This window comes from Strongylocentrotus purpuratus, unplaced genomic scaffold (assembly GCF_000002235.5).
Source record: "Strongylocentrotus purpuratus isolate Spur 01 unplaced genomic scaffold, Spur_5.0 spur5_scaffold_15, whole genome shotgun sequence".
Classification (NCBI taxonomy): domain Eukaryota; kingdom Metazoa; phylum Echinodermata; class Echinoidea; order Camarodonta; family Strongylocentrotidae; genus Strongylocentrotus; species Strongylocentrotus purpuratus.
In genome coordinates, this window is record NW_022145600.1 from 4,089,275 (window position 1) to 4,233,453 (window position 144,179).

The following is a 144,179-nucleotide window of genomic DNA, read 5'->3' on the forward strand; positions in this document are numbered from 1 at the left end:
TGTTGCGCAGTACGTAAAAGGGGCAATGATTATAAAAATGACAATGAAATGTTCCGGGAAATAACCAGGATGCACGCTATGATTACCATCATAAATATTAGAACAAACGATTTTGCTGATGAATGAAATGCTTCAAGTTGGAGAATAGAAACGTCTAGAGCGGCTGCGAGTACTACCTGCAATATAATGGCATTGCGTCAGGGTATTCCCCCTCGCCTCGTTTGGCGTATGTGATGACGTCATGCATCATGCAAGCAAGAGCATCGCGCTTCCTGCCTAGCCTGTGCACTACTACTTGCATTCCGTATTTCTGCGCCTTGTGTGATGGCGGCCCACTGATTGTTGACCTGGCTACAGATCCAGAGGTCTGACGTTAAAAGAGAAAAATAATAGCATTCTGCATTGGTAAGTGGCAAAATAACCAGCAAAATAATGCCTGGGAATGATTAGCAAATTATACTTCTACTCTGCATTGATCTTTGCAGGTTTACTTTGAAATATCTGCTGAAATTTGATGACTAACGGTTTGTTGGCATTCGCAGAAAAATGCCTATGTTGTGTGTCATAATAGACCCTATGTATGTGTAAGTGACTAAGTCGTAACTATCGGTATACGAATTATAACAGAAACGCAAAGTACTCGGATAAAGTCAGTAGTTCCCTAACAAGTTATTTAAACGAAAGCACACAGACGTATATTACATGGATTAATGGATGTTTGTCACTCAAAATAAAAAGGTAAAACGTAAGATTAAGTCTAGGAACTAGTTTGTCTTGTTAAATTTTTGACTGAGAAAAATATGACCTTGACACATTTGTATCTGCTGTAGGTGGTCTCTAGTAGAGTGATTGGTATAATTATCTACTGCATATTATTTATCTACTGTAATTAAAGTATGGTCATGATTGATCATTTGATGTTACGTGTATGTTGTACGTGGTATTTCATTAAGAAGTGTCAGACATATCGGGCAAATTCTCAGGACTACAACTACAACAAGCACAAGACAGGCATGCATTTTTTTTCTATCTCGATACGTAGACGACGGTATAGATCTAAAAGTATGTAGATCTATCACTTGGCTTAATTTATTAACAAGTGCGCAAAAATACAATGAAAGATGATCAAGAAAGGAACTTAAGACCAAGCTGATCAGAGCATGTAAAGTATAAAATAAAAATGATAATAAAAAAAAAGAAGGATGCAGCTTTGTTTGATACTGTAGGTGATTTAACAGTAACCTTCAACCTAAGCAGAGAGAGAGTAGAAAATAAAGATTGAACTTTTAAAGAAGTTACAGGAAAATTTGTTATTAGAAAATAAGAAAATCTTGGTGCTCTCATTCTTTAATAGTGTATACACTGTACATACATACAGGTGTGTACATGTAAGTGCTATCGATGAAAATCTGTTAACTGTAAACTTTAGTACATAATTTGTTAGGATGAAAGCAGATAAAAGTAAAGCTGTCCTGTGGTACATGTACTGTATCTGAACTTTAGATTCAATCTGATAGAATAATTTGTTTTTCTTTTCCGTTTACATTATCAAATGTATTAACCTTGTGAGACTTTCACCATTAAAGAAAAGTAAATGTAGATGTACAAATGTAAGTTGCAAAGGATTTGCAGTTACAGCACACATCTAGGCCTACATTGTACTACATGTGCATGTATGTATCTGTAGATGAAGTCGGGCTAACTCGGACCAAAGGACAGCTCGGCCCACCTGCAAAAACGGTCAGTTTTTGCAGGTTTAGGGTTAGGTTTAGGGTACGGGTACGGGTAAGGGTTAGATTTAGGGTTAGGGATAGGGTTAGAGTTAGGGTTGGGGTTAGGGTAAAATTAACAAAAATGACTGTTTTGCAGCTGGGCCGAGTTGTCCCGAAGGCCGAGTTGGCCCGGATTTCTGTAGATATACATGTATATGAATCCTATATTATGATTCAGATAAGGCAGAGAATCAGGCATGCCCTGAATAAACAGCACGTGCATATAAAGCACTTTGTGATGGGTGTGAACTGCTGCTCTCCTTTAGTACTTGATGCTCTTCAAGTCTTCAGACTTTATAGTGTTTGTCTTGGATAAAAGCCAAGTAAAATTATAGTGAGCTTTAAAAAAATACCCAGATTATGTGTAAACTGTACCTTTTGTCGGGTGAGTCAGTTAACTCTTCAAGGTTTGACTAAGCAAGGTGGGGTCCGAGACTCCGATTGTAAGTCTCGGTTTCAGAGCATGTTTTGTTGTTTAGGCTTTTTAACCAGGGAGTGTCCTTATGACTGTACGTAGATCTTAGTCACAAAGTTCCTGAAACTTTAAAAAAAAGATATAATATAAATATTTTGCAGTTGTTTGTGTGAGTATCATCCATGAAATACACCAGTGATGGTGCATGACTGAATATTGGAATATTTTCTGGATGGTAGGATTTTATTTTTCCCAGTGCCATGTTAAATCATAGGATACTAATCTATTTCTTTTATTGAATTTTTTCTTGTAAAGTACAGATAGAAACGTTCTCTTATAACGATGGCTGCTGCTAATGCATCGCCAGTTCACCTCGGTCGGACCCATGGCCAGGCCCAGCAGCGAATTCAGACTTCCGGAGGGGTCAACGCCAGTAGCGGCCAACACCCATGGTCAAGCGTCCCACATCACCTTCCAGGGGTCAACAATGGGACCGTCATGCCAGGCTACAGAAACAGGGACCCGTACGTAGCGGAAGATATCGACATGTACGGCCCAAGTAGGACTAACCTCCCTGGCCAGCAATTTCAGCAAAGCTCACCGGAAAACCACAAGGTGACCCAAAGGCGCTCGACGAAGCGATCACAAAGTCCAAACTCTGATGAAAACTATGAGACACATCATCTCAGGGCGCAGTTAGGAGGGTTAGGGGTACTTCAAGAACTTCTTGAGGATCAAAGAAACGAAATTAAAGATTTGCAAGAGTGTTTGGAGTTTCTTGTAAAAGTCACAGAGGAGAATGGTGTTTTTGTGGATCCGGCTTTGCTTGACAAACTTGATAAAGTGAGAGTGGGCAGTGTTACTTTGTCGGAAGCTCAGTGGTCTGTTGAACTGAAGAGACCACCTCCACTATCGATGCTGACACAAGCAGATGGAAGGGACCAAGTAAGGAATTTTTTCTTTCTTTTTTTCTCTTTCTGTTTTACGAGTGACTGATCATGAGACTAAACAATGGACTGTTTCAGTTTAAAAATGAAACATGATTGTCTTTATGTTTCATTTATAATTTGGCTACCTTTCAAAAAACTATTGTGAAGTAATATTTCATTTAATTTTTTGAATCAATTTTATAAGGGCTGAAAGCAATAAAAATGAAATGTTTCAATCATCTGTCATCATCTTACTACATGTATGTACATGTACATGTATGTTCATTTTTGGAAACTGAAAATTAATTATTTTTAATAAAAAAAACCTCCAAATTTGGAGGGATAATTTTCAAATTTTTCATGACACATTTTTGCGAATACAGCAGCTCCAGTTTGATTACGTATCATATAAGCCCTGTTTTAATTTTAATTTTTATTTAAAAATTGTGAAGAAATGGGTATTTTTATGTATTGCCAATTTTCTTGGAATAACAGGTAATTATTCATCATAAGTTTCTAGTATCAGTTTCACTTCCTTCTAGCAATTTCATATTTTGATTAATTAATTCCAGGATCTCCTTTAATGAATCTATTTTGATTGATTTCTCATGTTTTTGTTTAAATGTATTTTTGAGCAATCCTAAAAGCTGTGGAAGTATTTATTTATCCTAGCAAACAATTTAATGGTGATTTTCATTAATATTTTTTTTGAAGTTACATGCATACTGTATAGGTACACTGCTTCATGTACATGTACGCCCCTAATGAAAAAAAATCAAACTTAAAATATCTTGAATTTTATAAATCCTTTATCAAATTTTGGCGGGATGACATGGTTTTTCCCAGCAAATTATTCATAGGGGAAGTTATCATGCGGCGAGTAAATGGCAGTTTCATTTTTTTTAGAGTGTGTGCGCAGATGCGTTGCATGAGTTGTTATCTTGCAAAACATGCGATCTGCTCATACAATATAAATGAGCTGTGGGAATTCCCATCGGGCAAAGTTCACATTATTAAGTTAGAGTACATAAATGTACACCTTGTAAATTGTTAAATGTTTAGTCTTAACTCAAGGCTAGAGAGATTTTTTTTTTCCAAAGCTGTTTTGATTTAGCAGAGTATAAATCAAAGATAATTTATTTGTTTTAATTAAGGTGATATTTTAACAATAATAAGCAACCATTCACGAACTGGTGAAAGATGAAATCAAAATGTCTGAATTTTTTTTCCCAGTAGTCTAGAAAATGTTTTTGTCTGCTGGATCACTTCCTCCCTCACCAGACAATCAGAAAGAAAGGCAGACATAAATGCAGACAAAAGGCAGACAAAAATGTGTCAAAGCTAATATCATGTGCTTCCCCCCATGTACACAGTACATGTGCATTCATGATTGATTGTGATTTTTTGCTAGTAGATTGCGCAATTGTGCCCCAAATGAATTGTAAGTTTACTATAGAACCAACTCTTTTTTTCTTTTTTAACACTTTTTTTTCAACAAAGAAGCACCTATTCTTTTTGAAAATTATGATTTAAAACAAATGCAGTCCTGTATGAGAACACCCTTCATGCTAGGCTGTCATCCAATGAAGTCCAAAATTTGTAGATTTTTTTCAAAAACAGTTTTACACCAAGTTCTTGAGCATAGAAATTGTAGAGTTTAAATTAAACTAGATCAGATATGGAAATTGAGAATTCAAGTATAATAGCGAAATTACAGTATTGGCCAATCAAAATGCTCTTTATTTAAAAGTGTTTGTAAAAAAAGAAAGAAGATGATTCTGAAACCTGAAAATTTTACTTTACCCACAGACTACAAGATTAAAGGAGCAGCTCAAAGCCAAAGACAATAAAATCCAGAATCTTGAGAAGAAAATTATCGAGCTGCGGGAGGAGCTTCAGCTGTCATCAGATGAGAAGTCACAGGAGATAGCCAGGTTACAGGCTCAGCTACATGTCTATTCCGAGGATGGTCAGACCTCCAAGAATCTTTGCCAATCCTTGACAGGAGAAGCAGAAGTTCTGAGGCACAGGCTTCAGGCCGTGATCAAGGAATGTCAGGGACTTACCTCGGAGCTAAAGGACTTCAAGAGGAATACGCTCCCCGGCGGCCAGGTCAGTCTGAACTATTTAGCTTTCTTCGTATAAGGGCCATTTGTTTAGTGGGGGTGTCTTTTTAGTCCTGTCCCATTGTTTGTAATTGCACAGACCATGATCAAGCATTGTCAAGGACTTGACTCCGAGCTAATGATCTTTGAGTCAGTGCGAGTTGGTTGATCGTTGACCGCCTAGAGGCAATTTACAATTTGCGGTATGCAAACATCTTCTTCTTATTATTATTAATCTGAATTTGTTCACCCTGGACCCCTTTCCTCACAAAGCCTTTTTCCAATGACAAATGACAAAAATCAGTGATAAATCTGCTGATAACCAATCAGAAGCAAGGATTTCACTAGCTTATAAAACTGTCATTTGTCACTGATGACTGAAGTTTTGTGAAATGAGGCCCTGGGCATTATTTCACAGAACTATCAGTAGTGCGGGTTCCCTGAGATAACTTTGATATTTCAATGGGATGTCGGTGAACTCGTAATTGCATAAAAAATGCTTCATGAAACACTGCCCTGAAAATGACACAGACGGATGCCCGTCGCACGTGGGCTCTCCAAATCTAAGTCCAAAGACTCCAGACTACCAAAATTTCAAAATGTTAACAAGGTCCTCATGCATGTAGCCCGTAAAAATTGATTATACCTACATGTACATGTATGTACAAAAAAAGAAATTGTGCAGCTCTGTGTACTGAAGTTCATACAAATGGATTCTTGAAGCTTTATTCTTATTTCATTTGATTGTTACAGTAAATGAGAGCTTTTAAACAGATATCTCATGTGGTTTAATTGCCACTGTGCATATGAATTCAATATTTATATAAAACGATTGTCTACTTCAATCTATGTGAACTATTACAAAATACAAATCTTGCTGTGTATTTTAAATCCTGGTTCTGAATTTTGATCAACACTCATGGTTGATCAGAAATTTAAAAACTGAAATTCTTGTTGATACATGCAGATTTTGATGCGTATGGCTTCAGAATTCTTGAGTATACCTGTTATCTACTCCTTTAATCAATTGATTGTGACTCAAAGGAATATTCACATATTTGTTTTTGTTGTCAGAGAGAGATTAGTATTGCACATAAATGTAAAATACAAAATTCCCCTATATTGGTAATCCTAATCATAATGGTAATCTGTCAACATATGATGCCAAAAAATGGTGTTTGTTCATTTCATGTTTACCATGCAGTATTTAAATGAAAAATTAGTCTATTTAGTAAGACCTGATACATTTTAAAGTGGGACTATTTCCAATGCATAAACTCTCTTATTTATCTGGATACCAACATTTTATAAAATGCTTGAGGAAACCCAAGGTATAATATGCAGTATGCCTGTATTTTTCAATTTTCCAATTTTCCCTGCATTTTAATATTATTTACAGTAGAATGAAGCCAATTTGTTTTTATTTAGGTCTCTGAATAAGACTAGCAGGTCCGTGATGTGGCAACTGGCAAACAAGCAATCTACTGAGCAGACTTTTTAAAATCCATATCACTGCCAGTGCCAGCACATAAAACATTTTTATCTTATGTCTCCCAGACAAAGTGATGAAACAACTATACAGCATTTTTGTACACAAGTATATTACAGCATAGACCTACATTTGTCTATCCCAGTATAGACCTACAATAAATTACAGTGCATTTAAAGAACAGATAAAAGCATACAGCAGTCAGACCGCAGCCGGTGCGAAAACCCTCTATTTTATTCAGCACGTATGCAAGAATGTACGTGTCTTGCATACGTAATGAGTAGTGCAGACGGTCTTGCCGATCGGCAATTTTTGCCTTTATAATTGCTCATTTCTCATGAAATGGGTCTTATTTTAAAGATAAGAAGTTGCACTCTCTATATACTTATATGACACTCATGTTAGATATATTTTGGAAACAGATATTTCGCCTTGAAAATGAGGTTTTTCGACGATAAATCTATCTAAAGAGTAGGGCTGATTTTCACATAGAAATCATTCTTGCGTCAAGAAGATGTTATAATCAGCATAAAGCATAAATATTTTTCTTTACAATGATATCAAAATTATTATATTTTACGCTGTCCCAAAGTCAGGAACCAAAAAAGATCACGCTCATGTTTATGAATAATTAAAAAAAGTAGTAAATTTTGCCGATGTGATAATAGAGAGTTCTGATTGGTCAACTACGTCAACTACGTCACATATGTTTTGCTTTGGTTTATTAACATTCTGATTACCACATTTTGGTAACCATGCGTTGTGGCGTGCGCCTGTAATGCACGTGCGCGCAAGCCGTCTTGACAACAATCTAAGGACCCGAGATCAAATACTTCACCTGCCATATAGAAGATTCTTTTATACTATAATTCTTTTTTAATCATTTTTCTAATTTTTTTTTCGGCTAGTCGATGGCGCGGCGGAGCTCCCTGGAGTTTAATAATCAGTTATGCATTGCCATTGCTCAGACGGCGAGCGTGCACGAGTATGAAATCACACAATTTCGCGCTATCATAAAAAGAACAAATTGGTAATTTCCGGGTTTTTAGGGTCTTAATTACTATGATTATAAAAAGAACATGATTTTGCGTCAATTAGGTTTTGACATATTTTTGATCAGTGACTTTTCATCTTTCGAACGAATCTCAAAGTGGACAAATTTATTTTGTCCCAAAGTCAGGAACCAAAAGTGAAATTCCCGGGTCAAAACAGCAGTTGAAATGTTACAAAAATAACGTCAATAAAAGTTGTGAAAAATTATTGTTTACAAATTGCGAAATATGGCAAATTACATATCAAACTGATGCTGAAAATCTCGAGAGTGACTTTCCGTTGCATGCTGCCATGTTGAATGAAGTTAACGACCCAAAACGCAGCTACATGTACACCCCTACAAATCTCACTGAAAAGCGCATGGAAATTCAGCAGACGTAAATGTTATGTGATCGCCAGATATCGCTGAATAAAAATCAGCTTTCAGCCTCATTAACGCGCGCGCTGCGGTCTGACTGACAGTGTATATGGAAATTTGATGTACCTTTATTAATATGCTACAAACACTCTCTCATATTTGTGTTGGTATTCTTATGTATTTGGGGAAATTGAAATCTATTCCCAGGCTCTAGCCCTGGCAAGAATATTGTTTCATTGGATCTACACCTTTTCCTTGCTACACACAGCTGCAGAATCACTGTGCCATTTTTAACACTTTACTTTGAATGTCCTTTAATACAGTAGTGTAATGGGGAATTCCCCTCCATTGTTCAAGATTAAATTGGCATATGGCCAACTGTACAGCGTATACATGTACTTTGTACAGGGACACGTTATATACACATCGAAAGTGTACATAATATTTCATAGAACAATGCCACATCTACAACTAATATATAATGGTTTTCCATTGGATTGTTTAAAAACAAATATTATGATGACCTGGAAACTGAGGTGGTGTGGAGAGTCCTAGTAGAAACAAAAGAATAGTCATACTTTTTTTTTAATGCTATTGTTATCCACCTTGATAGTATTATTTAGATCTATATCAGAATGTACATTGGTTTAAGTTTGTCTTGAATAATCTCATTTTATTGGACATTCCCAGGGGTTTAAAATTACAATCCTATTTATTAAAAAAAATAATCCAAAACAGAAAAAACAATAACTTCAAATTAAATCCAAAGAGGGGTCCAGTGAATAACTACATTATCAAAACAATATTTTTTTAACTGACATAAATTTATCAGAATCCTTTTTGCTTTCACACATGTGAAGGTTCTTGGATAATTTCATGATTAAAATGTACTTCTGGGTTTCTGCAAGTTGTTACAAAGGGTACTTTTCTTAAATATTTCGTAAGAATTGCACATGTATTATTTTCTTTCAAAACAAGTCAATAAGAAGTTTGTTTTTGGGCTTGTAGTTCCTCATTTTCAGGGATTTGCCTTCAGCATATTTTCTTTTCAGCACCTTCTTGTTGGCATTTCCTTCAACTGTTTGATTAGGTAATTTAATTATTGCTGCAGAACTTCCTCATTTAAGTTAAATGAACCATATCCACAAGGCAATCAATCAGTGTACTTTGCTGGGTTTCGTAAGAGGCACTGGAGCCTGGCAGTGATTTAAAGGATACAAAATGTTAAGGATTTCCTTTTGGCGTTGGCGTGTGAAAATGTGATTGTTAGGGTTGGTTGTGTGGTTACGTGGCCATGATTTGAATCACTTGTTTGTGAGTTTCCTGGTTCCCGTCCCAGCTTGTTACTGTATCTACATGTAGCCAGTTCTTGGAGTAAGTTTATTTCCCTCTTGCTGCTAGGTTAGGTAAGACTTTTTTTGAGTAGATGAGTTGATAGCAGACTTCCAAAAACTAAGAAACCTTAAAGTAATCTGCTGGGATGGGATATACTTTCCAATGGCATCAATTCTTTATACAAATTTGATAAAGCTTTAGGCCTCTTTATCTCTCCTGCCGTATATGTAGGTATTCACCATGGATGAAAAAGCCTAAATTGTAGGCATCAAACCACAAAAGGGAAAAGAAGAGAATTATGATGACATCTTTTCCTGCAATAAGCTTTTTTTTTTTCTTCTTCTTTTTTAAAAACTTCATTCAGGTAACCCAACGCTAAAACAAAAATGTTTCCTTCAAGCTACATGTTCAAATTAACTTTTTCTTTCCTTTTTAGTTTAAAGACGAGGAAATGTTTTTAATGATTTAGTTGAATGACATTCTGTGGTATTTTTGTTATTTCCTGATTATTTTTTTCTCAGCCTCAAATATAGAACTTCAAAATAAATATTTTAATGATATCATTTTCTTTTTAATGAAACCATATGGAATTTTGATACTCAAGCTAGAGGGAATGACATTTTGATTTGATTGTATCTGAGGTAAGGGATTTTTAAAGTTATTTTTATATCTATTTATTGTTTTCAATCTTTACTCTGATAATCTAAACAAACTAACAAAAAAAACCTTTACCATATAAAGGTGCAATAAAAAAATTGTGATGATTGGGTGATTAAATAGTATTTTATGAGTATACATGTCTATATAAACAAGGGTAATAGGGTTAGTGATTCATTCTGACATCAATTGTTCAAACCAAAACCAACTTGGATTACTTTGGTTAATTTGAATATTGAATCACCAGTGACTGGTTTTTACCAAAATACAGGTGAGTAGTCTTGTACATACCATGTAACATCTGAAGAATTTTTGCAAATTTTATAACTGCCAACTACTCTTCTTTTTTCCTGAGGAATGATTCCTGAATTTTTTGGCCTTCAAACTCATACTTTGAACCCTTAATTCCTCCCCCCCCCCTGAAAACTTGTAAAAAGATATGCAAAATAGACTGAATTCCTAATTTTGCCATGCGAAATTTGATTTTTTTTTTTTTTTTTTTTTTTTTCTTCTCTGAAAGCTTCAAATTTGTTTGTAGTGTAACTAAAATTAAATGATTGATCAGGATATCTCCAAGAAATTTCTGTTGTAAATATTATTTATCAGATCATGGGGGAGGGGGGGGGGTACAGGATGTGGGGTGAGAGGGGGAATGATTAGGGGCTGATCAGTACAGTGTTATACAGTTTCAAACACAAATTTATTCTATATTTGATATTGAGAAAATTTAGAAAATGTAAAATAATAAAAATACTATACAATAGGTTTATGGTTGCTCCAAGTGACAGAGAGGGGGGGGGGCGGGGGGGAGGATTGGGGAGTCCTGAAAAGGACTGTTAGTAATCTTTCTTTCTTGAGTGTGTGTGTAGTCCTGAAAAGGACTGTGTATAGTCTTAAAAAAATATCTGTGAAATAAGATATCGTCGAGTGAACCCTTATGCAATGACTTTGTTAAGTCCAGGGAAAAGTTTTGAAAAACCCGCGTGAATATTGAAGTCCTGCAATTGTTCATGAAGACAATTTGTGCATGACTCTCGAGTTTTGACATGAATACAGCAATGATTAAGTGCATGATGCATCATTCAGTTGAGCAATTGTTTCAAAAGTTCATGATGACACTTTTGACAGTACTTGAAGATCGGCCCTGAACTTATCAAGTTAACCGCTTATCAGTTTTGTCACAATCCTCCCATGATGCAATGCACCTTGTTCATTATTGTACTACTCACCAGCATTGCGTAAATTCAGTCTACTGCCCCAGTGACTTTCATTGTTGCCTGCTTGAACTTGTGACATGTCAAATCCTGTTTATTTGTTAGTTATGGTGTTGACAAATAAGTCACATGGCTTTGCGTAGATTAAATGGCAGAAGATTCTGGCAGATTGCACAATCGTTGGAAGTGCTATTGAATGACAAGTACAATGTATACAGTATGTGTGGATTACATGTATATCATTCAAAATGCCACATGAACCACATGTGATAAAATCCTGATGCGTCATAAAAAGAAAAATCCCTAGCCATCCGATATAATATCTAAATTAGCAGTGATGTAATGTTTGTGTATAAAAGACCAAGCATGTATTTGATTATTCTGATTCTGTTTGAAGGAACGGTTAGTCTCAGAATATTGTAAGTCTTCTACAGTACGTGTCTCTTTTTCTGATAATATTGTATAAAATATTAATTATGTTTTGAGGCATAACATTAGGCCTTCATGCATTATCATGATACACATGCTACTTGTATTAAAGGTTTTATGTGATTGTTTCGTTTGTGCTAGTTATTAACTTGTTTTAACAAAATTATATTGTGTAATACACATTTTATTTGTGATACTTGAATACTAGAAAAGGGTGCCCATCTACTGTTCATGATTTGATTAAAGTGAGTGTGATTTCATGCTTGTTATTTACAGGTTGACTCCACATCAGATATGATGGACAACCCAGTACCCTAATAATCTAAACATGAAATTAATTGGTTTCAAAACTTGAGTATTATGTGGAAGATTCCTTGCATCTTTCTCACAGGTTTAATCCACACCAGGTTTAACTGACAACAAAGACAAATACATACTTTGTTTCATGACTGTAGTATATAGTGTAAAAGATCTCCTGCTTCTTTTTTACAGGTTGAGTCCACACCAGGCTTAATTGACAACACAGAAAACCTTAATGTATTAAAATACATACTTTGTTTCATGACTGTAGTATAATGTAGAAGATCTCCTGCTTGTTTTTCACAGGTTGAGTCCACACCAGGCATGATGGACACCCCGGTGAGCGTAGAGAACCAACTGAAGATCACAAAGAGACAGCTGGAGCAGCTGGAGCAGGAGAAGAAGCAGCTCTCCGACCAATTCAAGGAGGTGACCAGGATGAACAAACGTTGGCAGAGGTACAGTCAGCAGCAGGATGTGGCCAAAGGAGAACTGACCCAAACTAATACTGATTTGAACAACAAGAATAAGGTTAGTTACAACTTAAAGGCATCATTTAACAATGTTAAATCTGAGATGCACGGCCCTACATGTTATCAATGTCTGTGATATGGTGTAATATTGAAGCTCTAAAATAATCGTGCTTCAAAATGATTTAGTGCCTCAAAAAAGTAAAAATCTTTGAGTGACCAGTTATACCATACTCATTTTACAACATTAGACTGTAGTGTTATGAAATCGTTTGGCAAACAGTTTTCAAAATTTGTAATTCCAATCATAAATATCTTGATAATCGGACAGGCGATCGGCTTGTAAAAGTCAGGGGGTTCCTGACTGACTTAAAGGTTTATAATTATCATTGCAGCATGAGCTAAATCCAGGATTTTGTTTCAGAATCTGAGAAAAAGTTACTGAATCCCTTTAATAGCTTGTGGTACAAAATTAATATTGTCCTCCTTTTCATTGTGATCATTCCACAAAGAAAATATCTGTCCCATTTTGTAGAAATGAATCGTATATGAATCTACATTTTTTCTATGCAATAAATTTCCTCATAATAAAGAGCTGATATATGTATATAGTGATGATGGCCAGTCCTTCTGTCAAATGTGGAAAAATCTCCTCTTATGGGGATAGTTCCATATATTTGAAAGGAGAGAACAACAGTTATACACAATCTAGCCTCATCTCTGTAAATAAAGAACTTCATTAAACGAGTAGAATACTCTATAAGCAATTAATATTTTGTATAAATCACTATTGAAACATGCATAAGTTGAAAACATAAGCAAACTGCTCTTTTGCTTTCGGCTTTGACCTCTGCTGACCCTTTGAGCAAACACTCTTCAAAACAGATTTTTCTCTTTTGATGACAACCCCCTTTTCCATATAGGTCTTAGAAGTGCAGTGCAGAGACTACGAAGAACTGATGAGCAAACTTCAGAGACAGAGCCAGGAGAACGAGGATTGCACGAGGCACCGACGCGTCGACAAGACGGAAGCGGCGCACAAGGACGACATCATCAGAAGACTTCAGAAGGAGGTCATTGACCTCGAACATGATGTCAGGCAAACTAGGCGAGACAGCAGGAAGTATGACACCGAGGTCGTGAAACAACAGGTAAGGAAGGCTTCACTCTAGTTATTATTCCTACTGAATGGTATACCTATGTACTTTAGGTTGGTCCAACGTACATGTCTTCTCTGGCAACATTTCATTCTGGCTAAATCTGTCAGAGATGTACAAAATGTAGGTTTAGGGATAGGGTTGTGATTGTGTTCTAAATGAATGTAGGTTAGAGTTTATAGTCATAGTGATTGGACCAAACTTAGTGTAGGAATTTACAGCCGAGCAATTGTCTTCAGAGCATATATTTATATTGTGCATGAGAAATAGAAGAAAAAAAGAGAAATAGAAAATATTTATATTATTCTATATTTAATTAAACTATTTATACAAATGTCATGAATATTCATAGGATGATGATAACAGTTAGCAACTTGATTTCTAAAGCACATTATTTCTGATTATACAAAGCACAAATTACTATTAATTCCCAGACTTTGGCTAAACCATAAAGAGATGCTCAAGCATTTCTTCCTATATTTTTACTCCCATTCATTACATATCGGCCGAGAGTTGCAAATGCAGATGAATGTTTTTTTAGAGGACTTCACCGCCTTTGCATGGATTTGAACCCAATATCATGGGGTCAACAGTCCCATGACTTAACCACTAGACCACAATAGATATTACTAATATCCTATATCTCCCTAGTGAGAGTATGTTCAAAGGGGATTTTCTTTTTTGCACAAACTTTTTTAAAATACTGAATTGAGGTCATCTGTTGTGTGACTTCAAGAGCAAAATCATAAAAACCCTGAAGTATCTTCCGTTATCACTTCCTGCAATGAACCACTCACTTCCACACTTTCGCAATGTCTTCTTCATCATTTCAATATGATTAGTACATGGGTTTACTATCATTTACTGACAAAACAAAGGATTTCATACAGGAACAGTAGTTTATTATCTGAAAGAACAATTTGGAAACCCTGGAGCTGATACAGCTGTGTTAATGTGCAGAACACTTTCCTGTAATAAGTAACAGATGGTCACGCTTTTGTTCATTGTTCAGTGAAAGAGTGTTGCATCATTTTATGGTTTATCAATTTTTACAGCAAAACAAGATAATTTAATCTGTTCAGGGCCAAAAGGGCATTGTGTGAAGTACATGATTTAAAGCCCTTCTGCGGGCTCCAAACCGGCGATCTATAAAGGAAATCTCTTTGCTGTCTGGCATGACGGTATAGAATATATGTAGATGGAGCTGTGATTGTATAGAACACTACTTTCTTTGATCAGAAAAAGATGAATGATCTTAAAACAATTGGATACTTTATTTGATTGAGAATAAAAGCGGATCTGCTTTGAGAAGCACTCGATGACGTTCGCACAATAAATCACATCGTGATCATCACTCTCACTAGTCTCAGTACAAGGCAGTTCAAGGTTGCTTCATTTTATCAACTGAGAACCCGGAAAATGTCAAATTTTCTATAAGAATCATGACCTATAAGACCTTATTGGACCAACTGCTCCCTACATGTAGATACACCCTCCTCCTCCATCCCCCTCCACCACCCCCTCCCCCTCCCCCATTTCAAAATCCTGTATCTCCTTTGCTGAATGCACACCCACATTGTAAGAACAGGATCAAGACTAAGTTACACTCGTGCGCCATACTTAAGTGAAGTTCCCTTTCCCACGTGCAAGATTTTGAGATTTTTATTCCTCTCTAGACAATGATGCCCCATGTACATTTACATTCAGTTTTTAATGAATGGGGGATGTTATTCCTTCTTCTTGTCATTGTATACAAAGGATGTTTACATCCTGGTTTAAAGTGCAGTGTTTTCCTTGAATCAAATACCACATCCCATTTGTACTGGTATTTGATTTATTGGTGATATCATTGGATATAAGAGCTCAAGAACAGCAGAGAGAAGTGAAGAAAGAATAATGTCAGTGAACTATGGAAATCTCATGGGACTTTCCATGAAGTACATGAAAGGAAATGTCAATATATACAGCAAGGAAGCATCCTATACGATAATGTTTATATTTAAACAGTTTTCTTTACATTGTCCAAGTGTTGTCTGAGCTTATTTCACAAGAGCCATATGATATACTTGTAGGTTGCAGTACAACAATACATTTAGGGAAAACTTAAGTACACTTGTAAAAAATGAAAACATTTATATATTTCTCTCTCTCTCTCTCTCTCTCTCTCTCCCTCTCTCTCTCTCTCTGTCTCTCTCTCTCTCTCTCTCTCTCTCTATATATATATATATGTTATATAGAAATATTACATTTTAATGTTGTAATCAAAGCATCTCAACATTATTCTGAAAAAAAAATTACTGCTTTGGTTTAAAAAGAAAAAAGTCTAAAAGTAGCTGTAATGTTTTATTTCTGACACAAAAACATATTCAACAGTATAGTCGTTTTTCACATGGAAGACCCGTTAAATTCTTGTCAAAGCAGTAAATCATGATTTGGTAACGAACATGTACGGTACATGTATTATATCTGACTCTCAAACATAAATTTACGATTACTTTTTTCTTGTTACAGCTCAAGCAGTATACTGAAGATTTCCAGAAAGAACATATCGAGAAGGAAAAACTGAAGAGAGAGAACGCCATCTTGAATAGGAACTCCCTGGAAGCTGAAGAACTTGTCCGCCAGCTGAGTAAACAAGTAAGTCAAGTCAGAGGGTATCTAGAATGTTAATTATAACCTGTCTGTAAAGCGCTTAATACATCAACAATGTATCTAAGCGCTTTACAGGTACCCATTTTATACACCCAGGTGGAGAGTGGTAAATGTAGATTAACGTCTTACCAAAGAACGTTAGTGCTGGGCTGGGGATTGAAGCCCTTACATTGTGGTCTATAGTCGGTGACTTATCCACTAGACCACAGCACCTCTACATGTTTTTCTTTTTCAATTTTATAAACACTATACGATGAATACCATTGTGTTTAAATATGAATATGGTCAAAGAAATATATTGCTATTGATTACTACAAGTATGAGAGGATAGTGGACAACCACGTAACAAAACAAAAAAAATATATATACAAAAATCCTTGTTCCTTTGATATTTGAAGTCCAAATATTTTTTATATCATTATGTTCACTTTTCTTACAGCTTGAAGGGACAAAGAGAGAGAAGCATCAACTTCAGAGAGAGAACCAACAGCTGCTGGCAGATAGGAGAATGAATGCTGGTTACCTACATGTACTGCCAGATAACCTTCATAGAGTAAGTATTCCTCAAATTTTATAGAGAGATACCAGCTAAGGTGGTAATAGAGTACCGAAGCTGTGACGTCATAAAAATCTATTTTTAGAATTTCTCAATTTTTTTCTTCATATTCCGAAAGAATATCACAAATAATGTCCAAATGTCGAAAAACTAATTGCATATGTTAAGTATTGGCTGAGATGTGACCATCTGAATAAATATACTCCCCATATGAACTCAGTGTTATATGCTCTGGCTCCTAATGGTTAGGAGCCAGAGCATATAACACTGAGTTCCCGTAGGACATATATTCATTCAGATGGTCATATCTCAGCCAATACTTAACATATTCAATTGGTTTTTGACATTTGGACATTATATTTGATTTTCTTTCGGAATATGAAGAAAAAATTGAGAAATTCTAAAAATAGATTTTTTTATGACGTCACACTTCACCACTCTATAGAACCATAGTCATTTCACAATGTATGGCATTGTACTGCACCCAAGTAATCTTGCTTCGTCTTGATTTGATGACTTCATTCATGACATTCTCTCTCTCTTCTTTATTTAACAGGAGAGGAGAGAACTGACTCCCCATGGCATGGGTCAGAATCACTCGGTCATCTCGTTGGACAACTTCCCCACCCTGCCCAAAGACGTCCAGCACGACGGGCCCTTCAACCACCCCCACTCTGCCCCCTCCCGCTCCCTTGCATCCCTCTCCATGATCTCACCTCCCATCTCTCCTCCCGTCCCATCCCCAACCCCATCCCCGTCGGACAAAGACTCGGTGGACTGCGGGGTCAAAGGTCAGAAGTCGTCCTGTAGCGACGAGGAACCTCTGCAGTGCCCTCGATGCCTGAGGGAATTCCCTGTCGTGAAACATTCAGATTTCATGAGGCATATAGAGCAGTGTCTCGACCAGTGATAAAGGCTTGACAGGTGATGTAGGGAGAGTACTTTTACAAAAGGAAGCAAGAAACATCTCAAATCTCTACAAATTATGTTGAAAAATATGTCACCTCGACATTGCAATCGAGTTTCCAAATATCAGTCACAAATTTAACTTTAAAAAATATGTGTCAAATTTCAACTGTAGTGTCCCTTTCCCATACTCATCTTTGATGTTGTTGATGATAATCATAATCATCATTAGCCAAAATTCTTTGAAAATTTGAGTGGTTCAAACTGCTTGTGGTAATGTTAAGGATAATAACAAAATATTAAGGACTAAAAGTATGCTATGTTGTTCTACATAGACATATCCAAATTTTACTCTCTTTAGAGATACACCAATCATTTGGAAATGCCCCTTGCTTTATTAAAACAAATGAAGTGTTTGAGATTTGTGCATTTTGTTTCTTGCTTCCTGTTTTCAAAGTACTCTCTCTACATCACCAGTAAGCCAGTCTACTCTGACGTCCAAGTTGATGATGAGGTAAACTAGTTTTCAACCAGTCACCATGTGTGTATTGTCTGGATCTAAATTGGCAACACTCATGGTGAAATGAAAATACCTAAAGTAGTCTCTTTAAATAACGTATAATCTGGTAACAGGCAAAGAGAGAATTTTTTATAGGAATGAATCTATTTTTCAATGCTTGAAACTTAATGTTAAATTCATTGGCATTGATATGTGATGTATGGATGTATGTTAACAATAATTAAGAATGATATAAGGATTGGGAGAAGCCTCTGAAACATATAAAGAGAAGAAAAAAATTAGTTTGTGGAATGAGAATAATAGTGGAATATAAAGGGAGGGGATAATCAGACTTATTATTCTATCCGGCACAAGATTAAAAAATTGCTATCTTATTTGAATAGCATGTATTAAAATGCCTTTTTCATTCATCAAAATGCAGTCAGTTTTTCCAAACCTGACAAAAAAGGAATAAGTAAAGGATGAAAGGGGGGAAATAGTCCACATGAATTATCTGCTAATATGTACATTGTTGAATTCTCTTTAGTGTCAACTCTTCAACTTTATTGTTCTCTATCACACTCTTTACTTTTAGGAATTATGTATGTTTTTACAACTCTTCTGGAAGATTGTTATTTTAGTCACTGCCAATCAGCATTTGTAAATCAGAAAAACAATACAGATATAAAAGTGACATGTATAAGGAAATGTCATATAGCAAAATGAGCGTACATACTACAAAATGAATGCAGTAATTCTGAATGCAGATAATTCTGAATGCAGTTAATTCTGAATGCAGATAATTCTGAATGAAGATAATTCTGAATGCAGTTAATTCTGAATGCATTTAATTCTGAATGCAGATAATTCTGAATGCAGTTAATTCTGAATGCAGATAATTCTGAATGCAGATAATTTTGACAGCAGAGTTATTTTTGCTTTTGAACATTTCAACATTTTTGACAAAATAAACTAAGATCTTGTCAAATGGCTGAGCTTATAAGCATTATATGCTGCTTGTAAGTGTTGGCTTGCATGGTGATGTAGATATACAGTAGGCTTGCGGGTGCACCATGTGAGAGAGAGAGGGAGAGAGAGAGAGAAGATTGAGGACTCTCGGTAATCTTTCTTGAGGGTGTGTAGTCCTGAAAAGACTGTTTGTGTAGTCTTGAAAAAGACTGTTGGTTATCTTTCTTAGCTTATAGTTCTAAGGAGAACTATAGCGCTTGGAGAGGATGAGTGGCGGGAGTGGCGGGAGTGGCTCAACGTTTTGAACAGGTTGACTATCCGTCGTCATTGTATCAAACTTGCAATTGCACTTACGTTTACTTCATTGTATCCTATTGAAACTGTCTTTGATTTATTGTATATATGTATTGACTTTGTTCAGTTCAATGTAGTGTACATACCGACTTTTACCACCAAAGAAAAGACTTTGACCATGTTTTGCTAAAGTTCAATCGGACACTGGATTTAAACTTGGTCTAAATTCTAGTTAAACAAAAGGATTTAGACCAGGCTCTTGCTTTGCCCTTCGTTAAACATGACTTAGGCCCTGTGTCTTAAAGTGTACCAATCACTTGAAAGATAATTTGTGTGTAAGTAGAATGTGTAAAATCAACCTAAGAAAACTTATGAGCTAACAGATGAGGAGTATGAAGAAAATAAAATATAACTTGAAACTGCGCACACAGAACCCAGGTACCCGTTTCACAAAGCCTCTTTTCAATGACAAATGACAAAAATCGATGACAAATCTGCTGATAAGCAATAAAAATCAAAGGCTTATAACAAAAACTGTCATTTGTCACTGACTTCAAGTTTTGTGCAATGGGGCCCAGGACAGACTTTGGTTCATTGCCATGCACAGGTGCATTTAGTAGTCTACTCACTAGGTGCCTTAATTGTAATTGAAAGTGTATCTAAACTTGCAAATTCTCTTTACAGAAGTGATATTTGAAGCTCATTTTTTGCAACATGGAACTACTAACATACAAACCAAAATTATTTCTGTTGATTGGTATACTTTCATTAGTAAAATAAAGAACTTCAAGTGAATGAATCGGTTGCTGCATTTGTTGCATGGCGTGCCAGGGTTTTGTGAATCAGTACTAGAAATATTCTGTGAATTGAAATGTAAGCTCAGGTTATGATCCCTGTAGTTAGTTTAATAGGAGTAGATCTAGTGAAAAGGGCTGTAATATTCATGTATGTAAAGGTTTCGTTTTTACTTCCCCTAAAAAAAGGAGCTAGTGTTTTCATTGAAAACTGTTTCACTTACAAAGTGACAATTTTACAATGATGATCCTATCAGTGCAGTTGGGAACTAATCGCGCCTGAAATTCATCTTCTGTCCAAAAAGCAGGCTTGCAAAAAACTTGAAATAGCAAATAGAAATTGAGTAGATAGGATTAGATAGATCAATCATAGTGTCGTTTCATCTGTGTTAGATGATAGATGAAGAAGCTAGAAAGATATGAAGGGGCGACGATTGTATTAAACAGGAAAATTGATTTGTGAGTGTTACAAACTAGGCAAGATACGCTTTCTCATACATTTGACCATTTGAAGGAACTGTTTATCAGTGGAATGAAACTAATTACCATTGTGAAAAATCTTTGTTAGAAGTTTTAATAATGTAAGTAAACAAAGAAATATTAATATGCCTATTAAACCAGTCTGTAAAGAGCTTCAAAAGTTGATTTTGTAATCTAAGGTCCTCTAGTCTGTAATGGTGATTAATTTTTCCAATTTTATTTCAAGCAGTGTATATATGCATATCTATAATGGCTCACAATCAGAAATGGCATGTAAAACACATGTAAATTCACCACTAAAGAATCAGCTTATTTTAAAGTCTTCTGAGTTTGTGTGTATTATTCAAACTTTAATTCTGCACCACTATAAAAATGAGGGTTACTAAACAGTTTTATTTTATGTCAATATCTGTATTATGTTCATTCATAGCGCTTAGAGACTTCGGTGGTAAGCGCTTTATAAGTAACGTTTTTATTATTATTTATTATTATTATTCATATACCGCATATAACATTTATAGAATTTATTGTGGACAATTTTTTTTACCCCTCTTCTTGAACCCAATAGCAGGCCCCCTCCCCCTCCATTTATGTAATTGATATATACATGTTTATCCTTCAATATATATTCAAGATGTATCCTTTGTATTAGATCAGGTTTAGGCAGATTTTTATTTGTATTACATTATGGTCAAATAAGAATCTCAATTATAAGGCTTGATAGCTATTATTTTTCAAATATCTAAATATGTTTATGATTGTTTGTATGCCCTGAATTATTTGTAGTAGTATTTGGCAAAACCTATTGATAATTATTGTTTTTATTACTCTTATTCATATATTGATTTACATATAATGTGGTTATAAATCATAATAAATATCTATATAATATGAATCCAAATGCATATACAGACTTATCTATGTCACTAGCCAGTCCCTCTAATATTGTATCCAATTGCAAAAACTAACAATGCAAAAATGGATAAACTTAATCTCATATATTTTTATATGTTGTACATTTCTTTGTCAGATGTGTGGTTTAGGAATTGAATCCAATGACAGCTGTAATAATAATTACAATGTGGACCACTTGGGAGCATATATTCCATAAAAATGTTACTATTGTTATTATAACTAACATGTATTCCAAGATAACAGTGTAGAGGGGGATAGTGCATATACTGTAAATGACATAACATTTTTTTGTTCAGTTTCTTTATATTCGGTTTTGTTGATTATATGCCCATGTGCCCTACTGTTAATAAAGACAAAAAAGGTATTGTAATTGTGCAAATATAACATAACAATATATTTGTTTCTTTCAATTGTAATACATTGTATATTTTCAAATGCCTTGGAGAGCAATCATAACAAACTTATTAGTAAACTTTTAAGTTTTCGCACTTTTTGTGAAATGAAAAAGAAATTAATATATCCTTTGTTAAAGTAAGTCTATCTTTTATCCTTATAACAGACTGTATAGGATTTGAATAATATTATCAGATTAAAAATACCTATTAATACAGCTAATTGATTTATATAAAATCATAAATACATTTATATTGTTCTATTACAATGGGCTTGGATGTATAATAATTTCATCTGTGTTTTAAAATTTGTAATGTTGTTAAAAATTCTTTTATTATTGTTTATTTAATAACATTTCAATACAATGATTTTAGTCCTTTTCTTCATGTTATTCATCCAGGAACACTTCAGTTATATATTTTTTGCTAATGCCCCTGAAAAATGCAAATTTTCTAAAATTAAACTCTATTTAGGATATGTTTTTAATTTTAAAAAAGTGTATGATACTTCATAGGCCTAATACTCCAATCATATACTTTTATCACACAAAACGTTTGTGGAAGAAAAAAAAAGGACAGAATAAATATTCATACTCATTCAAAGTGAAATGGAGGAGAAAACTTCATAATTAATTCCAAAGGAAGTGATCCCTAATATGACTCCCGTGTGGATTCCCACTCCTATAAAGTTGATTCCCACTCCGCTACATTAAATTTCTATCCTGTATGAAATGTTGGTTAATACGAAGGAAAAAAAGCTCTCAGTTTTTCGTTGACATCTTGTATAATTTTTTACAAATTTACATTTGAGAGTGTGTTTATGAAAGTGCCATCTCTATCTACGATAGAAAAAAAACTGTTTTACCAATTGATAGATATTAGTTTTGTTGTGTCTTGTACATGTAATGTTTTCTCTTGAAATAAACTCTAAATAGGATGCATTTCTTCTGAAAACTACCCCAAATGTGGAACTGTCTTTAATTTTATGTTGAAAAAAATAAATCAGTACTGTCTTCAAGATTTGAAATTAAAAAAAGAATACCGTTTCTGAACATGGATTCGCCAGAAGATGGCTCTATTGTTACCCCCACATCTCTCTCTCTCTCTCTCTCTCTCTCTCACACACACACACACACACTAGACACTTTTTTAGAATAACACGCCACCACACACCCACGCGCTCACACCCACACACACACACACGCGCACACGTACATTGTTTTCTCTCTCATTCTTTCTCTTTCTCACCCAGATTCACTCCCTCTCTGCGTCTTTCCCTCGATATTGCTTGTTGGAAGTCTTTTTTTTTATCTCTAGTATAATTATATTATTGTCTATTCTGAGCCAGAAGGGCTTTAACTGTTCGTTAAAGTATATGAGGTAATACCCTTCTGGCACCAAACAGACGATCTGAGTGAAAGGGAGGCGGAAGTTAAACTTGACATATATAATTGTAGCTAAAGAGAAGAACTTTCGATTCTGTTGAAAGGATGAAAAACCTATAAGTAATTAATGTGTCAGAATATTAGTTTTGAAAGCCTTGGTTTTGATTACTCGTTAATTTTGTTAAAACTATAACTGTCTGGTTGTCACAGCATTACAGCTCCATTCAGCCTCCATTCACAATCATAAATGACCCGACAAATTGTTGGTGAAGCATTGTATGCGACATACATGTATTTTACTAACCTCTCTGGTTTGTGTCTTGTAAGCGAGAAGTACTAGGAGGAAGTCGAATCGATCTGAGACGATTTACACCATGTGCTGTACACCCGGGCTGTACATGTATCTAAAGGAATCTTTGGACACATTATCGAATCACATTTGATCGGGTTTTACTTAGATTGAACGATTTAAATGTTATCAGATCAAATCACAGCCTTAGCTTGATCGTGTGCGGATAATCAAGGACCAATACTTAGTGGTTAAGGAACATGGTTGAGATTGATTAGGCATAGATCCTGAGTTTTCAAGATCGAGTGATGCTGCTTCATCCACACTGATCCAGTATTATAGGCGGAATCGCTAGTAAGAAACACTAGAGAAAAGTGATCCGAATTGATCCACACTGATCAAGAACAATGCTACATTTATCCCTATCATGCTAGCGAAGTCGAGTGAAGCAGATTGATCCAACTCTAATCGAGACCTAGTGAGCGGAATTGATCGGGAATGCTCGCGACCAAGTGATTTGGACCCAGTTTGCTACCTTCTGGAATCCAGGCGCTACTGATTTGGAACAGCTTAGATCAGGACAGTGATCGAGAACCGAGCGGGACTGATCGGGAACAACTTACATCACGTGCTTTAGATCCATCCACTTTTCGGAACGAGGAGGAATTGATTGGGAACAGGTGATATCAAGTGATTCGGATCCTCCTACGTTCCTGAACGAAGCGGGATTATTTCAGAATAAGAGAGATCAAGTGATTCGGGTACATCAACTTTTCTGAACGAGACGAGGTGGAATATTTATTGATCGAGAGCAGCCGAGATCAAGTGATTCGGATCCATATACCTTCCGGAGCGAGGTGTAATTGATCGAAGACAACTGATAATCTTTGGAGAGTGATCCAAAGAAACTTAACTAATTATTAAGAGATAAAGAAGAAGCGATGTCGAAGAAAAACAAGGCACCAGATATTCAAGTGAGAAGTGGAGTCTTGTCCTGCTTTAATTACAAAAAGAAGACTCTGCTGCAAAAGGTATGTCGTAAACCATAATTATATTCATGGGCGGGTCGAGGATTCTGAAGGGGAGGAGGGGGAGGGGGGGGGGGGGGGGTCTCAAAATCTTTGACAATTTATTTTTCATATTTTGCACTTGCCTCTTAGGGTCTACATTTTTAAGGGATACAATAATTTTAGGAGGCACATGTAATTAAGGTATGTCAGATTATTATTGTATTCTTTTTTTAAAGGGAGGAGGGGGAACAATTTTTTACACCACCCTGAACAAAGCCAATTCATAGGAGTTTTATTGGGACTTCTGAAAATCATGCAGGGAGGGGGGGGGGGGGTGGGCTGCAATATTTCAGAAAGAAAAACATATCTGGCCATTCATTATTTCTATCGCACTCCTGGATACTCTCCTGAAACTAATTAGGCGGCAGTCTTTTGACATACAGTAGTTGGAGTACGTGCCGATGTACGAAACTGCAACCTGGTCTGATTAACGTAATAAAATCATAATTAGTCTGCCATAACATTAATGATGGTGGGCGGCGGGCCCAATATAGAACGGTGGACCTACTAGCATTTCAATCAAAGCTATCTAAACGACAAGACATTGATCTGCGTTCAATATCTTTCTCTGCAATCCTGGACAAAGCAGACGGATTTGTCTGTCTAAACATGAACCTAACCATAACCCTATCCATGAAACAAATTGCCACCCTAACCCTACAACCCTGGCGAAGAAAATCCCGTAGCAATAATATTGTCGGGTCACGTCTTTTTAGAGATTACTTTCGTGTTTCTTTATGCATCATCAGGAAGCATACGAATTGTCCCCAATGTACTGGAAATGCTTCCGCCAGGGGACCAGCGGAACTGTGATCATGCAGGGACATCGGAGTGAGATGTCCAACAAAGGCAAACCTCGGGTCAGCATGGTTGTCAACGGCTGCACGACCGAACTGCTGCCACCCATCCTCAAGTCGAAGGGCACAGATTACGCGGGAAACGATAACTACCTGGGCATCCAAGCCGAGGACGACAAGATTGTGTTTCTGAAAGCTGAAGGGAGGTAGGTACTAGCTTTCTCAAAAGCTCCCTTTAGCAGTTTCCTTTAGCAATCTACTCTTTAATTGCAGTAGCGGAGCGTGGATCCAGCAAGGAGCCCTGCATGATGTCATTAGATCAGGCATCTGTCTTACTACGAGGAGGAAATGCGAGAAATCAAGGCTATCGAGATTTTAGATGGCGTGGGTTTGATCGTATGATCTTTGATTATGTTGCCTATGTTGTCCGCCCCTTCCCTTCTCACTTATTTCTCTATCCAATCTCTTTTCTCACTCTTTGTCTCTCCCATCTTCCCCTTGTCACCCTCTTTCTTCGCCATTGGATTGAGGGGGATGTGCCTTTGAAGCTACGCCACTTAGTCGTCGACTTTGTTTCCATTTTACTTATTTTATGACCACAAATATAATCGTCTCTGTGTCTTTGGAGCCAGAAAATCGTTAACTCATGTCATACTTTAACGCAGAGTTAAACCTCTTCCGGCTCCAACAGACGATAATGAAGAAAATATTAAGAAACGGTTTATTGGCATATTGGCATATTGTCCAATGCCATTTGGTCCGATTATGATTTGCTCTAACGGATTATTAAGTGTAAGACCATAATATTTATGTTGATTGGACCAAATGGCAATTTATCAACCAATACATCTATGAATCAACAATTATGTTTAATAACTTAAAACAGATCGCAACGTGACTTGTGGTATAATGACATCATAGAAGCACTTGGCGATCGAGCTTCAACGACCACGAATACGATGGCGTCGATTCCCGAGCAACGGTCACCGAGTCAAGAACGACCTCCGATGATACCTCTAGAGGATACGCTCGACAACGACAATCTTTCCCTGGGTGGCAAAGCGTCAGGCCAGTCTGACGTGTACACGGTGCCTGTAAGTATGTTTTATGTTTAATGTCTTGTAGAAATCCACAAAGATTTATAATAAAGCTTCAAAATAGTAATGATCTCCAAGATTTGTGAGAAACAAAATGTGATCATGGTAATGAACGTAACTTATCTTTAGCAATCTCATCACCAAAAACTTAAGGAAAAGACAAAGTGTCTGTCAAGTTACTAGATCTCAGCAAAGAAATAAACAAGATCCTGAGTGATACCCATGGCGAGCCGTACTTGAAGTACATGTCTACAGTCATGATAAGTGAAAAGTAAGACAATCCTTCTTACTTTTTCTACAAGTTCGCTTTGATGTAATATTATTTGTACAGTCATTCACAGTGAGTCATGATTATCTTTCAAATACCAGTATCAGGACTATGAACCGATGCGATGTTCTGTCTCTACCGACGATGACGGATGCTCTTGGACGGGTACCAAGCCTTCGCCATCGATAACCACGAAACATAATTCGCCCATCATTTCCGATGTCGGTGAAGAAGATGGACTCGTTTCCGAGCAGGCCGATCTAGATGAGGATGGGTACGTCTTTCCCAGTGTCTTTGCTAAGAAGACCATTGACGCTGACGTGGTCGAGGATGCCCCGTCGAATGGGAGTTCGCTTTCATTGTCGAAGACCTCACCGTTGAACGTTCCCCGTTTGCCCGAAGCGAAGCCCTTGTTGCCCGAAGTGAAGCCCTTGTTGCCAGCGGCGGTGGACGATCGACCAGCCATTTCATCTGACTTCCTCGAGAGTCTGAAACACGCGCAAGAGAGTAAGCCGCGCCCCTTCGACGGTTCCCCTGAAAAGCCCCGCTATACCGCTGTAACTCGTCGAACCAAACCTCCGCTCCCGGAAACTCCGCCGAAGATGCCTCTAGCGATTCCCAAGGAGCTCAAGCAGCCGACCCTTGAGACGAAAAGTGCTACAGAGGAGAACGTATCGCCGGCGAAGAGTCCAGTCAAGGCGGTAAAGACGCCAGAGCGGGAGCCGGCGAGAAAGTCTCGGCGGAAGCCTTTGAAGATGCCCCCACCGTTACCTGCTGGAGGAAACTCTAAGCCAAGGTCTATCATTGGAAACAGCAGCAATGAGAGGCAGGAAAGTTTACCACCGTTGCCGCCGGTGCCACAAGCTAGGGCGCGGCCGAGTCCGGGGGAAGCCACTTCAAGCTCTTCAGAAACGTCACCCGTCAAACAACATGGTGCTGAAACTAATGAGAAAGTATATCAGTTAGTCAGGTGAGTTCTATGACTACACAAAAGGCATGTATAATATGCAAAATTTTAATATTGACTTAAAAGTTTCACCGTGTACAATCGGACTCCTATTTGTCCTATTGGTTCTTTTGTCCATACGCCCTAGACTTGTTTGTCCTTTGATCAGTGGTCCTATGCGGCCTTGCTTCATGGTTATACCGTCAGTTGGTTCCATACTGCATTGGTCCTACTTTTACATTCATCTTATTTTCCAGTGATCTAGTGAAACCTGACCATATTCGGATATTATTTTGACCAATGGGACTAAATAATGTTCATCTGGTCCAAATAAGACAGGACCAAATTAAGACGAAGTGTAAACTTGTAGGACTGTTATAAGAACCCCTTTAACCCCCTAAGTATTGAAACTGAAATATCATTCAAATGCTATCAGTCACCCAATTTATCAATCAAAATTATGAAAGCAAAATTAAATTACTCTAAAACTAGACTACTTAATAAGTACATTATGATTACAAAACTAATCAATGGTAATTCTTTTGCTTTAATTTTTCATCGATAAATTGGCTGGCTGTCACATTCATTGGAGAGTGGTGAAGTGGGAGTTTATTTAGGCCTATCGCTTAATAATTATTACACTGTGTAGTCTCTTTTAGTAGTTATTTCTATTTCGTGACTTTCAATCATAAACTTAATTTCTCTTCATGCAATACCACTCCATTCGCTTGCAACGGAACAACGACGATAAAGTAATTCTGTTAAAGATTATAATTGTCCAGATACGGGGGGGGGGGCGAGGGGCGGCGGACGCTGTTCTGTATAGGAAGTATTGATGCAAAGCGAAGGAACAGAATGATCGAGAAGGAAAAGTGTAAGAGGGGCCCCTTTTTTGTTCCTTTGGCGTTCTTTTGTTTCTCTCCCTTTCTTTATCTCCCCCCCCCCCAACCATTCGAGTAAGCTTTACCACTGAGAGTCTCATTCATTAAACGTCATGATAATTGATATATTCATGTTACCTTTGTCGGTCAATTATTTAAGGTTGTCATTTTATTTAGACTTGTCGACTAAATTATGATAGTTGATAGATAAGGTTTATTTAAAAAAATGGCTCGCGCTGAGAACAAGGTTATTAGCAATGCTAAACTTTTAGGAAATTTGGAATCCTGGAAGTTGATTGAAAAGAGAATAAGATTTTGTGTAGGAGACTATGAAATGCCTTCAAAACGAACCCTGTTATCATGAATACATGCATTAATTTAGCAGTCATGGTATGGTAAAAATCTATTTATTCTCTAACTATACATCTTTCATGTACATGATAACCTTGCATTGTGTGTCAAATATATCAATATCAAAGCTTATCTGCTAAGGTATTTCAATAATTCGTACTTTCAGAAGTTACCCTTTTCTACTGATATTTGACACTTCCTCATTTAGCATTCTGTAACCTATTAATATTTCATAGCACTTCCTGTGCCTGTTGCCAATCGTACATATACACTGTGTTGATAAATTATACGATTTGAATGAGGCACTATAGCCAAGTAATTTAATTTAATCTCACTTTCGCTTCGCGTCGTCAAAACAATACATCGCAATAACAGCCTTGAAATTAGTGGTTCCTGTATGAATGTGAGAGATCAATTAAGAATTGACTATTCATTTCCGCGTTGATACAATAATATTATATGGGTTATAATAATTGTTATCGTTATTGTATCATCATTGGGTTAAAGGGGATAATAACAACAATATCATCGAAAGAAAATGTTTATGACATAGGCCCTATAGTTTTCATAAACCTTTATTTACATGAGGTTTTTGTGTGTGTTTTTATCTCATTTGTTTAAACAACTATCTACTGCAGGATAAACAAGCCAGAATGAATAATAGCAATTGTCTCTCAAAATACGATTCCCATACCAGAGCTCAAGATTAGCTTTAATGATATGATATTCATGCATGTTCACATTATGTTGTTCTTTTAGGAGCTTTCGCAGTACACAAATGTCTCATGATGCCAAGGCTGTCGAGATTGCCAAAGACGTCCTGCTAGAAAAGGACGCTTTGAAACTGTCCACCATTAAGGATATCGTTTAGTGAGTCAGTGTCAATAACTTGAATGGTGTTTATGCCACTTAAAGTACTGTTTTTATGGGTTAAAAAAAGAGTTTTTTGTAGAGTCTGCTGAATTACAGCATTTTGATTGGACACTGCCAGAGATAAGCGGGAGCAGACTAAATAACTGCAGCCCATAAACATATTATAATCATTGCGTTTATTTGTTTCATATTGTTTTGTTGTTGTTGCTTTTTAGAAGGATGTGAATTGATTGATTGATTTTTATTCGACAAGCTTCCAACATACAACAATATACAAAAATAAAAGATCAAAAGTAAGTCAGCTTGAACAGGATTACCCACGAAAGCTCGAGAGCTTACTGAGATCCAATCAAAAATGTTTCGCCTATATATGTATAGAGATAAAAAAAAAACTGGTAATACTGTAGAACCAGTAATCACCCATGATCTTTTGGTTTTGTTTTATGCTTCACGCTAGAGTCAAACGTTGTAGAGGTTGTGTAGCCTTCGAATGGTTTAACCTTTATTTTTGTTAAAGGCTGTGGGTTCGATCCCTCTCGCCTTTCGATTTATGTATCTAGTTATCAGCCCTATTCTCCTATTCTACATATGATTTTATCTTATTTCATTTCATTTTATTTCTGCATTTTCCAAATACAATAACTGAATGACAAAGAACATGCAAACGTAAGGTATTTTACAAAATGTGCATACAATAAGAACTTCATGTCACAAAATGATTTACATAATTTCATACATAATAATAATAACCAACTTCATATTTCTATGATATAATATTATAGATTTAAAATATTATCCTAACTATCGGTGCAAAAGTGGAAGAGACCGCCATCATAAGCGACAGATAGCGGCCTCAAAAGAAGTTGTCTTAATGAAAATGTGTTCATATTCAACAGCATCAGTGGATTCCGGGTTGAGCCGAGCACTTCTGAGCTGCTGGTTGGAGATGAGGTCTTCATGATCAATGACCAGGCCGTGTCCTCGGTGGAGGAAGCCACCAAATGCATCCAAGCTAATGAGGGGGAGACGGTGAGCAATGATTTGTGTTTTTAGTTTTTGTGGCGATAGAGAAAGAGAGGGAGAGAGAGAGAGAGAGAGAGAGAGAGGGAGAGAGAGAGAGAGGGGAAAAAAAAGAAGATAAAGATAGAGATATAGAAATAGAGGTAGAGATAGAGATACAAAATAATATTAGAGGGGGCACCAGAGAGACGGTGTGATACACAGACAAACAGAAACAAAAAGATCGAGGGACGGAAAGAGAGTGAGAGAGAAAGAGAGAGAGAGAGAGAGAGAGAGAGAGAGAGGGAGAGAGAGAGAGAGATACAAAATAATATTAGAGGGGGCGCCAGAGAGACGGTGTGATCAGAGCCATCTATACACAGAGTTTGGCCGACTTGGTTTCACTGGGTCACAATATGGCGTAGGCTATATTCTTGCCCAACAAAGCAGTAGTCGCAATATTGTGTCCAACTCGAACCGAGTTGGCCAAACTCTGTGTATAGATGGCTCTGGGTGTGATGTGAAAGAGAAAGACGTATACACAGACAAACAGAAAGGTCGAGGGACGGAAAGAGAGTGAGAGAGAAAGAGAGAGAGAGAGAGAGAGAGAGAGAGAGAGAGAGAGAGAGAGAGAGAGAGAGAGAGAAGGGGAGCGAGAGAGAGATAGAGAGTGAGAGAGAGAGGGAGAGAAATGGAGGGTGTGGATACAAACTGCAAATAGAGAGTGAGAGGTGAGTATTTCTCTTTTATGACGGATTTAATGATTGTTAAAGTTGTGGTAATTTGTTAAACTTTTTATCTATTTTGGGGACAAGTTTTCTATTTATTTTGTACCGTTTTTTTTTCAAGGTGACTTTCTCCGTCAAAAAGATCCCTCATGGGGTGCTGAGCTACATTTCAAGACCGCAGGAACCGACTATCGATCTCAAGAAGCTCGGGCTGACTCTTGTAGGTAACGAAGTAAGTATTGTGCACTCCCGTCCAATGGTGTAGCTACGGGCGGAGTGGGGGGAGGGGGGCGACGTGGCTCAGAATAGAGAGAGAGAGAGAGAGAGAGAGAGAGAGAGAGAGAGAGAGAGAGAGAGAGAGAGAGAGAGAGAGAGAGAGAGAGCGGAGAGAGTGGGGGAGAAAGAAAGATCTTTCATTATGTTCGAAAATGTATTTGAAAAGTCCTCACACCCTGCATTATTCAGTATTCTGACAACGTCTCTCGGATGAGTGTATAATTTCTCTCATTACTGCCCCCAAATATGGAATATCTTCCCTTCATTTCGCACTGCCACCATTCACTCTTTTAAGAAGTATTTTAAAAACCATCTGTAGGCAAATGAATTACAAGTTCAAGGTAGAAATATAAAAGTCTTGACATTTCATGGGGATGATTTACTTTAAGGTCCGCTCAAGGTAATATTGTTCTCCTTTTAATCGTCTTGACTGAAGGTGACGAAGTTTGATTCGGAAGGACTGGTAGCACGTAGTGGTATCCCTTCTCGGCAATTGGTACCTGGCATCACAAACAATGGAGAGTTGGTCAACTGGGCGCTCACGCAAATGAATATGATACCAATCTCTGTCAGCGTCACCTCTGCCCAGGTGAGTAAACCTAATACGATAATAATAATAATAATAATATTTAATTTTTATAAAGCGCTTAATACAAATGTCTCTAAGCGCTTTACAAATATACTATTACCCCGGTCATTGGATTCAGTGCTTGCCCGCACACAACGTGTGCACAATCTCCACTCCCTGGGGAGCATTCCAGCCAGGCGTTACATGACGCTCAAAAACTGTTTGACCAACAATGACGGTCGCATCCTACCGGATACCCATTTAACACCTGGGTGGAGAGTAGCACGTGCAGGTTAATATCTTGCCAAAGGATATTAGTGCTGGTGTCGGGATTCGAACCCTCGACCTTCACATCTCCAAGTCAAGCGCCTTAAACCACTCGACCACGACACTCCCGTTCTTGTCTCAAAGAGCACCATTAATCATTAGAGAATAGAGACGGGTCAATGCATTATCTCATATTAATATGTTAATGTTCTTTAGAAATTGTTGTTGTAGTTCGTGTTCATTTCAGTTTTAACTGCCAGACACAAAGATTCTAATGAAACCCATTTATTTATCTATCTATCTATCTATATCGATCTCTTGGGGGGGGGGGGGGGGGGGGGAAAGCGCAAAACTTTTTCAATAGTCTCATAAGTAACATCTAAATAGAAAAAATACAGTAAGATTGTCATTTCCCGGTGCCTTTTTGGTCTAAATTCTAGAGCACAATTTTTTTTTCATACTCGATGTGTGCAATATGACAGAAGACGTTTTTGTTTGCGCCCCCTCTTCTGGCCAATACCGATCATGCTTCAGGATCCATAAATATTTACGCTCTCATTTGAGACGCCCTCTAATTTATGTGTTTTCAATTGCACCCCCTCCCCCACCCTCCAGCATCATCCACACTGACTTGTTTTGTTTCTACACCATATACCTTTGGCGTTACTAAATTTTCGATGCGCCGAAGTTTGAGGGGAGCGGTTTTGTTTCATACGCTCAGATCACCCCCTCATGCCCGAGCATCTATACCTACCTTTAAACAAAGCTTCACGTCTCAATGAAACTATGGACATCATAGTGAGACAACTTTAGATGTTATAAACGTTGAATGTACTACAGCAAAAAGTTACTATAGTTTAATGCTAGAAAAGAAAAAAGAGAAAATTGGTATCCATTTCTGGCAAAATATTTTAGGCCTACCAGAGACATTTGTTTGGAAAGATGTATTTCAGTTCAAATTTAATAAGATAAGAGACAACAATATCAAACAATATAATTTCAAATTGATTCATAGAATATTGCCATCTAAAGACAATCTCTTTATATGGACAATCGTACAGTCTAACGAATGTGAAATTTGTCGTGAAAAAGAAACTATTGAACATTTTATATTTCGTTGCAAGAAATTAAGAGTTTTCTGGAAAATTATCTCAAGAATTATATATTTCATCTTTAAAATAGAAATTGAAATTGATATGAAAATGTTATTGATTGGATATAAAATAGATAACAGAAAATTTACTTTACTTAATTTTTTGATAAATTATGCTCAACTGGTTATATACAAAGACTATGTAAAGCGGAACTTTGGGGAAGTACCAACCAATCCAAAGAGGTATAATAAATGATTTTATTTCATTATTGAAATGTTAATTGAAATACAAAGAAAATATAAGAAACTTCGATAATGAAGAAGTAAAGAAAGTATTAGAAATGTTAAAATGATAATTTTAAGAAATTATGTTGATCTTGTATATAATTCATGTGTTTCATTTGACTTGTTTTGTAAATAATATATATATATTTTGAAATGGAACAATAAAGTCCCTCTGAAGAGGTAAAGAGAAAGAAAAAAAAACCTCCAGATTTACCAAACCTTTTGAAAGGATGTACACAATAGGAGGATCCAGGATTTTGTGCAGGGGGCACAATCTAAACAATTATAATGGGCAGAGAAAACAAAAAGGGTTATTGTTTTAAAAAAAAAAAAAAAAAAAAAAAACGGTTGAGGGGCATGACCCGGTTGTGTCCCCCTATTATACATCCGCCAGTGAAAGAACATGGGAAACTCTCACCATAACATTTCGTCACTCAATCTTTCTTTCTTCCTTCCATTGCAGGTGGAGGAGATTCTCGCGGACTGTGGTAACAACGTGGCCCTTGTTTTCCATCCCGCTGACTTCGCAGCCGCCCTATAACACAATGATGTCGAGAATGAACACAGGCATGACAACGATGACAATTGCCATCCATATACAGGGTTTTTGCGACAGCCCCCTTGTTCTTCGCACCCACCATGTTCATAATTTATAGTTTAGGAGCGGACTGGTCATTTTTAGGGACCCCTTTTAGTAGTTTTCTTTTTTTTTAGCAGTGCGGTCGAATATTTTGGCTCGAAGGCCGATTGATTATTTTGTAGTTAAAGAGCCGGTGTGCAGTGTTGGCACCGAAAATTGCGTCTTTTTTGCGGACCGGTTTTAGCCAATGTCCGCTTATGATTGAAGTACAGATAAAGTTGAATTATTTAAGATTTATGTTGATTGACGATTAATTTTTTAGGATTCTCCTTCGTTTATCTCTATTACTAAACCAGATTCGATATACATCTTCATAATTTACACAGATCCTGAAATCATTTCGAGAAGGTAAACCGCCCTCAAAACCCCCGACCCCCCCCCCTCTCGCATCGACGACCCTGATACTGGATATTGTTTCTCAATTGGTAGTTAAGATAAGTGGCCTTCCGAGCAGTGTCATATCATGAGTCCATCAATTGAGGGGCACATGGATGATTGGGGGCACCACTTTTACTCGGAAAGTGAAATGCGAATTTTCAAGGCTATGCTTGATAATGAGAAGAGGGTCAGGGAAGGGGTCCAGGGACCCGCTTCACAAAGCATTTTTTCAATGACAAACGAAGAAAAAAAAATCAGTGACAAATCTGCTGATAACCAATCAGAGGCAAAGATTTCACTACTGAGCTTGTAACAAAAACTGTCATTTTGTCACTGATGACAAGTTTTGTGAAATGGGACCCAGGTTTCTTCTTTTCTCATTCCGTTCCCCCCACCCCCACTCAGTATTATTAAGGGTACGCGTATGCAGGCGTGGATCCAGGGGGGCCAGCGGGCCCTGCCCCCCCCCCCCCCGCAAAAAAGAGAGAGAAAGGGAAAGAGGAGAGAAAGGAAAGAAAGAAGAGGAAGAAAAAGGGGGAAAAGAAGGAGATCGGGGGGGGGGGGCGAAAGGGCCTTACCCCTTAGCTGTTACCTACCCCCCCCCCCCCCCCCCGTCAAAAAGGAGAAGGAAGGAAAGGGAAAGAACAAAGGAAAAGAGGAGATAAAGGGAAGGAAAAAAAGAGGAAGAAGAAAAGAAAAGAAGGGGGATATCAGTTGTAATTTTCACGCCAACAAGTTGCCCTTGCCTCCCCCAACCCCGCCCCCAAAGGGTGGGAGGGGGGGGGGGAGGGAAAGGGAAAGAGGAGAGCTAAAAGGGAACAAAAACAGGAAGAAGAAAAGAAAAGGGTGAAAAGAAGGGGGAACAGTTGCGATTAATCCCGCCAAAAACGTGTGGATCGGAGGGGGGGCCGAAAGGCCCTTGCCTCCCCTCCATCAAAAGGAAAGGGAGAGGAACCCGAACCCGCCAGGGGCCCTAAGGCAGGCCACTGTATGCTTGTCTGACCGTTATGAAATGCCTAAAACCCCTGAGCTTCTGGGGGCTCCGCCCCTTGGACCCCACACCCATTTGTTTCCTGCCAGTGTCACAAATAAGGTATCAAAATAATGCTCATCTGACCGTAATTTATTGCCATAAACCCATAAGCTTACGGGGCTCCGCCCCCTAGAACCCCACGCCAATTCGTGACATGCCAGTGTCACAAATAAGGTATCAAAATATGCTCATCTGACGGTAATTTAATGTATAAAACCTCTGAGCTTCTGTGGGCTCCGCCACTTGGACCCCACACCATTTGTGTCCTGCCAGTGTCACAAATAAGGTATCAACATATGCTCACCTGACCGTTAGTAAATGGCTATACCACCTGAACTTCTGGGGGCTCCACCCCTTGATCCCCCGCGGGGCTTCGCCCCTAAACCCCACGCCAATTTACGTTACGCTCTACCTGATTGTAAATACCACCCCACCTACTTAGAGAAACGTTCAGCGCGGCCTGCATGCAAGAATGGGGGGATGCGGATCCCCCCCCCCCCGAAAAGAAAAAAAAAACATTAACAAAACACGTTTTTGCTCATTTCACCACTGCCGGTGTCACCATTACGTACCAATATTTTGCTCGCATAATTTCAAATTTGGCCCCCCCCCCCCCTAAGAAATCCTGGATCCGCGCTTTGGTATGCCCTAGCTAGGTCTGTAGGTTTGGGGTTGATGTGGAATTGGTTTGGGGTACGTGTGAATGTGGTATGAAGTGATGTGCTGATGATGGAGCCTACCAGCTTTGCATCTCTTTTCAAGTGTCCTCTTTTTCTTAAACACATTCTCTGTTTGTCACCAATAGGTTGTCAATGCGCTTTTCGCGCTTGGCAGGGTATCACAGAAACTAGGAAACAACCTGCCTAGGCTTGGTCCCGAAGAAGCGTAGGAAAACAAACGAGGAGCAGCTACGAGCTGGTGAAAGTGTGATAGGGCTACAGACTGGCTCAAACAAAGGAGCTTCACAGGCTGGTCAAAATTTCGGAAAGACTAGAGCGATTGTATTATTTATTTAATTGATTTGTTATGCTAATACAGTCGGCTAAACATGTTTCAAAACACTGATGGTAATGGCAAAGCATGATGGTGCTTCGAGGTATGCTTATGTAATAGGCTTATACAACATAATTGACTAACTGTGCAGTCAAGCTCGAGATAGAGCCAACAAATTCTTTGGCGTCAGGTTTGTGTTTTTATTATTATTTATTCACTTTCTCACGGTTTATAATAAAATCTATGACATTTTCCAATTGCTTCATCAAACCGTTTTTACGAGATTTTCTCACTCTTAGTTTGGTTTTCAACAGAAAGAGTCTTCATTGAATTTATTAAATGATTATTATTATAAATCTGCTTATATTATTGTCTGTTGTTTAGAGTAATTTATTTGTTCTGTTATAAGCAAGACGATATTCGTGACTGCATTTTGAGGCGGATCATTAATAATTCACGAGCATAATATGCACGACAAATTATGATTATGAGACGAGAGATTAAAGAGGGAAATATGAGTGAGAGGTGCAGAGAGAAAGGAGAGGGGGTCACTAGGGTCAAAGATTGATGGTACTATTGCGGATAAGAGGGTACAAAGACACAGAGAGAGAAGCAAAAAGATAGATGATAAAACTGCAGATGAAAGGAAAGGGAAGGGTGAGTTGTTTGGGGTGATAACAGAAGCGTCGATTATTGAATGTGAACATCTAATATTAACAACACAAAACTGCAAAGACTTTATTTAGTTATGTTATATATTTGGAAAAATGCAGAAATAAAATAAAATCAAAAAAATCAAATCAAAATATATCAGAAAGGGAATAACATCTGATTCATATATTTTTAATATATTGATGTTTAGTATCTACTGAGATTTACGTAAAACATAATTTATTTTTGATGTGAAAGTTGTCTTTAATACTCAGATTTGGTCATATGGAAACGTTTGCTGGTATTTGTCTCATAAAAGAATTTGACCACGAACTGACTCCCACACGGTGTTGAGTGCTCAGGGGTCACAGGGCACTGGCTTCATCGGGCAGGTAGTTCCATTATGTGAATGGGTAAATTAACTATTACAAAATGAGGGGACACGTTACATTGTACAATAGGGACACACATTGTTTTTATTGTGCAGAACATACTCTTTTATTGACTTACTTATTGCATGAAACTATAAAACCAAAATGCATTTTGTATTCTAACAATTGGAGTACAAAGAATAATAACAGGTGAATGAAATACATAAACACCACAAACACCTGGGGAGGAAGCATTCATAAATTTGAATACATATAGTTGATAAACGACTCCGATGAAACTATAAAACCAAAATGAAATTTGCGTTCTGGCAATTGGAGTACAAAGAATGATAGCAGGTGAATGAAATGCTTCAACAGCAACACAAACACCTGGAAAGCTAGGAAGCATCCATAAATTTGAATAATTTAGTTGATAAACGACTCCGCATGTGGACGTTTGTTGGAGCAGAAAGCAGTGGATTCTTAACAACACGAACCCATTTAACAGAATGTCAGAACGTAAATTAAATTTTGCGCGGTTGGAAAATGCATCTTTCTACCCTGCGACTTTAATGGTACGATCCAGTAAATTAAAACAGTAAATTGGGTCTTATTTTAAAATTAATCATTAAATAAAACCCCAAACTTCAGTGATATCAGAAAAAACATGTTATATCTTACTAATAATTAAAAAAAAATGTATAAACATTGTGAAAGAGTCGCATTTTACGATAAAAGACACCGATTTAGCGAAGATGACGTCATTAGTGCGCTTGCATCAGGGAATTCAAGGTCAAAAGGTAAATTCAGACGCTGATACGTTATTGGTCGAGCCTTTTTGTTTCCTTTATTCCGACAAAATTATACAATCAATCAAAACAAGTTTGATACCAGAAGAAAGCTAACGATAGTATTTTCATTAATCGCTTGCCCCAAAATCTCTTGACCACAGTGAAACGAGTGAGAGCTTGCGAGAGCGGCCAAAGTGTGATTAAAACTCGCTATTTGCTCTTCTCCAACGCAAAAAGAGACGACATTGTGCTGGATACATGTATTTTTTCCGGCAAAAGTACAGAAAAATTGCATATGGTCTTTTTATATTATACTTTATGAAATGTTTCCCGAGTGACTTCCGGGCGCCCAATGCTGGAAAGAAACGCACATTTTAGAAAACTTCACTTTTTCATGGAAAAATGCTTATTTGCTCTATGCACGCAAGTCAGATTGAGCGGATGATACAACGTTTCCATATGTTGGACTCGGGTGTACCGTTCAAGCCTCGAAACCCCTACCCATTTTTAAGGTCATTTGGGGGGGGGGGGTTTCTCGAAATAAAGGCCCATTTTTCACAATTTTCTAGATTTTTGTGTGAAAAAGTTGCCCATTAGAGCGGCACACCCCCGTATGTATTCTCTCTCTAAAAAAAAAGAGTGAATATTCACTCTATTTTCACTTTCTTGGGAGTGACGTCCGTGATCACTTGTTTAGGAGTGAATATCGATTGATTTTCGAGTGCTCTCTAAGAAGAAAAGAGTGAATGTTCACTATATTTTCACTACATTTTCACTCTCCAGAGGAGTGACGTCCGTGATCACTCGATTTTTTTTTAGAGAGTTGGAGTACGTGTGAATGTGGTATGAAGTGATGTGCTGATGATGGAGCCTACCAGCTTTGCATCTCCTTTCAAGTCTCCTCTTTTTCTTAAACACATTCTCTGTTTGTCACCAATAGGTTATCAGTGGGATTGACGGGCTTGCCAGGAAATTAAAGCAACTAAGAAAAGGCCTGCCTGTGATTGAATACGATTTAGGATCGACAGCAAAGCTACCAGCTAATAGAGGTGTGATGGAGTTACAGGCTGGCACAAACTTAGGAGCTAATCAGTCTGGTCTATATTTCGGAGAGTCCAGGGAGTCTACGACCAATGAATATATTAATTGACCTTTCTAGTTCTACTGTTCACACTTCATAAGAAAATGAAGCGATGAGTATACTGCCTATCGCATTGTAACCCACATAATTATCACCAAATACAATATTAGCGTATTCGTACCAGTTGATGGAATATAATTTGCCAAAATTGACATATCCAGAAAAGGCAACAGAACCAATTGACCCCCCACTCCTCGAACAAAACCCCTGCAGTAAATATAACAAACTAGATGCATCTAAGGGATAAGTTTTTGCATAAAGTGTGTCCTATCCCTAACAAGGACGATCAATCAGAAAGCACTGTATAACATTCGTGGCTCCGTGTAGCAGCATGAATTTCTTATTTCTGGACGGATTACTTGTAAATATAAACGTTTTAATTGATTTCTTATTCTAAAGATTCGGCTAAACATTTTTAAAAACACTGATGGTAATGGCAAAGCATGATGATGATTCGGGGTAAGCTTATGTATGTCTAATACATGTACAGCATTAATGACAAACCTTGTAGTCGAGCGCGAGCTGAAGCAAAGAATATTATGTATAATTTTATATTTCTTCATATTGAATAGCACAGGGAATTTGAATTTAAATTTGAATTTATTAACAACACAACTCAATGTTACAAATGTATTCAGGTGGGTAACAAAATAACAATAATTAAACAGTTCATGTCGTATACGTATCCATACATGAGTTACAATAAAAAGAAAATATCCATAGTTGAACCATAATAATTATGTGCAAAATTAATCATACATCATGACATATCAAACCTGTGAATTAGCCATAACGTAATAATGCGTAGAGATTTGGTTGGATTCCTTAAAGATACATAAAAGTGTGACTGGAACTGAAATTTACAGAGTTCCAATAGTGTATAAGTGATTCAAATAAAGGATATTTGAAACTTAAAAACTTAAAATGTTGTTAAAGGGAGAACCAAAAGTTATCACGAGTGCTAGTCGGGATTGGTTTTCCGAGTTTCTAACACGGTATGCAAATTCATATTAAAGTATATGTATATTAACACTCAACAATAATATTAAGCAGGAACATTTATTTGGACTTAATATCATATTATTTGATCCTTATGATTCATTTCTTATTTTTATGGGCAAATTATTGCACAGCTTTGCTCCAGTGAAAGAAATTGAAAAAGTTCGATGTGTCGTACTGCATTTAGGTAATCGTAGCAATAAATGTTCTCTCCCTTTTGTTCTATACATGGGATTCATTATTAAAATCAAAGTACTCCTTTAACGCGGCGAATGTGGTAAATGTCCTTCATGATCAATAGTATCGAATGCTTTCTTAAAGTCTATACAAATACCTAGCGTTGGTTTACCTTTATCTATTGATTTATTCTAAGGAAATACGAGTCATTTGAATATTTATAGACCACAATATCGGGCACAGGTTAAGGGTTTTATTTAATTTCCTTGTTGTTTTGTTTTGTTTTATTTTTTGGTGAAAAGTGTCTTTATCTAACCCTTGGTGAATTGAGTATTCGAATTGTACCTTCATATTTATAATCGATGTACATGTAATCCATATTCATGCTAAGTTTCCAAAATTATGGGCTGAAAACACGGTTGTCAAATCTACATGCTCTATGTCAGGCGCGTACGCAGGATTTTTTCGAAGGGGGGGGGGGGGGGTTAAAATTTGAAAATCACGCCGAAAATTTCGCAACGACTCGGCTAGCCGCTTAATAAGCGGGGGGTAAGAGGACATTTTTTTGTTGGTCCCAAAAAAAATTGAGGGGGGAGGTTTCCTTCAAAACACACACACACACAAAAGTTTAAAGGGGGGTTCGACCCCCAACCCCCCCCCCCCTGCGTACGTGCCTGCTCTTTGTCATGCAGTATAAACATAACATTTTCCAATAATATTGCTTCATCAAACCATTTTTACGATTAAAGAGATTTCCTCATTCTTAGTTTGGTTTCCAACAGCAAGAGTCTCCCTTGAATTCATTAAATGATTATTATTATAAATTTGCTTATTATTGTTGTCTATTGGTTTGAGTAATTTTGTTGTTCTGTTATAAGCAAGACGATATTCGTGACTGCATTTTGAGGAGGATTATTAATAATTCACGAACATAATTATGCACGGCAAATCATGATTATGAGACGAGAGATTAAAGAGGGAAATATGAGTGAGAGGTGCACAGAGAAAGGGGGTGGGGGGGGGGGTCACTTGGGACAAAGATTGATGGTACTATTGCGGATAAGAGGGTACAAAGACACAGAGAGAGAAGCAAAAAAGATAGATGATAAAACTGCAGATGAAAGGAAAGGGAATGGTGAGTGGTTTGGGGTGATAACAGAAACGTCGACTATTGAATGTGAACATCTAATACTGCAAGGACTTACGAGAAACCTTACAAAGAAATTTCAGTAGCCTAGTGCATCAAATGAAAAATGTAATTCCATATTACATGATCATTATAAATAATGGTTAAAACAAAATAATAATGCACTAGAATTGCCATTGAGATTTCTTCTTTGACTTCGAGTTAAAGAAAAAGAGAAAGTTGAGTTCTAGTAAAAAAAGAAGAAGATGGACATGTATGTGGATGGATACCATTATAGTATAAATTGTATTTTTTTTCATATAGGGGAGGTATGGAGCTTTTTTCATATAGGGGAGGTGTGGAGCTTTTTTTGTTTTCTGTTTTCTTTTTTTGTTTTCTTCAAGGTGAAATTGTGTGATCTGGTGCATAACTTAAGAGTATTTTAACATATAACTAAAGGCAATATGAAGAGAGAAAATTATACAGATTTACATCTACAAGAGATGATCGCCAGCACGAACGTGGGCCGCTGGGCTAGGCGTATAGAGCGAGGTACTGAGGGCCACGCGCTCACTCACTGACACTCACTGAGACAAAGCCACAGGCAAGTTTTCGTTCAAGTTGTTACATAATCACAAATCATTTTTCACTCCCAAAAACTCAATATATATTTTTATGATCCCTCTCATTATATTCTACTGTAAGCAGGCCCGTAGCCAGAGTTTGATGTTTGGGGGGGGGGGGGCACATACATGTAATCGATCGAGGTAAAAAAAGGGGGTCTAAAAAATTTCAACCGATCTTTGATTTTTTTTTGGGGGGGGGGGGCACGTGCCCCCCCCCCCGTGCCCCCCGTGGCTACGTGCCTGACTAAGTAATATTACTATATTTCGAGGGAGTTAGCGTACATGACCATGATGACTAGAAGCGGATCCAGCCAGCGGCGAAGGGGAGGGAGGGGGGGGGGGGGGGGGCAATTCGTGAGAAAATATTTAGCGGTGCGTTACGGGGGGGGGGGGGAGGAGTCTGAGAGGGTAGCGTAAATTGGCGTGGGGTCCAAGGGCAGAGCCGCCGGAAACTCAGGGGTTTCAGCAGGCCAGGGGCGGCGGAGCGTCATTCAAAGTGGGGGGGGGGGGGGAGCACTAACACAGGGAAAAAGGGGCACCTACAAAAGGAACCCTCAAAGCGAAACATACATTTTTTTAGACATTGGTATATTACCCCTACATTGTGATTACATTATCAGGGATGATTTCAATGTTTGTTTCTCTCTTATAATAATAATAATAATAATAAATCACATTTATAACGCGCCTAATATATGGTCCAAGATACTGTTTAAGCATCATACATGTATTTTGCAGTTGGGTGTGATGGTATGAATATTCATATGCGAGTGAGCAAAACGAATTCCCCCCCCCCCCCAAACCGCCCCCCCCCCTCCAAAAAAAAAAAGGGAAAGCAGTAAAGGAGTAAAGATGGTTTGTATTTTTAACCCAAAAGAAAATGACAATAATAAAAACCTGAATTAAATCACATATAAAATTCCATTCAAAGAGAAGGAAAGTTAACAGGAATTAAATTTCCTAAACATTCCACATGCCACCTTTTTACCCCCCCCCCCCCCCCCCCAATCCCAAACTGCTTCCGGCGCGCCTGCTCATGAGGCCGGCCGAAGAACGAATCGCAGCTATATAAACGAAGAATTTATGCAAGAAAAAGGAGTTTAATGACGGTCCCACAAGATGAACAGCCCAAGACGAAAATCCAATTGAAACCAATTGAACACCAATTGAAATTTCAATTGGTTTCAATTGGTTTCAATAATTGGTCTCAATAGGTCTCAATAGGTTTTAACAGGTTTCAATGGGACCTCAGATGTTTTCAATTGGTCCAGATTGGCCCCATTGGACAAATTGGCCCCATTGGCCCCAATGGCCTAGGCCCCATTAGACTTTAATGGGTCCCCAATTGGTTTCAATTGGTCCGGATTGGCCCCATTGGACAAATTGGCCCCATTGGCCCCATTGGCCTAGGCCCCATTAGACTTTAATGGGTCCCCAATTGGTTTCAATTGGTCCGGATTGGACCCATTGGACAAATTGGACCCATTGGCCTAGGCCCCATTAGACTTTAATGGGTCCCCAATTGGTTTCAATTGGACCAATTGGCCTTAATTTGGACTTCAATTGGTCCCATTGAAACCAATTGGCCAATTGAAACCAACAAATCTAGGCATCTCATGAATATTCTTTATCACTTTACACGTGTCACAGAAAAATAAATTTATCATGATTTGTTAAGCAAATTATGACAATGCACATCAATTTTGTGATTTCTTTATTCCTTCAGCAATTATTAACCAATAGATTATTTTGTCTGATCATGTTACAATTACATTCACGTTTTAGCAATAGATATATTGATTTATATATTGATTATATGATTACTAACCAAAAAACAATATACATATTTAGTATATATATTTGTACGAGCCTATGTCACTGTAAATGAAACTCTTAAATTCACTTCAAATGATCTTTGTGATGAAGTTAATGCAAATGAGATTGGAAGATACCTATTAATATTATTGGTGGACAGATGCCAATATCGATTATGAAGTATCAATAATTTATCACTGGTTCTTCTAACTGGATCGATTTACCAATTGAATCCCCATTGAATGCCCCCATTGAATCCCAATTCAATACCAATTGGCAATTTGGAGTAAATAGAAAGTGAAACAATGGGTACCCATTGAAACCAATTGGTAATTGGTCCCCATTGGTTTCAATGGGTACCCATTGTTTCACTTTCCATTTACTCCAAATTGGATTCAATGGGGACATTCAATGGGGATTCAATTGGATTTTCGTCTTGGGAGGGCAGTGGCGGATTCAGGATTGGCCGATGGGGGGGGGGGGGGGGGGGGGTAGTGAGCATAATTTGTTTTCTCGTTTTCTGCCCCCGGAAATTTGAAAATCGCGAGGGCCGTTGTTTTCGCTCAAAAAAAACAAAAAACTTCAGAGGTCGCCCCCCCCCCCCCCGTGGATCCGCGTCTGACCCAGGGAGGGGCACTTATAATGTGCCCCCGGCCATGTCTTAATAATGGCCTACAAGTAGCCTAGTACATTACGGCACTTTACAACCAATGCAAGGCTAAAGGTAAACCGAACTAAACGGTGCAACCTTGCACACTGTACTGGCAGAACAATAAATTATTTCAATCACACAAGAAATGGGTTTCATTCATTCTTCGAATCAATGCACCCAAACAATGCACAGCTATAGTTAGCAGTGTACAGCAGCTAGTAGCTACACCACACAGACGTGTTGCTATGGCCACGACCCAAGCTAAATTTCTTCGTGCCGTCTTTTTGCACGGAGGTGTGAACTCGTAGATCACACATGTTCTAAGCCCGATAAGTTTGCCCCTGGCATTATTCGGACAGAATCGCCAACACTCATCAAAACGACTTGCTACACTTCGAATATTTGTCTTGTTATAATTAGGACGGTGGATTTTGAAGACGGTGTTTCTAAAAAGCTAAGACAAGTCTGGAAAAGAACTCTATCCTTTCTTGATACATATACGACTGGAACTGCCAGAAGATTTCCGCCGTGTGTGACGGCGTAGCGTTCTTACGCCTTCCGCGTGTCACATATCGCTGAGACTGGTGCTTGTTTAGTAACTTCAGCTGTTAATATAGCATTGAATAAAGTTATTAACCTGTCTTTATTCAGATAAAATCGTAGTGAAGTTCATTATTTAGTGGATTAGATCTTCATCATGGCTTTAGCTGTTAAAACAAAACCAGGCATCACTCACGATCGCAGCCCTCGATTGGATGGTGTTCCAAAACGTTATGAAGACACAAAACCAGTTCTAGTCCAGATTCATGCACATCAAAAGATCCTAGGTGAGTATAGGATTCAAATCATTTGAGTCAAACTCATCTGATATTGATAATCATTTATTGCTGCCCTAAATATTACACAAGGGATGTACATGTAAGGTCTAGATCTATAATATCTAGATCTAGACCTCGATCTAAATTGAAGAGTTGGTTGCATGTGCCTTGTTGTGTTGTTGATTTTCTGAAGGCGATTGCTAGACTGAAAAATCAGTCTAAGAGTACTAAGAGTCTAGATCTGGACCCTTTTTTATGTAGGGACATTTTCCACTTAAACGATGTAGGCCTAGTCTAGAGTCTAGTCTACAATGTACATTGTAGGTCTAGTAGTAGTATGTAGATTGATCTGTTGAGTTGAAATATAGTTGATACTGTTAAGTCATTCCTGTTGACCTTGGTTGTACTTGCAAATTCCATCATAGTATAAATCTTGGATTGAAGATTAGAAAGTCTACTTTTTACTATGTTGTAACATTTGTTGAAAAATGCCTGGATATGATCTCTCCTCAGCTGCCAGCAGGGAGAGAGAGGGATAAGAGGAAAGGGCATACAAATTGACATTTTCTCAAATTTGTGACATGCACATCTAATTTTTTTTTCTTTTTTCAATGCCGTATATTTCTCCCATCTCTCCTGCAGACATTGGACAAGGAATCCACTCCAAATGGGAGAACATTTCACATCACGAGAAGTCTCAAGCAATCATTGATGCAGAGAAGGAGGTCTGGAAACAGGCAGAGCACGTCAAGAAGATTGCACTAGAGAAGTGCGAGGCCGACTGCCTGGCCGTCAAGGAACATGCTGTCAAAGAACTCAAGATTTCTCATGAACGAATGCTTAAGGTTTGTATGCTATTTAGTAAACTACATGTAGACTTCTTTTTTGTTTATTGTTTCTTTTCTTTTCAGGGTACACAGTGTCTTGGAAATGTTTTTGTTTTCTTTCTTGTAATTTTGTTATAGGCCTGTGCTTTCATAGACTCTGGAGTCTATCACTTTGTTCAGATATTTGTTGTTTCTTTTATTATTTTCACTGGATGCAATCTGATTTTTGTATGTCACAAATTTTCCTTTGAATTCATCACTCCAAACCAAATTATTGGTTGATAGAGGATTATATAAGTTCCATTTGAAGATGGAGATTAATTTTAACTCCCTTTGAAGTATTTTGCGACGTTTTGTTTTGCTACAATCAGTTCTATTTGTGTTCAATACTTTCTTTTGGAGGATATCAATGGTAGTCCCTCTAAACAATTAATGTTTCATATGATGCTTATTTAGTGGATAGGGATGATTTAAGTATCTTTATTGCCTAGCAAAATATTGGAGAATTTTCAAAGAAGTGAGGGTTGATGATAATAATGTTAGTTATGAAATTGATGTTGATTTTCAGGAGGAGGCTCTACGTGTTGAAGGCGAAATGACCAAAATTCAACACCACGAGGTGAAGAGAGAGAAGGAGTCGGGGGAGAAGATTCTTAGAGAGACGGTGGAGAAAGTAAAGGCAGTCAAAGATAATGAAAGGGAAGAGGCTGTAGCCAAGGCTAGGCAAGAAGAGGTCACCAAGGCGAGGCTGGCAGCTGAGGAAATCTCTAGGTAAGTTATTAATAAGATGGATACGGTTTTATTTAAATCCCCACTGCACTACTTGCGCCCTCTATACAGCAGGCGTGTAGTCAGGGGGGGGGGGGCCCTAAAATGAAATCCTGGCTACGCGCTTGCTATATATACAGCCAACAATGCCTAAGTGGTACGTACCCATTGACCCCCATGATGCCCTTTTTCTTATGTTAACTGAGAGCTGATTTGATGAGATAACCACCACCTGTCAGTGACCTTACAGGGAGGTCTAATCCCTCCATGCCAAACTAGTGCAGAGGGGCTTAAACGGTACTGTGTATATCTTCCACAGATTCCATCCTGAGTTACACTATCAAATAGGGTATTATAATAAAGGCATCAGGCTGCCAGGTTTTTATCAAGAAAAAAAAAAAAAACAAAAATTAACAGCTTCCTATTCAAATAGGAATGTGGAAAAGTACATATATATGGTTCCAGAAAATTTTAATTTGTGTGATTAATGTAGCAAAGAAAAATGTTAGACTGATCCATTGGTAAACAGGTGCGTTTTAGGTCAGGTTTGCAAAATGATAGGTCTTTTGTGCTCTGCTGCGTGTTAGATTGGTTTGACCTGGATTATGAATATGACCTGAAAGTTGAACTCTGTTTATTGAATCAGAAATGGAATTATGCATCATTCAAATAATTTGGAGCCCCATTTTAGTTAAATTTGATGACTAAGACTCGCATTCAATTATGAAGACAACAAAAAAGTTTACTCAATGAGCATTTTATTTAGAGTAGTTTCTCTTCACCCATGTGCAGGAACCCTGTTCCTAGTAAGCTTTATTATGTCTCATAATGATTATGCTGACATTAGTTAAAGGAGCTTAAATTAGGGTGATTACTTCCACTTTCAAAAGTGTACATAAATATTAATTTGTATGCTCTATACAACACTACCGGTAAATATTTTTTTCTTGTTTTAAAATTCAGAAAGTTTTATGATAATTCAATTTATTTTATTTTGTAACAGGGAGACGGCAGAAAGGGAGGCTGCAACCGTCAAGAGGTTAGCGGAGGAGAAGGCACACACCCTCAAGGTACTCAAAGAGGACAAAACCCAAGAGCGCATCAGCGCCGTGCTCAGCGCCCAGCAGGAGGAGCGTCGCATCGCCGCGGCCGAGCTCGCAAAGGTCCGGGAGGCCCACGCCAAGGAGATTCAGGCGCTGCGCGAAGAGATCCAACTATGGCAGGTGAAGGTGGATGAGACAAGGACGGAGGTGGTGAGGGAGGAGGAGGAGAAGGAGAGATGGGTCCAGAAGCACGAGGAGCTCAAGGAGTCATATCAGGTGTTCATCAACAAGACCAGAGGATTCAGACCCGGACAGGCAGAGTTCTTACTCAAATAACCACCACGTTGGTATGATTGTCTAAAATGATTGTCAAGATTGTTTTGATTCAAGAAAGAACTGAAAGCTTGAGGTGCGAAAAGAGGACCAGAATGTCTGAGAGTTGGCCCTTTCAGAGGAAAAAGAGTCCTTTGAATTTTGCATGCTTATATAATTATTCCTCAAGTAAAACTTAAAAGCTTCAATATGGCAAATTGAAGAAGTATACCGGCTGATCTGAGATTGAATCAAGAGTGAGATGTGCAAAGAGGGTACATAGGATCTAGGTATGAATCACCTATAGTCATTCCTGAATGTCACTGATTCTCAGTTGAAGGATTTCATTTTGCCATTTTCTTTGATAATTGAACCATTAGACACCAATAGGATTATATATGCAGGGTTCCACACTAACTTTTTGTTTGCATAGGGTCTCAAATGAAATTTGCAGGGTCATGTACACACGAACCCCTATTTTCACAGGCACCTATAAGTGTAAAAAACTGGCTTAAATCATGTGCACTTGAAGTCATTAGAAGAACCCTCGCATGTTTTGCCTGGTGAAACAAATATTCTAGATCTTTCCATATTCAAAATCAGGATTATAACAATTGAAGTTACTCTCAGGTCTAAGTTTTCTTTTGTTAAACATGATCTCATGATTTACTGAATTAGTAGAATTTGAACTAACTCGGAGAATTACCGAAGATGTGACATGTTGCGAGACAACATACTGTAACTTTTGCTGCTTTACTGTTCAGCACCTGACAATATATGCACAGTCATTTTGAAAGGATTTTCTAGTAGACCAAAAGTTCACAAGACTAAAGAGCATTTAGCTAGTAAATGATATCTGAGACTGAAAGTAAAACAAAACAGTAAAATACCCAATTTCTATTAGGCCTGTTTTCATCAGCTTGAGTTTGCCAAATAACCCGCTTTTTTCAGACTTGGGACATTATCCTGAAGCTCAAAATTGCCTTGTCACCAGACTGATACGCTCATCACAAACTAGCTCGAACAGGCGCAAATTTGCCCACTATTTCCCAAATAATGGGATATTATGGAAACAAGACCAAGATTTCTCAGGATGTTTTCTTGACCAAATATCCCGCTAATTGCAACTGCGGGCTGATGAAGGCGCAAATTAACTGGCTAATTTGCAATCAGGATAGTTAAAATAGCGGGTTATTTGGCAAACTCGAGCCGAGGCAGGCCTTTTGTGACTGCATCGTTGTCAGAAGGCTCATAAAACCATGCATTTGGATTTGTGGATATGGAATTTCTCCATGCTGATTACTGCAGGAATGAAATACCTGTATCTGTTGTGTTCTCAGAATCAGATGTGTTGTACAAGATGCATGGGGCTGGGGATATCATTTTAGAAGATCTGTACTTGTTGAAATTTCTATATCTCTTTTGGGGTTTACCATTTTGTCCTTTAATTGCTGCCTCCTGCGACTGACACTCTTAAATTAACCCATCCCTTGATACATTGTAGTTTCATGCAATATTAAGCACTTTTCACCAGCTTCACATTGTTTATGTAATAATTTGTATGAACTGCACACTGTACATTGTATGATAACAGGAAGTAATCAAATGTTATTGTTATTGCAAACAGTCTGATCAGAATATTTACTATGAATTGTATCACATCCGTCCAAAATTCTAATGTTCAATGTAGCTAGACTGATGCAATATCAAAGATATGTTGTGAGACGCAAGAACAAGAGGTTTGAGTAGGGTAATTTAATTGTCCTGTAGTTAATGTTGTGATAGCTACACAACTTGCCAGTGAAATATTCATCCCATGCATAATTGCCATAGTTTTTCATTTATTTAGAGGATATTACCTGTATAGTAATAAGATGAACTAACATCATTCATAAAACTAGCGATTATCAATATTAATTCATGTTAGCTTATAATCCATGAATTTGTGGTCGATCATGAGACGTGCATCCGAGCATTGGTTTGTATCATTTTTTTCGCTTAAAGGATATATTTCTAATTACAGTCACAAAGAAATTGTTGATTTTGGACAAGCATAGCAAACTGCAGAAGTGCAAAGCAGTGGTTGTTTTGAAATGTGTCGTTTCATGGTTGGAAAATGCCCTTGTGTATGATAAATATAGGGCATGTTCAATTCGTAAAAAAAGACACCCCATCGCTTACAACTTGTTTTGACAAATCGTTTGTATGGTATTTTGGAAATTGTTTTAGTGAGTTTTTTCTACTAAACTGTAATATCTCTTGCTACTAAGAGAATTTGTGAAGGGTGTATTCCTTCCTTTTAATTATTTAAAGAACATTTGGGTACTTTTTTTGTGTGTCACTTGCTGTAAGGGGCATCAAGAATGGATGTTTAACTGTTTGATCATTCTGTGTGCATTCATGTATCTATTTTTTTACAACAGTTGAAATTTCCTTGTGTGACTTATATACATTGTTTGATGAATGAACTGGCAAATTTCCACCTTTTTTGTATTTTGCCTTATATTTTTATCGTAAGAATGATCACATGTCATGTGTGGTACAGAGTCAAGGGAACAAATCTTGCTGCATTTCATGAACAATTTTGTACAAATTTGAGAGTTTTATGAGTTTGTATTTTCAACAGTCATGTGCACTTATATATCTATATCAGTATTGTACTTTTTACTTAAAATAATTATTAAAAAAACAAATAAATATCACATTTTATACTTTACATTGAAGACTACCATTCTGTTTTTTAATTCTGAAAAAACAGGAATGTTTGAGACCTGAATAATCTTTGTGAGAAGAGAGAGACAGAGAGAGAGAGAGAGAGAGAGAGAGAGAGAGAGAGAGGGGGAGAGAGAGAGAGGGAGGAGAGAGCGAGGGAGAATAAAGGGGGAGGGTGGATAGAGAGAGAGAGAGAGAGAGAGAGAGAGAGAGAGAGAGCAATACATGTAGAGAGAAGGGGAGGCCGGGAGGGGGAGCGATACATAATAGAAAAGGGGAAGGGGAGAGAGAGAGAGAGAGAGAGAAAGAGAGAGAACATGTAGAGAGAACAGGGTGGGAGAAGAGAACTACCACAAAGTCCACAAGCAGTGGACAATATTTGGATGATGAAAGTTCAAAAATGTAAGAAGTGTTGAGTGTATAGAGTAAATACAAAGAAAACAAAATGAAAAGAAATTGTCAGACAATGTTTTTTCATGTGAAATAAATGTACTATTGAAAAGAAAAATCTTTGATTCATGGAATTTTATTAAATTTTAATATGTTTATAAACATAATTGCTCTGAAAAAGATCACACACTATTATTTAAATCACTTTGAGTTTACATTCTCCAAAATTCTGAATAATTATAAATTTCTGTATCAAAGGAGCCCTGTTCACTGCATGTTACATGTATTTGCAAAACTACATCTGTGAACTGAAAATATGGACTTCTAAATAAGAAGAGTCAAACAAATCTTCAAATTTTAGAAAATATGCATTACCGGTATTTACTAATTGACATAAATGATGATCATCAAAGTACTGATTTTGCATGAAAGACAGTTATTACTATTTTAATTCCTGAATTATTCAAAGTAATCAGGAACTACACAAAATATACAACTCACTAACATTTGCAGTACCGGTAATTTTTAAGTCATGATAATTAGAAATACTGCTTTCAATCAACTGACCACATATTCTTTCAATTTAAGCTAAACTAACATATTGAAATACTCTATCAGCACAAGACTATAGTATTGGTCTTTGGTGTACCGGGGATAGAGCCTGGGAAAGTTGCCATGGTACTAAATATAAATCTACATTTTAATTCAATTTCTTGTTTGGGCAAAGTTATTCCTGAGAATACCAGAATTGGATGCTTTCTTTATCCTTAAGCAGGAATATATGAGATAATCTTTTGAGTTCTTCTGCAATGATGGAAAATAATTTTTTAGAGAATCAAATCAAACTACATTTAACTCAGAATACCTGTATGTAAAATATGTTGCGATTGCAAAAAGATACTTCGACTTATAATGTTATAATTAGGAAATGTAAAAAAACATGTGATTTGCATAGTTTGATTTGAACTAGGGAAATTTGATTTGTGCGACTTTGAGTTTATATGCATAGTTAAGTAACATTACATGTTCAAGACTACAATGAAATTACCTGTGCACATAGAAATTGGTAGAAATGCACCATGAGTGAAAAACAGAAGGAAATCAAGGGAGCAGTCCAAAATAACATCCTTGCAACATTGATACCTATACGGTATGTGAAAATGGTAATCGTGGTTTTCAATATTGATTTCTAGTATTTGTAAGTTAACTTGATTTTTGTTAGATATTTGCTGGTTCATGAATACAACCAATATACAGCAAGAGAAATAATCCAGGATCATATTTAATTGTTATCTCTCAAAAAGTGATTAACATGGCCGCTCACGATTAGCTTTGATTCTTTGAAGTTAGTATATGGACATCCATCTGTGCCAGTCAGTTCAAGGTTTCTCTGGTCTCTTGAAGGTCATTCCAGTAAGTTGAAGATTGGGTTAGATGGTGGACAACCACTGACCACATGCTCAGTGAAGGACATGGCTAAAAAGATAAATGAGACAAAACAACAAATTATGATCTAAAGGTGGACACTAGAAAACAGTGAAGGAATATACAGGGTACAAAACACATGGGTGGAGTATATATACTCTGGTACAAAACATCATCTCTTTAATCTCGAAAAGGGATACTGGTATGTTGTTAAAATTTAAAACTTATCCTTGGTAACATTCACAGACAAACATGGGGATGAAAAATAACTCTAAAACTGACCAAATACTGTTTGATGAAAGCCAGAAGGGTGTTAACTCATACACTTTGACACAGGAGTGTTGTGGTCGAGTGGTTTAAGGTGTTTGACTGGAGATGCGAAGGTCGAGGGTTCGAATCCCGACACCGCACTAATATCCTTTGGCAAGATATTAACCTGCATTTGCTACTCTCCACCCATGTGTTAAATGGGTACCTGTTAGGATGCCACCGTCATTGTTGGTCAAACAGTTTTTGAGCGTCAAGTAACGCCTAGCTGGAATGCTCCTCAGGGAGTGGAGATTGTGCACACAGTGTGTGCAGGCAAGAATTGAATCCAATGACTGGAATAATAGTGTAATAGTATATCTGTAAAGCGCTTAGAGATATTTGTATTAAGCGCTATATAAAAGCGGAATATTATTAACCCTCTCATGGCAGAGGATATGATGGGGTTTTTAAAAAATTGTAAAACGATAACTTACACAAATTCTTTGTTAATCCGATCAGGTTCTTATAGTTCTGCCCAGCATCACAGTAAGCACCAGCTATCTGCGAGACAGAGAACGCCTTCACAAGGCAGGATGAATCCGTTGTAGAGAAGGTAAAGTTTAGAGTGTCATTGTAATGATGCTCTTTGGTGTGGTGCCAGCCCTAGGAAAAAATACAAACGATGAACTTAAATAACAAATCTGTGACAAACAGTGAAAATAGATGTTTCCTGTTAGATTCATAGAAGTGCTAGAGAAAAAGGATGATGGTACAGCATCATAATCATTGGTACGTTCTTTGCATCTTCTATTACCAAACTTTATGATGAACAATCAAAGAGTATATTTGAAAAGCAATACTATTTGGTAATATGTTCTATGTATATAGAATTGTTGGCCTTCCAAGAGTGGATTTATATTGGAGGAGCAGAATTTTCTATCTACTGCTGTTTTAAAGTAAACTATCAAAACTTTACAGAGGCTATTTTGTTGTCTTAGGATGTCTCCAAAAAAAAAAATATATATAAATATATATTTTTTTAATCATAATTTTTTTAATCATAATTTTGAAAGCTGATTACCACATGCCATAGTGTTAATGGGCATTTAAACCTCAGCAAATATTCTGTCCTTGGTTTCTAAATCCTCCATGATGGGTAAAAAGGCCCCATCTTATAACATTTCTGACTGAATCCAACTGATAGCGTCTTGCTATCAACTACAAAGCGGCTCTGTAAGTTTTTGATTGATTTGAGGACTTGCAATCATTTTGATCAATCAATTTTGTTTTAGAGGGCAAAGCCTAGGATACGAAGCATACAAGATACCTGGAGAATGAAGTCTGCCGCGACCTTGTACTTCCTGAGGTCATCCGAACCTATGAATGTGTAGCGGCTATCATCACCACCTGAAAGACAAAAGAGAATCCTCTTCTTATACATTCAAGCCTATAATAACAATGACTTCTATTAGAGGTAACCGGGTGGTCACGGGTTAGAAACCTAGTCAATGCGCTTGTGCCCTTTGGTAAGGAATTAGTCCTCATTATCAAGTCCATCGGTACCCTGGTTGTTTACTTTAATACAAGCATGAAGCATATATATGTTGTCTTAGCAGTCAGGTAAAACAATCATCATCAAAATATCATTATAAAGAACAAGTAAGTTCAATAATATAAAATAGATCAGTCCTATTCTTTTCCTTGACACAAGCCCTGGCAGCAATCGCTCCCTGGTCAATTTCGTACACTGATCAGATTCTCAACTTTGGGTCTTTATCCCTAACCTTAAACCTAATCTAACACCGAATTGCAACCCTAACCTTAAACCTAGGTGTATATATTTGATGAAATAAAGCCTGAAACAAACGTATATAATCTTCTATAATATAATCTTCATATTGAATAATAAAATAGTATGACTAAAACATCTTCTACCTCTTTTCAGTCCATCAACATAGGCATTGAACACCTTTTCACTGGGAGCAGCTGCCAAGAAAACATACAAGCAAATAATATAATGTTTAGTGAATACTCTTGAGACTACATGTCTCACAAAACTGTCATCATTGGGTCATTCAAGTATGTGCCATAAAACTTTCAGGGCAGGAGTTTTAAAAGTGTGGAATTGATAATGTGGTAACAAACAATCAAATATGTACATTTATTTTATTGCTACATTGTTCTAATAAAATGTAATATATCTGAAAACAATGTTCCTGGGCAAGGAATTTGTCAAAGAGTTGAAGAAAAAAAAGTGGAATTATTGTAAAGGGTTCCATGTCATTCAAAATTTTCAGCACACTTATCTGTCTGATTGTTTTTTGAGCTGTGAAGAGAATATAATTTGTAGTTTTATACTTGACACAAATACCACTTCAGGATTGGAGTTTCAACAATCTGACTGGTAAGGTATACTTATAGGATAAAACTTGAGAAATTTACTTGATATATGCAAACATCCCAATTATAGAAAAGTTGACAAGTAACACCAATGAACATTAACAATACAAAAGTACAGCCCTAGCCAACCTCTAACAATGATACATAATGAGAGACTATAACAATATAAGAAAATGAAGGGAAGAAAACATCTGCAGAAGCATAATATTGTTAAATTAATCTTACTATCACAAAATAAATTAAATTGTCTTCATTGATAACATATTTGACTTACTGAAAAGGAGCTCTAGTGTGCAGCATGCATTTCCTGAAGAAGAAATAAAAAGATAATATTCAAGTAAACATGCTGAAAAAAAACTATGGAAATAAATGAATTCATGAAATAATAATAAACCTTTAAACCTACACAAAATATATAATTTCTCAACTTTTGTGGATTTATTATAATTTCTATATGAAGTCAATGCTGAAACAAACAAATAAATAAATTTAAATATCATTATCATCAATAGACTACCGTATTCAATATTTCATTAAAGTATAATATGAAATAAGCTATTTAGCCAGAAAAAAAGTTTTAGGGTGACTTGAATTAGGGTGAATTAGGGGGGGGGGGGGGCAATGGATCCATACCACAAGTGCCGCAGTCTGGTCTATCACAATCCGGAGGTTGACAGGATAGGACTAAACCAAGTCCACAAACCAACGTAATTAGGACCAGGCACTTCTTTGACGAGAACATCTCTTTACTCTTTTGATTACAGCATATGCCAAATGTCAGTTTAAACTGTATGGAGAGAAATAAACAGTCATACAAACAGTCATACAGACATCAGCTCATATTTCATGTCTTTACTAAATTCAAGTCTTTCAGGAAAGAAAAAAACTAGATGAAGACTCTCGACCTATGATAATCAGCAAACTGAAATGAATTTTTCAATTTATACATAATCACGATGTCAAAGTTTGAAAGTTTGGACAACATTAACTTCATTTTCTTGATCTTTAAAGTTTAATGTAAAAACAAGCCTTAAATAATAACCACTGCCATTGGCAGTTTACTTTGCTGAAACACATCAGTCAGTCTATAGACCGAAAGCTTCAATCTCTGATATCGACGGTTGTTCCGCTGAGATTGCGTCTGGCTCGAATGTCAACAAATGTAAGTTTTATTAAAGAAATGACCCATATGGCCATATCAGACGGTTATTTCCGTCTACAGTCAGTCATGCAGTGCAGTAATTCACCGTTGTAAATTACTTGTAATTCATGATAAATTTGTTGTATGGAACTATAATTAAAATCTGCACCGTATGACCAGGGGCGAGGGAAAGACAATCGCAAAACTTTGGCCAGTGTTTTTCCCTCTTGCAAAAACTTTCACCCAACTGATGAAATGATCCTTATGATCGTATCATACTCATAGGCCTAGATCTAAGTTAGATTTAGGCCTAGAGAATCTAGATCTCAAAAAATAAGATTGAAAAGTAAATTCTTGTTTTAGAAATTAAAGTAACTGAGGCTTAACTTAAATTTAAAGGAGATATCCAGTTGCTTACCAAGTTAACATCACAGGCACATGGATCAGGTACAAATTTGAGGTCTTGTGATAAGAATGTAAACAATGGCGACCAAGGTGCAGAAAAAGTTAGTCTCTTTAGGCCAGTACACATGCAATAGTAATGCAGTATGTAGCATAGGCATGCATAGCAGCCTACATAATTATCAAACGCACACAGCTGATGCACGAGCGCGCCGTGTAACGAATCTTGGGCGCAAACTAGCTGCATAATCCGCCGATGTCACAGTTGCCAATCTACATCACGTCATGAACGACAACGATTACATGGGTCTATTGCGTAGAAATACATGTTATTGCAAAGGAAACTGGGAACTTGTCAGGGAAAAGAGGTACGTGTCAAAATAAAAGGGGCACGTATCAGAGGTGGAAAGGGAAGGGGACACTTTGAAAAAATAATAGGGGCACTTATCAAAGTAACAGGGGCACTTTTATGTAAAAAGGGGCGCTTCTTACAAAGTTAAAGGGGCACTTTTCCTTTATGAAAAGGGGCACTTTTTGGGTACTTGAAAAAGTGGGGGGGGGGGGGGGGGGCACTGTGCCCCCCTGCCGCCTCTGAGAGTTGATATATTTTATGGACATGATGAGAGTTAGTTTTATTGGTCATAAGTATTTAAACAAACTACTTTCCTTCTTCCATTAACTTAATATATATAATATACATATCATACAATTTGTATAAATAATTAATAATCAACGAATTATATGCAGTTTGCCCTCATAATTTTTTTTAAAATAGCAGATACGGGGGAGGGGGCAAAGGGTGGGGCCCGCATACTTCAAAATGTTCCTCCCCCTAATAATCGTGCTACCACCTCCCCACCTGGAGAAATTTTAATAAACCTTTTACATGTTTGTTTTCTTCCTAATTTGATCCACCACTCCAAAACGATGAATAATTTTAAGTCCAGTTTCAGTAAATTCTCCAAATTGGCCATGCTAATGATTTCCTCGGTGCGGCGATTCGCCAAACTGAGTTAGTTTCTTCAGTCTCATTGAATAATGGCGTTTGGTCGGTAACTGCAAACTGGAATTGTAACGTGGATTGCTCGCCAATTTACCACATAAAATGTGCTCTGTTTCATTTTGAATTGGAACATTTTCTTACATGGCTGAACGGCAAGGGATTCCGAAGTGCTTCGTCGTTCGGCATGAAGGCAACGATGCAAATGAACACTTGTCTACGATGATGTGGGTTCGCCGACGTCAACTTGCATTGCCACTGCTGAAATCAACGGGATCTCAAGGTGACCAGAAGGGGCGAGTAACCCGACCGTCTACCTCGGCGACAGGGTCCGAGTTGGGATGCGTAAAACTGTGTGGGAATGCGAATAGAAGAATACAAGATCAGATCCAAAGTAGACTTTACTACCATCTCACTCCGGTCAATATTTCATCAGAATCATCAGATGGATGTGGTGCCGTATTCAATTTAGAATTTTCTCCAATTGGGTAGGAAAACAGTGTTTTTGTTGTTGTCATTTGTTTTGTTTTGACTTTTGTCTTGTGAGTTTTCAATTTCAATGAATCTACCTAGGGCCTAATTAATTTGTTTTGATGATTTTTCACCATCTATTATTACTATTAAACTCATACATCCATGCACTTCTGACATATCTGACATCGTCTTATGCCTACTTATGATTTGTTTGAATTAAGTGTAACATTGTCTAAATCTTACTCTCTTCATTCTTTGCCATTATTTAATTGGAGATTTGTTGCTTTGTCATGTTTGAGACTGTTTGTCTTTGTTTTAGCACAACTTTATTATCTTTGAAAAAGTTTGAATGCTTCATGCTTTAATAGGTAAAAATGTTGAGATTCTCAAGCTCCATGTTTTCCCCACATTGCTGGTTTGCAGGAACATTGATCTTCAAATGGACGCTTACCATGTGCTTACTGAGCTGAGTGTGCAACTGTGCATGAATAGCAACAGAAAAATCATGAATTATGCACAATATTAACTATTAAGGCAAGGAATGCACATTCTTCCATAGTTGTTACACTTACAGCACTCACTGAAACACTAGAAAAACTAGAAACATGTATGGTACATCATCTAATATGATGTAAACCCATTTTGTGCATCTGCATGTTGTAAAATGGTACCCTAGACTAAGGCAAAGCTTACGAGACAAATCCAGAATGACAATTCATTTCACTAAATTTTACCTCTGACTCTAATGGAAGAGTATGAAGGTAATGAAGAAAAATTACAAATAAAAGAAGTGCAGGAGTGAGGAGGAGATGGCGGAGTAGAAGGAGGAGGAGGAGGAGGAGGAAACAGAGGAGGAGGAGATGGGGAAGGAGGAGGAGGGGGAGGAGGAAGAGGAGGAGAAAATGGAGGAGGAAAATTATATATAAAAGAAGTGCAGGAGTGAGGAGGAGGAGGAGGAGGAGGAGGGGGAGGAGGAGGAGAGAGAGAGAAGAGAGAGAGAGAGAGAGAGAGAGAGAGAGAGAGGGGAGGGGGACAAGGAGATGGAGGAGGAAGAGGAGGAAGAGGAGATGGAGGAGATTGAAAATGCAATGTTGGCCTTACAAAGCTGTCCTTTCATGAGCATGTACACTATAATCAGCATAACTTCTTACAAGATTTTGTAGTTAAACTTGCTCAAAAATATAATTGAAACTGTACAAACCTACAATAAAACACCTGTAATGATACTGTAGGTTATAATGAGTTGATTGAAAAAGTAAGCTTTTTTTCACTCCTACTCCTAGAGTAACAGTTATAAAGTCGGTAATATTAATGCGGCAATGTTTATTCATTCCTTCCCTAAAACAGTGACACGTTGGTGACAGCATATGAGGGAGAGGCAATGCAGTTATTTGACCCTATATCTGCCAAGCTTATCACCAAGATTCCTAATGCACACACAGATTGTGTCAACTGTATCAGGTGAGTGCTTTGCAGAAGCTATATGTACTTTGAACTTGAAGCTTGCTTGCAAATCTCTACAATTTGATTTTATGATATTCATGTATAGTACATGTACATGGAGTCTAAATCTCACCCATTTTCCCATTAGATTTTACAAGTTCATACATGTACTTGTAAAAACTAATCTTTGATAGCATTTTTGAAAATATACAAATTATACACCTGAATTTCCTTGCTCAAAATATGTGTTCACTGTTTGGTAAGCATTGCAACAGTAAAAACTATTCTAAATTAAAATTGAGATGATGTTCAGTACTTTGGACTAAAAGTACAGGTGTTATTGGCCTGGTATGTATAAAGTCATTGAATTATAGTTTGTAATAACATTTATACCACGACATTAACCATTATGCTGATGGAAATTTTGATAGATTTTGAGCATGTTAAGTTAACCACATTGCAAGTTCAAGCATGAACCTACATGTATTAACTAAGGAGTCTAAGGACATTGTATATTCTATTGCATTTTTATCAGTTGGTCAATTGAATTTACCAGTTTCCTGCAATTCATTACACAGAACATCTATGACCCTTCTTTTCTTTCCTCTTTACATTTCCCTTCAAAGGTTTCTAGACAGCCGTACCTTTGCATCCGGGTCAGATGACAAGACCATTGCATTGTGGGATATACGTAACCTGAAGCGTAAGATCTGCACATTGAAAGGTCACAGTAACTGGGTTAAGAGCATCGAGTATTGTCAGAACTCAGGTCTCCTCATCACATCGGCCTTCGATGGCAATGTACTGGCCTGGGATATCAACAAGTAAGTCCGAACACTCTAGTGATACATTCTTAGGCATTTGAAATGAAAAGTGCATATCACTGATAGGTTACCCTGTATGAATAAGACTAAGGGTGGTATTCTCGAAAGCGGACTAACTTTAGTCCATGGTTTAATCCACCCACAGATATTGTTATAATAATTTTAAACATCTCCCGACAGGGTGAGTTGGTCTTGAAAAGGGTCTACTAATGCTCTATCTCAAACTAAAGAATATGTGGTGAATTTAAAGATAAGCTTGAGTTCTGGTAATGCGATTGCATTGTGAAAGAAAAGGTGTGGAATGGATCAGAAAAGTTGATCATATAGCATGTAAGTAATGGTGTGTAATGCAAGGTTCTGGAGTCATCAAAATCATCATAAATTTGGTAAAGTCTTGGTAAAGTAACAATCACTTACACAGAAATATGTATATGGGACAACACACATGGTGTCGGGGCTAGTACTACCCGGATTTCCTTATCTTTCTATGCTCATTACTCAGCCAGTATACATTTTCTTCCAAAATTGTTTGGCACATGACATTTATTTGTAATCTTGAACATTCAGTGTAAGTTTTGTTAGATTCTGTGAGAATTCATTTTCGTTTTTTACCAGAACTCAAGTTTATCTTTAAACCGTGCTCAAATCTATCTTCACCATTGAAGTTTCAAAGATTAAGATAAAAATCTCATGGTTAGATTAAACAAAAATACATAGATGAATAAATATTCATGTACATATATTTGATGTACAGTATAATGTTCCAACTTTCTCAAGTAAGAAAAATATGGAATTTCCCAAGATTACTGGATGAGATAGGAAATTTGTAAGATTTGGTCCTCACACATTTTCAGTATAACCGAACATGAGCCTTTGTGAGTTTGTGATCAAAAGCATAATTTTTGGCTATACCATTACAACATTGTCACTTCTCTAGTGTACCTTTAAACTGTTTTTGTGTGTTTTCAAATTCAAACAGTACCTGAATTGGTCAAACTAGATTAAAGCAAGGAATCTTATACAATTTTTATTTTGATGTAATAATGAAAACTAAATGTTCACACTTCTAAATTCAAGATTCTGATGTATACATTTTAGATGATTTCTTGAAATTAAAAACTGATCTGAGGTTATTTACATTCAGGTCAGGCTAATTGTCCCAAAATGTAAGCTGTTCAAATATTTGTTTCATGTATGTGTAATACACTTCAAAAGAGCCATTTCACAGTTGCAGTCTGAGCATGAGCAGATAAAGGTAATTGCAGACCAAATTGAGAAATACACAGAGACAAAATACTGGATGCGTGCTCATGAAAGTTATGTAATCATTCATTTATGCGTAAGCAGTGCACTCCATGATTCATGTACACAGGTGGAAGTATTCTTTGAAAAGGGGAAACAAGGGCTATTTATGTACAGTATCTCCATCATTGTAGAAATGATTATATCAAAATGTACAAAGTGGGACCTCTTCATGTTTTGAAGGTCTGTAGATATTCAAGGTCATTTGTGATATGTGCTAACCTTGAACTGGTCTATTAACTTACTCTGCCCTTCTTCTTGTGAACATCTTTCTACACACACACACACACATACATACAGATATCAGGAAGAGATGCAATGCACCAAACTCTTTCACCTTGAGAGTCTGATGCGGACACGCCTCACTCCGGACTCCTCCAAGCTCATCATGTCAACATCCGAAGGCTACTACCTGGTCATCCACGACCTTGACCTCACCTCCTTAGCGACGGACTTTGACGAGTTTGACCCCACAGAGTATTTTGAACTTTTGTTTAAAGAAGCCAAAGAGGACTTGAAGGAACATGAGGATAACCACTTGTTCCATCGGTCAAGGAATCGGCCGGAGATTGTGATGGACTTCCCCGAAGAGGGATTTGCGGAGTGTATATCGTCTCTGGTGGTTCATCCTCAAGGCTGGTGTATGGTGTCCCGGTATACCACCACAGAGGAAGACCAAGAGGTAAGCTTGCTCTTTTAAAAGAGAATCAGGGGGATATATCACAAAGACTAAGATCGACTTTAAGTTGGAGTTAACTGAGGCAGGCCATTCATGCCACTGCTTGCTCTCAGCCTCTCACCATTTACTGGCATTGGTCTCTCAAGGGACGTACAAATAATGGTCACAAATCTACAGAATTTATGTTTTTTAATAATTTATTTAAAAAAAATATCATCTAAAGATCATAATGGTGAGAACAAACAGTGGCATAAAGGGCCTGCCATAGTTGAGTCCCATTTAAATTCGATCTTAGTCTTTGTGAAACACTCCCCAGATCCATTTTTACTGCAGATTATATATGCAGGAACCAGGGCTTAATTTACATTTATAGGGACTTATATATTTGCGTGGACTGATACGTGTGACGTCCATTCAAGGCAGTGCATTAAAAGGACGTCGATCGTAGCAATCCACGATGTCGTTGTGCAAATCTAAAAGTCCCTTATAAGTTCTCCAAGACATGGGTGCCTAGAATCTTGTATTGACTTCCCAAATATTGACATTTAACCATACTGTAGGGCTCATGCATGGAGGCCCTTAAAATGTGAGTCTGCACCTCCAACAAAGAAGAAAAATATGTGTGGAGCTGTGTACATGTATGTTCATAAACATCATGACCAAAGACAGCTTTGATTTCAGTGTTGAATTTAGGTGTAAAGGGACAGTTTGATTTCAAGATGACATTCATGAAAAGTCATATTTGATTATATTCTGATATGTGACCTGACACTAGTTGTGAAGTGATCATGTGATTAGATGTGATGTGGTATAGTAGTAACTTGTAAATATTCGTAGATTGCTTTCAGCAGAGCAATGGCTGTATTGCATACAGCTACATCTCAAGACCACTTTCAATTGGGGGGGGGGGGGGGGGGGGGGGGTTGTTCCAAATAATGTGAAAAGTAAGCTGACATTTTTCCAAGCAAGAATGAAATATCCTAAGGTTGTCAAATTTGCTGCACAAATTGTGAATTGATGGCACTCCAGTGGGATATAGAAATTCAATATTTTCAGACAGAAAATTCTTAATTAGGAAACCCTGCACTCAAAAATCTACCCTACTCCTTGGTACAGTTAGGTCATGATGGTGCAAAATGGAATTTGGATTGTGGTCAGGTTTTCATAGAAACTGATTCCTTGTTTTCACAATAATTCAATGCATATTTTTCGTTAAGAGAGATTTGTAGGTTGGATGAATACATCATTTTCAAGCAAAAACTAATTGCCTACTACCAGCAGAATAATCAGGGTCATTTAGTCGACATTCTTGTCAGTGACGAGAGGAGGGGGTAGGGAAGTGGTTTTGATGGAGGTCATCCGAAATATAAATTTGACTATTCGGTATGAAATAACACTGCTTTTCTGTGCTTTCATGATACCAAATATTGACATCAGATTGTATACTAAGTACTAACCTGCCTTTTTGCTTTGTTCCAGTGGACCTGCGTGCATGACTTACAAGAGAGTTCCAGCCCCAGAGACGAACCCAAGCAGGACCCAGCCCAGCATCGATCCTCCCCTTTCAAACCAAAGGAGAGACTCCTCTATTACGCCGTCGAGCCCAACGACGGCAAAGGCTACATCAAAGAACTCAGCATCAGCCCCGACGGGCGCATCATCTGCTCGTCCTTCAGCCACGGCGTAAGACTACTTGCCTTTGATACTCAATGCAGTGAACTCTGCGATATACAGTACGCCAGCCCTCCGGCTGGCCCCCAAGGACTCAAACAAGTCAAGCTTTTATCATGTCATCGAGCGACGGTCCTCACGTCCCGTTTCTCACCGACGCAATGCTTACTCGTCAGCGGATGTTTGGAAGGAAAGGTCGTGTTTCACCACCCATATTTATAACACCTGGCCATTCTTTCCAGGACTTCACGTTGTTTCTTGGAAGAGAGGAGAAATTCAGATGCAATTTTGTTTAATTTGGTACCCCTGGATTTTTTGTGCTGCTCACATGGATAGAAAGTGTTTATAAGTTGGACCTTCTTCGATGCCCAATTTTTTTCTTGGTGATTTATCTGACAAATAGATGATAGATCAGAATAGAAGTTGTTCCATTTATTGCAATTATACTTACCTGCCTAGATACTATGATATACTCCATATTACTTCATATTTTGATGTCCTAATCAAGCCAAAAAGGTGTAAACTAATATTCCTTGATACAGAGTTAACACCCTTCTGGCACTCAGCAGACTACATATATGCTATGGTGCTGCTTGCAAAATACATGGAACCATGTAGAATACACGTTCCATCTTATTGGAATCTCACCCGACTGCCTGAATGCTATGAATGATAAACATAATAATAATAATAGCTAGTTCTTATATAGCGCTTTTCCGGACTGAAGGCCCTATCGAAGCGCTTTACAGATATGTATTATTACCCCGATTCAGGCTTACCCGCACACAATGTATGCACATTCTCCACTCCCTGGGGAGCATTCCAGCCAGGCATCATTTTTACAAGCGCACACTTGCTAATCTAAGCACATTAGCTTCGCATCCTACCAGGTACCCATTTAACACCTGGGTGGAGAGTAGCAAATGTAGATCAATGTCTTGCCAAAGGACATTAGTGCCGCGGTGGGACTTGAACCGCGGACCTTGTGATCCACAGTCTGGTGACATAACCACTCGTCCACGACACCTCTACATGGATTCAATGATATAGTAGAACATGTCATTTCTTTCGCCTCAACACACTAGGACAATGTCACTTTCATGATTAACTCTATAGTTCAGTCCAACTTTTTAAAAAAATTAAAAAAACAAGAGCAAAAAATATGAAGTGATGAAAGTCCTTAAAGGTAAAGACCAGTTATGGTCATGCGATTGCATTGTGAAAGAAACGTTGTGGAATCGATCAGAAAAGGTTTATCATCTAGCATATAAGTATTGGTGTGTACTGCAAGGTTCTGGAATCATCAAAATGATAAGAAATATGGCCCAGTCTTCGTAAAGTTACAAGCACTGTACACAGAAAGATGTATATGGGACTATACACACACGTGCGCAACACGTGCGTTTATCTCTCAAAGACCATGTAGATAAACTAATTTACCACATATATCAATTAGTAGGTGGTTTCCCGGCAAAATTTTTATCATCATGTATTAGTCAAAACATATTCTTTCACATGATTGGTAATAAGAGCTTTCATTTCATTTTTTGAAATTGGGGCATTTCCAATACTGGTCTTTACCTTTAAAGATAACCTCTAAAAAAAAAAAAATGGATTCTCACAGAATCAAACGATACTTACACTGAATGTTCAAGATTACAAATAAATGTCATGTGCCAAACAATTTTGGAAGAAAATGTATACTGGCTGAGTAATGAGCATAGAAAGATAAGAAAAAAAGGTAGTACTAGCCCTACACAATTTTGTGTAGTCCCACATACATCTTTCTGTGTACAGGGCTTGTTACTTTACCAAGACTGGGCCCAATTTATTAGGATTTTGATGACTCCAGAACCTTGCAGTGCACACCAATACTTACATGCTTCATGATCAACTTTTCTGATCCATTCCACACCTTTTCTTTCACAATGCAATCGCATTACCAGAACTCACTTTTATTTTTAACCCTATGGATACACTTTAATTATGATTGAGGATTTCTAGTTATTTAGGGCGGTCCTTTAATAGGATTGTATATTTATAAGTATTTATGTACTTATCTTCAATGTTTTGCAGGATAGTTATTAAACCTGAATAAACACTGCTACTAAATTCAAGTACTACTGTAACTTCCATTTTGGGTAAATAATGTTTTAAAAAAAAAAACATATAGACATAAAAGGAAAGGCTTTGAATTCTTTTCCCTTAAATATAGTATTTACCTATTTGTTTTTTTCAGGACTAGAAAATATAATTCAATAAAAATGATGTCTTGTCCATGGTAGCCTCATCAGTATTAATACTGTTCTCCCTGATGGCCCTGCAATCATATTTTTACCCCGGCTTTAGCATGGCTACAGTGATAAGGCGCACAAGCATTCAAGGAATGCCTTTCCTACTGAGTACCCATTTCAGAGCTGCCAACCATTCCGTTTTTGCCGGAATTACTCCGTTTTTTCCTCCAAATTCCGGCATTACGTTTTTTCGTCATAAAATACATTTTTTAATGATTTTTCTTTTTTTTTCTTTTTTTACATACCGCACGTCAAACAACTGCCCTTAAATGGTGATTTGATCGCAAATTCAATAGAAAACTAATTTTGAAACATACTTGAAGAGAAAAATATTCTCAAAAGAAATGAAATGCTGATAATACGAAAATAACCACCAAAAAAATTACCTGCTTGTATGGAAAAAACAGCATGATGAATGAACATTTCTGCATTGAAAGTGTGTCGCGCGTGGTTGTAAGTTTCTTTTTATGAATTCCTTTTTTTGGCTTGAAATTCCTTTTTTTTTTGTGATTCGCAGTCCAGCAACGTATTCACTAGACCAGGGGGGTGTTTCACAAAGATCCTATGTTGAACTTATCTCTAAGTTGGACTTAACACTTATGGAAAGCCATTAGCATCTACATATATGAAAATATTTGTAAAAGTTATTTTTGAAAGGCATAAAATGTTGATTCAAATCACTCATATTTTATATTATCAAGGAGATTTCATGTTCTTGTGGACTTTATAAAAAGTCTAAAATACTTGATTTTTCGCTTTTGAATATATTTTATTTTAAGGCTACAAATGGCTCTCCATAATTTTTAGTTAAGTTTGACTTTAAGGATCTTTGTGAATTACCCCCAGGACACCTATTTTCAGCAAACAATTTTTCATTTTTAGGTATCAAAAGGGGGATGTAATATCCTGCACTAAATGAATATCTTACATTCTGCTTCTCTCCAAGGTGCAAGTTTGTTTTCTAGTTGTTTGTCTCTCTTTACTTTAAAGTGAAACATGAATGTACTAAAGTGAATCCAATGCTGTCATGTTTACCTTCATTTCAAACCAAATAATCATGTGCAATGATGCTAATGTATATCACATACCTGTAGCAAGTGGCTTTTTTGTGTGTAGGAGGCAACTATGATCATCAAATCACTTTTCTTTTAGGGGAATGTGAAGATAATTGTGTACGATTCCATTTGCCTATTTTACGAAGTGTGATCTTGAACAGGTTAATTTTGATTAACGATAATTACAGCATAAGGCGGATCATTATTTTGGATAATGTCGGATTTTCTCGTCATCATTCATGTTTTTGATCATGAGTGTAATTGATGAGCAATTGAGGGCTACTTCTTTTCATTTAAAAACATCTGGAATCTTGGAAACAACAGAAATATAGGTACATCCTGAATCAAATATGCTCTATTTTAGTTTTGAAGACTGTACTGGAGCTTACATTTCCCATGATATCATCTCTACAGAGCCAGAAAGGTGTGATCTATCTGTTTGAATATATGAGTTAAAGCCCATCTAGCTCTTTACAGATGAATTGGTTGATGAAATGTGAGGTAATGATGAGATAACAAGGGGCTTAGAATAGGGGCATATAATTTTTTCTTCAAAGTGTACCTACATGTATTAACAACTAATAGTTTGTAATACTGTATTCAAAATATGAGCTTCAAATACTGTCTGTAAAGACATTTTGCGAGTTAAAATGCACTCCCAATTAACATAAAAGCGACTCGTTAGTAACGCACCCTTAGGCGCTTGCTTAAAATAGGGCCTTCAACAGAACCCAAGTCCGACCTGGGTTCTGTGTGCATTGTTTTATGTTATTCTTGATTTTCTTTATACTCCTTATCATTATAGAAAGCCTGGTAAACTTTATTGAGGTTGCATTTATCCATTCTACATGTACATGTAGCTGTACACGATTAATTTTTCTGTCTGTTTCTGTCCTTATACACTTCTATTTTTATTTTTGTCCGACATGCCCCCATCCATCATTAAGATTAATGATCTTTGAATAGTGATATTATTTGCTGATTTCTTGATGATGATTTTCCAGTCATTTTGTGGCATCGAAAAGCATCAGAGTCTAATGTAAGGATATATACATACCGGTATCCCTTCTAAGGTTGTACATGTACATGTATAATCCGATTAAAAAAAAACTCAAGCAGAGCTGAAATACTGGTAAACGTTTCACATATTTGAGTCCTCTCTGTACCCAGAATGTGCATTTATAAGATAACTTTACAATGATTCGCATACAACAAATTGTACATGTGCATGTATTGTAACTAGATGTTCATGTCATTTCAATTTCATTTATTTCCACAGATTCATAAAAGACAATATAAATTTCAATCAAATATAAAAGCATTGAAACAAAAGATGATCAAAAACCACAGAGGTTTATCGGGGATCATCCCCTGCTTAAAATTACAATCTGCTTAAAATTACAATATCAAAATACAATTTAAAAAAAAATAAAATAAAATAATGAACACATACATAAACATATATAAATTTTACAAGCAAATCTATGTGTGGTAATATGAAGTAAGTTACTAAATGCAGGGCTTGAATTTAAACAGAGGTTTCTGCATTTGTCAAGAAACCATCATAGATTCAAGTGTGTCGACATGCTGTTAAAAAGCGTGTTCATTTTAAATACACAAGTTTCATTGGAATGTTGGACATGTTTCATTGTGGTTATGAGTTACTAACTTCTACTTGTGAGCAAAGCGTTGCCCTGGTGCACAGGCACCCACAAATGTTCAATGTCTGGACCCCAGTAAGAGATTATTGAGTACCAAGTATTGACCTCTTCTTTTCCATTATATTACTGAAATATTGTAACAAAATGGATGAACTCATAAAATAAGATGTTAAGTATTTCCAAGGTCAATTTAACGAATTTTGGGGCTGTAAATTTAATCAGTCAGAGCATATATATATATATGGGTAACATATCTGGGATACCACTTGGTACTCTCTAGAGTCTATACAAAGGTGGAATTACTTGACCCAATTTATATCTTAGTTCTTACCATGTCATAAATTCCACCATAGAAAATAATTTTCATAGGAGATTTTCAGTTCTGGTAATAATGAATAAAATACATGACTTATGACTTGATTATACATGTAGGAAGTTATCGGAGCAATTTCATTGTTCAATTTGAAAATCCCTCTGATTTTATACAGTGGTAGTGCTGAAGGTACATTGTATTATTCAAAGCCATACTGTATTTGAAGCACTACTGCAAAACCCCTCTAGCGCCACCTCAGGTCAGATGTAACATACTATGGTCCCGTAACTCGCTGCTTCTGTAGCTGTGCTGTTGGGTTTTTGCATAGAGTCGGTCAACTGTTTGCGAAGTGGAAATAATGTACTGGGTTACGCACTGTTGGCAAGTTGACCATGAGATGGCACTGTGCAATAAACGGTACGCTAGGGCAGAAAGTTCATCAGTTCAGTATCGCTTGAAAAGAAAGTAAAGTGTGGAAGTGGTAGTGTCATTCACAACAGCTATCTTAAACTGGGAAAGCATATTTGAAAGTTTCCGGTCAAAGGATTGCAAAAAGAAATTTGCCTCTTTTTGTTTTTTTCATCTTTTTAAAAAATGCATGTCATGATATCACTTTGCCGCAAAAGTCAGTGCCAAATTTATCTAGAATTACTTTGTTGATAAAAATTCATTATTATTTTGAGTCTGTGATGTCCCAAGTACTGAAAATAATTTGTTCATAGTGCCCTTATCATCCCTATGTTACAAAGTTCTTTTGGCTAGATGAAGAAAATATGCTTGTATTTGGTCATAATGGATACAATATTGACCTAATTACAGGGTGAATACTTTATTCAAAAGCAGTGCTTCGCCGGAGGCTGTGCTGTTCACTGCTCATGATATTTTGATATTCAGTTCTTACATCATATTTATACATTGATATGATGCATTTATTGTATAGCATAAATTTGTCAGATACTTTATATATAAATGTATTTAATTTCATATTTGAAGGTGTTTGACTTTTTTGCCTCGTTGATGTGGTTGATGTATTTGGTGGGGCCTTATTAGAGAGGAGCAGAAATGAGGAAGGTTGGGAAAATGACAGAAAACGTGATTACCAACAAAAAAAAGAAAGTATTAGGAAGTATTAAATTAATATACAGGAACGGAAACAGTAAAGAGGAAGAGAGAGAGAGAGAGAGAGAGAGAGGGGGGGGGCTGACAAAGAAAGAGTGAATACAAACGAGAGGGAGGGTGAGAGGAGTGAGAGAAAAAAGAGAGAGAGAGAGAGATACAGGGAGAGGGAGAGGGGCGTGTGTATGAGAGAGAGAGAGAGAGAGAGAGAGAGAGAGAGAGAGAGAGAGAGACGTAAACAGAGACAGTTATAATGAAAAAAAGGACAATGAACGGAACGAGATGTTAAGGTAAAATTAGAAAACAAAAACGGGTATTTCCTCAAAAGAAGAAGTTTACTCGCAACGACCCATGGCAAATTATCAGGAGTCGCATGTTATTGTTTATGGTATAGCGCCCCCTCATCTGATGGAATGGAGTACTCCTTTCACGATCCATAAAAGTTGTTTATTTCAATAGTAATAATTTTCTCATCTATTCCTTCCTTCCTTTCTTTTTATTCCCCCTCTTTCTTTCTTTCTTCCCCCTTCTACCTTTCTTTCTTTTGTTTTCAAATTTGTGTTTGTTCTATATGCTTTACTTCCATTTTAATCCTTTTGGGTTTTTTCCGGGTTCGTTTCTTTTTTTGTTCCTGGCCTTTCCCCCAGTTATTTTTTGTTTTTCTTATTTTCTTTCTCTAATTATTTTCTGGTTGTTTTTATTCGTATAAAAGAAAGAAAAAAATAGAAAATATGAATGAAAGAAAGAGAAAATAGATAAATAAATAAATAAATAAATAAATAATAAGGACCGAAAGAAATGATAAATATACAAATAAATAAGTAATCAACCGAATCAATGATTACATAAAGGCACAACAAATTCAATGATAAGAAAATTAATAGATGACTGTATGTAATAATAACAAGAGGAATGTACCAGATTGTTGTGATTGCAGGCGCGTACACAGGGGGGTTTGGGGGGTTAAACTCCCCCTTTGGTATTTTTTTGTGTCTAAACCCCCCCCCCCCCATAACCCCCCTAAACCCCCCCCCCCTTTGGATTTTTTTTGAGTGTCCCCCCCGCTTATTCAGCGATCGGCTGAGTCGTTGCGATTTTTTTTAGGACAAAAAAAAAAGAAAAAAAAGTGACCTCTTACCCCCCTTCCCCCCCCCCCCCCCCCCCGCTTATTCAGCGGCTGGCTGAGTCGTTGCGAAATTTTCGGCCCGATTTATCAATGTTAAAACACCCCCCTTGAACAAATCCTGCGTACGCGCCTGTGTGATTGTACATGTACTTGAAAGCTCAGTGTGACTTGGACAGTGATTTGTCAATCTTCATCAAACTTCAACCCACCATCCCCGAAAATGAAACGTCACATGAAATCAAACCAACTCACAATCTATCCAGAAACCTCTCGCAAATCAGCAAATAAATTATTGACATATACAAAAAAAGAAAAAAGAAGAAGATAAATTGATATATAAATGCCCCATTTCGTGGTGATTCGTTGAAAACGATAAGCAAAGTATGACTGGGGCTTCAACCAATCTTCATTAAACTTCGATCCGCCATCGACGAAAATGAAACGTCACGTGAAATCAACCCAACTCACGACTTATCCAAGAAACCTCTCCAAAATCTCTCCTAAGACATCGGCAAATACATTATAAAAATATACACACAAACAAACAAATAAACAAACATATAAATTAATATATAAATGCCCCATTTCGTGGTGATTCCTTGAGAATGATAAGCTAAGTATGACTGGGGCTTTAACCAATCTTCATTAAACTTCGATCCGCCATCGACGAAAATCAAACATCACATGAAATCAACTCAGCTCACAATCTATTTCAGAACCTTTTGAAAATCTCTCCTAAGACATCAGCAAATAAATTATTGACATATACAAACAAACAAACAAACAGATACAAAAATGCCCCATTTCGTGGTGATTCGTTGAGAACGATAAGCTAAGTTGGGGCTTTAACCAATCTTCATTAAACTTCGATCCGCCATCGACGAAAATGAAAAGTCACGTGAAATCAAACTTACTTTCAATCGCAGAAACCTCTACAAAACCTCTCCTCAGACATCTGGATATATCATCCTTACAATTAGTGGGTTCAATTCAAATCAAGGAGGGGGGGGGGGGGGGACAGGGACATGGTCTTCCCCTATGGAATACTAACAAAAAATCTCGTCTGCCGGTTATAATGGAAAATACTAAATTAGGTTAATTGCTTTTCGGTTTTCGTTGGTTAAAATTATTCAGGCACAATTATCATCTATTGCAATTAATTTGTGGACCCGAGTGATTGGCCTAAATTTGTTGTAGTTGATTTGTCATACATTTTTAATAGTTTTTTGTGCCGTCAACATTTCGTATTTTCGGACATATTCTATTTCGAATGGCTCTTTACTGAAATTCGTACTTCCTGAAGTTAATGGTTTACCGTATATTTACATACAATATTAGTTTCTCGGTCTGTATCATACAATGAACTACTAAACATTTGAATTGAAATATTTTCGTGAAATAGATGTACCAACGAATGACGATGACTATCGATGGGGCAGTCTCTTCTCCTCTCCTTTCTTTTCTTCTATTCTCCCCTCTGTTCTTCTCTCCTCTCCTCTTGTTCTCTCCTTTTCTCTTCACCCCTCCTCCCCTCCTCTTTTAGAGTAACCATAACCCTTGTATATATATACACACGCATTTTCAATTCCTCTCGAGTTATCTGTACTCTACACCCAAATCGGTGATCAAAATATATAAATAGTGAATCTCCATGCTCTCGGTAATTGTTTGTGGTTGAGCCCGGAAATATTCCATTTCAAATCGAATCAATAGCCTAAACATTAGGATTGAAGGATAAAGTGCTTGGATAAGGGTAGGAACATTAATCACTTGTTTCAGCAGACGAAGCGAATTAAGGCGCTTACAATTACATATAGCATTTTGTTGGGGGTTTGGAATGCTGCAATATTTGTGAGAAAAAGTGCTGTATAGGTAGGTCTTCTTCTTAGCTTGTAAAAAAATAACCGGATTTCATAAGAAATAATATTACTGTCTTATTATATAGGCAGATTGTCATGATGGGGAAGATATTGCAGGAGAGAAGATACAAGAGATAGAGAGAGAGAGAGAGAGAGAGAGAGAGAGAGAGAGAGAGAAAAAAAAGAGAGAGAAAATACGTGGAATAAGAGAACGAATAAAACATACAAAGGCGCAAATAAAGAGTCTCTTTGCAAAACGGATCGAGAAGAGGGGAGAAGACAACAACATCGTTCACTCTTTAGAGAGAGAGAGAGAGACAGAGACAGAGGAGGGTGAGAGGGATTGTTTGTGCTGAAATAGGGGTGGTGTGGGCTCAACTAAACACTTACTTACCAAATTTTTATTGCAATTAAAAGAGATCGTCACACTCAACTTCCCTTTTATTTGTATAAGCCTGTCTTTCCAAAGACATCACACTTGCAAATATTATCAAACTATTAAGGAAGACTCGATAGTCGTTAAAGCGGTGGGCTCGAACTCAATAGTCTTAATAATACCCTGAGTACATGAGCAAATAGTCAATAGACCAACTCATCGCCCAAGGTCGTCTGAGTGTACGTCAGCGCAAGATCGATCAATTGGGGAGTTTTACAATTATTCAAAAGACAGCAAAGTGGTTCCCGAATGAATAATCTCAAATTTGTTATTGTCAATTTGGCAATAAGACTAACAGGGGCGTTGATCGGGGGGGGGGGGGGGGGTAACCTGGCCAGGCGCGGATCCAGGATTTCTTAGGGGGGGGGGGGGCCCAAATTTGAAATTATGCGAGCCAAATATTGGTACGTTATGGTGACCAACAGTGACGTAATGCGGGGGGGGGGGCGAGTTTCCCCTCCCAGGCTTTGACGTTTCATTATATTATTAGAGAAAGAAGACGATTCGTTGTACCGTTCTCGAAAATAATTCTCGTCTGAATTTAGTTTTTCTCCTCCCGCGCAAAGCGCGGAAAATTTTACGATTTATTAAATTATTAGAGAAAGAAGACGATTCGTTGTACAGTTCTCGACTCTTAATCCTTGTCTAAATTCAGTCCCCCCCCTCCCCTCCTGCGCGAAGCGCTGAAGCTTTGACGTTTTATTAAACTATTAAAGAAAGAAGACGATTCGTTGTACCATTCTCGACCCTTCATCCTCGTCTGATTTCAGTTCCCCCCCCCCTCCCGCGCGAAGCGCGGAAGCTTTTGATCTTCATTTAATCATTAGAGAAGAAGACGATTCGTTGTACAGTTCTCGACTCTTAATCCTTGTTTAAATTCAGTTCCTCCCCCTCCCCCTTCTGCGCGAAGCGCGGAAGCTTTGACGTTTTATTAAACTATTAAAGAAAGAAGACGATTCGTTGTACCGTTCTCGACCCTTTATCCTCGTCTGATTTCAGTTCCCCCCCCCCCCTCCCGCGCGAAGCGCGGAAGCTTTTGATCTTCATTTAATCATTAGAGAAGAAGACGATTCGTTGTACAGTTCTCGACTCTTAATCCTTGTCTAAATTCAGTTCCTCCCCCTCCCCCTCCTGCACGAAGCGCGGAAGCTTTGACGTTTTATTAAACTATTAAAGAAAGAAGACGATTCGTTGTACCGTTCTCGACCCTTTATCCTCGTCTGAATTCAGTTTCCCCCCCCCCCTCCCGCGCGAAGCGCGGAAGCTTTTAATCTTCATTTAATCATTAGAGAAGAAGACGATTCGTTGTACAGTTCTCGACTCTTAATCCTTGTCTAAATTCAGTTCCTTTCCCTCTCCTGCGCTAAGCGCGGAAGCTTCTACGTTTCATTAAATCATTAGAGAAAGAAGACAATTTGTTGTACAGTTCTCGACTCTTAATCCTCGTCTGAATTCATTTCCCCCCCCCCCTCCCGTGCGAAGCGCGGAAGCTTTTACGTTTCATTTAATCTTTAGAGAAGAAGACGATTCATTGTACCGTTCTCGAAAATAATCCTCATCGGAATTTAGTTCCCCCTCCATCCCGCGCGAAGCGCATAAGCTTTTACGTTTCATCAAATAATTAAAGATTCGTATTACCGTTCTCGCCTCTGAATCCTCGTCTCAATTCAGTCCCCTCCCCCTCCTCCCCTCCTGCGCGAGGCTTTGACGTTTTATTATTAGAGAAAGAAAACGATGCGTTGTACCGTTCTCTATACTCTTTAATCCTTGTCTGAATTTCAAAGAGGTGGGGTCGAGGCGGCGGAGCCGGCCCCGGAAGCTCAGGGGTTTTAGGCGTTTAATTAAGGTCAGATGAGCATATTTTTGTGTATACCTTATTATTTTGTGACACTGGCAAGTCACTATTTGGCGTGGGATCCAGGGGGCAGAGCCCTCAAAAATCAGGGGTTTTAGGCATTAAATTACCGTCAGATGATCATCTAAGGGCCCGCCGTAGGGCCCTAGATGGAATCCAGGGGGCAAAGCCCCCGGAAGCTTAGGGGTTTTAGGCATTTAATCACGGTCAGATGAGCATATTTTGATGCCTCGAGGCTCTCGATCCCCGCCGTACCTCGGGCCCTGACATGTAGGAATCTCAAGAATCATATTTTTTGCCTGGTTGTAAATTTAGGATTTTTTTAATTTTCCAACAAACACATACAAACGTATAATTTACTAAAAAGTGGGGAAAAATTTCGGAAATTATGTCATTTCAGCATTATTTGTAATACACCGTTGTGGAATCAGAATTAAACCACGTTTGAATTTGATTTCCCCAAGCCCCCCCCCCTCTATCAGTACGCCAGTATCTCCTCTTTTCCTTTTTTTTCTTTCCCTTTCCTTCCCTCTCTCTTATTTTTTTTTTGATTGGGGGGGGGGGGGTTAACAGCCTGGGAGGCAAGGACCTTTCGGCCCCCCCCCCCGATCTCCTTCTTCCCCCTTTACTTTTCTTCTTCCTCTTCTTTCTTTCCCTTTTTTCCTTTTTCCCTTTCTCCCTTCTTTTCCTTCTCCTCTCTTTTTTTTTTTTTTTTTTTTTTTTTTTGCGGTGGGGGGGGGGGGGGGGGGCCAAGGCCCGCTCGGCCCCCCCCCTGGATCCGCGCCTGAACCTGGCTGCCCCATTATTACAGGATTATTTATCCTTACCCCCCCCCCCTTCCGAAAATGATTTGCAAGCGTCCTGCAACTCACTGCTGTAATATTTTTTTAAAATAATTTGTTGAAGGGGGGGGGGGGGGTATTACAGGTCCGTTTGCACATTTAATTGCATTTTCGATTATTTATTTTGAAAATTGATAGATGCTCTACAGATTTAACACCCGAATGCCTTCATATTGGAATTAAAGAAATATTTAAGTTTGAAGTCTTGGAGCGTTGCAACAATTAAGACAAAACCATAGAATACTGCATTAGAAAAAATTAAATATAATACGAAGATGACACATACAATTAAAATTGACTTTGTAAGAAGATGCTGCTGCTCCTGATTCAGGCTACCAAGAGGCGATTTTTTTTTTAAATTTCATATTTTAAAAAATCTATTGATGGGACTTTTGTTTCTACTACCTACCATTTCCCTTCAAAATGTTCAATGAAAAAGCCTTGAAGATAACAAAGAGGGGGTGAATATAACTTGTATTAAATTTGTCCCCGTGTAAATATACGCCCCTAACCTCGGTTGAAATCCAGTTTTCTGATTCGTAACTATTTATACAATAAGAAAAATAGAGTGGAGTTTTCGTTAGAGAATCGAGAGGTTTTATTTTATCATTGTGACGTGAAATCACCAACGAATATTCCTCCAAAACAACAACCACAACAACAACAACAACAACAACAACAACAACAACAAGAAATAACGTGACAAGATACAACATTAACAAGGGTTAATTGTTTTTTGCGTCAACACCATGTAATCGGGGATTTTGAAGGGAATTACATGGTCTACAGATCTATGCGTTTCGCCGTTATCGGATAAAAGACAGTCCTTAATTACTTAGATATCGTACACGATGTATGCAAATATATGCATTTCAGATTTAGTCTCTAAATTTTTGAAGGCCTATGGACAAATGTACCAAAGTTCATGATTTTGGCATTTTGTTCAAATGTACAAATGCTCTCTTTGGGTGTATTTCTTTCACATTCCATCAATTTTGAAAGAAACAAATATTGTATTGCATTTTATGATCATTATTATATATTTGAAGAGCAATCTACATAATCAAAATTCATTTTTGGCCGGCATCCGAATTCTTACTTTGTTATAATTCGTTTTAACATTTTTTCTTCATTTGCTTTTGTTTGCATTTTCTCTCAGCGTTTTTCCCCATTACATAGTCAAGTGGGAAATTGTTTTCCAGCAGTCTTCATTCATTCATGGGGGTTAATACAAAACAATGCCAAACTCTAGGATGTTTAATGAGATGTCAGAAATTAGGGCAATAGCCTAATTACTATAGGTAATTTAGATCAGCCTTGGGACACAACATTCCCTTAAATCGTTTACAGAATCGATCGTGCTAAGTTTTTTCTCTCGATATTTCCGAATAGATAGTAGGTTTTTAGAACAGCCTCAATCTTCAATCTCCTCCTTCTCGATGGTGGATCCAGAATTATCTAGAGTAGGGGCGCACATTATTCTCTGACGAGCAAACAAGCAAGTAAACTAGCTAGCAAAAAAAATATATATAAAAAAACGTCAGGAGATGAGGGTCAATCAGCCCATCCCCCCTTTTTTCGTCCTCATTCCCCCTCTTCTTTTTGAGTGGGGGGGGGGGGGGGCACCTGTATACCCAGCGCCTCCTTGGATCCACGACTGCCCGCTTTTGTATACCGCATTCCTATATGGTGTCGCGAATCGGGGACAAGTATAACTACAACCTCGTTATCATTCGGTAATTATCTTCTAGGGTAAAATTAGCATCAAAGCGATTCGCCAAAGTTGGCCGCCTTGGAAAAAGAGTATTACACCTAAGGGTTTAAATAAGTTAATAGAAGATAATGACGACTAGACGGTTGCTAGGTTGGAAGCAAGCAAGTGTATGCGAACGTGACGGCTCAAACTTTGCAGAGAAGCTTTTGAAGGGCCTGGCGAGTACTATTTTTTGTAGACCCTCTGATTCATCTAGTTAAAAATATATAGTATACCCCTCCCTCCATGTCTAAGATTGTTGGTATGTTAATGAGAACTGGAAATACTCAAGTATATGCCTTCGACCGAATTTCCGTGAACCTTTTCTGAAGTCATATATTATTTAAATTCTCAACCCATATCCTCTGAACGGGGTCAAATCAGGACTTAAAATAATAACGATATGCCTGCTTGTCTTGTGAAAATAAAATTTCCGTGAACTTACATAATTATATAATTATATTATTTAAATTCTTAACCCATATCCTCTGAACGGGGGTCAAATCAGAACTCAAAACATTAACGATATGCTTGTCTTGTGAGAATACATCTCTGTTGTTCCTTTTGGAAGGCTGTCGTCTTTTGTCTGTTTTTCCTAATTCAATGTCAATGTAATTAATAGGCAAGATGATACTGTAAGTTCAATTCCAGACTTTCATCTGAATTTCAGAAGCTTTGAAAATTAATTGGTCTAAAAGCGATGTATTTCCCGTGAAATTTGTTCGTCTGCAAAATAAATATATTCGTGCAGGTTAATAATAGCTCGTTCTTGCAATATTGAGGTTACAATCTCACTTAGAATGCCAGATTTACATTTTGATTGATAATTGGAATATACTTAGTTTTTCTTTAGCTATTACACAATATCGATCTAAAGTGTTTGGAACATATAGGACTACCAATAAAACAATTATAGGGTGAAATCTTTTCTTTACATTTTAGTCTGGAGGTAATTAGAGACATAGATACAAAATAAGCAGTATGTCAAACGATAACCCCAAATTAATGATTATTATAAACAGTCACAATAATTGTTTTTCAACTTTATTTTTATACATTATATTATAGCACATTTTATTATGTATCATATATTGTACATTTGATAATATATTCATCTATCACATAATATTTATTCTGCAGTAAATATTTTGTATTGATAAATCATACATCACATACTATAAATCATGTGACTACTTTGCATTGTATGTTTCATTTTCAGCCTGTTGCCTTCACTCTCCTTACTTTGCTCTTCAACTATATGTCTCAAGACCCTAATCGAAATCTTGTTATAATGTTATCCCTCTCCTGAGATGACCTTTAATATGTTCAAAATAAAGAATACCAATAACCTATAGACATGGTATAGTTTCGCACAATTCCGATCCAAATTTGACACTTTTGTAAAACGTGTTTTTTTTCTGACGCCGCCAGTCTGTTATCTAGAAGGATGTGTAATATGTTTACTAATTAGGAGTGTTGGGGGACGATGGCAAACAAGTTTTGCTAGCTCACATCATGGGGTCATTTGCCCAGGGGACTTGGCAAACATGTCGGGTAAACATGGTCTAAATGATTGTAGAGTATATACATACATGCAGGGGACAGCATCGTAAGAGTTCAGGCAATGGTGACATAAAATGATGTCTTTTTCGAAGCGTTTATTGTTTCCTGTTCGTGAGTAAAATTAACATACCCCAAATTAAATTAAAGATTACAAAGCAAGATGTCATTTTATGCCTTTTTGCCAAGGTGTTTTAATTATGTTGTTGGGCAGCTATAGAAAGGGAAAAGAAAGAGATAGAGGGAAATAAATGGAAGAGTAAGCGCGTGTGTGTGTGCGGTTGTGTGTGGTGGTGTGTTTGTGTGTGTGAGAGAGAGAGAGAGAGAGAGAGATGACAAGAAAGACAGAAAGAGAGACAGGTGGCACCACCACCATAACCATCATCATATATCATCATCGACATCATCATCATTATATATCATCACCATCACTACCATCGTCATCATCATCACTACCATCGTCATCATTATCATTATATATCATCACCATATAATCATCACCATCATTATATAACATCATCTTCACTATCATCATCATCATCATCATCATCATCGTCACTATCATCTTTATCATCATCATCACCATCATTGTACATCATCACCATCACTATCATAATCATCATTATCGTGATTTTCATCATCATCCTCATCAATATCATCAACATCATCAATGTTTCACTGAAATGTCTTAATCCTATAATAACCCAACTCCTCACATAAAATGCATGCGTACACCATTAACCCAAACATTCCTGATATCTTCACTACCTTTGATATTTTCTTAAGAGAAATTAAATGAATTTAAACACAATCAAAAGATGTGTTTCTTGTGAGAACAGGCGTTTTATTCAGTTTGTGAACAAGAATATATACATCCGCGTATTATACAATATATCGTACAAATATCAAGATAAACTCTCTATGTTCTCGATTCAATTTGTTAATGTAAGAAAAAAAAAACTCTCTATACAACAATTACAAAAAGCATTGAATATCAAAATATTTCACGGCAGCACCTATAAATACATCTTTACTTGCACGTGCGTTTCATAGCGTCAGTGGGGATTTTAAACATTAATTTCGAATTTGCGTTACAGTATATCCGTCAACAATGAATATCTCAATTGTTAACCAGGCACAGAAAAAAGTACACAGATTAAAAGGGCCTTTAAAAAACATTTGCAACCGAGCACAATGACTTTAATTACATTCTACACCTTTAAAAAGTTAAATTATATTTCCATTAAACATTTGTGCCCAATGATATTGATCATGCTCTTTTGAAAGCACTTTTCATTCTCATTAATCAAATTGAAAATTATTTTTCCTGAAATATTTTTGACCGAGCACATTCACAATACCATCTACAGGGTTTCATCGTTACGTATGAATCAAGTCGGGATTTGTAGAAAGTATCTTTTAAAACAACATTTTTTACGCTTGTAATCTAAAATCTTTTTCATAATTCGTTATAAAAATACTATTCCTTGGAGCATTATTGAATAGAAATAACCATAAATTTTTTGAAGAGGCAAAATATCTGTAAAATATCTCATACATTGTTTAAGAGGTTACAGTTCTCTAAATGGATTGTCAATAATTTTGATACTAAAATATCAAGATAAAAGTAACTCGCAGTATTCACCAGATCATTTCATCTTGCTAATACTGTATACGTTTATCACCATCAGTGTTTCAATTTAAATCGGCCTCTGTGTATTCCACTCTTTCCATTTCTGCAACACTCTCTTAATGCGTAGGAGTGAAATTTCCTCTCCTTTTAGATTTTAATTCAATTCAAATGTTAGTGGGATTCACTCCAAAGATGAGGAGTGAATCACGATTATGACCTCTTAAAGAGTGGATATCCACTCCTGCGCATTGGAGACATGAAAGACAACAATAATTATATAGTTCTTCATAATAATACTTCATATCCTGACCTGAAAGACAACCTCAACAAAAATCCATTTTCATCATATTCCTCTTCTTATTACAGTTCTCATAATAATTGTTAATCGCTCCACTACATTCATTACATTGTGACTGTCGATCACAAGGTCCGCGATTCGAGTCCCGCCGCTGCACTAATGTCCTTTGGCAAGACATTGATCTACATTTGCCACACTCCACCCAGGCGAAGTAAATGGGTACCTGGTAGGAATTTATTCCTTGAAACGCAGCGCGCGTAACAGCTGCACTGCTAAAGCCAGGGTAATTATTCTGCATTATTGTAGAGCGCTTAGAGACTTCTGACAAAGTAAGTGTTAGGCGTTATATAAGCACTGTAATTATTTATTATTATTATTTTCAATAATGACCAATTTCATATTTAATACTATAATATTCGTCTATATCCTTGCATTCGCCATTTCTATTTCATGCACTTGTCATTGAAAGGATGATCATACTGTTTTTCCATACCACATTACCTCATTCAATTGATTTATTATCAAGATACTTGGGAGGGGGCTGAAGCCGCCAAGCCCCGTAACCCCTATAACCCCTACTGGAGTTCCTTATTTAAACCATCGTTACTCACCCTTTTGGACATTCGAAATGGTAAAAAACGGCACACATATGTTTTTATCTTTAAAAGTGGAATATACCAAAAGCATGTTCTTTTCCAGTTCAACAAATATCACCACCAGTCTCACAATTAAGAACCTTTTAATGAATTTTATCAGCTGAAAACGTTTTTGGGAATTTTAACACAAACTATGTTCAAAACTCTGAGTAAATCTATAAATAATCATTCGAAGTTTGCGCCTTATGTGCAATAAGGTGTATTTTTAAAGTATAATTTAACAGGAAATATCTTACCTAACCCAACAATATATAGATAAATGGGAACATAGACGATATGATTTGCTATACGGAAATGTACAGTAAAAGCCTACATGTTGCCGCACACGTGCAATTTCTCAACCCTATGATAACAATAACTATTTGGTAGCAGGCATTTCTTTGCGTTACCAAGATTTTTGTTTGTGTCGTCACCGCAAAAACTTGTCATGGTCTCGTTTAAGAAAAGGGCCAAGGGAAAGTTTAAATATTGACCAGACTGCAAACAATAGGAACAAGAGACGGACCGTCAGAGCTCCTGGAACTTACAACGTGAGCTTGGGAAAGGGCCAAACCGAAGAATAGGACCTTTTAAAACTACATGGCCGAACAAAGACATGAAAGCTACTCGCCTATTACCCTAATACTGCGCAGCACCGTAAAAAGAGCTGTAGCTACCATAATTGCAACGAGAAATCGATTTGAGGAACACCGTTCAATTTGACATCGCTAAATTGATTGAGACACTGTTAAACTGTTGGTCTAATTTGGAACTTAGTGCAAGATCGATTTGGGCTATCTAATTAGTATTATTGAAGAGAAGTTGGGGATCAATTCCTATAATAATAACCAGTCCATTTAAAAGCTTTGACAGGCATCTTATCCCGCACTGTCCAAAAATGCCATTTCACAGTTTCGTCAACGTCACGAAACTAACTACACTTTTGAACAAAAAGAAACTATTACAGAATTGATTACATGTCTAAGTCGGTCACAAGATACCTGAATTACCGTCTGTCAACAAAGTACCTTTTCAAGTTTTTGTCCATGTACAGTATATCTCTTTCCAAGAATGGATTTACGTTGCTATGGTCAAAGTTATGGGGTACACACTTTGCCTGGTATCTGCAAACAGAAAGAAAACCCACAAGTCCGAGTCCACCTTTAAAAAACCACAACATCGTTTCAAGAAAATAGTTAGAGAGTGATTTCGACTCCAAACATTCTAACTTGGCAAACAATTTCGTAACTTAATAAATGGAAAACATCATAATGGAAGACATATGAATGGTATCCACCTTTTCAACATTTTGACACAAATTCTCATTACAATTATTTAAAGACTCGTCTTATGAAATTTCGATTGCATCACCCTTCTTTTTCCAGCAAAGAAGTAACGAATATATCAAGCCAAAAAAACATTTGATGTGAACGTGAATATATTTACTCCCTTTAATTATCAATTATATTGGGCAGCATTTTCTTTGAAGGTTTCCATCAAAAGGAACCGCATACGGGAGTCTATATAGAGGCAATAACGAAGAAGTAAAGGAAAGGGGGAAATGCTGGGAAAGAAAATGAAAGAGATGATAATGGGGCTACGTCCGAAGAAGCAGAGTCTAGCGTTGGAAACATGGCTAAGGTTTAAAATACATAACTCATTCTAGGAGAGTATTTTTTTCCAATACTGTCTATTGATTTTTCTTCTTGGAATTTTCCCCCCTTATGATTGAGGTTCCTAATGTTTCGTGAACCGGTCGAGTCCGTGATGATTTAAGACGTGTTAGCCACGTCTTGGGGGTGTATACAGGCGCCAAAATGTCATTTAAGACGGAATGATCTGAATCCCAAATTGGGATATCTAGAACGATTGATTCCACGTCAAGAATTCCAAGTCAAAAGTAGTGAAAATGCAGAACACATGATAGTTCGTTCGATTTAAAGGGTGGTTACCCATGCTGTCCGTGCTTGATTCTAATGTAAATCTGTCAGGGTAAAGTGTTATCCGTTTTATTATTACGTCAATACCTCAGTCACGACTCCAAATCGACCGATTTAGGGCTATTGGTGTCATGTAACTAACCCTTTAGTTTGGTCTGTTCCCGGTCTTAAAGCCGGCTCCAAAGCATGGCTGTGATAACCGAGAAATATTATGGTCATTGATTGGGATTCAGGTTATACCCGATTTTAACCAAGGAGACCGAAATCAGACCAAACCGAAACATATTACCCGGAATGGCGCAGAATCGGTCGGTTTGGACTAGGGTCTGGAGGTATAATACAAATTATATACCCGGGTCATATAGGAGACCGACATATAAGACTGAATATAACATTACGTTACCCTGGATGGCCAATTAATCAGTCAGTTTGGATTAAATCGGTCTGGCTTGATACCCAGTAACACCTTAGAGACCAACAACAGACCGACAACAGATTGAACAAAACATCTCGTTATCCCCGAATGGCCAAAAATCGGTCGATTTGGAGTTTGGAGTTTGGAGTCTGGATTCCGGTTTGCCCGTGTGACTGTGTAAGTTGTTCTGGTCGGTCTGGCGTCGATCTGGTGTCGGTCTGGTTTCGGTCTCGTCGGTGTGGCTATAGGGTATTGATACAAAAAGGAATTCATAGTCGATGTCAATTTGTTGAGTCAATAACTTTTCTCAAAATCTCACGCATGTCGTCTGTAAACTTGGTCAATCAATAGTCAATTTTGATGTAATTTGTGCGTCTTAAAAAAACACCTGGTGGGGGCTGTACATGTCAACATTTTTTTGACATTTTAACTGCTCTTTATCATTTTGAGAGTGTATTTTTTTCGTGACGCATTTATCAATTCTAAATTAGCTGCGATTCACTTGCAATCGAAGTACGGGACCCTCATCTGCCTAAAGACATTCCATGCGTGGATACGTATATTAAAGTAACCCCCAAAGAACTATGACAGTCGATGCCTTATCTTTTCTATTAATCTCAATATTTTAATCCACCCCTTTTCACCGTGCATCAATTTACTTCTGGTGAATCCTATATCTTCCCAGTTCTGCTACCGGTAATGAGCTTAAAAGGCAATGCGTTCCGGACTTGATTGGGCGGCATGAAATAATGCCTGTTGCACATAAAGCGTCATTTCGGATGCGCTAATGTAGCCTGTGAAGACAATTAGGCCTACTTCTAGCAATTCCAAGCAATGTGTGCCCCGTTCATTTTGCATTTAACTGGTGTATGATATCACTTATACTTGGCGTTTTTAAGTCTGCGCTATCAATGACGGAACCTTACGTCAAGGAAATGACGCATCACGATTAAATAGGCAAACAGGCATACTGCGTGGTTTCGCGAAGGTAAAAAAAAGGGTGTATTCCGTGTTTATAGATTTCTCCTCGACAAGGTATCCGCTCTTGTTAATTGTGGACAAGGCAAATGGACTATAATTAGACATTATACATGTATAAAATTGTAAATGATAATGATAGCGGGTATAACAGATATGGTCTTATTGCCCGAGGTGGCAACGAGTTGCAAATAAAATGAAAGCGTTTCAGTGTCATTCTGAGAACTATCCTCTACAAGATCGTTTAGGACGGACACTGTTGCCATGTTTATTAATGAATTAATTGTGAACACCTCAAAAATAACATCAGTCCCATGGCTTTTTTACCAATAAAAACGTAATTACACTCATTTTACTGTGCTAGGATTAGCACAGTCAATTGACACTTCATGTAGGTATACATGTAATTTGTTACCCTTTAAGCTATGCAACTGATCATGTACGAAAAAGGAAAGCATTCAGGGTTGGCAAATAATCAGCAAAATAGTAAAATTTAAGTGCTTTTAATCGTCATGCATATAATGCAAACATCACTTTTGATCTCGTTCAAACTAGTACTTTTGCATGTTTGTGCGTGGATAAATTTTACCATCAAACGCAAATAGATTTTCATGAAAAAAAGCACTTACAGAGAGAAAAATAAATCATCTACATATCTTCGCATCGATTATCATCACTTTATATTCTTGACATTTCATGAATACAAACGACAAAGAAGATGCTTAGGGCGAATAAACTACGTATTCTATTGCAGAAAGACTTCGCTTGATTTTTGTACATATCAAACTCATTTTGTATTTGACATACATTTGTTCATTGGGTTCAAAATAACACCCAATACGTCAATTTTTAACACAACAAGAATTATTGACACTCAACACGAATAGCCTCTTTTCTTCGTTGCCATGGTTTGCGTATTGATTTATTTTTTGGAGCGTAGATTTAAAGAACATGGTTTCAAATTCAAAGTTATCCTAATTTATTCATTTACCAATTCATTTTTGATTTACTTATCAATTCATCTGATGTTTTATTGAAACCTAAATGTTCTTCATTGAAAGATCATTGCGTTTAGTATTTTGCTTTGAGAGTAGATGTGACGAAAACATACTGAAGATTCAACATTCAAGGTTCAACATTTTCCTTCTGTATTTATTAATCTATTAATATACTGATTTATCAAATATTTATTCAATACTTTATCGGTTTGTTGAAATATATTTTCTAAAGGATAAAATATAACCAGATGCATATCTTAAACAGTATTTTACCATGCAGCCTATCATCAAGAATACGGTGAATTAATGATAATATGTTATATTAGATGTCAACGGCTAATGATTTGTGAGAATTGGAAATGTTACCAACAAATTAAGTAATAATGTAAGTATCAGGAAAACCCTTAGAGGGGTATAGTTTAGGACAGAAGTATGAAAAGAAAGCGCATTTTAACCAAAACAAAACACGATTGATCAAACTGATATACACATTGTTTTAAAGTGGGACATCGATTGCGTTTCCATTAGCATCTGAATGGGTGATGGTAGCGACAGCTACAGGTGACGAGCTATCTTTCTTTGAGTCCTGTACATTCGCATTTGCGTTCTTATTAGCTATGACCAAAGAGGTGTCTTTGACCATCTTATGATTCTGCTCGGCTGAATTCTCGACGCTACTTCGGTGATCTGAATGCGAAGGACGTGGTGTGGTGTTATAACCATTGCCCAAACGTCCTCTAAGCCGCTCCTGTCGGCTCGTGTTGCTCATGGCAGTATGGTCGTCGCTACTGTCCGCCTGCCGCATGGACAACCCTCGGCACTTGTAACAGAAGAGAATGGTCTTGAAGGCATTTCGGAAGCTTCTATTCTGTGCGTAGATGATCGGATTCAGAGCACTGTTCACATACCCGAGCCATACGGTAAAGCTAAAGAGCGTCGGAGGCACGCAACGTCCGCAGAAGGGATCCACCACGTTCAAAATGAAAAATGGTAACCAACAGCCGATGAAGACACCGACAATGATGGCGAGAGTTTTGGTTGCTTTACGCTCTCGACGCATCGAACCCTGGGCCTTCTTGTCCGTGCCCTGTATGCGCTGTCCCGTGTTGTTGTAGGCGGCGATTTGTCGCGCTTGTCTCCTCGCAACAATAAATATACGTGCATATGTATAACCCATGATAAATATGGGGATGAAGAAAGAAATGACCGATGATCCTAACGCGTACCACTGGTTAATAATCAATACGCAAAATGTAGGTTCTTTGTAGAAAAAGTCGAACTCCTCATCGTCTAAAGTATAATCTACGTGGAGTCCCAACATAACTGGGAGCACACTTATAAGGAAAGACGTAACCCACACGACGACGATTAAAATAATAGCGTTCGTGGCGTTCACTCGCTGATAATAGCTGAAAGGTGATGTAATGGCCCAGTACCGGTCCAGAGAGATTAAGCATAAGTTTAAAATGGATGCCGTACTGAGCATAATATCAATCGAGATATAAAATCGACAGAACACCTGCCCGAACGGCCAGTAGTCGCCAAGGACGATGAAACAGGCGTTGAAGTCCATGACGAACAGCGCGAGTAGTAGATCCGAGATCGCGAGGGAGACGATGAAGTAGTTGGTCACCGTGCGGAGTTTTCGGAAGACGAGGACGGATGCGATAACCAGCGCATTTCCACCGATTGCGAGTACGACAATGATATAGAGGATGATACCGACGATGATGTACCCGGTGAGGCTATAGCCTCCACCGCCTTCACCGTCGTCTGTTCCGTTTGTTAAATTATTCGTCATGGTAACGATTTTTATTAACAGTCCGAACAGCAAATATCTACCAACGCTTTAAATGAATCAATCCACGACTTCACTCTGTAGACATATCATGTGACCGCCTTTATTTTCATCCCTCACATGTTCCTGCGATGAAAGAGTAGAATCAAGGAATAAAATCAACACGATTTTCGAAATCTTGTAAATGTACGCACCTCCTTCCTCAATTAGCTTGCGTCGAATAAAAACTTACCACGACAAGACGACGCAGTTCACGTAAAATGAGGCTCACACGCAATACCGCCTTTTCTTGACGGGTTATTTTCATAGGATCCTTTTATCCATTTGTTGAGTTATCAATAACACCTCTCCTTGAAGACACGTTACGGAAACGCGGTCACCCATTTTATCATTTCTTTGGCCGCTAATGGATGTTCTGCCTCCAGCGAACGCTTCACGACTGTAGACAAAATCAAATTACAGGATAGGGCCTCGGTATATCCTCCCGGGCTGAACACCGTTGATCTAAATCCCCAAGAATGGTGTCATGTCAGCCGAGTCTAAACTGAAACACAGATCGAATTCATTGGTTCTATTTCCCTTTTTTTTGGAGAAGTAATCATGGATCAAACTGATTTTGATGGTTATCCTCTTTACAGATGAAATAAACTGGTGAAAGTTTCTTGCCAACCACTCCTTTATTCTCCAGCGAGCCTTATTACCTTTTCGCTTAATTCAAATCTTTGCTTGTTAAAAACAAAATGTGAAACAATCCAATTAGACGATTTCCCCGTTGAATGTTTCCTCCACTTCACGCATAAACATGAAGAGGTGACTATAAATATATGAACAACAGCGTCAAATTCTGAAATTTATCCTTTCAATTCAACTTCAAATGACTTGAAGGACGAGTATCCACATCGCTTGCTCATAATTCCAAAATAAGAACCGTCGTCTCCATGCTAGCAACGAGCGAAGACGAAGTACGTGTTTGCCGTACGAGGTCTTTTTCCTTCTCTGAACACACTCAAGATCAGATCACGTTTATAAAAGACTTCCAGTGAGCGCGTCCCACGGGCTTTGAGCCCTGCTTTTTTTTTCTTTCACAAAGCCAATGCTCCCTTTCTCCTGTCGATAGACTTTCGCTGAATGGCGCACACCTTGTGAGTAGCTGAAGTACGTTCTTCTGTTAAGTTCACTTAAACAACGTATTGTTAGGAAGTCTGATAAACACTCTCGCTAAATGAACCCAAATAATGGTTTGGATCACCTTTGTCGTTGAAGGGGGTAATTGAAGACGCGTTTCCTTTGATCTTCACTAACAACACAAATAATCAGTCACGGTTTTCAGGAAAACCAACACTTCATGATCATTTCATAAAATTATGTTTTCACCTCACTTTAACCACGTAAATCCAACTATCTTTGAAAGACACAAAGCTCCATACAATCACATCACTGATGATTATTTTGATGATATTGAACTCCTTAGTCGGACGATAACGACAGCAATCTAAAGCGGATTTTAAGTCAAACAGAGAACATAGGTTTCCTCAAATCTTTTTCAATCCAAGTAGAAAATTAAATAAAATCTTCGATTTGTGCCTTTTTATAATATTTCTTTGTCGACTGCTCAGTAACGCTTGATAGGTGTCAGATCACAAGTGTCAATTGGTGTTCCCTCCTTGTCACTTATTAACACAAATTAGTGAATTCGCTGATCAAACGAATTACCAATGACGAAATACAAAACAAGTAACAATGCAGTGATGTGCGGTCAATGTTGACGAAATCGGCGATAAAAGTCAAACAGTTTAGTTAATTTGACGTTTAACATTCATACGTGTTGTTAAGACAGTCAGAAATAATCACATCAGTCAACCATTTAATGACAGGGCAACCTTTATTACTTATACAAACCGCACATTAGACGATTGTCTGAATTTTCGTCACAAACGTTTTCCCGCATGACAAAATGTAGTTTATTGGCGTAGATGTCAGTTACAACAACAACAACAAACGTCAAAAAATTTCACAGAAGTAATGCTTCCGTCACGCTTCTCTCGGACTACATTAACTATGATTTCGTCAGTAAATTTCACAGAAGATGATTGCCTCGTGACTCTTTGATTTGCTTCTCGCCGTCTCGGAATCCGATGCATCAACCCTAAAAACGATGATTCGTCGAACTAATCACCAGTTCGCACGTTAATAAATGATGATGCAGAGCCTTCGTTCGCTTTAAACCAGTCGGGGAGCTTTAGGGTGTCTCTTGACGAATAGTGCGATCATCGGAATCGGGAATACATTATCTAGAGGATACCTTCCGAGCGACTCATCTCATCATCATGTCCCCACGAAGCAGTGAGCTTTTCTCTTGAAATTAAATTTGAAATTGAAGCAAGTCCCAAAACTTGTAGTGACAGAGTCAGTTATGTAGATGATGAGTTATGAGTCAGGTTTTTAATGAAATTCTTCTAATCATCAAACTTGAAGCGAACGAACCCAATATGCGGATAGAAAATGATGGCTCCTACTTTTAATGAAGTACTTCTAATCATCAACGACTCCTGATGTTAAACGACGTATCGTCGTCGTACTCGGAAGACAAAGTAGAGCGTGAAGCGATGTCGTCGTCGAAGTGGAAAATTGATAGAGCTTGGGGACCTCTAACTGATTTTAAAAATCCTTCTCCTCCTCCTCACATCTGCATATCAGGGCCTCCATGGATGGTCAAACTTCTGTGTTGTCTTGTCAAATACCCGTTGTCGTGATGTCTTGATGCCCCAGTGCAGCACCTAATCGATAGAAACGAATAAGAAGATAAAAGACAAACATGTCAGATTACAGAATACAAATAAATAATCACACACGGAAACGTATACGTATATTGGTATGCTTAGCTAAGCACAATCAACAAATCAGAAACGCTCTACCTTACGGTTTGTTGCAGATCAGCTGACTTTTAACCAACCAAGCAGCCAATCAGCTGCGAGAAAAGTAGATTAAGTATGGACGCTAATTTGCATAAAAACAAATGTGTTGGCCAATCAAGTGTCATGTTTCCAAAGACATGCGCATAGTCGATTATGCATTGTTCTAAGTGGTTTAGGAAATATGTTGTGTAAGGAAGGGAAAGAAGGTGTCGTCGCGAATTGTCTAAATTGAATGACCGTGCATGGAGAGATTTTTGAAACAGAAGAGCGCAACAAACTTGGGGAGGAAGAACAAGATATACGAGAACAATTTAAGGAAATATAAAAGGGAACGAATAAAATGAAATTAAACAAAATGTTTATGTATATTTGAATTCATTTCATTCATACTTGTTTAAAATTAACGCAAAGTAATTTACGAATATATATTTTAGCAAAACAGATTATGCCTATTAAAAAGATTGAAATCTGACCCACTAAAAGCGAGAAAAAAGACCTATGTAAAAGTAAAATTATCTCTTTTAATAGGACGTAATTATGTATAAATCTTATAAAACTTTGCAGTCACACTCGAAAGGCAATTATTTATTTAATAATATTCATACAGGATGACAATATCAGCCAAAGCTGTTTTTCACATTTTGTCTTTTAAATATTATACAAAATAACAATGAAATAAGTAAAAAATAAAAAAGTTATCACAGGGATATCAAATAAAATGAAATTGCATGAAATAATCATTGACTAGAGACATGGACGTAAAGTGTATAGATTAACCCATAATCACTGGAAATGTAATATACTCTTTCGCCAATAGAATCAGAATCTCACCGAGTACACTCGTAGGAAACACAACACAACACACCCATAAATTATCAACACACCTGAATTACCAGTTACAGAACCAATATAGGATCTCACCAACAACTCCGACAATTATGCACACAATATGATTATGCACATATAATAAAAAGAAATCAAATTACACAAAAAAGTTGTATCAATTCAAGTAAATTATTATCATTTCATTGTCAAACATTCTTTTCTCTCATTTTCCACAATCAGACATAGTTTTGTTCATTTGAGTGAATAATAATAATATTTTCATCTCTGTCCAGCAGTCCTTTGGAAATATATTAGAATTTTGAAAGAGAAATTATAAAAACAAAGAGAAAATATAAACAGACAACAGTGAAATAAAAAGCGAGAGATATCATCACCATTGGGCAGAAGAGTAGAGTAATGCGGAAACATGAATCAGTCACACATGTATAACGCGAATGGACACGACAAAGAATACCAACGTAGCTTGATGAATTAAAGAAGTAGGAAGCACGTGTACAGTCGTCTATATTGAGCTTAATGACACGAAAAGTAAATAAATGTTCAAGGCTAAGGAAGAATGAATATTATAATAAAGAGTGATAAAGGAATGATTATTTGGAGTGGAGGAAGTACTGTATGCATAGAGAATAAATTAGTGACCGAGACATTGGGGGATATGGAAAGAGGTGGTTAGGGAACTTAACCAGATAAAGAAAGATGGAGGGGGTAGAGAGAGAGAGAGAGAGAGAGAGAGAGAGGGTGAGAGAGAGAGAGAGAGAGGAGTCAGATATGAAGAGCATGTGGGGAAGAGATAATTATTATGAAGAGTGAGATACAAGAAGTAAGTGTAAACGATTATCGCTTAATAGAAGATGAAAAGAGAGAGAGAGAGAGAGAGAGAGAGAGAGAGAGAGAGAGAGAGGACGGGGGATGAAAGGGAATAAGGAAGGAGAAGAGGTAGAGTGAGTGAGGAAGAACCAGAAACAGTGACAGGCATACACAGGGAGAAAGAGGGAGGAAGAGAGAGAAAGAGAGAGAAAGAGAGAGAGAAAGAGAGAGAAGGGAGAGAATGAATAGGGAAAGTGAAGAGACTAAGTATATGGTTGGCGGTAGACCAATAACCCTTGGGAAATGATGCTTGGAAGAGCTAAGATAGAGCCTCGGGGATGGTACATGAACGAAGCACCAACAAAGAAGCAACGATTAAACAAAAACCAAGGTAGACATATTTATCATTGACCGAGCATGAAGCCCAACAAAGACGAAATATCTTCAAGCAATATCTTATTAGAACATTAAAACATGTAAAAAAATCAAAACAAAAACATCTATGATACCGCCGTTTTCCACGAATTATTGTATTGTACTTGAAATGTTATAGGAACTGATCGTTTCACGTGGCGTAAGCATGGTTAAAAAGCGGGGATGCGATGGAGATGGGTATCTTGTTTCTGCCAAATATTTACATGACCGGGAATTTACGAGTAACATGAAATGTTGACAACAATCTTTAGTAATAGCTACGACAAAAGAAGAAAAAAAAAAGGGGGGGGGGAGAAACTGGAATAAAACTTGTTGGATATGGTATATACACATATTGTTCCACTTATTTCTTTAAAAAAAATGTTTGCCAGGTATGGTTATGTCATGGCCTTGATTTCTGATTTATTTTCATAATGTTCATGTAAATAACCGACAACGCATCTAAGAAATTGAGGCTATCAGAAAACTTTCGAGAACAAGACGTGTCGCTTGGAGGGGAATACTAGACAATCATCGCTCATTCTTTGAAGCAAAGGACATAAGGTATTCCTTAGAGAACACAGACAGTAAATGATAATAATAAGAAATTAAAATAGAGAGAGAGAGAGAGAGAGAGAGAAAGAGTGAGAGAGAGGGGGGGGGGGGTAATATAGAAGGGGTTTGAAACCAACACTTTTGTTTTAAGATTCTGACAAGAAAGGTAGATGAAAATGGAATATGCTTTTCGCAAATACTGATATGAAAATTAAGATCCCATTTCCACTATCCGTGTCTTTCTGATTGCTTTCGTGCCATAGGGTGTGTGTATATACCTGCATTGAAGACTATTTAGGAGAGAAAATTATTCCAAAGTTAATTTTGTTTGTTTCTCCTCTCACCATGAGCCCAACGCACTAAAGAAGTGTCCTATCAATTGCCATCCTAAGAGGGTCGTCCTTCAACGTCGAAGGAAGACACCCCACCCCCCCCCCCCACACACACCATCCCATCAATCTGACCCAGGACTGCAAGTCGTAAATAGGACCTGATGAATATTGATTAACATAGGCTACTGACAATTTCCGGTTACCTCAAAAGGGGGCTGAAAAAGGTCCTCTCTATCGACCCGATAGTTAATCTAGGAAGAAAAAAAGCAGAGGTGGTAGGGGGGGGGGGGGTGGCAATCTGCCCCTCCAAGGTTCCATATCGGTACTTTATCCTTGGAGAGTGCTTTTTTAAACGCAGTATCCTGAATTCCAATGAAGCGGGGTCTCTGCGTTTAATTGACGAAATGATGGATCCCGCCTCCAATCGATACCACTTAGATACTGCATTGATGAGCCGTCAATTTTACTTTAACAAAGGAAAAAAAAAGGGAGGGGGAAGAAAGAAAAGAAAAGAAAAGAATACGAGATAGTGGCTATACCGTGCGGGTCAAAAAAAAGTTTACACCTAGAAAATTGCTAATTATTTTTAAAATCGTCTATGAACAGTAAATTATTATACATCTTATGAAAGAGTGTTTTATTCCAATTCATTTGGTATCATTTTGTGTGGTATGTGTTCACGCTTGGATGAACAGGAGGCATTGTTTGCGAGAGTGCAAAAATCGACTTGCGCCAAAGTGATGCCTATACATTATGTATTATGTTGGGATTAGCGGAGTGACAGAATGAATTGAATGAGTATCAAATGAAATGCATTGCATATGCTTTTTTGCAAAGGGCAAAGTCACAAACACCTACACATGCGCACAAAATGTTCGTTAATATTTGATATTCGATTTTTGATATGTGTGGCATGATTCATTTTGTTAGGGATGTTATTTGGATCTGCAAAAACCGAACTAATACCCAAATCCCAATTGTTTTATTCAAACATCACATAAGCAACTTTGGCGCGAGTCGATTTTTGCATTCTCGCAAACAATGCCTCTTGTTCATCCAAGCTTGAACACATACCACACAAAAATGGTACCAAATGATTAGGGATAAAATACTCTTTCATAAGATGTATAATAATTTACTGTTCGTAGATGATTTTTAAAATAATTAGCAATTTTCTAGGTGTAAACTTTTTTTTGACTCACACTGTAGTTACCTATTCAGGTTCGGCCACTTTGTGTCCCGTTATAACGTTCCCTCGCCGTCCCATCATGCCCATCTAATATTTTTAACAACGTGCGTACAATTCTAATTAGCATAATTATGCGTAAAAACGGAACGCATGTTTGTTTGGTTAAATTCTAACCACTATTTCATGTTCATTCCATTTTTATTTTTTCATTTCCAACAAAATACATAATAAATATAACGAATACAATGTAAAATGTATACAAAACATAGTTACATTGGTAATAAACAAATCTTAATAATAATATATACATTTTAGGAAGACAAAAAAAATGAATTTAATTGCATTTATATTTTGAGAAAATGGAGAGGTCCACTGAAAAGCAAAGCTTGTAAATTGTGGACCCCTCAGATAATAATGAGTGTGAACAAAATATTGAATACATAATCAATGAAAGAAGAATAGTGGCCAACAGAGACGTTTATTAAAACACGTAATGACTGTAAACAAGAAGACGTAACAAATTACATGACGAAGAAAGAACAGAAAAAAGAAGAAGAAAAAAAGGGGGAAAAAAAAGGAAAAAAATGCGGGCTGCGTTTGGAGGGAAGGAGAGTGAGAGAAAAGGAAAGTTGTAGAGATCGAGCACGAAATAGGGAGCGCACAAAATCCTTGAGATAGCTGAAACAAAAAGAGCAAGAACATGATGGCAAGTAGTTTTTTGTTTTGAGATGGGCTGAAGAAAAAAGGGAAAGAAAATAAAATTGGGAAGGAGATGTTCTATTAGGTCATTTTACACAAGTCATTTTACACAATTTCGGGTAATATTTAACGGAACAAATACGTACGTTCCCTTTTACCCAATGTGGGGCAAAAAACCCCAACTTGTTTTAAAGTGTGAGATGGTGCGATTTTATAGGAAGTTAAAAAGAAGAATTTTGCTCATATTTTCAGAAAGATCTACTTTCACTTTTCAGGCAGTCACCAATGGTCACCGTGGAACTATTAAATGAAACGGTAGCCCGATAGGAGATTTTCGGAGCCACTGTTTTATCGAGATTGTGTTAACATTTTAATTGTGTAGCAAATGATTAGGACTTGTATGACTCTGCTCCTTCCTACAATATCAAGTTGATTGTTAGGTATAAGCCTACAAGACATCTTCGTTCATCTCAATCCTCCTTATTAGTTGTCCCTACACTGCAAAAACAGTGGTGTTAAATTCAACACCATAGGTGTTAATATTAACACCATTCCGGTATCTATATCGGAAAACACCAGTTGGTGTTATTTAACACCAAGGTCTGGATTTGAATGATTCAATTCTACTCTTGGTGTTGCAATTCAATTCTATTTTTGGTGTTAATATAAAATCCTACACCATTTTCTGGTGTAACAATGAATCTGATTTCTGGTGTTATTTAACACCACCGCCTGGAATGAAATAATTTTAATTCTACTCTTGGTGTTGCACTTCAATTCTATTGTTGGTGTTATTTTACACCAATTCTAGAATTAAATAGTATAATTCTGCTCTTGGTGTTGCAATCCAATTCTATTTATGGTGTTAATATAAAATCCAGCACCATTCTTCGGTGTTGCAATAAATCCTATTTTTGGTGTTATATAACACTAAAGGTCTACTACTTTTCTACTCTTGGTATTGCAATTCAATGCTAGTCTCAGTGTTTAAAAAACTCAACACACCATTCTTTCAACACCAACAATTCATTCCAGCTCACTCCATCTTAACACATGCACAGAAAATATTCAAATACACACAAGAAGTGAAAAGAAACAATTTTTTTTCGTAAACAAAAACACATGGTGCTTGTTTAATCAATAAATTAAACAACTTGTTTTCATTCATGTTGAAATCAATGATGCTTAGCGTTTTTATCTTGTATGGTTCAACATTAAATCCTTTTGTCATGTATTCAAAATCTGTGACTCATTTGTCTGAATACAACAAAACACACTTTTTTAAATCATTCAAAATCTGTTATTATGAATCCACCCTTATAAGTAAAAAAAAAAGGATGAAACAAGTAACTAAAAATCATTCAAAATCTGTTATTATGAATCCACCCTTATAAGTAAAAAAAAAAAAGGATGAAACAAGTAACTAAAAATTTTCCAATATAAAAACTTTAAACAATGTCATAATTCCTTTCAAGGAATGAAAAATCAAAGTCGTTTCTAATAAATAGAAACTAAACAGGATGCAAAATGCATGTATAAATGAAGACAAAACAAAAAAAACAACAAACATTATGCTTCTACATCAGAGTGAATTATGTAGCTAATAAGAATTTTGACACATTTCACCTTGAATCCTAGTACATGCATGCTGAAGGAAAATATCACAGAATCTTTTTCATATGAAATATACAGAGTGCCCCCCCCCCCAAAAAAAAAACCTTGGAAACTGCTAGTATAATCTGCAGGCAGACTCTCGGCTTCGGTTTTTCGCAAGTTTCGTAGTGCATATTTCAGAGTCTGCAGTCAGAGACTACTTTCACTCATATCATGATCCCTTAAAGGGAGCATAACTGTATGTGTATATGTAGTCTCTAAATGCAGACTCTACATCGTGCACTATGCAAATTGCAAAACCGAAGCCAATGGTCTGTGCCCGCAGACTAATTATAGTATGACTTTAATTTCTTATGCTAGAACAATAGCAACACTAACAAATCTCATCCAGCAGTTTTGTTGAACAAGATTTTTTTACCACAGGCCTGCAACCATTGAGATTCAGGATGATTTAATTATTTCAGGGGATTTTTATCTCCTAGCTTCACTGCTTGTAAAGGGTTAAACAAATGTTTCAAAAACATTGAAAAAACACTATAAATTCTACATTCATTCTAATATAGGTGAACATTCTTTTACAGCTTTCTGTTTACAAACATATTCCATTTTACATCGTGCACTATGCAAATTGCAAAACCGAAGCCAATGGTCTGTGCTCGCAGACTAATTATAGTAAGGCTTTTTAATGTCTTATGCTAGGAAGCAGCCTTCAAGAACAATAGCAAAACTAACAAATCTTATCCAGCAGTTTTGTTTAACAAGATTTTTTTTTACCACAGGCCTGCAACCATTGAGATTCAGGATGATTTAATTATTTCAGGGGATTTTTATCTCCTTCACTGCTTGTAAAGGGTTAAACAAATGTTTCAAAAACATTAAAAAAACACTATAAATTCCACATTCATTCTAATATAGGTGAACATTCTTTTACAGCTTTCTGTTTACAAACATGTATTTCCCATTTTACTCCTGGGAGAAAAAATCAAAAAGTAAAATTATGCATTTCTATATCAACTAATTCGCTGCTCGTTTTTCCAACAGGATATAAACAACAACAACAAAAATCAGTCCATGCACTTCTAGTTCACTGGCTTTCATGCACAAACATCATAGAATTGTTTTTCTTGTAAGAAAAAAAAAGAAAATATACAACAGCTATTTGACTTCAATTTGGTTTCGAATTAACCAATTTAAAGATGTTAACAATTAAGAGTCCAAAATATTATTGATCAAAATTATTTTTAAAACCAATTGATACCACTAAGCAAAACCAGACATTAGCTTGAAAGCTTTAAATTACTTAAAAAGTACATGCCTTGGTGCTACATACTTCCTCGAGTCTGTCTTCGACAAAGTTGTCATCAAATCTAGTGGTTTGTAGTCAACAAGTTCCTTTTGATTCTTCACTACATGACAACGTGGAAAACTAAATTCTACTGCATAGGCATGATAGTGTGAATTGTAATACACTGTATCTAATTGGACAAGTACAAAAAATACAGTGCTATTGTGTACAATGATATGCTCTATTTGACCAAACAGAGGAAGCTCGCTAACATCATGGCAGACCAGAAGTGACAACTGATAATGTGTTCCATGTACTTTAACCCAGTTGGCATCAAATAATTCAGTAGAAAGATCCTCTACTTGGATTTGCTCTTGCACAATCTGTCCAATATTTTCATCTAAATCTGACAAAAGTAGTGAACTACCTGGCCCAACCTCCAGATATTCCAAAGGATGGTTTGACTGAAGATGGAACGTTAGTGCTGTCTGATGTTTTTTGGCAAGTGATTTACAAATGTTTTTGTAATTACGCACAGATTCTGCAACACGGCCAAAATAGTGATGTTTCGCTTCGTACCTCATACACCATACATGTATGAGTGGCCCAACTTCTCTCAAACACGTTGGATAATGCACCATAAAGTGGTGTTTTGGCAACAACCTTCTGTCAGGAAAGGTTTTCTGGAAATGTGTGTGATGTTCTTCAGTAAGAATAGACAATTGGGCTATCAAGCCTGCTGTCAATTGAGGAGCAAAAATAATGTCCATACAATCTAGTAATCTAAGTAGCAATTCCCAGTAGACATTTCCTTCTTCAATGTCTTGAGCAATTATGAATGGCAGATTTCGAATCAAGCACCATGCTTGCATAGCCTTCTGTCCAACATCATTCCTAGCTGACCTAAGTTTAATAAAGGATGGTTTGTTCTTGTTATCTGTACGGTTTAAGCAATGGCTGGCGACTCTCTGATTCAGTTCATCTTGGGACAAGAGGGGCGGTTGCCTTTCATATATGAAATACTCTAGAACAAGTTTCAGCTCATACTGAACTATGCCTTCCAAAAGATCATGCATTATATCTAGTGAAAAGTTTGCCAAGACATGAAAGTAAATACAATCATTCAATACAGTCTTTTGTTTCACTCCAAACACATGTGACTGGGTAGTTTGAGCTTCAGCTTCTTCTAAATGTTGCTCATAAGTCTGCCTGGTGCGCATATCCATTGAAACCTCTTTGAATTTGTTCTGTGCCTCTTCCTTACTTGTAACACATAATCGACAGTAATAATGAGCAGAAAAGCTCTCTACAAATCCCAGTAGGGAATTAGCACCAAGATTATCAGCACTTATTTGAGTAATGGTCCCCTTCTTCACAATTCCATTAGGGAGAGCAATGCCAACTGTTGACAGGATATTAATGTCTTTTACAATGTGCTTGAGAATAGCATTAAATCCATATTTCTTGGCATCTTCAGCATACCATAGAGCTATAAGATTGATATTGGAAAGATTGGAATTATACTTTGGTGGCAGATTTTTCAAAATGAAATATAAAGCACCTATCTTGTGAATTTTTGTTTTTGAACCAATGGGGTTCACAGTCTCGAAATCATCATAAAAACAGTGAATTTGGAGGGCATTCTCATCTTCATGGAAAAGAGGGGTTTTCTCAAATTGTGAACCATCACAATAATCTCTCATTACACCATCTGTGCTCTTATGGTCATGAGTAGCAAAATGCAATATATCTTTATTGCTTAAAAGCTGCTTCAAAGAATCTAAAATGGGAACGTAAACAAATGTATCTTCAATAGCAATCTGTTCATACTGCTTAGTTCTTTTATTGAGACGACTATCATATCGGATGCCTAACTTGATTTCTTGTGGTTCAACAAGTCCAATTGATTCACAATACTTTGTCCGCTTATATTCTGAATTCAAATTTTCAAAGGGCTTTTCAAGCATAGCAAAATGTGTTTGAATCTCCTTATAAGCCTCGGATTCTATAGGCAGCTTATGTTTTAAGAAAGCAGCTGTAACGGCTGCCGATGCACTTTTTACTACATCACCTACAATCGCACTGGTTGTTTCTACTACATCATTTACAACTTTTCCAGAGTTTGCACTATTTGCTGAAAATTTTGAAATTACATTTACACACTGCCTGTTCAAGGTATCTACAGATAAAATGTCATCTTCATATACATCCTGATCTTCAACAATCTCATCATTATTAATATTGTATTCTTGAAGACTTTCAAGACTTTCTTCAGGAAAGTCACTCACTTTATCATTTTCATTAGACTGCTCTTTATTATCTGGAAAATCGGTTTTAAGGTGAGTCTGCAAATGTCCCCGAAATCCTCGAAAAGTATGAAATGTTCTCGCACAAGCTCCCTGCCCACAGGTCAATACTTCTTTACCATCTTCAATAACTCCATGTTTCAATCTCAAATGTTGAACCAATTTGGGTATTGCAAACTGTTTGTGGCATTTGAAGCAAATCATGGTGCTAACAATTTCGATCTAATTTCACGTACTCTTGGTGTTTCCCGGGACACTCCGATATCGATTTCAAAAATGGCAGTCTGGACAAAAGTCCAGAACTGCCGCAGAGACAAGCAGTACTGCAGGCCAAAGACAAAGTGGGTCTTGAAGAGTAAATCTACTGCTGCTTCGACCGTGCGTGCCGAACATGGAATGGCCTTGTGATCCACAATGATCATGTAGTTGGTGATTCGGGCCTTGGAATTGCCAATTGCCAGAAGGAACGGTTGACTCTTGGTCTCTTTTGTGTTGTCGAGGAATGCTTGAATACTCCCTCCTGTCTGTGTTGAAAACAAATTATTTGTATAGAATGTAACTAGCACTCAACGCATTTCAATACTCAACGCATTTCAATGAACAACATATTTCGATCAACATTTTTAAAAGACAGCCTTACATGTAGTACTGGGGGAAATTGTGTTTTTACAAAAGGGTTATTGGACAATAATGTAGGACATAAAACCAAATCAAATTTACATCAAAGAAAAGAATTGGAATTGGTCCATCAAATGATATAACATCAAAATATCAGATGATATTTTTTGTAATGAAATACAATTTTTCTTACCCTGTAGAGGGGTAAAAATGCAAGTACTTTCAAAGCTTGTTTTATGTATATGATTAAAAAGGGTCTTTCTAATGTGGTCAAGACATTTCAACTTCCACAAAAGGAGTACGAAAAATAAAGATACTGCAATTTCTGCACTATTATTAACTTGCAGCAAATTTGTGGCATGAAATATTCCTTTTCATTTATTGATTCTCCATGTAGGGCTGTGAAAATCAAAGGCAACATGCCTGATATATCACACAAGTTGTTACTATGTTTTCATACACAACATGTTCCTAGTATTTGTTTGCAAATCTTGATGTCTACTGTTCTAGTTTATTTTACTCCGACCAATTTCAAGGCGGGTGAAGTTTTTGAATAGGCCTAAATTTCTCGAGCACCTTCTCTGTCCAAATCAGTCTAAGCCTCTTCATGTAAGAGATCATAAACCAATATAATTGTTCTCTTTGAACACACATCACGATGCTTTCTGAAACTTTTTTTTTAATGCAGCAAGAATGTGTTTTATGTGACAGGGTATTACCGGTACTTAATATTTACAGTTCTCTTTCGTAATGAAAAGCTAAATACCTTCTGAAATTGAATAACCCTCGAGAGAGCTGAAGAAATGGACACTTTTGCTGACGCAGCTTTGGACTTCCCTTGGCTTGCAGGAGGCAATAGGCACAAGAGGAGGAGGATAGCAGATGTGCTGGAATTCCATCCTGTGCATTACAAAATGAAAATGGTTATTATTAAACAGGCTTACATGTTGATCAAGGTGAAAAATAGAAGTTAAATGTACCAAAATAATTACAAACTGACCTGCTAAAATTTGAATCAAAATAGCCTGTAACAAGAAACTATTATAAGAAATAAGTATATAGTCGAGGACTTATCAATATTATAGCCAAAGCATGCAAGTGGCTGTTAATGCAGTTTAGGGGTACTAAACCAAAAATCCAATTGATGCCAGCTTGGCACCCTTGGAGAAATTTTACTGACACTTATAGCAACGCCTTCTTCTTCTTTCTTATGAGAATTTATACAAAGGGGGATGGGAAAAAAGAAATCAATAGGAAAATAATAAACGGGATATTTATGCATGGGAGAAGGCAACATTCATGGCAAAGCACCTAACCTAGATTGTTCTCTGTTGACACATATATAACAAACTCTTTAGTAGCATAAGTTCATGTTTTTTTTTTTACAATTTTTTTCTTGTTCTACTGAATTTAACATGCTTCTACCCAATTTGACATCCTTTTCATGATTAAATCACAAAAATTGCATCAATACTGGAATCAAATGTTGCAATTAACAATTTATCAAATATGTCCCCTATGGGCCACCATATTTTTCAAAGTTAACTAATGAAGAAAAACAAAAATATCATGATTTTCTGAATTCTAAAGCATTTATCTTCAAATAAAGACAGAGTAAACACAAGCAAGCTGCTAATATGTAAATGCAGGGTCCTGTGGGGTCGATTCAAGTTCATATTATAAGATAATAAGCCATGCATATCATATCTGAGGAAGAAAAATAACAAAGTGAACATATAAACATGATGCTTTGTTTCAAAACAGAAGCTCATTCTATTTCAAAAGTAATGATTGGCAATGTGATAATCCTTATAAAGATTCCACAATGGGCCATGCAACAAACTTTTTTCTTCATAATTATATAAATTTCTTCTTCATAATTATATAATTAATATAATAAAAGAATTATGGAGAGCATGTTCCAACTACAAATAACTTTGCCAAGTGGGCATGTAATGTAATTTTTTGTAATTCTCATTGCAACAAGAGTCCACATTATTTGAGATGCCCAATAACCCTACTGTATCCCAGCCTTCCAGATAAATATAATTTGTTGGAGGAGTTGACAAAAAAAAGGGGGGGGGGGGAATTGTTTTAATTGGGATGGGTCATTTTTTGTGATTTCAGCATACTTGTCCCTTAATATACATTTTTAATGAGACTGCAAGCTCTTTGGTGGAATTCTCAATGGTGGTTTAAGACCAAGGTCTAAACTTGGTTCAAAACCATGGATTGGATTAGATTTGCATGTATTCTAAAACTTGTCCAATGAACATGCTTGTGTGAAGCACATATATGCTCAAATTTAAACTAACCTATCAATGGTTTATCCATGGTCTCAAATAAACCACCATCAAGAATTCCACCCTTTATGACATCGGAGGGTGCATTCAAGGGAATGTGCAAAAATACCTTCTTTATTTTGATCAGAACTGTCATAAGATGACAGAAGCTCCATCACTGTCAAGTTTCCTTTCTGCTTCAGAAGTTGTCTTGCAAGTGTAACAACCTTGGGCTTCAACTCGGGCCATTTGGTCAGGAAACGCGAGTGATTTTCAGGAAAAAGTTTCCGAAAATCTACCTCAATCTGCAAGAATACATGTAAAAGGAAAACGGGGAAAAGAGAGAAAAAATAAACTATGCATAATTTTACAGTACAGATACCCCAGTTAGACTAAATCAGCAATATAATAAGGTACCGTCAAAGCTCAGACCCCCATATATACACACCCCAGATCCAGGAAAAGGGGATTCTTCAAATATTTATCTGAATAGCAACCACTAAGAAGTACTTTTGAAGGTCTCTCTACACAAAATCCATACATGAATGAAACTTGCTGGACCTTTGAAATAGATTAGATTTGCTAGATATCACTCATGTTGATGCTCACTGTCCAAAGGTACATGACAACCAGTAATGGTGATTGTTCACCAACAGACAGTCACATGCGGTACATACAGATACAGATTGAAGGATAAAACTGGCAGAATCTTCGGACTGATATTTTCAAAATCTCAAACATATATAATAAAACAGAGAAATATGAATTTGATGCCTCAGTGCCAAGTAATAATTCTGATGCTTTAATTCCCATACACATAATTTTGTTGCCTTAGGCCTGAGAGGCTAAATCAAGAATTAGGAGTAAATTTTTTTGTAACACTTACCAAACCTGGAACAGTTTCAAAAGGAAACTGTTCCAAAATATCCGATGCGGAGCGTCCGTCCCTGACCATATGCTGTCTAACAGGAAAAGTGGATTTCATCTTTTCAACAACCAGGGTAGAATCACGTTCTAATGTTGGACAGTGTCGTAACCAGTTGAGGTCTTCATCATAGGTGCAGCCTGGAGCAGATTCTTGGTCACCTTCTCGGACCTTCCCAGGACCACCATCTCTGCTTGATGGCTTGGGTAATGGGTTGGATGTCTTCTCCTCTGTTGTGCGGTTAACATTTTTTATTCTAGCAGCCAGGAATCCCGTGTTACTTCTTGCATCAAAATAAGCTTCCTAAAGTGAAAGAACGAGATGAATCTTTGACCGCGTGGTTGAAAATGTATGTATAAGCTTTTTGTTGATAATATTAACCTTGAAATGATGCACAAAATGATGTGATGAGAAATTGTAGTTTTCAAAGAAATTTTAGCAAAGTAGCATTAGTGTCATATAATGCAAGCATCTTGACTTTGATACAAGGAAGCAGCCATCACTCTGCCCCACTTCAAGAAAAAAAGAGTTTTGAGTGGTTGTGAAGGAGAGTAGAATGGTATCATACATTTCTTATTGGATATTGTGCCAAAGATGGTGGAGTGTGACCTACACAAGATAAAATTTAAAAAAAAAAATTCTTCTCAGAATATAATTTAGAGAGATTTTGAGGGTATTTTTATCTTATCAGAGTATCATAAGTTTTCTTTTGATTAATGGAATGCAATACCTTCTTATCAGAGAGGACCATGCAGGGCCCATATTCAATTAAATACTTCAGTCAGAAAAATAAATATTTTTTCTTAGATTTTTGCTCGGATAAAATACTTTGCAGATTTTGGTATTCAATTCATAAATTTGGCTAAGTATTTTACTTTAAATTTAAGACACCTCTAGAGGAGACTTAAGCCAAAGCATTTACAAATTTAACTGGTAGATGAAGGCTTACATGTATGTGCGCAGTCACTCTCAGCTGCGGAGAATTATGAAGTAGCGCATTTTTGGTGCAATGTGTTGATTGCGCATCATTTGGTCACAAAATCGTGATGTCACAATGCCTCTCAATAAGTATTTTACTTAAATTTTGACTTACTAAAGTAAAATGCTAAGAACTGAATTGAATACAAAATAAGTAAATACCTAAGCCAAAATACTTAGTAAAAAAACTTACTTAGTCAAAGTATTTATTTGAATATGGGCCCAGATTATAATACTTACATGACCTGTGCTAGTAAACGGATCCTTGAGTCTTGGAAACAGATTCACTATCCCCATGGCATATTTGGTTTTCATAGCTGCTTTTGGATGTTTGCTGTGAAATAAGAAAGCACATCTCCTGTATGAGAATTACAGTCATATGGACTCATGACTGGCTCTATTAAAACAGAACTTAGTATGTTGATAACAAGTAGCATACCCCTAGTGGTCTCGTCTGCATCATATAATTTGCTATAGTTTAGTATTTTTTTATTACTTTAAAATCTCAAAATATCACATGGTTAGTTCATAATACATTTATAAAGTGAGGCCTCATGACGATGAGGCCGCTAACATCTACGGCATTAATCTATTTTAACGTAATGACCCAAAAATGTCACTCACAAGACTGGTAATACCTGATAACCATCATGTGCAAATCACATTTAAAACTAGATGAATCTTCGACCACGCACGGTCAAAATTTAAGCCTCTGCCATCATGCGATCAGAAAGATATTATTGCTTGTTCCATGCCATTGGAAATCCGAAACATTTTGGGTGATTTTACAAATTTTGGGCACTATGAACTTTGACCCCGTGAACCCAAAATCTTCTTCCTCCCATGCTAATACATAATTGAGCTAGGTTTGAAAGAAATTAGTTCAATTTGTCTGAAGTTATAGCAATATCGAGCTTTTTTCGGGTAATTTTTTACAATTTTTGTTTGGCCCTGTGACCTTTGCCCTTTGACCCCCTAAACCCCAAATCTAATCAGTTCATCCTCACATGTATATAAATACTTGTGTCAAGTTTGGTAAAAATCCGTCCAGTAGTTCTGAAGTTATCGTGGTAACAAGTTTCCGACGGACGGACGCACGGACGGACACACGGACGCACGGACGGAAGGACGGACGGACAACCCCGAAAACATAATGCCTCCGGCACCACCTGACGGTGGCGGAGGCATAAAAAATGAATATTTTGAAAAATGATTTTGAAGAGACAACAAATTCCTTTAAAGTTGACCATGTTACCTCAGTTTCTTTTCACATAATTGGTAGTACCTGATAATTATTATGTGCATTTACACAATCATAAAAGAAAATTTGCTGGCACTTACCCATAGTGTTCTTGCATGTGGGCTACCAAAAGGTTAATCATCTGCCGTCTAGTTTTATCTTGAAGTGCTCCAGTCAATTCATACTCTCGGAGAATGGCATCACCTCTGTGCCGCAAAATTTCTTGTACAAACTGCAAACAGGTAAATCATCCCATTAAGTCATAAATAAACATATTGAGTTTATAATGCACTTTCAGGCACTTTAATTCATACTGACCTTTCTAAGGGCACGAAATTTTATGAATGACTATGAATTTATATAGGTACATTATGATATTAAAATTGATATATGGCCAATAATCATAAATTCTAAATAATAATATATTTATTTATAGAGCTTGAAATAGTTTAAATATTGTTAAATACACACTCCCACAAACACCCCAAACACACATATGCACACACGCACATACACACACACGAGGGGACACATGAGGCTACAGGTAAATTTGTGTTTATTGTAATGCGAGTTCCTTCTACTTAATATAGACATGCAAGCCCAATGCCATGGGGAGACCGTCTAAAGTGCCCTGAACAGTGTTCATTACTTTCATATCCACAAACAATACAGCAGGAAACTATTCTATGTTTGGGATCATCATGAACACTACAATAAAGGTTATGTAACAATCGATGCATCTCATCTTCAACTTTTTAATTTTGATATTAGTCCTTTTCCTTGATACCCTCAGAGGTCTAGATCTATATGGAACCAGATCATGAGATGTATTATTCGATGATTATTTACCTCATTTCTCTTTCCCATTTCTAAAACATTTCATAAAATTTGGCAATTCAATTTAAACCTCTAGACATAATATCATTTGTTTGAAATCATACCACCCATTGGAAGAAAATGAAACTGTAAAAGTTTATGGAAAACTTATGACAGATGACGAAGCAAAAAAGATGGCCAATATCTTACAGGAGTCGTCAGCTTAGATGTAGATGCAGATCTAACGTTAGAACTCTAGATCTAACTGTTAGGCCTAGAAATCTAGAGTCTAGATCTAGTCTAGACTTCTAGATCTAGATCTAGATCTAGCCTAGACCTGATATTTTTGCAAAAACCCAGGATTAGGCCCTAGGTCTAGACTAGGTCTAGATCTACTGATTTTTCCTTTACATTTTGAAACAAATATGTATTAAATAACAATATATAGACCTAGATCTATCATGAATGTTTGCCCTTTGGAGTATTTATCAATGATAATTTTTCAGAAATCCATAAAATATTAAATGGCATCATGCTGACCGGATACCCAACCCGGCCGGACAGCCAAGGCATATTAGTAGGCCTAGACCTCTAGGCCTGGGCTACCCAACGACAGGCGCGGCTAGCGCCAGCTGACGAACACGTAATACTATACTAGTACGGTACTACTAGGCTAGATCTATAAAAGTTTATAACAAACAAGAACCATGTACACTTACTGAGTTCAAAGAATCCTACTGTGTCTTCTGGATCTATAGGCAGGTATTTTCTAATACTTCGATCCGCTGAACAGACCCTGACGCTTAATGGCATGGTTGCATGCACTTCGATCACTTCACATCTAGAATCTAGGCCTAATTTGAAGAATTACTACTCCAGAATCAAGACTTCAAGTCAGTGCCAGTGAAATTCTCTAGCCACATGCTCTCGTCTAGCTGTGCGCGCGCAGCTGCAGAGGCGCATATCGGATCATATGACAACTTTCGTCCAATGATTTTCGTCGAATTCTCTAGCTTATGCGCATGTGCGATTTTATAACACCAAATATGACACCATCAGCCTGTAATTGAATATTTTCACACCGTTGGTGTTATTTTTCGCCAATCGGACATGAAATGAACACCAAGGGTGTTGATATTTTTCTATTCCATGCTGGTGTTGAATATTTAACACCCTGGTTTTTGCAGTGTAAGACGCGCAGTTCCTGGGGGGATAGAGCATTTTCTCATTCTGGTCCGTCCCTTTGGAATAAGCTGCCAGTTAGTATTCGTAATTTAACTACCCTTCATGCCTTCAAAGTTGCTCTAAAAACCCATCTCTTTCTAAACAGTGCTATCTAATCATGTCAATGTAGCGTTATAATTTGTGTTGTTTTAGTGTACTTTATTTTAGTTAAGAAGTTATATTTTTGTGATAGTAATACATGTATGTACAGCGCCATGAGCGTCAGAGCCTGGCGGATACCGGCGCTATATAAATATCCATATTATTATTATTATTATAAGGATAATGGTATCAAACAAATGCTCCAATATTCTTTAAAAAAAACAAATGAGGCAAGATTCGTTAAAAAGGATACATGGTGTTGTCTTTGGATGAAATGCAATCATAATAATTGCCAATGCCAGTGAACTTTTAATATATAGAATAAAAATACATATCTTGTCTTGTTTACATACAAACAATGACTGTTATAGCATTAATTCCCAAGGCTATGTATCTTATACGAGCAGGGGTTTAAGAGAAATGAAACCATTCATGACATTGATTTTGATAATGTCCACAGTATATGAAAAAGAAAAAGAAAAAAGGAGTAAGCTTATAAAAGACACCAAATGCTGAAGTCCTTGAAAAGCAGGCTTAAAGTACTCAATTGCTTTTCAAACTTTGCTCCGGGAGCATGCCGAAATGAAGAGAAAAGGAATCACTACGTAACAATGGTTCGATATATCACCATAAAATGACAATATGGCATGCTCAGTATCTTAACGGTATGATTGTTTACATATATTCGTGCGTCATTTCCACAAGCCATCGCACGCCGTTCGTGAGGTTTCGAAGTTAAAAGGGGTTAGGAGACGAATTGATACCCATAGGCGTGTAATATAAAGCAGACACCGAAGCTGAATAGAACTTATAATAGAAGGACTATCAGCATTTATGCAGCTGTCACAGTGCTTTCTTCTTTTCTTTTATAAGATGATGGGATGGTGTGATAAACACGGTACAAGATCTGTTAGTATCTGTATTTTTTATTTGATGGATTAAGGCGTGAATGCTCATTTTGGTTGTGTTGTCAGGCGGGTCTAAATATATAAATCAATCTGCAGAAATGATATCTTTTTCAAAAATAGTGGTGTTTGTGGGGTTTTTTTTGTGGTCGCCATCGCCATTGCTATGGGTATAATATTGGCTTTGGTGAGTGGGGATGGTAATAGACATTAAAGGTATTTTTAAAGGTATTTTTGCGACGATATTACTAATGATGATGCTGTTGCCATGGTGATGATGATGATGCTCTTTATGCTGATAAATTGATGTTGATGTTAAAGAATGAGATGTACAGTAGGTTTGCGGTTGCACCATGTGTGTGAGAGAGAGAGAGAGAGAGGTTTGAGGAGTCCTGAAAAGGACTCTGACTCGGTAATCTTTCTTGGAGGAGTGTAGTCCTGAAAAGGACTGTTTGTTATTTTTCTTAGCATATAGTTCTCAGGAGAACTATAGCGCTTGGAGAGGATGAGTGGCTCGACGTTTCGAACAGGTTGACTATCCGTCGTCAGGAGTACAAGCAGCATCTAAGAATGAGATGATGAAAGATATGATGATGATAGTGGTAATGGTGACGATTTTGACGATTTTGATGACGACGACGACGATAATGATGAGAGTAATGATATTGATGATGATGATGATGATGAGGATGATGATGGGGATGATGCAGATTATGTTGACGATGACATTGATAATGATGACCAAGTCGGTCATAAAAGAAAGCAAACAAATAACGGTAAATTCACAGGAAAATATGAATCAGAAATAAAACTAAGCGATGAAACAGAAGAGATCTATCCAAAAAACAATACAAATGTAATAAAAGATTGCAGAAGCAGACATTGATGAAAAAGAATGGCGGAAAAAGATAAGGTAGAGCCTGTAAAACATCCAAATTATCTCATAAGTAAGGATTAGCCTCAGGGGGGTGTTTGACGTCTCTCTCAAAACACCGAAACATTTCTCAAAACAATCAAACATATCTTAGCAAAAATCGATACCTTCCAAGGTTTCCCTCAGATGTCCTGCAACTTATATTCATAAGAACTGACATCGACAGCGACTGATGCTACAATAGGAAAGTTTATCGCTTCGGGATATTGCTCGTGTCACGATATATTACGCTCTATATCCATGTGATGTAGCGTTTTGCTTTGACCACCAATGCATCAAAACGTTATATTACACAAAATCACAAAAACACGACTCATTCCCAAAATGAAAACGGCCCATATCGTAATATTTATAGATATCTTTGATGTGGAAACTCAAGATAGAATGCTTATTTAAAAATAAATATATTGATCTAAAGCGATTTCTTGAGAGGGGGAAAGTACATTTGACAAAACATCAGTAATCCAGCGAAATGCGATTGCAACTTATAATTACAATTGAAAAAAGGGCAATCTATAATCCACAATGAATAACGAAACTGTCAAAAGGGCGTTTGTATTTATTGTCCAAGCCGCCCCTTTGCTTTTTATTATGGCTTCCACCTGTCAAGATAGATTGAAGCACATCTGTAATTGGGTTCTTTTTCTCCAGCTTTGCCTTTTCGTATTGAAGACAAACAGTCGAATTCTTTGCTACCAGGGATAATTCGATCGTCAATACTGCATTGTTCGCTTCACGCCTATGGTGTCTGTAAAATGAACAAACGGTTTCATTCCCCTATTATTGGCACCCTTCTGTCTTTCCAAGGGAGTTTTCGATCGATCGCCCGGGGGAGGAGGGGGAGGGAGGAGGGGGGTGTTGTTATGCCTAAGGATGAGAGTTTTACGATGCCCAAGAGATCACTACCCTGGACTATAAGATTGGATAAACATGGAACGTTTCGTCCCTTTTAAACGATCGATATGCGGTGAATAAAGAATTTAAATTCGTTCATTCTCTAAATTGGAATATTCTCTGAACAATTCTTTTCACCATCCCAAACTATCTCTCTCATGCGCTCGTTTCTAATTTTTGTTCTCTTTTTCAGACAAATGAGCAAGAAGTACGAGAAGATACGTTGTCCAATATAAAACAATGATATTTTAACAAGTTATTGTATAACATCATAAATTGTTTAACATGTTTAATGAAACAACAAGAATAACAACGCAAATTATGGGAATAGTGTTGTTTCGACCATTACAAATAAGTCAGATATTAAAGGGATTTGGTAACATTGTTCAGATGAGAGAAAGAGGTGCTAAGGCAGTTAACTCAATGCTAGATATACAATTAAAGATAATCTAAAAGTTTGATTAAAAAAACGGACTATTATTAATGATACAAATTGGGAAAACTGATCTGATCGGTTCCTTAATTCTCCCAGCTATATTATTACAATTTAATTACATTTTAGGTGAATGTACAAAGCAATGAATTGGATCTATATACCAGTCTAGACATTTAAGAGTTGAAAGATTATAAAAACCTGTTTTATTATTTTTTTTCATGGGAAAACGGTTGGGAAAATTCAAAATTACCAAAATTATTCAATTTTTCCTTTACCCTTTAACAATGTTACCGAGTCACTTTAAAGGTCCAAGCAGCGTCAGTAATCGTGCTTTCGCTTTTAATGCTATGAATGATACTGAAGGGCCTTTACTTATATAACTTCTAGAAGTGCATCCCTTTCGCCAACTACTTGTATAATTCAAAATCAGAACTTGTATAACTGAGCTAAGGATGTAATCGAAGTATACCCATGTTTGTGTAAATGGATATCATGGTGGTCATGGTGGTGTGTAATATTAGATGAGATATCCTTCGAAAACACTCGAGACAAAAATCACTTGCATATTCGAATCACAACATCTATCAACTTTCTCTCTACTTCATTATCGCGCGAAAATTCCCCCGTATTATCACTTTACTTTGATTCTGTGTGTACGAAACTGACGATGGTAAAAAGAAGTAATTTTCGGGGACGTTCGCGAACACTGACATGCTTGAAGATTTGAAAAATTAAGTAGATTTCTTTTTCAAAAAAGCACAAAATTTATATTTCACTATGTTCGCAAACATCTGAATGTACCTATTTAGTGAAAAAAAAGTACATTTTAAATGTGTTCTCGATAAGAAAAAAAGGGGGAAAATGTTACATTTAGATAATATTTTTGTACCTGATTTATTTTATGTCAAAAAGGGTTTTATTTTGTTGAAATGTTCAAGTAAGCACCGACCTACTTCGTAGTAGGTCCATGATGAAAGTAAGCAAAACATTTTTTTTACTCTGCTAGCGATCAAGCCGTACACCTTTGGATGTTATGAAGTGACAAATAACTGAAACCTCAAGCACACAACAAAGCTCTTTGAAGAGCTCTTTGAAGAGCTACCTGGTAAGCGGCTTCCAAGTGATTACCTGGTAAGAAATCCCGAAGGAAAGTTTAAAAGTAATTACGTTTGCGAAATCCGTTGTTATGATGAAGGCATCCGAGTTCTCTGCAAATTCGCTTCAAGTGTATATGAAAAGGAAAGACTTCAAGAAAACTTGTGCGTTTCTCACAAAATGCTAGGATTTTAAGTAGCAAAAAAAGGGGGAAAATTCTAAACAGTCACCCGAGCAAAGTTGAATGCATCCAGAATCGGTATTCATCATAATGACCTGATTCATTTCAAACATTTTGATATGCTAGTTTTAAAAGAGACATACAAAACAAAACTAAGGAAAATATTGTTGGGGATTGTTGGGTTGTCAAGCGATTCCCAATACACAACAACGCTATAGCTAATATGAGAGGTGAAAGATTTCATTTCAAAACCATCTTTCCATTTGCGAATCCAGACCTAGATTTGTCAAGGAGGGGCAAAACAGCTCAGCAAACTATGATATTTTTAGTGAGCATACAACATATTTTTAGGACTCCGGCATGCATATTAAGACTCCGGAGGAGGGGAACGTTATTGCCACACACCACTGATTTCGAGAAGAAACAAAATCGAATTCTTTTGAGAATACGTCTATATTCTTGTGTGTTTCGTTTCGTTGTGTGTTTTTGTTGATTACAGGCTATCATTATTAGCATTTAAAAGTAGGCTACATTATTTTGTGTTTTTTTGGTTAGAAATCGGTCAGGAGGGGCAAATTTTCCCTCTACCCCACCTTCAAATACTGTAAGCTAGTGCATTTTACCCAAGGCAAAAAAAACAACAACGTTGTACTCCCCAGTGCAAATACATGGGAAAGTCGGAAGGAAAAACATGTATTTTCCGTGTTTTCCAGCACTTTTCCCCCTGCCACTTGGGGAAATCAGACAACTACTCTATCAGATTAAACGAGGGAATTTTAAAGCCGACGGCGGTATAGACAATTTATGTTGGAAGTCATATTTTTTCCAAAAAAGGGCAATGTGATCCTCAGCGAAAGTGGCGGAAACAAGATCGGGGATGTGGGGGAGAGCAAGAGAGAAAGAGAAAGAGAAATAAATAAACAGATGAGTGCAAGAGAGAGAAAGAAATAGAAAGAGTGAGAGAGAGAGAGAGAGAGAGAAAGAAATACAAAGAGAGAGAGAGAGAGAGAGAGAGAAAGAAATACAAAGAGAGAGAGAGAGAGAGAGCGCGGGAGAAATGGGTAAAATGATATAACCAAAATATAGCTGTCTGTATAGGTAGAAATACGATGATAGTGACGACAGTGATGATAATGATGGTGATTAAAATAAGAAAAATAATAATAATAATGATAATAAAATAATAATAGTTAAACAAAATAATGGTAATGAAATGATAATAATAATTATTAATAATATAATAATGATAACAACAATAACAATGATAACAACAATTTGGTCTGATTTATCAAGGGCATGCTTCATAATAAATACTAGTATTATACTGCTCTTCCTGAGAACTATGCAATTATTACCAACCTAGCACTTCTGCTCGGAGGGACTAATGTGGGTGACACCACCTTGTCGAGGATGAATATGAAATAACATGTGATCAATATCCGTTACGTATATTACATAAATGTCAATCGGTGCAGAACAATGTTTTACATTGTATACTAGACAGAATTCGGTAATTTCGGTAAGAAAGGCAGGTCTCTATCAGATACTTCGAAAGTATTCAACCCATCTTACCATAAGAGCATTATTGATTTCGTTTGGTTTTGTTCTTTTGTTCTGCTCTGTGAAGTACAAACTAGGTGTTACGAGTGAAGAGGCATTGTTTGAGGATATGGTATGACGTCAATCGGGTTACAGACAGCGTAGGAAAAACCAGGGGCTCGATCTACACAAGGAGGGCCCCTTCCCGATTATTTGCAGACCCTTAAAACGCCCTTCACGATGGGATCATGGATACATTTTTGCCCGAGGCAAGAAGAGGGAAATTTTCAACATGGGTAGCATTATTCTGTAACCTGGCATTTAAAGATGGGAGAAAGAACAGCACCTGAACATGTGGTGAACTTCGGGCTACGGTCAACACGGCATAAAATCAATGCTGTACTGAGAGTTGGGATGAAGGTTGGGGAGATGGGATGAGAAAGAAAGAAACAGAAAGACAGAGAGAGAGAGAGAGAGAGATAGAAAGGGGCGAAGGACAGTGGATAACGTTTTGAGATAAACTGATAACGAGTTTTTTTTTTTTTTTTTAAACAGTAGGGTTTGGGAAAGAGAGGAAGAGAAATAACTTGATTATTAAGACAGGGGGAAGAGACAGGGAGAGAGAGAGAGAGAGAGAGGGAGAGAAAAAAAAGCATTCTATTTCGAAAAGGATGTAATGCATGCAGTTGCCAAAAACTTTAAAAGCACGGCACTCTACCACTCCGTATCAAATTTACATCTCTCTTCTCTCATCCTTTTCCTCCGAATTCCAAGGATAAAACCTCTTGAAACTAGAATCGATACGTAAATGTATACAGTTCATTCACGTTCCCGTATGTTCGTCAAACATGACCACTTCAACTACGCTTGCTCCCGGGAGCACCTATACATACCATTGACAACGCAGCAAATAAAACGATAATTAAATGTTTACTCGAGAGTTAAGCGTTCTGTCTAATTGTTCGTGAAGTTTGCTCGAAATTGGGTGAAAGTTCACATTTGCGTCAGTGATTGTTCACGTGACCACAAACAGGAGTTCTGTTTTGGGCCCCATTTATATTTTGAATAGGTGGTGAATATAAAGGCCGTGGTGTAATTTGTGATGCTAACGTTACACACTATTAAACAAGAATATGTTTTTAATTTTGAAACTTACACGCCCGGACTCTTAAAATTTAGATAATATATCAATTGATGGTGTGAAAGGTTTACACCTATCCATGACTATACGTGTCCACATGAACAGCGACAGTAGACATAGCGTATTCCGTGACATTTCTTGCGATTTTTTTTTAACGATCCGTCGTTATTATGTATCTCTCTCTTTCTCTCTTCTTTTGTTCTCTTTATTCCCTCTCATCTTTCCAATGTCTTCTTTCTTCCATACCGGTTTCATTGTCCACAAATACGATGCTATTACCACCCACTTTAATGCCTCACCAGAAGGTTTGATTCTCTCGTTTTTTTCGTTTTGTTTAAAGGAACTAAATGGAGTTAACATTTTGATTTATTCTGAATGGTTTATCCATCTGTTTTTGAAGTGTAAGAAAAAGATTCCGGAATTTGTTTGGGAAATTGTAAACATGAGAAGACGATTAATTATCTGTTGATTAATGTTTAGTTCGCCGGAGTAACATTAATAAGACTTTTATTACCCCAACCCCCCAAAAAACACTTTTAGTGTTGAAATTATTTTTTTTTACTTACAATCAGAATTTTAACCGTTCCGCGATCATGATGTCTTCATATCTTAATTAATTTTATCAGAATACCAGCCGTAATAAACCTGTTACCGATGCATTTTAGGCTGATTTTCAAACATCAATCTTCAAAATTAAATAGTTCCTTTAAATTTCAATAATATATACCACCTTTCTTTCACTTTCCCCTGGCTATCAAATGAAGGTTATCTTTAAAGGTAAACACATCTCCTATGAGATGGGGAGGCCCATAGTGAAAATCAGTATCTTCTACTCCAGGATATTTAAAAAGGAGAAGTATCGATGACTCAGTTTCAGGGCATATGGGCAATGGTCCCGGGTGTGTAATGCTGAATGTTCGTTTGTAGGTCAAATGTTTGTGATAAAATAATGAAAGTGTCGATGCAATTTTGCAATTTTTCCTTTTAACCATTTTTTATTATTCAACCTTTACAACTCCTGCTTTTGCCAGTTTCTCTTGTTCGTTTTCACTCTTCGACTTTTTCTTTGTCTCCTTTTTCTTTCCCTTCCGTTTCTTCTTTCTTTTAGTCTTCTTCTTCAACTTCCTCTTTTTGTCATCTTCTTATTTTCCTAATTTTTCTTTTCTCCCCTCTTTTCTTCACTACTGGCGCCGTTTTATAAATAAGAGGTTCAAATTTCTCTATTAGCATTGCTATCAAACAGGCTATCGAATGTAATGATTTTAGTATTTTTTAAAATTTCGTCAACAAAATTTTCTCATTTGAAAGTCTTATTGGCACATTATTCTTCGCCATCTTCTAATGTTCCTTCTTCTTCTCCACTCCCGTCTCCGCCATCTCCTTTACCTAATCCTTCATATCCTCACCTGCATACACTTACCTTCGCATCCTGCACTTCATCTCCTCAATGCCGATTTTGTTGTTTCCCACATTCTCCACCGCATTGATATCAATAACCTTACTTAGATTATGAATAAGCCATTGAATAAACATTATCCTCTCCTCTAAGACGAAATAGCCACACTCATGTTTGTCTCATAAACACTTCAACTTAAATCATTAAGACCCTACAACTCATGCCGGAAGACAAGTAGCCGATATTGATCCCAAAAATATTCCCACCTGCCTTCATAGGCTTTTTCTTGAATTATTTCTCTTTTGTTTATTGATTCCTGTATAAAGTTCGGCGGGACTAGACGTTCCTTTTCTGTCTTTTCCCACTTTTTTCATGTATTCTATCACAACCAAACACATGCAAACCTAGTTTCATTTTTGCTTTCCTTCTCGGTGAATCTCTAATCCAAAAAATTATTATGTACCTCCTCCCCCTCTCTCTCTCTCTCTCTCTCTCTCTCTCTCTCTCTCTCTCTTTCTATATATATCTCGCTCTTTCTACCCCCTCTCTCCTCTTCCTCCTTGATTTCTATTTCCCCGTGTGTCTATCCACTCTTTCTTATCGCTCTAACTCCTTGACATTTCTAGCTCTGCGGAGGCAGACTCTACCTCCCCCCCTCTCTCTCTCTCTCTCTCTCTCTCTCACACCTTTTCTTTCTTTATCAACATTATAGTTCTCTCGTTCTATCTTGCTCGCTCTCAGCCCCTTTCTCTGTAAGTGTATTGATCACTTATCTGATATCCGGAATTCTCTCCCCCTCTCTCTCTCTCTCTCTTTTCTCTCTTTCTCTCACACATACATACACACACACACACTCACACACACACCCACACGCACACCTACACACACACACACACACCCACACACACACACACACACACACCCACCCACACTTCCTCTATCCTACACCCCTTCTTCAAACTTTCACAGAAAAAGAAAAAGTTACGCCAAGAAAATTAATCAACTACATTCACCAATTTCACCTCATTTTTCTTCCAGCGTCGCATCTCGGCGAAGAGCACCCCGCATCTTCTCCGAGAGCGCCGATTTGATTACCCCAATTAATGTCTCTTATCAGGTTTAATGGTGGCCGTTGGTGACGGATTGATGGGCCGATTTTAAGAACACCTGGTCAAATAATGACCGGCTCACATAAATGAGGACGATCGCTTGCCTAAAAATAAGTCACCAATAAGACGGCGAAAGATTAAGGATGTCGGATGACGAATCATGCGGCGCCAATCTCGCTGTCACGAAAGAAATATTCAGTTACCTTTCTCATCTACTCTTCACCAAATTTTCCATTGATCCAAAGTTTTGTGAATGCAAGTCTTTGTTGTTGGAATGATACCAATACATGGATCGGCTTAACAGATTAAGGATCTTAATCTAACTTCACAACAGATATGTTCCATATAGAATGTTATATAAAGTACGTAATACAATTACACTAATTCGAATGAAGTATAGAGTCATATCACAGCAACGACACATCGTTCATGCTAAAGATGAACCATTCAGTTACCCTCTCATTTACTCTTTATCAAATTATCCATTATCCAAACTTTTGTAAATGCCTTAATGGCTTCCGCAAATTTTTTTTTGGAGTGATACCAATACATGGATAGGCTCAACAGATTAAGGACCTTAATCTAACTTCACAACAGATAATATATTTCACAGAGAAATGTTATATAAAGTACGTACTTACACTAAAGCGAATGAAGTATAGAGTCATATCACAACAACGACAGAGCGTTCATGCTAAAGATGAACCATTCAGTTACTTTCTCATTTACTCTTTATCAAATTATCCATTATCCAAACTTTTGTAAATGCCTTAATGGCTTCCGCAAGTCTTTTTTGTTGGAATGATACCAATACATAGATCGGCTTGACAGATTAAGGATCCTAATCTAACTTCACAACAGATATGTTCCATGTAGAAATGTTATATAAAGTACGTACTACAATTACACTAAAAAGCGAACGAAGTATAGAGTCATATCACAACAACGACAGAGCGTTCATGCTAAAGATGCTATAGCGCCATGAGAAGCATTTTCCTCGCCTAAAAGTAAATGTATACTCTAATTGAATAAGACATATATTATGCACGGTTCTGACATGGACCCGAGGCGCCACTTTCAGCAATCATGTCACGTGATCTTGCTCGGTGGCGAATCGTGAACCTGCATACGAAAATACGGAAGTTGGTCATTCAGATCACGTGTTCCTCGTGCTGAGCCCACATTTCTAATTCGGGTGCATGTACAGGCGCCAGAAATCAACAAATCAATCTTGCCGTAGCTCTCTGGCATAGGAAATAGAGAATTCTTATGTAGTTTAAGACAATATTGTGTTTGAAGACAATATTGTAATACGGTTTTCCTATTCAGCTATCTTTGTTTGATATGAACATACTGCCAGTATAAAAGCAATTCCTAGTGAATTTCTATTAGGCTATAAAAATAAAGAAACTAGTTTGGAACCCGGTTGAAGATAATGTATATATTTTTAGATTGTTTTGGATTAAAATCCGTGTTCTTAAAAGCGGACTAAGAATGCAGCGCCAAATTTAGTTTCAACTCCGTACATGTTAACGTTAATCTGCGACAAAATTATTAAATCAATGATATTCAGTATAGTCATAAAATGGAAATTAAAAACTGTTTTAATGATGATATCTTTTTTAACAATACTGACATAGAATGATGGTATTTTTTTCTGGATAATACAATTATAGAGGTTGCATCTTAATTCCTGTCACTCATTCATATTTTCAGTACAGAGATCGGTTGAAAGTATTGTTTGGCCTTTAATAGAATAGCAATTCCATGAAGGCGGGCTTATTTTTAACATTACTTTGATGAACGAATGCTATCCATCAAAAGAACGACGAATGTATCTCTTTGAATGTATATTATATACAATTTGAACGTCTTGGACATGGTTAAGCAATTTAAATCCAAATTAAATTAAAGGCCAATACTGCAAGATTTGTAGAGGGTAGTCATTGACTATTTATACTTACATTGCGCAGTTATAAACCTCGAAACGAATAGATCAACATAATTTGCGCATAAGAAAGATTACAAACCATTTTGTTAAATATAATGAATTACTGAATAATATTCAGATGTAACACTTAGCAATGATGTTACCTGGGTATAATATCATGATCATCATCACTATGATAATGGCTATCGTAATGATATTCATCGATGTAAGTCATAATCCATCAATAGCGGTATACAGACAATACAGACAGGAAATCGAAGTCACTATTTCCTAAATCTCTAATCAAATCATTCGCAATAACATCGCCAGCAGTCACCAATTTATTTCCGACTTTCCGTGTTTGGAAGAATATCAATGTCGTCTAAAGGAAAAAAAAAGATTTCTTGGTAATGGGATTTATCACCCACGGCCGGTATGAAGAAAATTAAAATGACCTATTTCTAGTCCTTACTGACTCAAAGGCTCATCTCATCGCAACTTCACACCGGGCATAAAACCAAATATTGATTACGGATATAAGGCGAAGATTAGGATACAAGCATATTCGGATTTTACCCGAAATCGCTTGGCGGCTATTTTTGGCCAGTCATTAGTATAAATCCCCTGTTGGCGACGATACATTTTTAGAATTTTCAGTCAATGTAATTCATCCTAAAAGTAGGGAATGCAAGCCTAACGCGCTCACGCTTTATAAACATGTAACAAATAATGATTCAAGGCAAAAGAAGAATAATGTATCAATAATAAAGACGGATTCGAAGACTTTCATTGGAAATTGCAAAAAGAGAAAAGAAAAGATAAGATAAGTAAAGATTTATATCTCAATAATGGAACAATTCCCACCCTAATTGTCATGATCGTAAATTACTCAATTCACTTCGGAAATCTTCGTTTCTAACTTACTTGATTTTTTGGAAAGCGTCTGTGTGCATTACCTCGACCTTGAGGGAGAGTGATAGATTAAACGTGAATTTAATGGGAATGTGACGAAAATAGCTAACTTCTTCCTGCGGTTGATGATATCTGAAACTTTATCTCTGATTAAAACGTGGTAAGACTTAAGTGAAGGATTTCCACATCATTCAATACATTAAATTGAAATTCTTGCAGGGATAGTGCACAAATTGAAAACCTCTCTCTTAATAAAACATCACAGACTAGCGAAATACAAAGAGCTAGCACACAATATTCCGGAAGCGATTTGTGTCCAAAACTTCCCAAGAAGACGAGGGAGGAGGAGGAGGAGGAGGAGGAGGAGAGCAAGCACAAAAAGAAGAGGAAGGGGAGGTGGAAGAGGAGGAGGAAGAGGAGGAGGAAGAGGAGGAACCAGAAGAAGTAGAAGGAGGAAGAGAAGATGGTGTAAAAGAGGAAAATGTTTGTGACACTTAGTTCATTTCAATCATTCATTTCTCTATCAATTTTGTTGTTGTTGTTGTTAGGGGGGGGGGGCGTCTCGCAAATAGTACTAGGTAGAAATAGCTTCCCCGCCCCTTCCTCGATACGCCAAACCTGATATCTGAAGAGACTGCAGGCCTTAAAAAAACACTTTTCCTAATATCTGACTATAAATAGATATAAACAAAACGCTTACTTTCAAACTTTCAAAATAAAAGAAAAATGTCAAGTTATCTTTAATACAATAATATTTCATTCGATCAGGAGACAATAACTTTTCTTTTCTATATAACTTTATCATTATCAGCTGTGATTTCGAGGTATCGGAATACAAAGCAATTAAAGGCCCGAAGATTAAGCAAATCTCGGCCGAGGGAGGGGGGGGGGGGGGGGGGGTGTTGTAGTAACAAGCAAGCCAACCAGTCTCCACCTCATATGCCTAGGCAGACGATTTACATACACAATGCTGTCCATACGGTGTCATATGTCACGTCGTGCTTCTAGCCTTGTCGAGAAGTGTTACAACGTATTGACAGCAACACTTCTTCACCCGAAATTACGCGCGCTCGATGCACTGTACATAGAAAAGATCCACGAGGGAACGGTGGGCCAAGGAAAATATTATTCCAATTTGGTGTCGCAGTTTCGCATCTACAGTATGCTTCATTTGAGAATATAATATCGGCCCATTTCCAGCGGCGGCTGGTGATATTTATTCTGGGTAATACGTTTAATCGGTTACGACGGGATGAAAACATGTCGTCTGGTATCTAGAAGAGATAGAGAGGAAGAGGATGGGAGAGAGAGAAAGAGAGAGGGAGAAAGAGAGAGAGTGAGGAAAAGAGATCGAGAAAGAGTAGGAGAAAGAAAGAGACAAAGAAAGAGAAAGGGAAAGAAGAGGAGACAGAAAGAGATAGAGATAGAGATAGAGGAAGAAGAAATCTTACATTTTGAGCTGAGTGAATGAACAACTCAAAGAATGTTTTCGATAAAGTAAAAAGAACAAATGATTAAGTTAAAACAGGAACAATCCTGAAACTAATAGTGCAATATCAACATGATAATTTTAAAGAACGTCGTCTTTTCTTTCCCACACTAGAAAAAAAAAAATTAAGGAAAGAAAACAAATCAAAACCTACCAAAACAAAACTAAACAAAGCAACAACAAAAAAAAAGGAAAAAAAAGTATACAAAACACTCAAAAAAATCCCCGACAATACAAAATATTCCTTCTTGAAGATTGGATGACATGGGGGCGTCTATCTTATCATGTTTAATTGTCAGGCACAATGTGAACCTTTCCTCGTCTTTTCGCGGAATGCGTCCGTTTCAATTACATCCTTCTTCGTTATTTTCATCCCAAATTTTTCCATATCGTCTCCCCTCTTATCTCAAAATTAATCTTCAAATCACATATATTTGACGTATTCAAACACGGTTAAGCGCACGGAACTATGATGGATAAAGCCTAGACAAATAACTATTAAATTCCAAGAATTCTAAGAATTTAAAAACATTCCTATTTTAGCTGACGGGATTTGCTTTCAGCAGTTACGTGATGTAACGTCGCCTTAGGAATATGTATTGAAATCCATGCTGACTTTCCAATTTCAAATAATGCAAGTGAGCGAAACAAGTAAGGACAAACATGGACACTTAATTTTGATGTAATTTCGTCACCCCAAGAAATACTGCATAAAACATAAACATTACAGCATCATTCCCGGAACATGAGGTGACCGTTGCCCTAATAAAAACAATGACAAAAATTATAGTGAGGGTGCTTCAACCTTCTGCCCCAAGCCCCCATCACACCTATTAGTTTTTATTTAGGGGAACCTATAATCTACAAGCTAAGCTTTGTAATAGGTTCCTCACATTTCACCCTACATAACCATTTAATACTGACAACTAATTTAGACGTCTTTAAAAAGAACTAGATTGATTAATGTCATACTTTGAGTATATTTCATAGTATGTTCTAATTTTGTCATGAATGTGAATTATATTTTGTGAAATGTGGAACAAATAAACTTGAAACTTGAAACCTCGTAGGCATATCTTGGTTTGTCAACAAGTAGTTTATATGCAAATATATGCAAGCAAGCCGTGTAACTTCGAGTCGGGTTTTCATCAAACTAAATTTTCTCGCAGAGTCAAACATCGTTTTTTCCCCCACCTCGTTCCTGCAAGAGACTATGTCTTGTCAACTTGCTAGAGGCTCTGCATACCATGAATAATAAGCCGGAAGACTGAAATTTAAACGAGTTCCACCTTTTTTTAGTTTGTAACAAATTTATTTCAAGTGACATTATTAATGTGACATTTGAAAAAACAAGTTAAAACCGGAATGGAAATCAACGAGAGTTCCGGCATCTATACCGTCCCGTCTAACTGCAATATGTTCAGATCTATTCATGATCGACTATGGCATTTCACAATTTTTAATTTTTTTTTTATATCTCTTTCTCCTCTTCTCTGTCCTTTTCTCTTCCTCTCTTTCTTTCTTCATCTTTCTTTGTCTCTCTTTCGGTTTCCTACTTTTGTTTTCTTTCTTCATGGCGCTCTTCTCTTTCTGCATACCTTTCTTTCTCTCTTTATATCTCTATTTATGTACTTTTCCCACTCCCTTCAAAAAATAATTTCTCTCTTGCTATCTTATCTCCTACATTCAATTTATTTCTCTCTCTCTCTTTATCTCTCTCTCTCTCTCTCTCTCTCTGTCTTTCTATCTCAATTTCCCTTTTCAATTCTCCCTTTCTTCACCTTTTCCCACTTTTTCTCTCTATCTCTATCTCTACCCTCTACTGCTTGCTCTTCCTCATTAGCCCTCTTCCTCCTCTCCATTTTCTTTTTGCATTTCCTATGCCCCTGTCGATCGTTTTTTTTCTCTATTTATGTCTTTCGATACTTCATCTCAAATTCTTTCTCGGATGTTTCAGTGCCTCCTGAAATACCCCTTTCCTCTAAAACATGTTCGCATCTTATGATGATTGAATTTACCATTTCAGCTCTCTCTCTCCCTCTCTCTCTCTCTCTCTCTCTCTCTGTCTATCTCCCTTCTTCTCTTTCTCTGTCTATCTCCCTTCTTCTCTTCCTCTGTCTCTCTCCCTTCTTCTCTTTCTCTTTTCCTCCGTATTTATCCCTCTATCTCTTTCTCTCTGAGCTGTATTTCTTCATATTTCCCTCTTTCATTCTTTTTTCTCCCCTCTTTCTCTCCTCTTACTTTCCCTCATTCTCTCTCTCTCTCTCTCTCTCTCTCTCTCTCTCTCTCACTCTCTTTCTTCATGTATACCCGTATCATTTTTTTGAACTTTCTTCTCTAATTTATTATTGTTACTTCACCTCCGGTTGCCAGCCGGATGTTTCGGTGCCCTCTGAATCTCTGATATACCACTTTCGCTCTTCAACATGTTAACATCTTATGAAGATTGACTCTGCCATTTCAGCTCTCACTTTCTACCCTTCTCTGATTTTCCCTCTATCTCTTTGTCTTCTCATCTCTATTTATCTCTCCCTTTCTCTTCTCATCTGTATTTCTCTTTCTTTCAATTCTTCCCTGTCTTTCTACCACTCTTTTTCTTTTACAGCTATATTTCTTTCTCTCTAAATCCTCCTTTCATTAATTTTCTCCCTCTTTCAACACTTTATTTAACTCGTTTTCTCCCCTTCCTCATCGTTCCTCTAATAACCCTCTCTCTTTCTCGAATTCTTTTCTCTATTTCCTTATTTCGCTTCATTTCCGATTCTCCCCGATTCTTTCGGTGCCCTCTGATAAACCGCTTTCGAACTTTCAACATGTTAACATCTAATGATGATCGACTGTGCCATTTCAACTTCTTTTCTCTCTTTTTCTACTTCTCTACACTTTTCTCTTTTTTTTTCTTCTTTCTTCCGGGTGTTTTGGTGCCTCCTGAAATATAATGTATGTGCCCCTTTAACATGTTAACATCTCATGAAGATTGACTTTGCCATTTCAAATATATATCTCTCTCTCTCTCTCTTTCTCTCTCTCTTTTGCTCTATCTTTCACTCTATATGTCTCTCCATCTATCTATATGATCTATTATACTGTCTAACTTTACTAATCCCCTTCTCCGTTTCCCCTCACAGCCTTGAACGTTGGATTAACTACACTTGCTCTCTCTATTATCCTCGACGATAAATAATTTGTTGTGCGGTGGGAGGAAGGGTTCGTATTGGTGTCATGTATAATATTATGACAATTCACATTAGTTCATTCTAAAGAAGGAAAAAAACTCATGTATTCAAATCAAGTCTATTTTTCCAAGAATCTATGGTATTAAAATGGTTCAATATCTGTTAGTGTCTCCGGCAGGTTGTCTGTCTCGTTCACATTCTTCTTCCTCTTCTTAATCTTCAAAGGGCTATGCGGCCTATCCAAAGGATCTGTATGTATATCATTAGTTGTGTATTGCAATCACACTAAACACCGGGTTTACACCCTATTCTTTGCGAGAAGTTTAGCGTATTAACGTGCATAAGGATGACTCTCTTACACACAAGGCCTCTAGTTAACATTCTGTCCGAGGAGCGTAGTGTTTTCCCTTGAATCTGAGGCTGCATCGAGAGTGCAGATATGGGAGGGCGCGCTTACACTCAACGCGCGCGGCGACACCTAATTGCCTTGTTATCTGCTCAACTCGAACCTACGCGAGAGCTATAGACGACGGTCCGATTGCGCTTCGCCGCCGTCGTAGTTGTTGTACATTGTTTTGGCAAACTCCTTTTAAATTCACAGTACACATAAGAGCTTAACGTTATGTGTCAGACCAACGTTTTGGCAAATTTCATGCGAATCCCCACCGGAGTTGTGCAGTGACATGTAATCGTGAGTGGGCTTTGGTATGAAATTGATCTTAAGTTGGTCGATACAGTAATAATTTCTCTCACGTTGGGCAATCTATTACCATCTACTTTTGTTTTGTTTTTAACATGGAGGCGTGCGAAAGTATGTGAACAAAATATAGGACAAACATACCAAAATATGTGGTAAATTAAATCACATTATGTTTTTAGGCCTTCAAAATAATGTCTACAGACATTGTTTACAAAAAGAAAATGCCCATAACTCTGCTCAAGGGCGTATCTTGTTTCCCTTTTCCAGACAGAACGCATCCCGAATGAATCATGATGACAAAGATATTCTACCTCCTGAATATTTGGGACTCCTACAGCCGTCTGCTCAAGGCTGACTAAAAATTATAAGAAGCTTCAAAACGACATTTTTCAAAACTTTTCCCGCGATCCTCATTAGCAGATCAACCACGTGTTGCAAGATTTTTCAAGGTCACATGACTTCCTTTCGCATTGTTAACTTTTACCTTCACAGATAACGTCATCAAGTCGTTCACTGAAGCTAAAGGATGATGGTTGTTACTATGGCAACACTGAATAGGAGACACATTTTTCTTATCCTATCCCGCAGCAGCGCGATCATTTCGCGATCCACCTCTAAGAGCCGATTTCAATAGTTGAATGTTCGTAGGGGCGTCTGTGAATGGGTGGTATTCTCGAAAGCGGACTAACTTTAGTCCATGGTTTAATCCACCGACTAAGTATGGAATGCCAAGTGTCCATATGAATATATTTTTGAATTATTTGATATGTCCCTAAATAACCTTGATATCATAATTATTTCATAGTTATATTGTTGATGATTAATTATGTTATTACATCTTATTTTAATTTAGTGACAGATTAAATTATTCAAAAAAATATTCAAATGGACACTAGGCATTCCATACTTAGTCGATGGATTAAACCATGGAGTTTAGTCCGCTTTCGAGAATACCACCGTATTTTTGTAAAGTATAAGAAAAGTATCAAGATGCTATTGATCGGATGCGGTAGAGAGAGAATACTACCCATGGATACGTGCGGTGGTAACTCGAGATAAATGCAACGACGGTGTTGGTATCATTGCCATTTGTGGTGCGTGACAACTAAAATTCCATCAGCAAGAGAGAGAGAGAGAGAGAGAGGGAGGGAGAGAAAGACACACACACACACGCGCGCGCAATGCACCAACATCCACCTACACACACACACACACACACAGACAACAGAGAGAGAGAGAGAGAGAGAGGGCATACACACACACACACACACACACGCACACACGTACACAAATCCCATCTCCCCCACCCCTAAGTCTGAAAAACCCTCCAACGATCACAAAACATAACGGTACCAACAACATCTCTCTAAACAGACTAAAAGATTTCCTTCAGCTTTACAATAAATTGTAAGTGAATGAAAATGGCACATCTCCACTTCACCCACACACAAACATACATACACATCCATCCTTCGCCCTTTCCTTTACCAATCTCCTCTTGCTCTTCTTCTCCCTGTTTCCAATCCCTTGTAAGAATATTACCCTGACTTTCACACCCTATTTCTCATTAGGAAGTGAAGACTGCATTTCTCCTTACTATTGTAACTAATCATTTAAAGGGATTTATTATTTTTGATGCAGAGGGCGCTACACAAAATATTTTTCTGTGAGATAATGAAAAACTGAGTGTTAAATTTGAAAGAACATACAATCTGAATGACAAAATCGATTCGGAGACGGCTGAAATATCTATAAATCTAATTATCTATATTATAGAATATAAAATCTTTGAAAAATCAAGCACTTGTACTCTCGAAAAACAAAGTCGTGCTCTTTTCAGATTTATTCAATGCAGTGTGAAACCGGAACGATGACTGGACGAATCAATAAAGAAAATCTGGCAACGATAACAATATAAAGGTATAGTGCTCCTTGCTCCAAGCACTGTTTCTCGACACCTTGAGCTACGTCTCCTGAAGTTTGTATGCTTATTTTTAAAAGGCCTTTTCAAAAGTTTCCTTTCCAATAATATGATTTGTTTTGTTACCTGAACTTTCGTTGATTGATAGTGCATTATATCCGACAAGCCATGTATTGGTGCGTGATGACTTGTCCTAATGACAATCACAGCTGACTTTAAAGCTGAACTGTAACCAAATTGCTTAAAAAGCAGCAACGGTTATTGATAGCAAATTGTGGAACTAATCACATCCGCTTGACAGAGAGGCGACACTAATGGTTTCATGAATATTGCAATCACAAAAGCAATAAATCGGTGACAGATTCAATGAAGATATAAAGAGGACTGAAAACAGGCTATTGTCCAGTTGCACCTGTATGACCTGTGGCTAATAATTCTGGATTTGTGAAAAGAAAACCTTCAGGAAAGAAAAAGTCATATTAACGGTGGGCAAGCCTAATGGATATTGCGTACTGGTCAGAGCAAAAGAATAATGCAAATTTCGCCTGCAATATAATTGACATTGAGTGATAATTAAGATATAAGAGCAAAACGTTTTTTATTTGCATTTAGCTTCAAGAAAGTTGATTTGAAGTTGTGTTTGCGTGTTAGACTGCTTTTAAAGTGTGGTCTAAGTTGTTGACTCTTTCCATCATTAAGAAGTAGTCATACTTTACAACGGACCGGTAGCCTTTATTGCTTTTTTGAAATGGAAAACGCAACAGATATTTATTTCCTTAATATATCAATGGTCGTGACACAGGTTGACTCAACAAGTTTGGATATGATCACGATAATTCCAAGTGCGACATCAGAAATTAATGTCGTTGCTTTCAAACATCGAGCGATTGTTGCAGCCATTTTGCTCGTATTCGCATTGGTCGGTCTATTTGGTAACGCCCTCATCATCATTTCAGTCATCGTTTGCAGAAAGCTTCGGACGATCACCAATGTCCTGGTGGTCAATCTGGCTTTCGCTGACTTCATGGCATGTACCTTCTTACCGTTCCAAAGCGCTGGTCTCCTTAGTCAAACAGGAAGGTACCCTCTGCATGAGACGGTGTGCGCAGCCGTTACCGCAGTATTATACATCAGCGTGTGCTGCAGTGTACACACCCTAGTCGCTATCGCATTCGTCCGCTGGTATGTCATCACCAAGTCTATTCGTGGTCATCAAGGTTTTCATACCCCGAAGAAAATCGCCATCATGGTTGTGATCATCTGGATAATCTCAATCTCCTTCATGGTCGTACCTCCTGTTCTTGGCATTGGAACACTCGGTTATTCCGAATATTACAGCATATGTTCTTTGACAGATACAAACGATCTACAATCCTATTATATCGTTCTTCAAGGGTCTCTGGTCGCCAATGCACTTCTGCTCACCATTATATTTTACATTCGTATCTTACGCCATGTCTTGCGACATAATAAGCAGTTTCGAGACAAGTACGCGGTTGATGAAGATAAGGGTTCAAGCTCAACAGAGGCTTCTTCGTCCGTTTCTGCAGGTTCTCGTCCGCCCATGATCAAGGCCATCAACCGAAAGGAGATTGAGATCACTAAGAATCTCTTCATGGTCGTTTGTGTTTTCATGCTCTGTTTCCTAGCCACAATTGTAAATTTCTTCATCCCTGGTACCAGCGTCTTTACTCTCTACAGTACCATGATTTTGCTAGCGAACAGCGTAGTCAATCCGATCATCTACGGGCTCAAGCACCCCAACTTTCAAGAGGTCTTCAAAAAAATTATTTGCTGTCGTCCCGTACGATAGGCATCATGCCAGATCGATCTGAACGTTCATGGCTGGCTCTTCGATCGGCGAATCTAGTACACCTTCGCTAATATGGTTGGAATATTTGTTTTTAAACCTCAATTTATGGAATTATTTTGATAATGATTTATTCCTACTAGATCTAGATAATAGTATATATTCTCAGATTTTATTGAATAATAATTTGCTAGTGTTTGTTTTGCGTGACTGCTAAAGCATGTGTATGCTATTATGCTTATCAACTAGGGGACCTACGCCCTTAAAACATAGATGACAGTAATGAGGATTAATGCCCCACAAAAGGGCACTTATATAGCACATCGACACGTTTTTGATCCTGTGGCCTTACAGTTGCGAGGCCATTGCTTTGCCACTTTTTTTTAAATTTATTTATTTATTTCTAATCTTTTGACAGGGTAGCCCATTAACCAACAAGTAGTGGTCTTCCATGGGGCCCTGAATAAACATGAACATATTTACATCGTTTATAACGTTTATACAAAACAGTTAACAAAAATAATACTCATTTGCAAAATAAACATATATCATTAACCTAGTAAACAGTAATGTCAAATAGGAAAATATTGATTAAGTCGCAATTATGTGAATAAGTCATGTTAATAATACAGAACATGCACGTAGTGTATGTTCGGCAATTTCTTAAATGAATTGACAGTGGAAGCCGTTCTCAATGAAATGTCTAGCTTATTTCATTCAAATATGGAAGAAACAATTGGACAGTGTGAAATCTAGGCACACGTAAACATCCACTGTCTATTTGCCTTGTATGATGCTCATGTTCATCATTAGGATTGATTAAGCCTACCTGAAGGTAAGAAGGTGCTAAGTTATGAATGCATTTATATATCATCATAACGCGACTTAACTCAAACCGCTTGTCTAGTGTCATCCATTTAAGACTTGTGAACAAATCAGCCGACGGTGTGTCATATGTCTTGTTCAATATTATTCTTGCGGCCCTCTCTTGATTTTTTTTGCAGCTTAGTGGTTTGAGAATGAAATCTGTTCGACCATACAACAGAGCAGTAATCTAATCGTGGCAACACTAGACTGTTATAAAATAACTTTAAGGATATTTGAGGCAAAAAGGTCTTTGCTCCCTTTATCATGCTAATGTTTTTCTGGGTAAGTTTACTTACGTTTTCGATTTGTTTAGACCATTTCAATTCTTCATCTATCAAATTCCTAAGCATTTGGTGGATTGAACTCTTTTGATCGAATTGCCATTTAATGAAATGGTGAAAGATTCAATTTTCTTGAGATTAACATGAGAGCCTATTAACATGACACAATTTTTTTCAGTGTTAAGAACAATTTTCCTTAATCCATGCCATGACTCTGTTTAATGCAACAGTTAATTTTTCTTCCACAACAGTTGCATCATTTCCACTGACGATAAGTGTCGTATCGTCAGCATACATATCTATGATACCTTCAGGAAAACATTCAGGTAGACTATGAACATAATTATATTGAAAATAAATGGGGACCAAGAATTGAACCTTGTGGCACACCTAATTTGAACCATGACTGTACGCAGCGGGGGATAGGGTAGGGGGCAGTTCCCACAAATAAAAAAAAAACAAAGAAAATGCACTAAATGTTCAATAATTCATTGAATTTCCCCCGGTCCCCAACTTAACAAAATCTTCTGTGTGCGGATGCCTTGAGCCATAATGCAAGCTCGTACAGAGGATTTTGTTTTTATGTTGGGGACCGGGGTAAATTGGGGTAAAAAAAAATAAAATCCAACTATATAATCGACAGTGTATGATTTAACGAAATAACGAAAAAATAAATGGCCTAAATCACATGGAACAGGAAAATTGTGATCAAACTACCATTAGAAAACCATCAAAAATCAAAGTCTAATGAGGGTGGCAAGAGTTGGAAATTGGGACCAAACAGTTTATGTTGCACACTTCAGGAACATGTTGCATTGTTGATACTTTAGGTACACTTTAAAGAATTACAGGTCCGACGTAACCTATATTAGGTATACAAGATCTATACATGTTCAGATGTTAATAAAGTTGTACACAATATTTGACGAGTTTTATCCAACAAACATACATGTTTCCATTTTTACCAAATATGGTTACAATTTTACGCGCCCCCTTTTTCCCCCTTTTTTAAAGACTGTGATGATTCAGCGGGGTTTCTTATCGTCCAATATGGTGTGAAACTGTGTTATTAAATATTTTGAATGAAGCAAAGAGAGCAAAAATTGTTAGGAACATTGTTGGACATTAGAAATTACAACTTCTCATTGATTAAGTTTGTATCTGGTAGTGGGATTTCCATTGTATTTATTTGTTTTTTCTTAAAGGTATAGACCAGTTTCGAAAACGTCCCCCGCCCCCCGTAAATTATCATATTTATCCGACCTGGGTAGATAATGCGTAGTCCCATATTCATCTTTCTGTGTACAGTGCTTGTAACTTTACCAAGACTGGGCCTAATTTCTTATCATTTTGATGATTCCAGAACCTTGCAGTACACACCAATACTTATATGCTAAATGATCGACCTTTTCTGATCGATTCCACGACGTTTCTTTGACAATGCAATCGCATGACAGAACTGGTTAAGGCTCGTTCTAGTATGAGGCGGAATAAAACCGCTGTAAACCACCGCCGGATTTTTCTAAACGTGTAAATGAAAGTCAACAACATCGGCCAACACAGGTCCTATACTATACATACTGAATACTGAAATACGGAAGTGTATTACATTCACATTTTTAAAAAGAGCCAAGGGTAGATGGTTATACTAGACTTGTTCAGACGGAGAAAAGTTACCCTAGGGTATAGTTGTATAGGTGTACAGTTTCCTGCTTTCTGATTGGTCGGCTGGACAGACGCATAGTCGTATAGTTGTGTAGTTGTACGGATAGTGGCATGCTTGGTCCGCCATATACACCGCCATATTTACCTCGACTAGCTCTTAACACGACCTTTACCCTCGGGTCACTTTTCTCCGTCTGAATGTAGCTACTGTAAATTATAGCTCACAAGTAAGCAATGTTGTAAGGCACACTCGTAGCGGTAGGAGGGTGAATTGCCCAATTCGACTTCATTTGTAAATATGTTTATTTATTCATATTATCATGTTTATCATTGTTCATATTATCACATGTTTATTATTGTTCATATTATCACATGTTTGTCTTTGTGTATAATATTTTATGTTTATCATTGTTCATATTATCATTTGTGAATTATTGTTATCTATTGTTATATTGATACTATGTTGTAAATATATTTGTACTCTCATACCCAAGAAGGGGTCGATAGAGTCAAGAAAATCTTACAAATCTTGCATTCATGTCAGCTTTTATCGAAAATTGTAGAAAAACTTGTTTTTAATCAGTTGTATACATTTTTGAATGACAATAATATCATTAACGCGAATCAATCGCGGTTCAGACCCCATCATTCTATGTTAAGTGCACTTTTGAACGTCACGGAAGATTGGTTACATAGTATGGATAAGGGGGGGGGGGTGATTGGGATGGTAACAATTAATTTACAGAAATCTTTCGATACCGTAGACCACTCGGTATTGTTAAATAAACTGCGTATCAATGGATTAGATCAGCATACGAGCACATGGTGTTCAGTCATCTCCACAGATAAATCAATGTGGAGTACCACAAGTGTCGAATTTAGGATTATTATTATTTTTGATCTTTATTAACGGCTTACCAAACTGTCTTAAATATTGTGCTGTTTCATTATATGCCGATGATACCTGCATTTATTATGCTAGCAATATTCTAAAAGATATTGAAAGACATTTGAATCAAGACTTACGGAATATTTCTGATTGGCTTTCATGTAATCGGCTGGCATTAAATACATCGAAATGTGAAACAATACTAATCGGATCTAGAAAAAGAATTTGTGAAAAAAATCTAGATCTTTTTATTGATAACATAAAACTGAATCAGGTTACTGTGTGTAAATACATTGGGGTATATATTTATAACTCGTTAGATTGGGATAAACATGTGAAACATTTGTGTAAAATTACTGTGAAGAATTTGTATTTTATCGCCAAAAACTGCATTACTTCTTTAGAAGTCAATTGCTCAAAGTAAATTAGATTATTGAGATGTTTTTTTGGAATAATACGCATAAATAAAATAATCAAAAACTATTATTCTACAAAATCGATTACTTGAAACAGTAATAAGAGTGGAAAATAGATAATCAACTAGACTTTTGTATGAAAATTTATTTTGGGAAACCTTAGTTGAGAGACGTAACAAAAATGTTTTATTCATAATGTTTAAAATTGCAGACCAATTAATCCCGGATTATCTTTTAAGTAAATTTAATTCTAAATACACTTCCTATAGCTTAAGAAATGCTCCTCGTACGTTTACTTTACCAAGAATTAAAACGTGCTTCAAAAAGAAAAGTTTAAGTTATTATGGTGCAAAAATATGGAATGAATTGACGGTAGAAACTAAATACACACCAACTTACTATACTTTCGAAAGGAGTTTATAATATTTGTATTGTCATGTTTGACTTTTATAGCACACAAAATCAACTGATTTGTTTTTCTTCTATTTTTTCCTGTTTGTTTTGTTTTTTTAAATTAGGGCTTGTTTGGATTTCTCGCCTGCTAACCTATTTGCATATATATATATACATATATATATATATATATATACAAGTGCGAGAATTCTCAACTCTGACATGACAACTGGTGTTCCAGAATATATTTATATATATATATATATACATATACATATATATATATATATATATATATATATGTTTTATTTAACTTTGTATGTAAACCATGTTAATGTATAATTTATGTTTCTTTGTAAAATTGTGTTTGCTTGTTATATGCACGACCATGCTGAAGAGCAGCCATTGGCTGAAGTATGCCACCGTGCTTAAATAAAATAAACAAACAAAACAAATGTTTAAAAATGAAACACGAGATTTTGCCGCGATAAATCTGAACGAGATTTGACATGTATTTTAAAGGGGCAATCTAACGTTTGTAATAGGTTCATTTGTGTAAAAGTAGAACAAAATTGGAGCTATAATGTTTTAGCCATATTTTTGTGTTATCAATTAAATATTAAAGTTGTTCGGCACTTCATCACCCTGACTTTAGCTAATTTTGAGTGCTTAAAGGTACTATGTCCCTTTTGCAGCCAGCCTCAAATTCTGTAGAACTCTGCAGGAATTATGAATATGTCATGTATGTCCTATTTGTGAAATTTAAACGTTAGCAGTGTCCTACTATTCAAATTATGCAAGGAAACCCGTTTACTTGCTAGACTTCACTGTCAGACACTTGAGTGACTGACTGGCTTTTTTCTTCTTTGGTAATAACATACATGAAAAGAGTTGTAAAGGGTCCATGAGTATTTGTCTACATCAATAACCCACTTCTTGTGATGGCCAAGATTAAACTGATTGAATCTTTGCCCAGCATAAAACGTATGACCATTCGGTACAATTGTCTGAAAATCAAGACTATTACTTTTGGGCTCTATAGCCCTAAAGTCGATTTGACAACTAATAGTCATTATTTTCCAACTTGAAGACATTTTCAAGCCCCACATTTTTTAGGGAAGTTCTAAATTAGTATTATCTTTCAAATGCAGTTGGAATTTACCTTTTTCATTTTTTGGGCCTGCAAATGGTACCTTTAAGTGCCCATACGTAAAGTAATTAAAACTTTACTACAAAATCCAAAGCTCTTTTAATTCTTGTCATAGTTTATGCAACTTTCACTAGTCCGCTCCTCTGATTATTTCTGGTTTCTTTAGTGTAGTTTTCTATTAAGGCTGAACGTTTTTTTAAGCGTCCTAGTTATTACAAATAATGATGATAATAACGAGAAACTTTTTTTGATTGATGGTGCATTAAATCCGACAATCTTTGTATCGGTTCGTGATGACTTGTCCAAATGAAAGTCAAAGCTGCTTTTTATTAAAAGATGAACTTAAACCAAATTGCTTAAAACGCAGTAACGAATATTGACAGCAAATTGTCGATCTAATTACATGCGCCTGACAGAGAGGCGACACTAATGGTTCCATGATTATTGCAATCATTGAACAAAGGCAATAACTCGGTCACAGATTCAATGAAGATATAATGACGACTTGAAACTGGCTATTGTGCGGTTGCACACGTATGAACTCTGGCTAATAATTCTTAAACTCTGGCATATAATCCGGGATTTTAAAAATAAAAAATCTTCAGGAAAGAAACTCTCATGATAACAGTGGGCAGGTCTAATGGAAACCACGTATTGGTCAGAGCAACGGGATGTAGTAAATTGCATGGGGGTCTACCTTTTATTGCCATAAATATTTCCATTTCCATTTTTTTTTCATCATTAAGATAAGAAGCAGTCATACCTTACAACGGACCGGTAGCCTTTATTATTTTTTCTAATGGAAAACGCAACAGATATTTATTTTCTTTATGTATCAATGGTTGTTACACAGGTTGACTCAACAAGTTTGGACATGATCACGATAATTCCAAGTGTGACATCAGAAATTAATGTCGTTGCTTTCAATCATCGAGCAATTGTTGCAGCCATTTTGCTCGTATTCGCATTGGTCGGTCTATTTCGCAACGCCCTCGTCATCATTTCAGTCATCGTTGGCAGAAAGCTTCGTACGATCACCAATGTCCTGGTGGTCAATCTAGCTTTCGCTGATTTCAAACTATATGATTTGTTTTTTACCTGAACTTTCGTTGATTGATAGTGCATTAAATCCGACAAGCCATGTGTTCGTGCGTGATGACTTTTTCTAATGACAATCAAAGCTGAGCTTTAATGCTGAACTTTAACCTAATTGCTTAAAACGCAGCAACGGTTATTGATAGCAAATTGTGGATCTAATCACACGCGCTTGACAGAGAGGCGACACTAATGGTTTCATGAATATTGCAATCACAAAAGCAATAAATCGGTCACAGATTCAATGAAGATATAAAGAGGACTGAAGACAGACTATTGTCCAGTTGCACATGTATAAACTGTGGCTAATAATTCTGGATTTTTGAAAAGAAAACCTTCAGGAAAGAAAATGTCATATTAACGGTGGGCAAGCCTAATGGATATTGCGTACTGGTCAGAGCAAAAGACTAATGCAAATTTCGCCTGCAATAAAATTGACATTGCATGATAATTAAGATATAAGAGCAAAACGTTTTTTATTTGCCATTTAGCTTCAAGAAAGTTGATTTGAAGTTGTGTTTGCGTGTTAGACTGCTTCTAAAGTGTGGTCTAAGTTGTTGACTCTTTCCATCATTAAGAAGCAGTCATACTTTACAACGGACCGGTAGCCTTTATTGCTTTTTTGAAATGGAAAACGCAACATATATTTATTTCCATAATGTATCAATGGTCGTGACACAAGTTGACTCAACAATTTTGGACATGGTCACGGTGATTCCAAGTGCGACATCAGAAATTAATGTCGTATCTTTCAAACATCGAGCGATTGTTGCAGCCATTTTGCTCGTATTCGCATTGGTCGGTCTATTTGGTAACGCCCTCATCATCATTTCAGTCATCGTTTGCAGAAAGCTTCGGACGATCACCAATGTCCTGGTGGTCAATCTGGCTTTCGCTGATTTCATGGCATGTACCTTCTTACCGTTCCAAAGTGCTGGTCTCCTAAGTCAAACAGGAAGGTACCCTCTGCACGAGGCGGTGTGTGCAGCCGTTGCCGCAGTAGAATATATCAGCGTGTGCTGCAGTGTACACACCCTAGTCGCTATCGCATTCGTCCGCTGGTACGTTATCACCAAATCTATTCGTGGTCATCAAGGTCTCCATACCCCGAGGAAAATTGCCATCATGGTTATGATCATCTGGATAATCTCAATCTCCTACATGGTCGTACCTCCTGTTCTTGGCATTGGAACACTCGGTTATTCCGGATATTACGGCCTATGTTGTTTGGCAGATACTAACGAACTAGATAACTATTATGTCGTTCTTCAAGGGGCTCTGATCGCCAATGCCCTTCTGCTTACCCTCGTATTTTACATTCGTATCTTACGCCATGTCTCGCGACATAATAAGCAGTTTCGAGAGGCACATCAGAACAAGGCTTCTTCGTCCATTTCTGCAGGTTCTCGTCCGCCCATGATCACTGCCAACAACCGAAAGGAGATTGAGATCACTAAGAATCTCTTCATGGTCGTTTGTGTTTTCATGCTCTGTTTCCTAGCCACCATTGTGAATTTCATCATCCCTGGTACCAGCGTCTTTACTCTCTACAGTTCCATGATAGTGTTAGCGAACAGCGTAGTCAATCCGATCATCTACGGGCTCAAGCACCCCAACTTTCAAGAGGTCTTCATAAAAATGATATGCTGTCGTCCAGTAAGGATAGGCATAATGCAAGACTGATTGTTCATGACAAGCTCTTCGACTGGCGAATCGAGTACACTTGACTGAGAGTAAAATATGTCGAAAATGAAGGGCCTAATCAAGTGGAACAGGAAAGACTGTAATCATTCACAAACTACCATTCGAAAGCCATCGAAAGTCTAATGATTGTGGCAATAGTTGGATACTGGAGTCATACGGTTTTTGTTGCACAAAGAGGGGCTACTTCAGGAAACGTTGTATTGTTCATACTTTAGGTACACTTTAAAGAATTTTAGGTCCGATATAACCTATGTTAGGTAAATAAGATACATGCATGTTCAGATGTTAATAAAGTTTCACACAACAATTGACGAATTTTATTCAACAAACATACATGTTTCCATCTTTTAAACAAAATATAGTTATAATATAACGCCCCCTTTCCCCTTTGTTGAAAGACCGTGATGATTTATGGAGGTTTCTTTTTTGTACAATATAATGAGATCTTTAAATCTATGCCAATCTCAATTTGGATTATGACGTAATTAAGGGACAACTCTCCTGTTTGTCGTGTACAAACAATTTAATTAATTTCTGTTTATCTCTCTTGGGGCACTACTCAAAATATATAATGGATAACATATTATTACAGGTCCTCTAAAAAGAAACACCCTCCTAGGTGATACAATCGTCATGCAAAGTGAATGCATTTTTTTTCACTACCGTCACTTCGTTAAAACAGCGACGAATTGTCGAGCACGTAAAGTTAACATTGTAATAATATTGATAACGATAGTACATGTTTCCAATAAAGCACTTTTCTATCACCTGACCATAGCGCTTACAGTCTAATTTTTTTTACCCCGGTCTCTGGATTTAATAACTATCCTGCAGTCTTCATTCTCCACTCCCTGGTGATTATTTCAGCTAGTCGCGTCTTTTGGGCATGCACAAGTTAATCCAAACACAGTGATGTTTGCATCCAAGCAGGTACCCGTTTAACACCTGGGTGGAGAGGAGCAATGTAGATAAAATGTCTTAATCAAGGACATAATGTGCCGTGCCGGGGCTCGAACCTACGGCCTCGGCATTTCCAGTCAAGAACTTAAACCTTATTAATTCATCGATTATTTTAAGTAAATTACTGAAATCAATTTGTCTAAATATCAAATAATTAAATGCTGTACTGTTCATATTCGAAACTGTACCTTTTGGTGGGGTGGATGATCCGTTCTTTTCAATGTAGCAAGCGCATGCAAAATGACCTATTGATTTACTGTCTTAGCTTAGCTTTTTCTTAAAAAACCCATAAAAGTCCCGTTTGCCGGAATCCCAATTATTCTGTATGACTCGCAAAATGGCTTCTTAGCAAATCACAACACAACGTAACACACACCAAAGAGATACTACAACATAAAAAAAACCTGATTATTGCTATTGATAATTGGATCCGGATTTCTGATGTTTTCATAATCATTTAATATTCAGACGGGGCAATGGATGTAGACTGTCGTTGGAGTATTTGACTTTTAAAAAGCCGAACTATTAAAATAAAACAATTATACAATCGTTTAATGAATCAATTTTGTTGTCATCTCCACAATTTACATACAAAATTGATAGATTCTACGGAATCACCATAGAAAGCAAATGGCACACACCCGCGCACACACGCTCACGCACGCACACACACACACACACACGCACACACCACACCACACACACACGCACACACACACGTACACACACAGATAAACACCAGAGACATAGATAGATAGAGAGAGAAAAAGTAAGAGAGAGTAAGAAAATTCTAACCGATTGATCTTGAAAAAAAAATTCAAATTGGGGGGGGGGGGGGCGTATACAAACAAATTGCTGTAATGTTGTTGTATTGTACATTAACTGAACAGTAGTGGATCGGCTATCAATCCAAGCAACATTTTTCGCTGAAGCCTCATTAGCACTAGTTACTGAGATGGAACAGGCCACATCGCTACTCCTTACCTCTCAAGTTCCGAATAGATTCAAGAATCCAAGTATTTTCTTTGAGATCGTAAAATCCCGCCAGAAACATGACTGCCGCGAACAAAAATCTGTATAGGGATTGTTTGGCTTAAACTGCCGGAAAACTCGTTCTATTTTGTCTTTGAGATAGTACAAGTGGGATCATAGTAGTGCTCAAACAGTTAAACAAGAGCAAGAAAGAGAACAACAACACCAATAATAAAAAGAACAAGAACAAGGGAAAACAAGATAAACATAACATATTACTTTGGTATCTGCATAATGGCAAATTGGAAGGAAAAGGGGGAAAAGCCAAAACAACCTTTCGAAAAACGCGGTTTATTCTTGGCTATTCTCCATGTATGAGTCGTCACATAATCCGCTTGGTTCCAGGAAATGGAGTCATCCCCAAAGCATCTCGGAATCTATGAAGCTTACAACCACTTCGGAAATTCCCAATGGTGATGTGTATCAAAAAGAACAAAAACTTGACAAAAAAGTTAAGTATAGTCATGAGATTACAAATTGAACGGCACTGCCTGGAAGCAAATCGGGAAAGGGTGATTTTGTAGCACATGCGGAATGGTGTACACCGCAAGGCGTTGGAATGATTGAAATGAAAAGAGTAATGACTCAATACTGCTGAAAATCACTCGCACTGCACTCACAAAATTAATGGGTATACGGGACCATACACAAATATATGGCATGAAGTTTGGTACCATCCTTTAAAGATAAAGGCGAGTTCTGGTCATCTGATTGCATTGTGAAAGAAAAGATGTGGGATGGATCAGAAAAAGGTTGATCATGTAGCATGTAAGTATTGGTGTGTACTGCAAATTTCTGGAGTCATCAAAATCATAATAGATTTGGTCCAGTCTTCGTAAAGTAACAAGCACTGTACACAGA

General features: G+C 37.2%; 10 protein-coding genes across 11 annotated transcripts; 7 read left to right on the forward strand and 3 right to left on the reverse strand.

The window, feature by feature from the left end:
- Positions 1 to 278: 278 nt before the first annotated feature.
- LOC115923988 (centrosomal protein of 55 kDa-like) lies at positions 279 to 18,587 on the forward strand. Of its 2 annotated transcripts, none has more exons than XM_030985401.1 (8): positions 279 to 405; positions 2,503 to 3,132; positions 4,926 to 5,228; positions 12,363 to 12,587; positions 13,450 to 13,677; positions 16,195 to 16,320; positions 16,775 to 16,888; positions 17,448 to 18,587. In XM_030985401.1, the coding sequence occupies exons 2-8, from the start codon at positions 2,530 to 2,532 to the stop codon at positions 17,799 to 17,801; spliced, it is 1,953 nt and encodes a 650-aa protein (XP_030841261.1). In that variant the 5' UTR covers positions 279 to 405; positions 2,503 to 2,529; the 3' UTR covers positions 17,802 to 18,587. The 2 variants fall into 2 exon arrangements, with proteins under 2 accessions (XP_030841261.1, XP_030841260.1); XM_030985400.1 differs by having other exon boundaries at positions 2,508 to 3,132.
- A 5,830-nt stretch (positions 18,588 to 24,417) lies between these two features.
- Positions 24,418 to 28,020, forward strand: LOC115918667 (titin-like). The gene is made up of 4 exons (XM_030986415.1): positions 24,418 to 24,845; positions 25,634 to 25,887; positions 26,568 to 26,775; positions 27,148 to 28,020. Exons 1-4 carry the CDS (start codon positions 24,756 to 24,758, stop codon positions 28,018 to 28,020), a joined length of 1,425 nt encoding a protein of 474 aa, XP_030842275.1. The 5' UTR covers positions 24,418 to 24,755.
- A 1,943-nt stretch (positions 28,021 to 29,963) lies between these two features.
- LOC115923989 lies at positions 29,964 to 35,713 on the forward strand. The gene is made up of 5 exons (XM_030985402.1): positions 29,964 to 30,094; positions 30,994 to 31,126; positions 31,946 to 32,056; positions 32,537 to 32,689; positions 34,777 to 35,713. The coding sequence occupies exons 1-5, from the start codon at positions 30,003 to 30,005 to the stop codon at positions 34,852 to 34,854; spliced, it is 567 nt and encodes a 188-aa protein (XP_030841262.1). The 5' UTR covers positions 29,964 to 30,002; the 3' UTR covers positions 34,855 to 35,713.
- A 10,496-nt stretch (positions 35,714 to 46,209) lies between these two features.
- On the forward strand, positions 46,210 to 50,572 carry LOC581901 (uncharacterized protein C6orf163 homolog). The gene is made up of 4 exons (XM_781878.5): positions 46,210 to 46,533; positions 47,167 to 47,369; positions 47,920 to 48,122; positions 49,123 to 50,572. Exons 1-4 carry the CDS (start codon positions 46,404 to 46,406, stop codon positions 49,496 to 49,498), a joined length of 912 nt encoding a protein of 303 aa, XP_786971.3. The 5' UTR covers positions 46,210 to 46,403; the 3' UTR covers positions 49,499 to 50,572.
- A 2,124-nt stretch (positions 50,573 to 52,696) lies between these two features.
- Positions 52,697 to 58,422, reverse strand: LOC100888794. The gene is made up of 7 exons (XM_003726334.3): positions 58,210 to 58,422; positions 57,284 to 57,437; positions 56,925 to 56,957; positions 56,186 to 56,236; positions 55,578 to 55,657; positions 54,745 to 54,913; positions 52,697 to 54,052 (listed from the first exon to the last, which is right to left on the reverse strand). The coding sequence occupies exons 1-7, from the start codon at positions 58,321 to 58,323 to the stop codon at positions 53,982 to 53,984; spliced, it is 672 nt and encodes a 223-aa protein (XP_003726382.3). The 5' UTR covers positions 58,324 to 58,422; the 3' UTR covers positions 52,697 to 53,981.
- A 722-nt stretch (positions 58,423 to 59,144) lies between these two features.
- On the forward strand, positions 59,145 to 66,331 carry LOC581812 (DDB1- and CUL4-associated factor 10 homolog). Its single transcript, XM_781795.4, has 5 exons — positions 59,145 to 59,681; positions 61,015 to 61,128; positions 61,737 to 61,934; positions 63,537 to 63,918; positions 65,395 to 66,331. Exons 1-5 carry the CDS (start codon positions 59,338 to 59,340, stop codon positions 65,806 to 65,808), a joined length of 1,452 nt encoding a protein of 483 aa, XP_786888.2. The 5' UTR covers positions 59,145 to 59,337; the 3' UTR covers positions 65,809 to 66,331.
- A 17,544-nt stretch (positions 66,332 to 83,875) lies between these two features.
- LOC581753 (D(1) dopamine receptor) lies at positions 83,876 to 90,234 on the reverse strand. The gene has a single exon (XM_003726331.3). It carries the CDS (start codon positions 90,152 to 90,154, stop codon positions 88,850 to 88,852), a length of 1,305 nt encoding a protein of 434 aa, XP_003726379.1. The 5' UTR covers positions 90,155 to 90,234; the 3' UTR covers positions 83,876 to 88,849.
- Positions 90,235 to 99,007: 8,773 nt separating this feature from the next.
- On the reverse strand, positions 99,008 to 109,954 carry LOC105438473. The gene is made up of 6 exons (XM_030985403.1): positions 109,258 to 109,954; positions 108,157 to 108,250; positions 106,900 to 107,241; positions 106,144 to 106,318; positions 104,498 to 104,631; positions 99,008 to 103,637 (listed from the first exon to the last, which is right to left on the reverse strand). Exons 1-6 carry the CDS (start codon positions 109,296 to 109,298, stop codon positions 103,314 to 103,316), a joined length of 1,110 nt encoding a protein of 369 aa, XP_030841263.1. The 5' UTR covers positions 109,299 to 109,954; the 3' UTR covers positions 99,008 to 103,313.
- A 21,889-nt stretch (positions 109,955 to 131,843) lies between these two features.
- On the forward strand, positions 131,844 to 132,869 carry LOC581705 (beta-3 adrenergic receptor-like). Its single transcript, XM_030986416.1, has one exon. The coding sequence runs from the start codon at positions 131,844 to 131,846 to the stop codon at positions 132,867 to 132,869; it is 1,026 nt and encodes a 341-aa protein (XP_030842276.1).
- Positions 132,870 to 140,324: 7,455 nt separating this feature from the next.
- On the forward strand, positions 140,325 to 141,305 carry LOC755241 (rhodopsin, GQ-coupled-like). The gene has a single exon (XM_001189023.2). It carries the CDS (start codon positions 140,325 to 140,327, stop codon positions 141,303 to 141,305), a length of 981 nt encoding a protein of 326 aa, XP_001189023.2.
- The last annotated feature ends 2,874 nt before the right edge of the window (positions 141,306 to 144,179 follow it).

Bases quoted from the DNA above. Each gene is read 5' to 3' on its own strand.
- LOC115923988 (XM_030985401.1), top strand. From the start codon at position 2,530: ATGGCTGCTGCTAATGCATCGCCAGTTCACCTCGGTCGGACCCATGGC. The intron at 3,133-4,925 runs GTAAGGAATTTT...CTTTACCCACAG, and splicing joins AAGCAGATGGAAGGGACCAA to ACTACAAGATTAAAGGAGCA. The intron at 16,321-16,774 runs GTAAGTCAAGTC...CTTTTCTTACAG, and splicing joins TCCGCCAGCTGAGTAAACAA to CTTGAAGGGACAAAGAGAGA.
- LOC115918667 (XM_030986415.1), top strand. From the start codon at position 24,756: ATGTCGAAGAAAAACAAGGCACCAGATATTCAAGTGAGAAGTGGAGTC. The intron at 24,846-25,633 runs GTATGTCGTAAA...ATGCATCATCAG, and splicing joins AGAAGACTCTGCTGCAAAAG to GAAGCATACGAATTGTCCCC. The intron at 26,776-27,147 runs GTAAGTATGTTT...TTCAAATACCAG, and splicing joins CTGACGTGTACACGGTGCCT to TATCAGGACTATGAACCGAT.
- LOC115923989 (XM_030985402.1), top strand. From the start codon at position 30,003: ATGTCTCATGATGCCAAGGCTGTCGAGATTGCCAAAGACGTCCTGCTA. The intron at 30,095-30,993 runs GTGAGTCAGTGT...CATATTCAACAG, and splicing joins ACCATTAAGGATATCGTTTA to CATCAGTGGATTCCGGGTTG. The intron at 32,690-34,776 runs GTGAGTAAACCT...CTTCCATTGCAG, and splicing joins TCAGCGTCACCTCTGCCCAG to GTGGAGGAGATTCTCGCGGA.
- LOC581901 (XM_781878.5), top strand. From the start codon at position 46,404: ATGGCTTTAGCTGTTAAAACAAAACCAGGCATCACTCACGATCGCAGC. The intron at 46,534-47,166 runs GTGAGTATAGGA...TCTCTCCTGCAG, and splicing joins TGCACATCAAAAGATCCTAG to ACATTGGACAAGGAATCCAC. The intron at 48,123-49,122 runs GTAAGTTATTAA...ATTTTGTAACAG, and splicing joins GCAGCTGAGGAAATCTCTAG to GGAGACGGCAGAAAGGGAGG.
- LOC100888794 (XM_003726334.3), bottom strand. From the start codon at position 58,323: ATGTGTACTGGCCTAAAGAGACTAACTTTTTCTGCACCTTGGTCGCCA. The intron at 54,914-55,577 runs GTATCTTGTATG...ATTTTTTCCTAG, and splicing joins CGGCAGACTTCATTCTCCAG to GGCTGGCACCACACCAAAGA. The intron at 54,053-54,744 runs GTAAGTTATCGT...TTATCTTTTTAG, and splicing joins CGGATTAACAAAGAATTTGT to CCATGTCCTTCACTGAGCAT.
- LOC581812 (XM_781795.4), top strand. From the start codon at position 59,338: ATGGCTGAACGGCAAGGGATTCCGAAGTGCTTCGTCGTTCGGCATGAA. The intron at 61,129-61,736 runs GTGAGTGCTTTG...TTCCCTTCAAAG, and splicing joins GATTGTGTCAACTGTATCAG to GTTTCTAGACAGCCGTACCT. The intron at 61,935-63,536 runs GTAAGTCCGAAC...ACATACATACAG, and splicing joins CTGGCCTGGGATATCAACAA to ATATCAGGAAGAGATGCAAT.
- LOC581753 (XM_003726331.3), bottom strand. From the start codon at position 90,154: ATGACGAATAATTTAACAAACGGAACAGACGACGGTGAAGGCGGTGGA.
- LOC105438473 (XM_030985403.1), bottom strand. From the start codon at position 109,298: ATGATTAACCTTTTGGTAGCCCACATGCAAGAACACTATGG. The intron at 108,251-109,257 runs GTAAGTGCCAGC...CTTATTTCACAG, and splicing joins CACATGCAAGAACACTATGG to CAAACATCCAAAAGCAGCTA. The intron at 103,638-104,497 runs GTATTTAGCTTT...TTTTCAACACAG, and splicing joins GGGTTATTCAATTTCAGAAG to ACAGGAGGGAGTATTCAAGC.
- LOC581705 (XM_030986416.1), top strand. From the start codon at position 131,844: ATGGTCGTGACACAGGTTGACTCAACAAGTTTGGATATGATCACGATA.
- LOC755241 (XM_001189023.2), top strand. From the start codon at position 140,325: ATGGTCACGGTGATTCCAAGTGCGACATCAGAAATTAATGTCGTATCT.